General features: G+C 34.6%; 1 pseudogene; it reads left to right on the top strand.

Moving 5' to 3' along the window:
* The first annotated feature begins 4,463 nt into the window (after positions 1-4,463).
* Positions 4,464-6,054, top strand: LOC101718685 (nucleoprotein TPR pseudogene; annotated as a pseudogene).
* The last annotated feature ends 138,125 nt before the right edge of the window (positions 6,055-144,179 follow it).

The following is a 144,179-nucleotide window of genomic DNA, read 5'->3' as shown; positions in this document are numbered from 1 at the left end:
TTTTATCCTTGTCCATAATTCTCTTTGTCTTTCTCCATCTCTTGTTTTGCCTTTTATACTATTCTCCCTCACACAACAGCATTGTCTGCTCTTAAGAACAAACACAGTCACTTAATATTTATCACTTAATCTTCATAGTGGAAAATAAACTAGGCCCACCATCACACACACACACACCCCTAATCTACTCAAAAGCCATTTTTAGTGTCTATATGCTAATGTACAATTTAAATTTAAATATTTTCTCTCTTAATATATTTTAGGAAATAATCATTAAGTTATCCTAATAATTTTTGTGTGAATTTCTTAATTTTTTTATAAAATACACTCTTAAATTTGTGTATATCCTATTTTCATGCCACATTTCATAATGCACATTGTAGTTTATTTTACAGCATTGGCAAATTTTGTTTTACAAAAATCAGAATTATTTTTTTCTCAGTCATTCCTCAGTAATTGTCTATTCTTCTCATGTGGGACTATCCCAACATAGTCCAACAGAAGTCTTTGCTGGACACCATCCAAGAGGCACAGGCCAGCATCCTGCTGTGATGATTACAGATGTTCTCATTTTTGATGAAAGGGGAAAAAAGGAAACAACCCACAGATAGCTGTAAATCCCAGTACACCTGCTTATCTAGCTAAGTGTACCAGAAATCTCAGACTGAAAACTGTATGTCCCCAGATATGTATTTGGCCAATTTAGAAAGAGAAAAGTTATAACTTACAATCATATTTTCATCTATATAAGTATGAGATAAAAGCTGCTTTTTTTGTCCTAATTAACTTTAATGTGTTTCTTTCTTGGTTATTCCAGATGTACTTAAACGGCTGCATCAGTTTATATTTCTCCCTCATTTACAGATTTGTGGAATGTGGATAGAAATCTTTCTAAAATACTTCAAAGCCTAAATTTATTCAAAATCTACTCTTCAGAATAATCAGAAAAATATATTAGAAGTGTATTCAAAAGGAGAGAAGCAATTGAAGATTGCAAGAAAGCTAGCTTATAATTATTTATTTAAAGGTCATTTTCATCTCCTTTCCCCAGTGGCTAACAGAAAACAGAGTCATTCAAATCTCAGCAAAAATTATAAATCAGGACAAAGTACACTGAAGTTCTTGATATTAGATACAGTAGGAAAAATTTTTGCCCTTTGAGACATTTTCTTCCACACATAAATTCATGAAAAGATATTTCAGGTAATTTGAATTCATTTTATTTGCCATTTTAATAGTCTCTCTGCTATATTTAACAGTTTAAAAATCTATTTCCTCTGAGATATTGGGTATATTATATTGATTCACTTAATAGATATTTCAGAATTGATAGACCTTCATAACATCAAAATGTACAATCTGTGTTCTTACAGTAAATCTAAATATAATCCATGTGTATTTCTATGCAAAGTAAGCCAATTAAAAATATAAAATAAATATAGTGCTTACTGGAAAGAGCCCCCAAAATATATTAACAAATATATAATGGTCTTTGGTGGGTTGCACAAGCTACAATTTTTCTGCATTCACAAAAATCAGATAAAATAATTAAAATAATAGCAATTATTACTATTATTATCAAGCTGTATATCTAAAACATATTTTTACCTTGAGTGGAGTCTTGGAACCTCAGAGTTATATAAAAAATTATCAAGGATTTCTAAACATTTCAAGAGTCAAGATTTATGAACATCTGCTAAATGGTATGAGACTTCTGATTAGAAAAATCTGTACATGATATATATATATATAACATATAATTTTGCTTCAATGTATATAGTTTAAGTAAAAATCTTGAAGAACTTTTAGAGATAACATATTGTAGGTTAAAAGTCATTGCCTTAGTTGTAGTCAGATAATATATTTTATAAAGTGAATTTCTTGGATTTAAAATATGTGTAAATTATGATATAATCTTTCTTGAATACATCTAGTCAAAGAAAAACTCATGACACTAACATTGAGTTTTGGATATCTATAATTGTTACAAGAAAAAGACCCCTCTTGTGTTTAACAGAAATTTGATCCTTCACAATTCTATTCATTGTTATTTAGTTCTGAAATCTGTAGCTACACAGATAAAATTGCTTTTCATATATACCCATCGTACATAAATATAGCTGTATTAGCCCTTTTAGGTTTTCTCTTATTGAAGCCAAATACCCCCAACCCTTAAATCAATCTTTTTGAAACCTAAATTTAAAATCCCTAAACACTCTGATTGCTTTCCTTTTAATGTACTCTAATTGAAAAATGTCTCCCTTAAATTATGGCATCCAAAGTAAGTTCACCTGTGATATGATCAAACATCATACAATAGCTATATCAAAGATCATATGTTTTCCTTACTGGTGTTTTGTTTTGTTTTGTTTTGCTTTTAGGCAGGAGAGAGAGAGAGAGAGAGCTCTCTGGAGACTTTTTTCAGTTTTCACTTTTTCTTAGTACCTATTTGCATTGAATACTGGCTATATCCCTTGTAGGGAGTTGGTACATGTACACAGCACATTTCAGTACTCTTTTTAATCCCCTTTTCTTTCTATTCACCCATCTTTTCATCCCTTCCCAATTTGAAAATGATCCATCTCCCTACTTCCTATTATCTAAAGAATACACCAAAAAGAATACACACTCCAGCAATTTGCTGTACTAATGTCCGGAAGATAATGGCCACTACTTTGAGCACGTTTTGTAATTGTAGAAGCCAAAGGTAACTTTTTTTTTTAATGTCATAATGTCTCACTAAATTTAGTATTAAAATATTTATACAAGTTTTTCTTTTCCTAATGTGTACATTTTTGACAGACTTTGTCTATTTTATTTTACTCTTTATATTTTGGGTTTCTCATATATGAGAAACCATGTAATATTTAAGCTTCTGTGTCTGATTTATTTCACTTAATATTATGGTCTTAGGGTGCATTCATTTTCTTCATTTATATTTTTTATTGCAGAGTACTACTTTATATGTAAACAACACATTTCTTGGTTGATGGACATATAGCCTGCTTCTGAGGCTTTAGCTAGTAAGAATTGTGCTGGTATTAACATAGATTAAAAACTGAATAAGAAATCTGGAAACTCTTTCCCTCCACCCTAGTTCTCAAAAGTGTAGTTAGCAAGTGTAAAACATAAGTAATATTAGGATTTCTTCTGTGTGATTATCAAGAAATTTGAGTCAGCAAAAGGTAATTCTGTTGCCCTCTCATCTCTCCTTAACATTTTATCCATGAAATCTCTAGAAAACATGACAATAGTATCATTGTTGCTAATAAAAATTTTTAAAATAAGTCAATTACATTGTACTCCAAGTGAATAAAAATAGTATTAATTGAAAAGGTAGTTCATGTGGAATTTTGAAAGGAAAGTAAATAATTTGTCAGTGTTAATTCAAAGACTGTGTCTAGGGTGCAAAAATATCTGGTATAAATGTTTCTAAATACTACCTGTTTAATTTTTTATTTAGTGCTCATCAAAAACATTTTTATTATTCATTTGATTTCTCATAGACTCTATTACTGGAAAGACAATGCCTCTCTTGTAAGCATTCCAGTCACTGAAATATAAACACCGATCCATTATCAGCACCATTGTTATTGAATGCATTCACAATGATGACTTGACTAAATTTGAATTCATTAAAAGTTTAAAAATAAATTAGTCATTTTATCAGATCATATATTTTTCATATTGCATTTTTCACTTAAATCTTGACCTGAAGGACAGAAAATCATTATCAACTTGTGACCAAACTTCTTCTTGAACAAACACCAATCAAGATATTTGGATAGAAACAGTTTTACACTACTAGAACATCTAGTACACACAAACAATGATGCTGGTTGATGTAGTTGAAATCCCTTCTGTCATCTAAAATTATTGTGAACACTCTCATCATTTAAAACTTGATTCTTGTCTTTGTTAAGAAATGTAGATTGGAGGGCTGGGGATTTAGCTCAGTGGTTTCACTGCCTGCTGCACAAGCACAAGGACCCGAGTTTGATCTCCAGTACCAAAAAAAAAAAAAAAAAAATGTAGATTGGAAAAGACAATACTGAGTACCACCAGTAGCAATACTGGTTAATTTTGATAGGTCTGTTGGCTTCTTACTCTTTTTTTTTCTGAGGCTATTACAATAAATCACTACACAATTGATGGTTAAAATAACAGAAATTTATTTTTTATAGTTTTAAAGACTAAAGGTCTGAAATCTGGCAGAATTGCACTCCCTGTGGGGGCTTGTGTGGGAGATTACTTACCCCCTCCAACTTCTGCCCCAGGATTCTTGGACTTGTGTTTGTGTACATTTAATTTCTGCCTCAATTATCTTCTCTGTGTATCTGTCTTCTGTATTGTATAAAGACACATCATTTGATTTAAGAACCACCTAAAGGATGATTTATGTGAAGATCTGTATTTTTAATTACATTTGCGAACACTCTTACTCTAAAAAATAATATCCACAAATGCCTCTTCCAAAGAAGTTGAAAAGTGTTACACCTGTAGGAACCAAGGAAGAAGTTATGGCAAAAGAATGTATTGATAGAGAAGTAGAGACTCAGATGTACAATCAGGATTCTCAAGATTCCATTGGAGAACGAGTCACTCAGGGTTAGTACACACCCATGGAAGATAGTGAAGAAACTTCTCAGTCTCTACAAATAGATCTTGGACCACTTCAATCAGATCAGCAAACCAAAACTTCATGCCTGGATGGTCAAGGCAAAGGAGATGATGTCATTGTGATTGACAGATGATGAAGAAGAGGATGATGATGAAAATGATGGAGAACATGAGGATTATGAAGAAGATGAAGATGATGATGACAATGATGAAGATGACACATGGATGGGAGATGAAGGTGAAGATAGTAATGAAGGAACTGGTAGTGCAGATGGCAATGATGGATATGAAGCTGACGGTGCAGAGGGTGGTGATGGGACTGACCCTGTCACTGAAACAGAGGAAAGTATGGGTGGAGGTGAAAGTACTCAGAGAGCTGCTGATTCTCAAAACAGTGGAGAAGGAAATACAGGTGCTGCAGAGTCATCCTTTTCCCAGGAGATTTCCAGAGAACACCAGCCATCATCAGCATCTGAAAGGCAGACCCCTGGAGCACCTCAGTCCCCTAGACGCCCACCACATCTGCTTCCCCCACGCCTGACCATTCATGCTCCACCTCAAGAATTGGGGCCACCAGTGCAGAGAATTCAGATGACTCAGAGGCAGTCTGTAGGACATGGGCTTCAGTTGATTCCAGGAATAGATGGCATGCAGCAGCATTTTTTTGATGATGAAGACAGAACAGTTCCAAGTACCCCAACTCTTGTGGTGCCACATAGTACTGATGGATTTGCTGAAGCTATTCATTCCCCACAGGTTCCTGGTGTTCCTAGATTCATATTTGAGCCACCTGAGGATATGCCACAAAGTTCCAGTTACTCCGATCTTGGCCAGCTTGCTTCACAAGGAAGTTTAGGAATGTATGAAACACCCCTCTTCCTAGCTTATGAGGAAGAGTCTGGTGGCCGAAGTGTTCCTACTACTCCTCTACAAGTAGCAGCCCCAGTGACTGTATTTACGGAGAGTACCACCTCTGACGCGTCAGAGCATGCTTCTCAGTCTGTTCCAATGGTGACAGCCTCCACTGGTACTTTGTCCACGTCAAATGAAACAGCAACAGGAGATGATGGAGATGAAGTATTTGTGGAAGCAGAATCTGAAGGTATTAGTTTAGAAGCGGGCCTAGAAATTGATAGCCAGCAGGAGGAAGAGCCTGTTCAGTCATCTGATGAGTCGGATTCCCTTCTACCAGCCAGGATCCTCCTTCCAGCTCTTCTGTAGATACTAGCAGTAGTCAGCCAAAGCCTTTTAGACGTGTAAGACTTCAGACAGCACTGAGACAAGGTGTCCGTACTCGTCAGTTTAACAGACAAAGAGGTGTAAGCCATGCAATGGGAGGAAGAGGAGGGATAAATAGAGGAAATATTAATTAAATGGTCTGTAAACTATTAATAGATGTGAATAAGATTGTCAAATCTGTTTTAGTATAATGATTGTCGAATTGAGAAACATTTTTGTATTTAAACTGATATGTTCATTTCAACATTCTTTATTAATAAATTGTATTTCAGTGTCAAAAAATAATATTCATAGGTACTGGAATCAGCATATGAAAATATCTTTTTGGTGGTCACACATGATCATTAATAGCACTCAAGTCCCTCTTTGTCATAACATTTGCTTTATTCTCATCCTACAACTTGAATCTGAATATAATGACACTATTTTCAAGTCAACAGGGTATTAATATTTCCATAGAATCTGGTCAATTTGATTATTAATTATGTCTCCTTGATGAAGAGGTGGAGAAGTTACAGGACTAGAGATTTTCATTTCCTGTGGAACTAGCCCATGGGTTCCATTCTGGCATTTTTAGAAAATAATATTATAGCATAGCTATTTCTATTCCTTCATTGGATTGTTATGGTCCAAGTTCTTCTTTGGACATGAGAAAACTCAGAAGACTGATATAATCTCTCCCTCTCCTCTTCTCTCATCTCAGCTCTTTTCCTCTCCGTCCTCGCTCCTTTTTCCTGAAAGATGCATGGTTCCCTGTCAGCAGTTGAACACCTGAGGTCTGACAAAATCTACGCAAGAGAGGTTGGAATCAGTCTCTCCCTTCATCATGTGTACAAATAAGAACATATTCCTGGTCAACATTTTGCAAGTAGTCTTTTTTAAAAAATTAAATTTATTCATACATTTTAGGTATACAATATAATGACATTCATCATTGGAAATTTGCACCTTTACATAGTCTCTCTTGGTTCTTATTTTTTCCCCATTCCCCTACACTCCCTTCAAACCCTCCATCCCTCCCTATTTACAAAGACTTTGTTTCCATGTTTTCGTTTTCACATATTAATTCCATTCCCTTCTTTCCTTTCCCCTACCCTCCCACTTCCCCTTCCCCTTTGCCCCTTTCCTTCCTATTTCACAGTATCTATTATACCTTTAAAAACTTATTTCCACTTTCAGTTTCTCACAATAGAGAAGTCATTTGGTATTTACACATGTGTGTCCTATTTATTTCACTTAAGAGTATCACCTCAGTGTGCATCCGTTTAGCTATAAATGTCTCTAATTTCTCATTCTGTATGGCTGAGTAGTACTCCATTTTATTAAAAAAAAAACCCACATTTTCTTTACAAATCTCCTGTTGATGGGCAACTGGGCTGCTTCCAAGTTTTAGTTATCACAAATTGTGCTGCTATGAGCATGGGTGCACATATATCACTGTTATGATTCTTTTAATTCTTTGGGGAAGATACCCAGTAGGGGAACAGCTGGGTCAAATGGGACTTCAAGTCCTAGTTCTTTGAGGTATTTCCATAATGATTTCCATAGTGGTTGCACCAATTGACACTCCTGCCAGCAGTGGGGCAGTGTTCCTCTTTCCTCACAGCCCCTCCAGCATTTGTTATTGGTTGATTTCTTGGTAGCAGCCATTCTTTCTGGGGTGAGGTGGAAGCGCAGCGTTGTTTTCATTTGCATCTCTCAAATGACCAGTGATGTTGAACAGTTTTTCGTATGTTTATTTGCTATTTCTACTTACTTATCTGAGAAATGTCTGTTCATTTCAGATGGCCATTTTTGGATTGGGTTTTTAAATTTTGTAGGTCTGAATTTTTAAGTTCTTTATAATTTCTAGATAGTAGACATTTCTCTAAGGAACAGCAGGTGAAAATATTTTCCCAGATTGTGGGTTGTCTTTTCACACTGTTTGTCATTTCTGTTGCTGTGCAGAAGCTTTTTAATAAGAAGAGATCCCTCTTGTTCAGTTTTTGTGCTAGTTCACGGGCAACTGAGGTTTTGTCCATAAAATCTTTCCCTACACCAATGTCTTCATATGATCATCTCAATAGTTGCCAAAAAAGCATGTGACAAAATCCAAAACAAATTTATGATAAAAACCCTACAAAAAATTGGAATAGATGGTCTCTGCCTCAAACTGATAAAAGCTATTTATGAAAAACCAACACCCAATATCATACTAAATTGTCAAAAACTGAAATCCTTCACACTAAAATCAGGAACAAGACAGAGACGTCCACTATCACCACTCCTGTTCAATACAGTCTTGGAAACATTAGCCACAGTAATTAGACAAGAGAAAGAAATAAAACAAATAAAGATAGGAAATGAAGAAGTCAAATTGTCATTATTTGCAGATGACATGATACTCTATATAGAAGACCCCAAGAACTCCACCAAAAGTCTTCTAAACTTAATATCCAAATTCAGTAAAGTAGCTGGATACAAGGTCAATACACAAAAATCAATAGCTTTCTTCTACATGAACAACAGACTCACTGAGACAGAAATAGGGCAAACAATTCCTTTCACAGTAGCATCCAAGAAACTGAAATACCTAGGAATCAAACTTAACAAAAGAAATCAAAGACCTCTTTTCTGAAAACTATAGCACTTTGAAAAAAGACATTGAAGGTGATTATCAGAAAATGGACAGACATCTCTTGCTCCTGGGTAGGAAGAATCAACATAGTGAAACTGGCCATACTTCCAAAATTGCTATATACATTCAATCCAATCCCAATTGAAATCTCAGCAGCATACTTCATAGGCCTTGAGAAAACAATCCAAAAATTCATTTGGAACAAGAAGAGGCCCAGAATAGCAAAAGCAATTCTAGGTAACAGAGATATGGCAGGGGGTATTACAACCCTCAACTTGAAACCATACTACAAAGCTACTATAAAAAAACCAGCATGGTACTGACAAAGAAACAGACCTGAAGACCAGTGGAACAGATTAGAAGATGCAGAAACAACTCCAGATGCACTCAGCCACCTCATCTTTGACAAAGGAGCCAAACACCCTCACTGGAGGAAAGATATCCTCTTTAATAAATGATGCTGGAAAAATTGGGATTCAACTTGCCAAAGATTAAAACTAAACCTATATCTCTCACCATTCACTAAAATAAAATAGAAATGGATGAAAGATCTAAATATTAAAACAGAAACACTGAACTGCTTGGAACAGAGATTAGGTATAAATCTTGAAAGTAGTCTAATGAGACATGTTAAAGCAGAAGCTAAGCCCTGAGCAGATTATTGATGCACTAAAATTGTAAAATGAAAAATGACTCTTGTCTTAAACCATAAAATCAATTATTTTTTGATAATTTCTTTTAGAATAATACATCACAGGTGTTGGAGATTTAACTCAGTGACACCATGCCTGCCTCCCAAGCTCAAGGTTTGGAGTTCGATCCCTGGTAGAGAAAAGAAATTAATAAAACTAATACTTCACAAATGCCTTTATTCTAGAGAGTAGTCTAAAGATTATAAAAATTGTAATGTTAATACAAATATAGAATCTTAATGATTATATGCTGCTTTTATTTCTTCCATACTGTTTTGACAAGTGAGAAATTCTGTTCTCAGATACTGGTGTGTCATATTATTCTCAACTGCCAACAATATGTCTCAATTAATTATGAATTATCTAGTTTTACTCTTCTATAATTAATGCATATGCTTTAATTTTTAAAATTGTATTAAAAGTACCTTTGATATCTAATTTTATATGTTCATTCAATATCTCATGATATAGAGAATGTTTTACTTTAATATAAAGAAGTATGACAACCATCATTTTAAATTTTCTCATGAGTGCATGTTATATGTAGACATGGATTTTTATATATATATATATATATATATATATATATATATATATTTTTTTTTTTTTTTTTTTTTTTTTTGGTACCAGGGATCAAACTCGGACCTTGTGCTTGGGAAGCAGGCGGTAGAACCACTGAGCTAAATCCTCAGCCCCGCTTTATATTTTTGAATACTAACAATTTGTTTAAACATTTATTATAGGTTTGCATCTTAGATAAATATCAAGCTTGTCAGGCTATATATTCTTGCATTGTTTTAAAGTGTAGATAACTTTTACCCATCTCTACACAATTATCTTAACTAGTTTGGAAATCGGTGTGCACTTTACTAGTATCTTCTCTTTCCTATGACTAAAAAAATTTGAGTGAACAGGATCTGTGTACTGCAGTTTCCCCCTTTTATTCTCTCATTTATTGTCTCATAAAATTATCCCATTTCATTCTCCAAATACTGGTTTTCTTCTCTTCAAAAAAATAAAACTCAGTTAAAATAATTCTAGTCCATTGGCATAGTAACTTACACACTAACACAGACTTGATATTTTGAGGTATTTGTCAATATTGTACCTATTTATTTGCCTGGTTTGTTGGTTTCCACACATTTCTTGAAATGCTTTGTGCTTTGTTTTTCTTTTTTAACACTTTTTTCACAATGAAAATTTTAGGAGCTACTAAGACAATGAAATCTTTCTTCAAATATGGTTTTGAGTCTTCATCTTTACCCTTCTTAAATTCTCAATAATATTAATATAAATGTATTTTCAAGTATCATTCAACATCCACATATTGCCCTTCTAATTTGCAAAATTATTTGTATTTTTGGATAGAAGTAAATTATAAATAACTAATATGATATATAATTTTTATTCTATTGTTTATTTGTAGAGAGTATAACACCAATTCCATAACTTCTTTGTTCCTAATTGGACAAGAATGTATTGTCTATATATAGGAAACAAAACATACACATAAACTTACAGCCAATTATTATTATTAAGTAAATAATCTCTAGGAATGTTCCCTGCTTTTAAAATTTTTTCTCAAACTCTTATCTTCTTGCAGATGTTGAGTAGTTTAAAGCAAGCTACCTATCTGTATGTATGTGAAATATACTCAAGTACACATTGTTTTTCTTTTATACTCCCATTGTCATTTTTCCATCATGCTTTTTACATCTTTGTGAAATTATGTCTCCTCTCCGCATTTGTATTTCTATTACTTAACGCCATGCTATAGCTTAGATCTGGGAAACCACTCAAAGTCTTGTTCCTTAACTTTGTATTGTTGGAAGATGCTGGAAATTGTAAGAGGTGGAGCTGAGTGGGAGGCCATCTTGTCATTGAGGCCATCCTGCTGAAGGGAATACAGAGACCTTGTTCTCTTCTTCCTCTTTAATTCACACCTGGCCATGAGGTGAATGGGCTACCTCAGCTATACTGCCCCACCATGATGTTTTGACTCATCACAAGCCCATAAGCAAGGGGCCAAGCAATCATAGCCTAAAACCTCCATATATCTGAGCAAATATAAAACTTACCTGTTTTGTAAAGTGATTTATCTCACGTATTTGCTACAGTAACAGAAAGCTGACACATAAATTCACATATTCATGTCTGTAATCTCTGCTTTTGCTTTTTTTTCAACCATATAATCTATTTAACTAAATCATTTCACCCTCTTTAACAATGTTCTAAGAAGCAAAGCCCAGTACAGCAAAAGAAGTTAAACTAATTTTAAACACCGACTAACCAATTGAAAGTACAAGTGTGTCATAAATGTATTGTTTTCTTATTTACAGTGCTGAGATCACAAATATTTTTCTAAGGACAATTGTTTATAATAATTTCAAATAAATCTTCTTCTAGTATATTTATACCAATCTTTACAAGTAGGTAGCTGCTATTGGAACTGACCATTTTAATTTTAAAAAATTAAATATAATTACAATTTCACTCCTGTTGCACAAGACACATTTCAAATGTTATAGCCTCACATTTCTGTGACTACTATACCGGGAAGCACAGATATGGAATATTTCTACCATCATCACAAGAACTTCTTAAAAATATACATTGATAGGAAACTCTCCTCTACATCTTTATTTTAAAATTAGATCTTGATAAAGCTCTATCTTAGAATTAGTGCATGTGAAAATAAAAATACTTAATGGAGTGAGTTAAGACTTTCTTCTTTATAACTACAAAATAATATATAAATAAATTTGATGGGGCTGGTATCATACAGAAATATTTAAGAATATCTGTATGAGATATCAAACTTTGTGAAAACAGCTTTATTGCTGGCATTGTTTGGATCTCTACCAAAGCAATTACTCATTGAAATGATAAAGTAAACACTTCAGCTTAATATGTCAAAAACACAACTCTTCAACTCTAAATTTGTTCCTCTCACAGTCCTCTCCATCACAGAGAATATGAATTTCTACTGAGCCAGTTCCTCATGCCAAAATAGTAAACACTTTCTCAATTCTTCTTTTTCTTTTATAACTCATATTAAATCTGTCAGTAAACTGTTGGTTTTACTTTCAACATTTAAAAAAAGGCAAACATTTTTATTGTCATCAATATGACCACACTAGCTAATGGTATCTTACCCATCTTGGCCCTTTTAGCTGATTTAAGTAGCCTATATCTTAGAGCAAAATCCTGTCCACAAAACTACATGATCTGCATCCCCAATTGCTCTCATCTCTGAGACTTTATTAAACATTAATTTTTTCAGTATTCACTCAACCGACTCCAGCCACAGAATTCTTACCATCCCTCCAATTCACTGCATGCATTATTGTTTGAGAGTTTCTATATTGTTCCCTTTCCTTGGAATAATCTTCCTTTAAATAATAATAGCTTATATCTTAATGCAAAATACTGTCCACAAAGCTCTACATGATCTGCATCCCCAATTTCTCTCACTTCTGTGATGTTATTAAACATTAACTTTTTTGTTATTCACTCAACAGACTCCAGCCACAGAGTTCTTACTATTCCTCCAATTCATTGCATATATTGTTGTTTTGTTTGAGACTCTTTGTAAGTATTGTCCCCTTTCCTTGAAATGGTCTTCCTTTAAATAATTCTGTGACTGTCTTCATACATAATTTAAGACTGTGCTCTAAAGTAGCTTTAACAAAAGCTGTCTGAAATATAAACCATATACCCATTCCTATTTAGCTGGTTGATTTTTTATATACATTACCATCATCACATGTGATACTATGAAGCCACTTTTTGAATTGTTTAACATCTAGTCATCTTGTCATAGCATAAATTTTATGAGAATTTGTTTCTATTGTTGTTCTTGTAGTGATTAGAACCACATATTTTATTCTTTTATCTTCTGTTTTTAATTAATTTTATTGATACATTTTAGATTACATAATAATGGCATTCATCATGGGGAATTTGTGCCTGTACATAATGTATCTTGATTCTTCTTTTGTCCCCAATCCTTTCCCCTCTCTTCAATCTCTCTTCCCCTTATCATTACAAAAGTTTTGTTTCCATTTTTTCCTTCTATCCATTTTTCCCTTCCTTCCTTTCCCCTCCCACTACCTTGTTCCCCTTCCCATTTGAATATTTTCTCCCCCCCCCAATATCTATTATATATTTTTGTTTCTTTTTACTTTTTCAATTTCTCACACCAGAGGAAAAATGTGATATTTAAACATATGTTCCGACTTATTTCATTTAAGAGTATGGTCTCAAGGTGCATCCATTTACCTAAAATTATCTCATGTTTATCCTTCATTATGGCAGAGTAGTACTCGACTATAGAAAAAAATCACATTTTCCTTATCTATTCATTAGTTGATGATCGTGTGGGCTGTTTCCCAGATTTAGCTATTACAACCTGTGCTGCTATAAACATGAGTGTCCATATATTGCTGTGGTATGATGCTTTTAAGTCACTCAGGAAGATACCTAGATGGGGAATAGCTGGGCCAAATGGAGCTTCCAATTTTAGTTTTTTAAAGAATCTGCACACCGGTTTCCACAGTGGTTGCACCCATCTACACTTTCACCAACAGTGGAGAAGGGTTCCTTTTTCCACATAGCCATGCCAGCATTTGTTATTGGTTGATTTCTTGATAACAGCCATTCTTTTTGGAGTGAGATGGAATCTCAGTGTTGTTTTAATTTGAATTTCTCAAATGACCAGTGAAACTGAGTATTTTTTCATACATTTATTCTCATTTTTACTTCTCCATCTGAGAAATGTCTATTCATTTCAGATTTCCATTTTTGGATTGGGTTTTTAAATTATAGAGGTTCTGATTTTTTGAATTCTTTATTCTAGATATTAGTCCTCTTTTTGAGGAACAGTTGGAAAGAATTTTTCCCATTTTGTGGGTTGTTTCTTCCTTCTGTTGTTGATTTCTTTTGCTTTGAAAAATCTTATTAATAAGATGAGATCTTAGTTGCTAATTTTTTGCACTATTTCCTGTACTATTAGGGTTTTGTTCATAAAGTCTTTGCCTACACCTATGTTTTCAAGTGTTCAACGTATTTTATCTTCCATCAGATTTAGTGTTTCTGTTTTAATATCTAGATTTCTGGTCCATTTTGGTTTCAGTTTAGTGCATGGTGAGATATATATATATAGTTTTAATATTCACCATATGGAAAGCTAGTTTTTCCAGAACCTGTTATTAAAGAGACTATCTTTCTTCCAGTGAAGGTGTTTGGCCCCTTTGTCAAAGATAAGGTGGCTGAGAGTGTTTGGAGTTGTTTCTGTATTTTCTAATCTGTTCCATTGATCCTTGGGTCTTTTCTTTTTTGCCATTACCATGCAGTTTTTATCACAGTAGCTTTGTATTATAATTTCAAGTCAGGAATTATGGTGCCCCCTACCTTGCCTTTGTTACCCAGAATTGCTTTTGTTATCCTAGGTATCTTTTGGTTCCAAATGAATTTTAGGAATGTTTTGTCTAATTCTGTGAGGTATGCTATTGGTATTTTGATTGGTATGGCATTTAGTATAGCCATTGATGTGTACTATTCCATTTGAATTGCATATGTTGAAGCATCCTTGCATTCCTGGAATGAATTCTATTTCATCATGATCTACAATCTTCTTGATGATTTGCTACATTTGGTTGGCCAGTACTTTATTGAGAATTTTTGCATCTATGTTCATTAAGGGGATTGACCTTTAGTACTCTTTTTTGGCTGACTCTTTCTCTGGTTTTGGTATCAGGGTAGTGCTTGCTTCCAGGAATTACTTTGGGAGTATCGCTTCTCTTTGAATTTCATTAATTAGTTTGTGGAATAGTGGCATTAGATCTTCTCTAAATTTCTTGTAGAATTAGTATTGAATCCATCAGGACCTGAGCTTTCGTTTGTTGGTAGGTTTTTAATTACACCTTCAATTTCACTGACTAATACTGGGTTATTTAGAATTTTCATATCTTCTTGATTCAATTTTGGTAGTTCATATGTATCTAGGAATCTGGCCATTTCTTCTGTGATTTCCATCTTATTTGAATATAAGTTCTCAAAGTAAGTATTGATTTTTTTGAATTTCTGCAGGATCTGCTGTGATTTTATCCTTTTTTGCATAATTGCATAGACTTGAGTCTTTTACTTTCCTTTTTTTTTATAAAGATGCCTAGGAATTTATCAATTTTATTTAATCTTTCAAAAAAACAACTCAACTCAATTCATTGAGTTGTCATATTGTTTTTACTTTCAAATGTGTTAATTTATGCTCTGATCTTTTTCATTTCCTCCCTCATACAAGCTTTGAGCTTGACTTGTTCTTTTTTTTTTTTTTTTTTTTAGGATTCATGTTCAATATTAGGTTGTTCATTTGCTCTTGCTCTGTTTTCCTGATGTGGGAATTCATTGCTATAAATCTCCCTTGTAGGACTGCTTTCATTGTGTCCCATAAGTTCCAGTATGTTGTTCTGGCATTATCATTTAATAGTAGAAATGTTTCAATTTCATCAGTGACCCATTAGTTGTTCAGGAGGATGTTATTTAATTGCCATGTGTTTATGTAGTTTTTGTGGTTTCTTTTACCATTAATCTCCAATGTCATTGCATTATGGTCTGATTATATGAATGGGATAATTTCAATTCCTTTGCATTTACTTAAGCATGTTCTATAATCTAATATGTGCTCTATTTTGGAGAGTATCTCATGTTCAGATAAGAAGTATGTGTATTTTGATGTTGTGTGATGGAACACTCTGTAAACATCTACTAAGTCCACTTGTTCATAGTTTTTTTTTTTTTTTTTTTTTTTTTTGGTACTGAGGTTTGAACTCAGGTCCTTGTACTTGCACAGCAGGCTGCGAAACCACTGAGCTAAATTCCCAGCCCTACTTGTTCATAGTTTTGCTTCAGTTCTGATATGTCTTTGTTGGGTTTTTGTCTAGTTGATCTGTCTATTTATGACAATGGGGTACTGAGGTCCCTCAATTGTGTTACTGTTTATCTAATTTTTAATATCTGTTGATAATTGTTTTATAAATTTGTGTGTGCTAGTATTTGATGCATATATATTTATGATTGTTATCTCTTAAGCTTGGGTTTTTCTCTTGACAAGTACTTAGTGACTTTCTTTGTCTCTCTTGATCAGTCTTGGCTTGAATTTCACTTTGTCTGCAAACAGAATAGTTACCCCTGCTTTCTTATGGGTTTCTATCACATGAAGTATTGACTTTCATTCTATGAATTTTTTTCAGTTAGATGTGTTTCTCATATGCAGGATATTATTGGAACTTGTTTCTTAATCCATTTTGCCAGCCTATTTCTTTTGATTGGTGAATTGAAACAATTTACACTTATGGTTATAACGGATATGTATTGACTTATCCTTGTTATGTAATTTTGCTGTTGTTGATTTTCTTTCTTTCCTCTCTGTTTAATTGCTTGACTTGCCTGGTGGATTCATTCTGTTGGGATTCATGGAATTGTAGTCTTTCTTATCTCTTTCTAGAATGTCATTCAGAACATTTTGTAGTGCTTGTTTGGTGGTAATGAAATTCTTCAAGTGTACTTTGTCATGGAAGTATCTGTTTTCAATATCAATTTTGAATGATAGTTTTGCAGGGTCCATCAATTGGGGTTGGAGGGTTTTTGTTTTGTTTTTGGTACTGGGGATTGAACTCTGGTCCTTGCACTTGCAGGGCAGGTGGCAACACCACTGAGCTAAATCCCCAGCCCAATTGGAGGTTTTTTCTTTTGAGGCTTGAAATACTTCACTCCAAGGTCTCCTTGATTTAAAGGTTTGTTTTGAGAAGTCTACTGTGATTCTGATTGGCTTTCCTTTAGAGGTGATTTGTTTCTTTTCTCTAACAGCTTTTAATATTCTATTCTTGTGTTGAGTTTCTGGAATCTTGACTATTACATGCCTTGGTGTACTTTTTTTATCATGAATAATTGGAGTTCTATATGCCTCACTTATCTGTATGTCAAATTATTTTTCCATGCTTGGGAAGTTTTCTTCCATTACTTCTGCAAACATGTTTTCTATGTCATTTGTGCTTTCTCCTGATTTTTCATTGACTCTGATCAACCTTATGTTCTTCTTTACACCACCTTGCCGCTGTTGGATTGGTATTGCATGATCCCTTGCAAGTTTTAAGAAAACTTTCTTTTTGTGGTCTCTAACTACAAACATGTCTTCTATATCTGATATTCTGTCCTCATATTGATTCATTCTACTATGTATATTTTCAGTAGAATTTTTAATCTTCTAGGCATCTGTTTGAATTTGTTTCATGGATTTGATTTCTTTCTTATGCTGGAAATTAATGGTTTCCATCATTTTTTTCTCTTAAATTCTTCTATTGGTACATTTTAGGTATACAACACATTTACATTTATCATTGGGTACTTGTAACTATACATGATGTATCTTGGTTCTAATTTTTTCCCCCTTCCCTGTCCTCCCTTCACCCCCTCCATCCTTCCCTATTTACAAAGACTTTGTTTCCACTTTTTTTTCTTTTCTCATAATTTTTCCTTTCCCTCTTTTCCTTTCCCCTTCCCCTACCACTTCACCTTCCCCTTCCCCTTTGGAACTTTTCTTCCTATTTCAAATTATCAATTATTTGTTTTAATCATTTTAATTCTTATTTACATTTTCGGTTTCTCACACCAGAGAAACTATTTGGTATTTACACATATGTGTCCTATTTATTTCACTTAAGAGTGTCACCTCAATATGCATCCATTTAGCTATAAATATCTCTAATTTGTCATTCTTTATGGCTGAGTAATACTCCATTTTATAAAAAATCCACATCTTCTTTATCCAGTTTCTGGTTGATGGGCACTTAGTCTGTTTCCAAGCTTTAGCTATTACAAACTGTGCCGCTATAAACATGGGTGCACATATATCGCTGTGGTATGATTCTTTTAATTCTTTGGGGAAGATACCCAGCAGGGGAATACTGGGTCAAATGGGGCCTCTAGCCCTAGTTCTTTGAGGCATCTCCATACTGATTTCCACAGTGGTTGCACCAGTCTGCACTCCCACCAACAATGGAGAAGGGTTTCTTTCTCCCCACACCCCACAAGCATTTGTTATTGGTTGATTTATTGATAGCAGCCATTCTTTGTGGGGTGAGGTGGAATCTCAGTGTTGTTTTTATCTGCATCTCTCGAATGACCAGCGATGTTGAACATTTTTTCACATGTTTATTTGGTGCTTTTACTTCTTTGTCTGAGAAATGTGTTTTTTCAGATGCCCATTTTTGAATTGGGTCTTTAAATTTGGGGGGTCTGATTTTTTTCAGTTCTTTGTATATCCTAGATAGTAGTCCTTTGTCTGAGGTACAGCTGCTAAAATTTTTTTCCCACATGGTAGGTTGTCTCTTAGCTCTGTTGGTGGTTTCTCTTGCAGTGCAGAAGCTTTTTAATAAGATGAGATCCCAGTTGTTGATTCTTTGTGCTAGTTCCCTGCTACTGAGTTTTTGTTCATAAAGTCTTTTCCTATGCCAATGTCTTCAAGAGTTCTAACTTATCTTCTAGCAAGTTTAGTGTTTCTGTTCTAATATTTAGATCTTTAATACACTTCAATCTTAGTTTAGTGCATGGTGATAGATATAGGTCTAGTTTTAATCTTTGGTAGATTGAAATCCAGTTTTTCCAACAACATGTATTAAATAAGCTATCTTTCCTCCAGCGAGGGTGGTTTGCTCCTTTGTCAAAGATGAGGTAGCTGAATGTGTCTGGAGTTGTTTCTGCATCTTCTCATCTAGCCCACTCATCTTCTGGTCTGTTTCTTTGCCAGTACCATGCTGTTTTTGTCACAGTATCTTTGTAGTATAGTTTCAAGTTGGGGACTGTGATATCCCCTGCCATATGTATCTGTTGCCTCAAATTGCTTTTGCTATTTTAGGTCCTTTCTGATTCCAAATGAATTTTTGGATTGTTTTGGTTTCCATCATTTTCCTAAGCTCTTCTATTTTTTATCTGTATCTACTCTATTTTCAGTAACCATTTTCTTCATTGTGGTCATGAACTCTTTAGTCATTTGAGAAATTTTTTTCTAATTTGATATTTTCTATAGCCTCATTCATGTGCCTTGTCACTTCCACTGTTAACATTTCAAAGAGTTCAGGTGAGTGGTTTTCAAATTGTTCTATCACATTGCCCCCTGTGTTTGCCTTAGGCAAGCTGGAAGTCTGGACTTGCATCTTGCTTCTATGTATTCTTATTTACTATTTGTTTTTACTTTTGTTTCTGCATTTTGCTTGTAAATTGCTTATGCTAGCTATTGTTATTGATTGTATCAAGAGCTCCTTAGAAAATGACTACTTTTAAGAGATGTCTTGTAGGTGTAGGTGGCATTTGGCTTCTGAGTCTTGTAAACTCCTACCTCTTCAATTTATTGGGGATGATAAATTGCTCCATATTTGGCCTAGCTCTTGGTTCTTTGGTACTGGCCTAGAGTATCATTATCACCCTCAGTCAACCTTGGCCTTGGCATATATGGAAGAATAGCTAATTAGAACAACTATGTCACTTTAGCTAAAGTAGTACAATCAATAATAACAATATTAACAAGTACAGCCTAGAAAATGACAAACTTTGGTAACTATTAATTTGCAACCTTTGACCACCTAAACAAGTTTTGTAGTTATGTAAATGGAAAACAAACCAAGAAGCTGTATACTGTAAATATTTCCTCAATTTTACCTTCTGGGGACAAAATTTAAAGGAGTAAGAGAAAAAAATAGAAAACTAGAAGAAGAGAAAGAGATTAGAAGCAAGACTGAAGAATAAAGAAAGATTACACAAGCTTTGGGAAACAAACAGTAAGGAAAGAAAGAAGGAAGAAACAGAAACAAGAATAGAACAAAACAACAAAAAACTAGAAACAATGTTCACTCTCATATAAAAACAAGAACAATCAAGGGAAGAAACACTAAAACCAGAAATGAAAAGAAGAAAAAGTGTTTGCTTCTGGGGCTGTCTCACTGGTAGACAAAGGGGGCAAACAGAGCCCAGATCCTTGTCCATTGGTCCTACCAAGCCTGCAGTAGAATTACAATATGGTGGTGGATAATCCCAGCATGCCTATGATTTCAACTCCACTGAAGTTCAGGTTGTTTCTGGTTTCTGTCTGTGAGGTGAGGACTCAAGTTATTCAGCCCACAGAACTCCAGGTGCCTCTTGACAGCTTGAGCTCGGCTCCCTGATCCTGGGTGTCTCCCATGGCTGCACCTCACCCTAGCACTGGGAGCCACTAGATGGAGCCAACCTGTTACTGTTCTGAGTTCTGGGTTCACCTGGTCCCTTTCCAAATTGGTGACCAAACAATCACCCTGTCCTGGTGACATCAGAACCAGAATCAATCACCAGCCACTACAGCCCTCAGTGTTCACTGCTCCACTCCACTGGTGTGTTTCTCTGTGGAGGCCTCTGGAGTCACTTGTAGCCACCATGCCTCTGTAAGTTCAAACTGCCTTACTCAAGCACTGAATTGGGATTTAGAGAAAAAGTGCCATTTACCACCTCCCCTTTCTGTGTTGAATTCCTTCTCTTTGGTCTCCCCATGGGATCCAATTCTCACTTCAGATCCTTGATGGGTCATGGGGACCCACTTATCTCCTTTTCTTCCCCACATTGCTGTATTCCGGCATCTGGACTGCAAATTTCAAAGAGACTGATTTGCTGCTGCTCACCACTGGACCACTTTGCCAGAAGTCTAGAACCATGTCTTTTATATGTTTAAAAAATATTTGATGAATGTATAGTTCAATACTATAATATGTGGCAGCTTCAGTGAGTTGAATTTACATGATAGTCTCCAGCTACCTCACCTCTGGAGTTCAATACAATGTTTACATTCATGTAGAGTACCCCCCCACACACTGCTACTATTCAGTAACTGAGCAGTAGAATGGTACTAAAGCATACCCATTCAAGTCCAATGCATGAGTCCTTTAATGGACAATAGAATGATCAGAAACATAGTCTAGAGCTCTTCTTGCCTATTGTTGTTTGTATTTTCTTCTCTCTCCATTGGTGTCAGACTTACTTCATGGTCTATGTCTCCCCCTTTCCAATCAGTTCATGTTTATTCTCAGGATATCTCTTAAACGTGTATATTTGTCTTGCTACCAGGTTTTGGAAAGACCAGAACTGACAGAGGTGATCATTTCTTTTTTTTTTTTTGTCAGAATTATGCATAGCAATTTCTTTGAAAAAGAATTTTGCAATTAAATTTTAAAAATGAAAATAAATTGCTTTGTATGTGCAGGAACTCAGTGACTTGGCTTGTCTTGGTGTAGGAGCGGGCGGATCAGTGCTTAGAGGAAAGAAGATTCAGGCACTAAGTGTAAGTCAACATTAAGAACGAAAACAAGAGAAACTGAGATGAGTCATCAACCAAAGGGGCTAATTATAAACAATAGTCAAAGTCAAACTAAAATTGTTAAATTGGGGAAGACTCAGAATTTGAGAGGGTGGTAAAAGGCAAGTCTAGAATACTGTGGTATAGCCTAATTTTTTTTTCACAAAATGAACTAGGAAATATAATGCTGAGTTTGTGCTCAGTGGTAAGGCTGAACTCATACAGCACATTCACATTACAGTATGTCCCATCATACGTGGAAGTAGATAATAAGATTTTTAAAATCAGTTTCAAGTTTCAGGGTATTTATTTTATTTATCCATGTCTTTGTCATTTCAGTCTCTGTTCTGGTAGGCCAGAGATTAATAGCAATGTTTATAAAAACAGAATACTAGATTTCCCAAAGATTGCTGGGAAAACTCCAAGAAACCCTTAAGAATTGAAAAGATATAACTCCGACAAATTACATGATAGTACTAAACAAAGTATTTGACTATAGTTGACCACATTCATAAAAATTTCAATTTGTTTTCTGGAATCTTATACCACTTATAATTTTATTCTAAATAGTGTAATTCTATTAATGTTAAGTGCCTCAATGCACATACCAACAAGAGCATTTATAGATTAGATTGAGAGGTACAATGCAGCAGTAATGTGGATCACACTATATTAAAATGAAAAGAAAATCTCAATAGAAATGTGCAAATTATCACCCGATATTGTAATATTGGAATCATTGATGATTTCAGGATAGATGGGATACAAAAATTTCTTAAACTCAATAACTTCTTTTTAATTTGTTGACTGGAATAAACATTATTGTGTTTATTTGTGGATTACATCATGATGTTATGGGATATGTATAGATAATAAAATGGTTACAATAGTGAAGTAGGTAAATTTAACTCTCATCAAACCTAGTTATATTTTGTAACAAGAGGTTGTAAAATCTATTCATTTAACAATATGCTCAATACAGCTTTATAAAATTTAGTTCTCACATTATACATTATATCTCTAGAATTGTGCACTCCACCTATCTGCTATTTTGTATCCTTTGACTTACTTTCCCCATTTTTTTCTACTGATTCCTCCTACCTGAACCCATGGTTTATTTCTCTATGTGTATTCAGGCTCTTTTTAAAATGAACTCCATAGTATTATAATGTAGTATTTTTTCTGTACTTGGTTTACTTTACCTAGTACAACTTTCTCCACATTCAAATGCCAGGATTTCCCCCTTTTTGAAGGCTGAATATGCCACTGTTTCTTTTTTCTCTTTCTCCGTGTGTGTGTGTGTGTGTGTGCGTGTGTGTGTGTGTGTGTGTCACATTTTGGTTATTTTGAATAACAGTGTAATGAACATAGAAATGCAGATGTTTTGCAAGGTGACAATTTTATTTCCTCTGGGTATTGCTTCAGCCAGGCACTTGGGATCTAGGAAAGTTGAACAAAACAGTTAAGGTCTTGCCCTTGTTGAAATTTGGTATGCACTTCAGAATGATTCAGAATGTAAAAAAAAAAAATTAAACCAATTTAGAGTACCAAAAACAAAGAAATATTCGACCAATAAAATATTATTGATGGGGGAAACTTTTTGCAAAATATACTTATATTTCCTTCAGAGAACTGTAACAATAAGATTAATGTCAAACACTCTAGAGGGATAATTTAGTATAGATCCTCACTCTTGTGTGACTGATTAACAAAATGCTTAAATCAAGAGTGTTAGAGGGTGGTCTAACTGTTCAACAGCCCAGAAATAATCAGCAGGGATATAGGAAATGCAGAGAATAACATTTAATACAAAAGAGATGTGACCTAACAGTGTTTGTATGATGAAACTTCATTCTTAAAGTGACAGACTTAAGTGTCTGACTGCATAACAAATAATTTAGGGTATTGAACTATCTGACAAACAAGATTTCCATTTCCTTACATATAGTGTTTCCTTACATATAGTAGACTACATAAAGGTACCATGGATAATGGAATCTAATAAATGATGAGTTAGGTATTAAAGATCTTGCTATGAAGAGCAGAGTATTAGTGATGTTCTAAAAAAGTTCTTGTGCATGTTAGACAAACAAATACACCCAATGTATACAATTGAGATGAACGAGAAGAACAGAAAAAAATGTGGCAGTGGCGTGAAAGTCTCTTGGTTCATTTGAAGGAGTTATCAAATCAGCATTTATCAAAAGTTAAACATGCAATTAAAGTTGCATTATAAATTTTACCATTAAATATGATGTCTGGTCACCTCTTTGTTTGGAGATGGAGACCTATATTTCACTGGAAGTGATCACAGACCAGTGTTTTGATTCATTTTAGTAGGCCTCTGTGCAGTGAGGATATTGAAAACATTTTATATAAATTTGGCTTACCCTTTATTAAGATCTATTCCCTGGTAAAGTAATTCGCTTTTTAGAAATAGCTGAATGTCAAGTCATGAAGAAATCCAATTATAAATGTAAATCCAGGCTCAATTGTCTGGTTGTAAATGCCATTTTGAGTCTATTAGTGTAAATCCCCTGTTAGATCTTTGCTATTATCTTATTTGGCAAAGCAACCAGTTTTAGCAAAGTAAGTCTTCGACTTACAGAGGGATTCTATTCTGGGCGGATGTTCCATAGTCAGATTTGTTAAGAAGTCCATCAAAATGAGTCTTCTACACCTTTGACACAAATATCAAGATAAAGCATAAAAAACATGCCCGCAAAAATACTGTAAATAAACTATCTTTACTTTTACAGTCACCTAAAAGTGGCGGTAAAGTGCTGTACAACTGTAAATAAACTATTTTCACTTTTGTTTCCATGATTGTTGCTTTGTGCTTCCTATCAGTCGCCAACACATCACTGCTGCTTTTGCTCTTACTCCCAGACATCCTGAGCTCTGACTGAGCACTGTACTGGTGTACATTATCACACTGTACAGTAAGCACCCAGCAGCACAACTGTGGCAATGTCCAGCAGACACATGAGCTACTTCCATTATTTTTTCAATCTTTGAATGGGCATAATGCGAGGTCCATTCATATCCATTAAAGTTAACAACTCAAATGTTTGTAAGTCAAAGACTTACTGCATTTTACTGGTATATGTTTCTCGGTGCTGCAAACTATTAATAATTAGGAACACTTGCTACAAAGACCTCTTTTGAAGAGAAAGGAATGTTTGATGTTTTCAGCATGCATTCAACATTACTAGAGGTATTTATTAGAAATTTAGAAAGAGTAGATGAAATATACAGGAAATGACATGTATAGGATTCAAAGAATTGGTAATGCTCATTGAAATTTCACTACAAATAGGATCTGGCAATTTCCTTTCTTACTATGGAAACATCAGATATTATATTGACTTGTCTCTCTAAGTAAATTTGGTAAACATTTGTTGGTGTGAGGTATTTCACTGATAACTGCAGTTGTGAGACAACTGAAGTGGCTGGACCATTTACTCACCAAATTCCATTGTATTGACTTACAGTTGTACAGGGAGATATTCCCATGTGAATGGTACTGAAGAAATCCTTCCAATAGAGAATATAAAACAAATACAAGAGCTTCATATGAAATGCTTTTTATTGGCATTTTAAATATGAAATCTAGGTGGTCATTTTTCTTAGAATTTGAATTTACTGCCAGCCATGGTGCTACATGCCTGTAATCCCAGCACTCAGGAGGCTGAGGCAGGAGAATCCTCTGAGAGTTCAAGGCCAGCCAGGGCTACATTGTTTAAGGTCAGCATGGACTATATAACAAGACCTTTTCTGAAAAGAAAAAGGGATTTAAATTTACTACAAAAGGTATTGTATCAACCCTGAATGGAGCCAGTAAAGTACTGTAAGAATAAGATTGGCAGAGATAATATTTTGGAATTCATGGATTACAGGCATGCAAACATATAGAAGTCTGTTTACACTTTCAGCTTAAAGAAGTAACAACCAGAAAACTTAAAGAAAATTTCTCCATAATAAGATTCAATCCATCATAGCTGTCTCAAAATGACTGATTTCTAGAATTCTTTAGTTAAAGGACACAAAGTTATAGGATGTGTAGGAGAGATATGTATGTATACATGAGGGTACTTGATTTTGATAACTCTGAATATACTATATTAATAACAAGGAGATCACATAAAAATTAAAAATCTCCAATGAACTTAGATTAATTTTAATATCAAAAGATTTCCAAGAATGAATAAAGAAAACACTATATTACTATATATAGTTTTATAGATAGATAGATAGATATACAATGGCATATTATTCAGGCATATATTGAATGAAATCCCATCATTTGAAGCAACATGGATGCAACTGGAGGTCATTGTGAAATAAGCCTGAAGCAGAGCTACAAGTAATAGGTGTTCTCACCCATTTGTGGAAACTAAAATGTCTATCCCATAGACAAATGGAGGAGAATGCTGGCCACTAAAGATTAGAAAAAGCAGGAGGAAAAGGTGGCAGAAATATGGTAAATAAGGATTTCCAAATCTTATTAAGGAGGGCAAATTAGTCCTGGTTTTCTATAGCACAGTAGGATAAATATTGATTAAAACAGAGTATAATGTATTTCAACATGATGAGTATGAAATTCTCACCATATAAAAATGATTAATTGGGGCCAGGGATTTAGCTCAGTGGTTCCGCCATCTGCCTCACAAGCCCAAGGTCCCTAGTTCGATCCCCAGTACAAAAAAAAAAAATGATTAATTGATTTGCTTATTACCCTGATTTGATTTTTATTGTATGCATGTATTGAATTAGCATTGTGTACCCCATAAAGCTGAACAAATAATATCTCATTAAACAATTACAAAAAATTTTAAAATGTCTTTAAGACAAAGAGTTGTTTCATATCCTTAATATTATCTTATTAGTTTGAAAAGTTGAATATTTTCCACTATATCTTGTTTATTTAAAACTTCATTTAAATTCAAATTTTCATCAAAGGTATGACAAATGATATTTAATTCTTAAATTGCCAATATTAGATATATATTATTAAAATTTTACACAGAATATCTCAGTCTCCACTTTTCAAATATGTGTAACAAGAAAAATATGCTTAACTTGAAACCTGATTTTTGAAAGATCAAAGGAAATATTGCATATTAACAGTGGCACATACATTTATTGACCACTATCAGTTTATTGTTTACTTATTAAACCTCATGGACTGATAAATTTTTATTTTCTTTGAATATAATCCATTAATAATATGATTTGTTTTGTTGTTCACAGTTTACATGTGTAGTTCCCATGTTCTTCTGGTATATCTGTATTTTCTTTTTTCTTATTTCCTAGTCTCATATGCAAAGACAAGGCACATTTTCTATTTGCTCTAATTCAGTACATATCATGTTTATCTAACTTTCCTAACCCATGAAGCTATTAAGTATTAGAGTCAGGAATTGACCCCTGGCAGTCTGGTTTTTATGATATGCTGCATTTATATCTAAGTGTTTGATCTCATGCACACATCAATTTTCAAAATTTCTTGGATTCACAAACTTACACCTAATGTGACATATGAGAAAATAATAAAACTCTAAATAAGTATATAAAATGAATACATCATTCTGAAAGGGTCTCAAAATTACAGTTATGATTGTCTTTTTCCAATTTTTGATACAAGTTTCAGAATAGGTGGGTCATATCTGAAAAGAAGAAAATAGATTTCTGATTTGGAAGATAATAACTTACCTCTGGCAAGCAGTACTACACAAGAGAATGGATCAAAATATGGTGGAAAAAGATACTGAAGGGAGGAAAAAACAGGTTTGACATGGTGATGGATGACAGAATAGAATTGTCTGAAGAGAAACTAGTAAAAGTAACAATAAGTAAGTTAAATGAGAAGGCAATGGTAACTTAGGAAATATATATGAGGACAAATATTCAAGCAGATGTTATTTTTATAAGAATTTCAGAAATGTGAAATAATTGTGGAGACTTTATGCTCTCTGGAGGAAAGGTGTTATATAAGTGTGACTCATTTTCCTTCTTGCTTATGAGCCAGAGCATTACTTGAAAAAATACCTTTAGCAGAAAGGAAATTTTTTTTGAATAGAATTTGGAGGTCATATTAGCATTTTATGTCAAACTTTGGAAGAATCAGCTACTTAGAGAAAATGAAATCCAAAATCCTAAAATAAATTTTAAGGATTTATTGTGTACAATTTTGAATAAAAAATTTGCTAGTTGTGGAAATGAATCTCAGTGCCTTCACTTCTGCAGAGAATAATGTAAATAATATGAAATTTGAAGCATTTTTATACTTTAAATTACAAATTCTTTTTCCTTTTTAAAAATGCATTTATTTGATACATCAAAATTATGTATTTGTGGAATACAATATATTTTAGTATCTATATACGCTGCGGAATGACTAAAAAGGTTAACGTGTGTAGTTTCACATACTCATATTTTTGTGGTGAGAATATTTAAAATCAACAATCAGCAATTTCTAAGTATGTAACATATTGTTATTAACTTATCGTGCCCTCTGAACAATCCCATATCACATTTTTGGTGCTCATCATTCTACTCTCTACTTCTATGAGTTAGACTTCTTTTATACTCTCTATGTAAGTGAGATCACGTAGTATTTGTCTTTATGTACCTGGTCTCTTTCACTTAATATAATGTGTCCCAAGCTCATCTATATTGTCACAAACCTTCTTTGTAAAAGCTAAGTAGTATTTCATTGTAAATATATATCACATTTTCTTTTCAGTTCATTTGTTCATGGATACCTAATCTAATTCCATATCTTAGCTTTTGTAAGTAATATTGAAATTAATGTGGGAAGGCCAATAAAACTTTGACATAGTGATTTCATATGCTTTGATATATTCCCACTAGTGGTATTGTTTGATCATATGGTATTTAGTTTCAGTTTTGATTCTTTGAAAAGCCTCCATATTTTTTTCCATGATGGCGGTTCTAGTTTCCTAACAACAATAGGAATTTTTATTCTTAGAAATTCTTATTTTCTTTCTAAATCTATTTATTTCATTTATGTAGAAGCTACATTTTTGTGGACATACTGCATTGCAATAATTTACATCTTTGTTGGTATTATATTGTTAATGTGAAAATAATATATTGAATAATTAGGTCTTAAATGCAATTCACCTATAAGCAGTTTTGCTAAATATGAGTTATTGCAATTATTATAATTATGTCCTTTTAATTTTATTGACTTCTGAATGTATTTCTTATATCTATAATATAAACATGATAGAGACAGTATATAAGGAGACTGTATGTACCCCCTCCCCAAATACTGGCATGGTTTCACCATGAGTCTCCTCTGCTTTATCACTTGAACCACATTTTTGACTTTTACTACATTTCAATGTTTTATCTTTGTAAAATTGAAAGTATATTTAGAGCTACAGAAGCAATGTAAAAATAGTACACCTTTCACTTAACTAATCTAAATGATGACACCTTCTAAAACCTTATTATATTATCAGAAAATAAACATACACTTTGATGAACTGCTTCTATTAGTAGTATTTTGGCAAATTCTTTGTGACCCTAATGGACTCTAGGTTTTAATTCAGAATCCTAAACTTTTGTGTTTCCTTAGACTTCACTAATTTGTGACAGTTTCTCAGCTAGTTTTTGTTAAAGACTTTGACAATTTTAAGAATATAAATCACTTATTTTGCAAAAGAAGTAGATCTAGAAACCTAAATTTTTTTGTTTCCTTAGAATTCACTAATCTGTGACAGGTTTCTCAGTTAGTTTTTTGATAAAGACTTTGACACTTTTGAAGAATATAAATTAGATATTTTGCAAAATACGTAGATCTAGATTAACCATTTGGGGAACAAATAGAAAAGTTGTAATGTCCCCTTGCTAGTACACCATTTCTGGGCTACATGAAGTCAACATATATAATTACTGGTGATGGCAACTTAGGTCTCACTTAAGTATTGTTAGCCAAATTTATTTTTTATCTAAAAACTTATTATTTTCTCTTTTGCCATTAATAAGAATATTTTATGGAGGTACATTAAGACTATGTAAATATCCTGTTTCTCATGACTTCACTCCCTAATTGTAGTAATCATTAGTGATTCATGCCTGTAACAATATTCTATGATAAGAAGGAGCTTTCCATATCCTGCTTCCATTTATGTTTTTATACAGTTATTTATTTATGTCAGTCTGGAGTCATAGATATTTATTTCCAGATTTAGCCAGTAGCTGTTCCAACAAGTTAGCTCCTGTGTGGGTTTCATTATATCCTTATTTATGAACCCTTTCTTATTTTCTGGTACCTTGAGATCTATTTGGCCCATCTTGTCTTTACCCCACCCAAGCCCTGGTAGCATCTGTTTCTCCAAGGATATCTGGTTCATTTAACTGTAAAGTGGCATATCAAAACTACTATTTGGGATGGCTCCGACCCCTGAGGAAACCTCCAGATCGGTGCACCATGGCTCCCAGGCAGCGGAAAGCTTCCAGGTAGGCATGCCACAGCTCTGAGCCCAGAGAGTTTAATGCAAACCCAAATAAAATCCCAGCAGCATACTTCATAGACCTTGAGAAAACAATCCTAAAATTCATTTGGAACAAGAAGAGACCCAGAATAGCAAAAGCAATTCTAGGTAACAGAGACATGGCAGGGTATATTACAACCACCAACTTGAAACTATACTACAAAGCTACTGTGATAAAAGCAGCATGGTACTGGCAAAGAAACAGACCTGAAGACCAGTGGAAGAGATTAGAAGGTGCAAAAACAACTCCAGACACACTCAGCCACCTCATCTTTGACAAAGGAGCCAAACACGCTCACTGGAGGAAAGATAGCCTCTTTAATAAATGGTGCTGGAAAAATTGGGATTCAACCTGCCAAAGACTAAAACTAGACCTATATCTCTCACCATGCACTAATCTAAAATTTAAATGGATTAAAGATCTAAATATAAAAACAGAAACACGAACCGGCTGGAACAGAGGTTAGGTAGAAATCTTCAATACATTGGGATAGGAAAAGACTTCATGAACAAAGCCTCAGTTGCCCTTGAACTAGCACAAACAATCAACAAGTGGGATCTCTTTTTACTAAAAAGCTTCTTCACAGCAAGAGAAACCACCAGCACTGTGAAGAGACAACCCACAATGTGGGAAAAAATTTTCACCAGTGGTCCCTCAGACAAAGGTCTACTATCTAGAATCCGTAAAGAACTTAAAAAAGTAAGACTTCCCAAATTTAAAGACCCAGTCCAAAAATGGGCATCTGAAATGAACAGGCATTTCTCACACAAAGAAGTAGACATGGCAAATAAACATATGAAAAAATGTTCAACATCACTGGTCATTCAAGAGATGCAAATGAAAACAACGTTGAGATTCCTCCTCACTCCAGAAAGAATGGCTGCTATCATGAAATCAACCAACAACAAATGCTGGCGGGGCTGTGGGAAAAGAGGAACACTGGTTCACTGCTGGTGGAAGTGTAGATTGGTGCAGCCATTGTGGAAATCAGTATGGAGATACCTCAAAGAACTGGGACTTGAAGTCCCATTTGACCCAGCTATTCCTCTGGTGGGTATCTTCCGCAAAGAATTAAAATAATCATACCACAGTGATATATGTGCACCCATGTTCATAGCAGCACAGTTTGTAATAGCTAAAACTTGGAAAAAGCCCAAATACCCATCACCTGGAAACTGGATCAAGAAAATGTGGTTTTTTTAATAAAATGGAGTACTAATCAGCCATCAAAAATGAGAAATTAGAGACATTTATTGCTAAATGGATACAGGTCAAGATGATACTGTTAAGTGAAATAAACAGGACACACATGTGTAAATACTGAATAGTTTCTCTAGTGTAAGAAACTGAAAGTGTAAATAAGGTCTAAAAGGTATAATAGATAATGTGAAATAGGAAGAAAAGGAGCAAAGGGGAGGGGGAAGTGGGAGGGATAGGGGAACGGAAAGAGGGGAATGGAATCAACATGAGAAAATGAAAAAATGGAAACAACATCTTTGTAAATAGGGAGGGATAGAGGGGTTGAAGGGAGGGTAGGGGAAGGGGGAAAAGTAAGAACCAAGAGAGTATGTAAAGGTGCATATCTCCAATGATGAATGTCATTATGTTATACACCTAAAAAAAACCCCTACTATTTGGACATTGAGTTTGCACATTTATTGCTACTAGTATGTCATTACTTCTAAATTCTTTATTAGAACTAAGAAATGTGTGCATATATTTTCTCACACATATCCCTATTTATTTCTAATTCTGTTAATCCATATATACAATAATATCCATGTTCATATAAATAATATTATTCATGACCCTTCTGATTACAGTAGAACATGGAGGATTCATTTTAGTCTCTCTTTCCTTATTTGTAACTATTTTCTCTTTACACATTTTAAAATTTTTAATGAGCACACAATTATATATATTTGTGTAATATAATGTGATATTTTGATAAAGGTATACATTTTGTAATGATCATTCATGACCATCAGCTTGTCAAACACTTCACATTGTTATCCTTTCTTGGTTTTGATAACATTAAAAATCCTCTTTTCTTCTTATTTTTAATTGTATAATCCATTACTGTGAACCGTAGTCACAATGCTGTGTAATAGAACACTGAAAAATATTCTTTCTAGGTATAACTTTGTACCTGTTGATCAATGTCTCCTCTTTTCTTGTCCAATTTCCCTACTGACTCCATTCTCTGGTAATCTCCATTTTACTCTCTACTTTTGTCATTAATTATATATAGCTTTATTAGTGCATATTTCCAATACACTGCTTACATTTATCATGGGGGAGTTTGTACATGTATATAAAAGTGTTAATTTTTTTTCCCTTTTCCTCCCATCCTTTCCTGATCAATCCAACTATTGATATCCTTCCATTTGAAAAAGCTCTATTTTTATTTTTTCTTCAGTTCTCTCTTTTAACATCCTTATTCCCTTCCTCCCTCCTTCCTCCATCTCTTGTTCCCCTTCCAATTTAAAAAAGATCTTCCTACTTCTTTTATCGATCTTTTATTTTGCTCTTTATTTATACTTTGTGTTTCCCATATTAAGCTGATGCATGCATACCCATGTTTATAGCAGCACAATTCATAATAGATAAATCTTGGAAATAGTCTATATGTCCACTGACAGATGAATGGATAAAGAAAATGTGTTATTTATACACAATGGAGTTCTACTCTGGCATGAAGAAGTATAAATTTGAGGCATTTGTAGGTGAACAGATGCACCTCAAGACCATAATATTAATTGAAATAAATCAGACACACAAGTTTTAAATATCACATGAATACTCAACTCTCTACTTCTGAGTTCAACTTTTTTAGATTCCAAATATAATTGAGACCATACAGTATTTGTCCCTCTGTGCCTGGTTTATTACACTTAATATCATGACTAATAGTGAAAGCCCTGGCTCATTTAGTTTAACGTTTTGCTTATTTCTAGAATAAATGCGTGATAATATAACTATTTCTAACTCACACTCCAATGATAGTAAATTTATTATTTATGTACAGATATTTCTTTGGTTTTATCATATATGACATATGTACTATTTTTCAAACTTAATTTGTTTTCTCTTCTTTCCTTTGCTTCAGCTGTGATTATCATTATAGTAGAGTTAGGTGCATTTATTAATTCTTGATTTATAACTTTTTGGATTAGTTTTAAAATTTTCAACTTAATTGCATTTAATTTGGCTTTGAAGTCAGAGCAAATAAAAATGTATTATACATGCATAATGAGAGAAATTTTATTCTCCCCATTTTACTACCTACTTCTTTTCCCTATGCTGCTCACTGGTTACTAGTAAGCAATTTCATTTGCTTCTGGTCAGTTTTTTCCATAATTATATTCTCTATCCCTCTTCTCTGTCTGTCTCTATCTCTCTGTCTCTATCTCTCTGTCTCTGTCTCTGTTTCCCCTCCCCCGTCAATTTTGCAGTCTACTATAGGTGCCTTTTGCACCTTGATGACAGTGATGTTTTTCTTACCAATATATACTGAAAATAAATCCATGTCAGTTCATAGATACCTGCAAAATTCTCTAATTATTTTTTACAGAGCTTTACCATTCATTAGATATATATGTCATAGCTTCTTCCATTACTTTCTTTGTATAGTTATGACTTTTTTTCCCAAATAATCATTACAAAAATATACAATATTTAAGGTTTTACGTACATATTTATTTATTAATACTGTATACAGCTTTTCCTGTATATTTTTATTTTAACCATAATTTACTATTTACATGCTGTGCCAATGATTACCAAGTCCAACTTCTGGCTCAATAATTTTCTGGTAGGACTCACGTGTCTAAGAATAGTTGTTCTATTTTTTGTTTTTATTTTTACCACAGTGAAAAGTGCAAATTAATAACAGAAAGGGTTAAAAACCTCATAGGAGGAAGTCTAGGAGATACCAAGAGCAAGTTTGCACCATTATTTCTCAGTAGAGTGACACATACAATATTTAATTCTACTACCAACAATGTGTAAGAAAGAAAAATAAATGAGTCATTTGTAGGAAAATGGATGCACCTTTAGACCATAATGTTAAAAGAAACAAATCAAACACAAAAGCCTAAATACCACAGGTTTTCTTTATATGAGAAACCCAAGATATAAAGAACAAAATAAAAGATAAAGTATTGGAGGTTGATCAATGCTTCAACTGCCTAGAAAGGGGGACAGTGAGGGCTAAAGAAAGAAAGACAACAGAGACTTGTGTAATTTCAAAGTATATGAGGGATCCAGGAAGTCAGTGCCTCAGACTGGGCAAAGACAAAGACACTCAGAGCTTGCTGCTATTTATTGAGTTCATAGGGAGTATCACGGTGGTAATCCTATGATGATGAGGATCTTATGCTGATGGGGATCTTAGGTCGATGAGGAGCTTATGTTGGTTAGGACAGTTAGGTTAGATGAGCAAAACATTTCTACAACAATAAGTGAGATGAGTTAAGCTGATAAGGAATTTGTCTCTTTCCAGATAAAAACCATTCTCTTTTTGTATTACTACATGGTTCTTAAAGAACCAGGATGTCTTCAGCTGATGTAATCTTGCCCTTGAGCATCACTGTATCACAGGACTATTGAGGCCTCAGACAGCCCTAATCATAATTTAGTTGTGAGATGATTTTTCCCCAAAATTATGTAAAATGGCTCCTGACAATAAATAGTAGGAAATAAGGAAGTAAATGTTTCTCAAATAGGAAAGGTATCAAGAAATGGAAGAAAGGATAGGAGAGAAAGGGGATTAGAAAAAGGAATTAAGATGTATTATATACATGTACCAACTCCCCAGAAGGAATGTAAACATTATGTATGCAAACATGTAATAATAAAAATTAAAAATAATTTGAAACAACAAAAGTGTTGGCAACAAGGAAGATCACTCAAACCCTCATGTTTAAGGTTTTTCACTGGGTAGACATACAACATTCACAATACTGACTTCAGATACTTAGTGCCTCACAAAGACTCAAGAATAGTTAAACAACTGCTCACCACAAATCACACTGCTAACACAAACTATCTGCTATGGCCAAAGGCCTCCAGTATACTTAGATATTCTTCTCAGCCTGATAGTGTAAGGGCTCGGAGGTCCTTACTCGAGGTCCAGTCCTGAAGACACTGGGAATGTTCGGAATTTAAACAGAGGTTTTGTGAGTGAACCCTTTCCTGCTTACTTATTGTTATCATTTACTGTTTTTCATTTACAATATATAATTTATTACACATTTTAACATTAACATGCTATGTAGTGAAGGGAATAGAATGCATAACATGTAGGATTCAGATCACGCAGTCCCCAAAAGATGGCGCTGTGGTCTACACATGCTTGCTCAGTTATGAAAAATTTGTTGGTTTATTTCAGGAAGAACTGAATGAAGAACAAGAGGAAGGTATGAATGCCAGGCCAATTGGACCAATATAGTTGAAAAACATAAAACACTAAAGAAGGAACTTTAATTCAGCTACATAAAAAATAATTGAACTACTCTTTTTTTTATATTTTCTACATTGACTTTAAGAAGCCACAATCAATAAAAATCGAATTTCTTTTTCTACTTACTAGATCGATACATAACATTTCTAAAGTGTATGTAAGTGCATAATAAATGGTGTTATGAAGAAAAAAAAGAGAGTTTCTTCCAATCATATTCCTTTAGCTTGTCAGATTTCAGTTCAAAATTTCCTACATTAAAAGAAGGATCTGTTAACAACTGATATTCCATTAATATATGTACAATAAAAGTTAGACTGATGTTATCAGAGAGCTGTGTCATAATTCTAAGAATTTATTGGGTTCTGCTATTTTACAAATATTAAACATGACACTCATTAGAGACTATACTAGATTAAATATGAAAATTATTATCCTCATATTAATACAATTTTAATAATGTAAATGCCAAAAGGATTAGCTGGATGTGTAAGTCACTACAGCATGTTCATTTGACAAAATTTGCATAGATCTTTGCAGAGACTAAAATTAGATGTGCTTTTGGATATATGCAGTGCATAACTAAATCTGTACATGTTCTCATTTCCCGGAGGCTAAAACAATACAAAATGCTAATGTTACAGGAATACGTTATTTGTACCTCTACCTATGAAGAATATAATAAAATTTAGTATTTTTATTTTTATTCATCTGTTTGTGTATATGATTGCATTCCTCATGGGGAACCAGTACACGTACATGACACATCTGAAATTTATTTTCATCCCTTTCTCTTCTGCCCCCTTCTTCTCCCTCTACCTCTTGGTCTCTTTCCTTTTTGCAAAAAATCCATCTCCCTTCTTCCTATTATATTTTTTTGCTCTTTATTTATATTTTACATTTCTCATGTAAAAGAAACCATGCAATATTTAAGCTTGTATATCTGATGTATTTTACTTAAAATTATGTTCTCAAGGTGCATAAGTTTTCCTACAAATGACCCCAGTTTATCTTTCTTTATGACAGAGTGGTACTGAATTGTGTGTAAATGACACACTTTTTCATCCATTTATGTATTGATGGACCTATGGGATGCTTCCACAATTTAGCTAAAGTGAACTGTGCTGCTATAAATATGAGTATAGGTGAAACAATTACTCCTGGACCTAGACCATTAGTTCAGATATAGTAAATTTTCATTAATTGTTTTTCCAATTGACTCCACTGAAAATAATACTTATTACAATCCCAAATTTTCCACTTATCAGATTGGAGTATATTTACTTCACTAAGTATTATTCATTTTAACAAACAGAAGACTATTCACAATTGTGACACTCTTTCATACCCAGTTTTTAATTGACAATAAATACAAACCTTTATAATTCATTCTACTTATTTTTTTCTTTGAGGAATTAGACATATTGTTGAAATGGGTTATGTACCTTCTCTTTAAGTCTGTATCTGATAGATTTATTAGTAGATATTAAATCATTTCTTAAATCTTTCAAAATTATCTACATTTTCTATTTACTCATTAATTGTAGATTTGAGTATTATCACTTGCCAAAAACTTCCTATTCTTTTTAAACATTTACATTACAGAAAGCATACTTGGTAAATCCTATAAGCAGCCCATATGTCCATCAACAGATGAATTGGTAGAGAAAATGTGTTATTTGTACACAGTTCAGTACTACTCTGCCATGAAGATAAACTTGAGTCATTTGTAAGAAAATGGATGTACCTTGAGACTATGTTAAGTAAAATAAAGCAGATACACAAGCTTAAATATCACATGACTTCTTTTACATGAAAACCCCAAATTCAAAATAAAGAGCAAAATAAAAGCTATATAATAGGAGTAGGAAGACAGGTCTTTCTCAAATGGGAAGGGGATCAAGAGATGGAGGGAGTGGTAAGAGCAAGGAGGGGTGGATGAAAAAAGGAAGGAAGAAGTGTTATGTACCTGTACCAACTCCACAGAGGAAATATAAACATTATGTGCTGCAAACATGGACTAATAAAAAGTTATACTTATATATGTGAGAGCATTGCTGTATGTCCTATGAATGCAACAACTGTTGAGCACTTACTATGTGAAAGGTATTGTACTTATGACCATGATAGATAAAAGACTATATTTCCTTCTTTGTAATTATAAACACTTGACACAAATAAATTCATTCTGTATAAAAAGAAAAAGAACAATTTTAAAATGAACAAAGTGGTTTTCACATCCACTACATTGTGTATCATTACAGGATTTTATTAAAGTTACACTGTATCCATTCAGAATTCTGACTTTACAGCTTCAAACTCTGAGGTAGAGTGCCAAAAGCATGAATTAAGAGTAAAATGTTTCTTAGCATGCAAAATATTTGCACAATATTCCAAAAGGAAATTGTATTCACTCAGAATAACAATATATTGTGTTGGTTAAGAATGGGCTTCAAAATCCTGGCTTTCCTAAAATCAAATCCTAAGGAAAAGTAGCAAAATTAGTTTTTTATGGTGCCTAATTAAAATTTTCTCTTGCAAGTTTTCAGGTCCTCATCCGTTTCAATTCTATTTACCATGAACTTCCATCTTCCCCTGAATCCTCTTGGTCAACTATGGGAAAATATTTACATATAAATACATATATCCCACTCAGAAGAGTAGGCACATTTCATTGGGTATTGCATTTAACGTTCAACTAGTATGCTTCATTATCACAAACATTTAAATATGTAATAGTTTATCTTTCAAAATATTCTCATGTTATCTCATTTTTTGTTAACTATACTCATAAGTAATTCACAACAAAGTAATTATTATCATCATTTTACACACCCGGAGAGTGAATCCTAATGAATTGGTTAAGTAATTTTTTTACATTTGCTTGGTAAGTATAGGGTAGATTATGATCAGTAAAATAGGTGAGGAGATACGAGCAGTTTCTTCTGATGAACTGAAAACTGAGGAAGAGTTACATTAAAAAATAGCTTTAAAGGCAAATATAAAACTGTGCTGCAACTATGCTCACAAGACTTGAATAAACGTGCATAAAGACTATACTGGTTTATGTAAAGCGATAGCAAATACGAGACGCAGTACTACTACTACCTCTTCCTTCATTCAAAGAGACACAGTTTCATAAATTTGACAACATTCAAATTTTGCCTAGATGATGGCATAAAATGATCCTCTAGACATTGCTCCATGCATCTGCTTTTGAAGGTTGGAAATATTGGGAATATTGGCGATCTACACTAATGTTCCCCCACTGTATCTATTATTAATTTGAATGATAAAAACTGTCTACCATGTTTTTTAAATAAGAAATTCACAAACTTAAATTTTCCATACATGTCAGAATAAAAGTAAAATACAAATCAATTTCTACTCTAAAGAAGAAAATACTCAGATTTATAGCTGGCAGACTCTGATGTCAATTTAAATGGCATTGTCAGGGCTGCAGTTAAGTAAAATATCCAGTCAGAATTATAGACCTTGTAAAATTTAAAGATTACTTTTAAAGGAAATAACAACCATTTTGAATTCAGAGTATCTGACTTAGTTTTGTCAAATGCAAGGATAACTTTAATAAGGAAAGGGCTTTTTTTTTTTTTGTTCCAGGGATCGAACTCGGGACCTTGCGCTTGTAAGGCAGGCCCTGGAACCACTGAGCTAAATCCCCAGGCCCAATAAGGAAAGTTTTAAATGCAGAAGAATGTCTCTTTTTTTCTATGTAGTGGAATTATATTATCCTCATTTTGTGGAGACTTCTTTCATAGACATACAAAAAAGGCCTTTTGCTTTTTAAAAGCTAGTCAGTTTATTAAATAAAAGAAGCCCAGGAAGAGAAGTGAAATTTTTCATTATATTCAGAGGAAAGAATTTAATTCTTAAAAAATAAAATATAAGACAAGCTGAGCTTGTTGGTACATGCCTGTAATCCTAGTACTCTGGGAGACTGAGGGATTAAGATTGCAAGTTCTGCCCCAGCCTGGGAAACTTAAAAATAAATTGTAGAAAGGGGTTGCAGATGTAACTCAAAGGCCCTGTGTGCAATCCCTAGAGATGCAAAAAAGTAAAATAAAATATAATGACAGTCCTATGATTTTCTATATCTCTACTAACTAAATTGTGAATGGGAAGTGTTCCAGTGATCCAATTTATCCTTTGCATTTCTCCTTCAGTAGATATAATAATGCTTACATTTAGAAGTATTGTTTTTACTTTTTTTGTTGCACAAGTCAGATATATATATATATAGATATATATATATATATATATATATTGCATGCTAGTTGACTTGAAAGGATAAGAATATAATATTTTAATGCACATAAATGTAATATAACAAATACAGTATACTTATCAGTTTAGGTAGTCATCTGTCCTTAAGAAAATAAGTGACAAAATGCAAGGAGGGACATCATATGCAGGAGGCAAAAGAACAATACAAGTCTAATAATTTTTTCATAATATGTCAGAAAGAAGGAAAGATGAGTACAGTGCAGTGGCTTAGATGGATCATTTGGTATTCATATGCCAATGAAACAAAAATGGTTACATGTGACAAATATTGATAGTAGATGGGAGATAGACACACCTGCCATATATATATATATATATATATATATATATATATATATGACACAGACTTCAACATTTTGTTTAAAATTGACATTGATTGTTTTATTTCAGATTATTATAATTGATCCCAATGAAACATTACTACTCTGGGTTTAGAAATATTTTCCCCGAAACATGATAATATCAGAGCGGGGAGAGCTAGCATGTAACTATTTGAGGTTTGGCATCTGTATTGCTCAACTTTCCCATTGTTAAAATAAAATACCTAAATAGGAAGAGAACATCTAAAGGGGTAGAGGAAGTAGGAGGGGTAGGGAAAAGGAAAGAAGGGGAAAGAAAAAAAATGAGAAAAAGAAAAACATGGAAACAAAGTCTTTGTAAAGAGGGATGGATGGGAAAGGGTGAAGGGAGGGCAGGGGAATAGGGAAAAAATAAGAACCAAGATACATCATGTAAAAGTACAAGATCCCAATGATGAATATAACTGTATTGTATATCTACAATGTACCAATAAACTTAATGAAAAAAATAAAATAAAATACCTGACAGACACAACTTAAAGGGGTTGTTTTTTTGACACATAGTTTCAAAGGTTTCAATCTATATTCAGCTGACTCCGAAGTAGAAACATCGTGGCAGAAGGGTATAACTGAGGAAAATTGCTCATTTTCTGCCATCCCAGAAGCAGACAGCTGGGGAAGAACCTGAGAGGAAGTGGCTGGGGGCCAGATATACTCCCCAAAGTTACACCCACTTCCTTCAACTAGGCAACCCCTAATAGCTCATTCAGTTGTTAACTCATAAATAGGTTAATCTTTTGATGGAGTTACCCCCCTCAAAAATCCAGCAACCTCTATAGGAATCTCTTAACCAGGTCAATAATCAAATTTATGGATCACAGAATGCACAAATTCACTGTCACCATCTATTTATTTTGGTAACATCACTTTGTTAGAATTGGGAAGAAGATACAGAAATAATGTTCCTGTATCTCTTGAGTTATGTTTAAATATATTATTTATAAAGAAGATATTTATTGTAATAGAGTTTTCAAGTGAAATGATATGAACTTAGGCTAGGAAGAAAATTGTGTTTTGGTTAAAAAATATTCTAATTAACAGAAATGTAGATTTTGTGATCTTCATTGCCCTAACTTTTCTCTGATCTCTAAATCGATTTTGGTATTTCAGTGGCAAGTTTCAGTGGAAAATTTCTATAATTGCTTGAAAGCTTTGGAGAGTCAGAAGGTAACATCACTCTGCTCAGTCAATTTGACCCAACACCTAGCACAATGTTAAACTGACACACAGAACAGCTGATAGGCTGTTACCAGAGCAATCACTGGCGAAGTTACAAACCAAGATTCTTTCTGCTTAACAACATTAACATAACATGTTGCTTTTACCCCAAGTTCGGTTGTTTTCCCTGGGAAAATTCAGACTTCTAAATGTTTGTAATTTTCCAGGGAAGAACCAGAGAGTTATGCTCTTTCAGGAACATGGCTATTAAAGCCATGAATAAGATTTTACTAAGTGAATTTTGGTTCTTTTTGCTAAGATGTAAGATTATTATGTGTAATTTTTGCTAATTCTCAACATAGATATGTTTGTGTCATCCTTAATACTTCACATTCTTAAAAAGTAAAGAATATGACATGCACTAATATCTGAAAATGAGAGGAAAAGACTGAAAAGGATTTGGCTTGCAGGAAGCAAGCAATTTTGTTGTTTGTACTTAATATATAAGGAACCGTTAATTGTGATGCCAAACTGAATGGATAAATAAATGCCTAGTGGATTAGTGGAGCACAGTTCTGGTTTGTGTCTGCATTATTGGCTTGTAAACTGCAAACTGAGGTGGGAAGACCCTTCCTGGATGTGGGTGGCACCAACTAATAGGCCTGCAGCCTGGATGGAATAAAAAGGAAAAGAAGGGCATCTTTCCTATTGCTTCTACAGAGGAGCTATAGTCTTCATTGTTGCCTTTGGATGTTCGTCTACTGTTCTTTCAGACTGCCAGCACAGACTCTTCAGCCTTCCAAGGCAGATCTATTAGCCTTTGGATACAAAATCGCACCAGACTTTGTAGTGAGCTCCAAACCTTGACAATTAACTTTTGACTCGATCCTCCAGCTCTGCAGCATGCAGAAGGTCATTCTTGAATTCTTTCCACACTGATTCTGCAGGTAGTCATTGTAGGCCGTTGTAATGAACCCTAACTGAAATAGTCTGAATATTCAGTTCATAGTTGTTAGAGTTATTCTGATATCATAATATAAAATGCTAGAAGGTCCAGCTTATTAGTTTGCTCATTTATACTTACTGAGTGTCCTTTTTACACCACCTGCCATTTTGTAAACAGGTTCTAGTTGTCAAAACCCTACAGATTGCTATTCATTGCATGTGCTGAAAAAAAGTATTGTACATGAATATTTTGTTGAAAGCATCTTTAGCACCATGTTGAAATGTTAAAAAATTTACAAAGAATTTAAGCAAAAAAAATTTTACAAAGTCATAAAGAATTATTTTAATTTAATTAATTAATTCATTTTCATCAAGCACACTTATGTCCACTCTTTGAACAGAAAGAGAAGAAAGAAATCTCCTTAGCACTGTGTGCCATCCAATTCCCTGGAGCTAACTGTGCATACAACTGCTGACTGGCCCTTTACTGCATGCATTTGTAACACTAATATTTTTTGAACATATATTGTATGTCAGAATCTACGTTATGCACTGAGGGTACAACAGTAAACAAGGCAGGCATAATCAAGAAATCAAATGTTACCATCATCTAACAACCCTTTAAAATAGTTTATAAGATGCTAATTACATGCATAACTACATACAAAAATATAGTGGGCTAAAAAAAATTACCTACACAGTATTCACTCAACTGGTAAGTCTACATTCATCCCTATGGGCAAATAATTTCTAGAGTGTTTAAAATACAAAGAATAATTTTAGAAGTAAAGAAATATGAGTTATGGAAAATTGTACAGTGAGTAGCCCTCGATCTATAATTATACAGTTTGAACATCCTAGGAAAACATAAAGGAAGGTGCTGTTGGATGATATTCTCCAGCAGCATGGTAAAATAAATGTTGCGACAGAAAAAAAGAGTGCTAGTTATTCAGAAGTAATGTTTTTGCCTATACACTAGTAAAATTGATAAATAACAACAGCAGAACTGAAATTCTGAAGACAGTACTGATATTATCTGTAGTTTTTTGTAATTCTTTGATATGTGTATGTAATTTTTTTGAGCTTAATATTCCTAATTCTATGAGAAATTTATTTCCTTCTCAAGGCTTATATAAATGTTCTGCATCTTCTCCAAATTCCATCAGCAAACTCTAGAATTCACATTCTATTGATTTTTAATTCTTTTTGTTAAATTATGTGCATATACGCAACTCAGCCTGTATTCCTTGATTACAAAAAAAGCAAATCACTTGCTTACATTACTTATATACAGAATGCCTAGAGCCCTAAAGAAGATTCCTACCCAATAATACCTTAAACTTAGATATTAATTTTTGTCTTTAAATGTCTTTAAACATCTGCAACACTGGTTTTTTCCCACTGTTAACTTTCTTTCATGTTCTAAAACAATTGCTGAGAAAATTCAAAGGAAAACTATATCTAGTATAAATACATATGTTTGTATTTTGCAGTAAGATCGCTCTGAGTTTCTTAGACTTTGAATTATTTTATAAATCTGTTACTTGCAAAAAAACTGATAGCAATAAAAATGACTCATTCATAGATAAATGAATTTTGTCCAGTACAAATACAATTAATCTCTTTCCATAATACAGTTTTGCATTTTGTTATAAACATATTTCCGCATCATTTCCTACTTACAACAGTGTGATTCTTTGAATCGCCTTTAAAATAGGTGCAGCATACTAGTTTATTGTTCCCATATTAGTTAATATAATTATTTAAATGATATATTTGGCATATGTTCTTTTTTATATTTGTGTAGGAGAAATGACTACAAACTTTTGAAATGGACCCTTCAACAGGCTCCAGAAAAATTTGATAAAATATTTCTCTCCTTCAAGATAACTCATTTTTCAATGCTCTTCCATTTTGGGGATACATTTGTGCTTAGTATCATGTACTCAATTATCTCTATTTCCCTTTGAGTATTCAGTAACACATTACTATTCATACTTTGGCAAAGGGCCATCATGCCTGGGTTTCAACTTTCGTCATCTGAAAAGAATTTGAAAAAGTTAGAAAATTCCATCTATTTTTCTGTTTTCCTATTATTGCAATTTGCAAAGAGCATTGTAGATAGATTATGGCACGTAATTAGAAATAAGTAACAATAGTGAAATTTCATTATTTAACCTTGCTGCATAATTAAAAGTCTGCACTGTATAAAATATAATTAATAGTTATTAATTAATTCATTTTTCATTACTTTTATGATTTCTAGAATGGAATCTAGTTCTTAAGAAAATGCTAATGAAACAGATGGCTCACAAATACAGACCAATATAAAAATAAAACAACACACCTTTTTTCACCATTTTTTATTTTTCTTGTGGAAGTTTGTTCTAGATTGACTCATGTTCAATCTGATTTCAGGAATTAACGAACCTAAATATGAAATTGAGGTCAGTATCATTCTGTAAAATTACACAAAGTTAAAGATGACATAAAAATGATAAAAATCCATCCTTCTTTATGGCTGAATAAAATTCAATTGTATAAACCCACCACATTTCATTTATCCATTCATCTGTTGATTATCTAAGCCATTTGCAGAGCTAACTTGTGAATTGTGGTGCTATAAACATGGGTATGATGTATTACTATAGTATGATGACTAACTTGTTTCGAAATATATCCAGGAGAGGTATAGCTGGATTGAATGGAATTTAAATTTTTAGGTTTTTTTGGAGGAAACTTCATACTTAAGTGGTTGCCTTAAAGATTTTGCATTCCTACCACACATGGTTGCTTTTATATGAGAAACCTAAACTATTAATAAAGGGTAAAATGAAGAAGCCAGGCAAGGAAACAGGAAAGCAGATATTTTAAAGATGGGCAAGGATATCAGGGGAGAGGGAAGGGGGAAGGGGGGAAGGAGACTAAAATGATATATGTGATATATATATTCCCCAAAGCAAATGCAAATAATATGTATAATGAATAAAAATTTATACATTAATAGTTTGCAGTTTGGAACATTACTCACCTTTGTTTAGAAGTTCAAACTCTGAAGTCAGAGTGTATGCATACTCACAGGAAGGAGCAACTAACAAAACAAGATGGCTGAAATCTCATGTGAATTGAAAACCCCTTGTTTGGTGCAATTTTAATCATCAGAGTACCTGAATCCATATCAATCCATATCAATCTTCACTCTGATCATAAGTACAGTAGCTATAAAAGAGTAATGGGAAAAATTAGTAGGAAAACAAAAAGTGATAAAACATATTTAACTTTCAAATATATCACTTTCATTTAAGTAATTTGCTATTAAGTAAAACTTGAATGAATATAAACATATGAAAGTGAAGATAATATTAAGTATAACAATTTCTTAAAACAAAGGGCTATATATCTTTCTGAATCCATCAAATACATTAACAGGGAAAATGTAAACTCAGTTGGCTTAAGAGTAACTCCAAAAAATTTAATTTATCTAGTGGTCAAACAACAAGGAGAAATGTCATAAATCTTGAATTCACATTTAAAATGTTCCTTTAAAATGTAGAATTATTGCTTAAAAAATATATGGGAAAAATTCATTATTCTAGTTATAAATCCTGTGATTATATTTATCTTTTAAACTCTCAAGAAGAAAACTTCTATGGTGTTAAGGAAAATGAGAAACTAGGATTGAAATGTAATATTATTATGGTCAAAAATGAGCCGGGTATAAATTATATGATTCAAGTTTCTAGTAATGCAAAAATATATAATTGGGTCATTATTATTTATAAAATACAACACCAGTTAATCATTTATCTTAAAATGTTTATTGTATCCTCACAGAATATTGCAAAACTGGGAATTAAATTTTAATTTTTTTCATAAGTATAAGTAGAACAAATACATTATCTAGGACCCAATGTTTTAAAAACAATGAACACCACGTAGATGTGATCTATACATCTACACACTGTGACACAGCTGACTCAATAATGCCATCTTCAAAATCTGCCCTGTTGGTCACAGCTGGAATAATCATGCAGTAAACTGCACAGATCATAAAGACAGACAAAATAATCATGTAGGTCAGGAGGGTGGCCCATCAGTTTGTGTATGTGAATATGATCAGCATGAAAAGAAGTCAGCCAAAATGAAAGAAATTATCTAGAAATGTAGATCAAGCAGATAATCAGCATGGATAATTCAGGCTTCAGTACAAATGCAGAATATAGACTATGACTTTTCACAAAAGTCCCAGCTACTCAGGTTTCATCGATGAATAATGATCTTCTATAAGGATTTTCTTACACAGAGACAATTTGGAATTTTCCAAAAAATTGACTATCAGAGAAACATAACATCTCTTAGATAAGAATTGATTATTTTATTTTTCATTTAGAGCACTAGAATGGAAGCTATTCTGTTTCCCTTTCACAGTACCACTCACCCACAGGCATGCATACATATACATGAATAACCTTAATATTCTTGCTCTCCAGTGCTGCCTTTGAGCTCAGAAACAGAAACAATATTAAAGTCAAGCAATTCTAAATTTATTAAAATCTACAAAATGCTCTTGTGGATTATGACATTTAAAATTTCAAATTCAATTGAAAAGAGATCCTTTCTTATGGGCAGCCATATATATTAAATAAGATTCTTTGCTTTGTTGTGTCTGAAAACCTCTGTATTTTTTTGATGCTGTCAAATATGCATACAATGAAATATACAGATTTTAAGTGAATGGGTCGATGAGCTTTAACAATAGCATACATGTCTATACAATTATCAAGACATTGACACTGTTAAATTTTTTCCAGGTGCTCTTATCCCATAAACTATACCTTGAAGAAATATCCCTATTCATTTGTGTTCTAGGAAAAAGCTTACCCTTCCCCATATAACTAATGTAAAACACACATGTCCTATGTTTACCTGCAATAAGGCCAGGCACAACACCACTGAATTCACATTAATTGCCTCATAAGCCATCAGCCTCACTTATGGACAAAATCATTGTTAAACAAATTTTGGTTATATTTCTTTCTCCTCTAGTTAAATGTTGTACTCTGTCAAGTACTTTTTCATATTAAAGATCTCATGCTTAGTCTCCTATATTCTACAAATGTAGTGAATTTTAATAATTGATTCCTGAATGTTAAAGAAACCTTGTAGTTGTAGGATAGACCTAACTTTTTTATGATGTATTATGAAACAAGATATTACTAGATTAGTTTGCTAATGTTTGGTTAAGAGATTTTTCATTGACCTTTAGGAGCAATACGGCCAGTTTCCTTTTACTCATATATAGTACTTTTCTGGTTTTGGAATCTATGTCATTAATAGTTTATAAAGTGAATTTTTCAACAGAATAGTACTATTCAGATTTTATATGTATTTTTATATCAATTTTGGTAATTTTTTTCAAAATTTTATCCAATTCATTTGGCTGTTGAATTTATCAGAAAAATGTTAATACTAGAATTTTAGTATGTATTTAATATCTATATTGATAGGCACTTTTTCTGATATTAGCAATTATTATTTTAATTTCCTTATAACTCTTAACAGGGGTTTACCTGTACCTTAGTATGTTAATTAACAACATTTTTTGTTTTTATTAATTTCATTATTGTGTGATTAACTTGCTTTTTCATCTGCATCATATTTCTAATGAATATCTATTTGAGTATCTGAATTTTGTTTTGTTTTGTTTTATGTATCAATAAAATGTTTAAAATTATTTAGGCAGACGGGTAATTTATTTGTAAATCAAGTTGAATATCTTGAGACTTATTATTAACCTTTATTAAGTAAAGCCAAGCTAGCTGTTAGTTGATGGTGAGGTGAGCCCAAAGTTGTGTGTGTTTTGAGAACAGTGGATTTTCAACAAGGTATTTTTATTCTAGCTATTCAGAACTCAATTATTTTCCAGTTACCTGCAACTTCTGGTAGTTTCAGCTCACAGCTCCTTAATACTGATTCTTTTCCTAAGGGTGTTCTTCCTTTGTCTGGCATTATGTATCTTAATTTTGTTTGTAGGCCATGTAGTATTTGGCCACATACTCAGAGACCCCTGTGCAGTTTTCTAGATATCCATAACAGTTTCTTCTCTCATTCATACCCAGTCCTCAAATTACAGCTAAATACTGCTAAATAATTATTTACTTCTGCTCTAAGAGCATATTTCTTTCCTTGGCCACTGCTTCCTTAGGTTACAATCTAAAAATTGTCTACTCTCAGAAGCTGGGGGATGGAGGAAATCATCGTCTTTTTTTTTTTTTTCTCTTCTCTTGGGTATCACAATCTTACTCTGCCTCTTGTCAAACATCTAAAAACATCTATTTGATAAAATTTTTCTGAAGGTGAGAACAATAGCAGTTTCTCCATTACTAAAACCAACTTCCTATCAAGTATATCTTTAAAGGACTTTCTAGGTTCCCTGATAAATCATTTATGAATCTTAACAAAAATATAATTGTATAAATTGGCTTTCTAAGTAAAAAATTATGATTTGGGGTCTTCATTAATTTTAATATTTTTTCAAAGTAATTATTATGTTTTTATTCAAGTCTAAGAATTATGGGGTAATTTTAAGAGTTAATATAAATTGTTAGTCACTAAAGATAAAATCACACATTGATACTTGTTCATATCAGTCTTATTAGCATTTACTGTTTCCCTCCAGTTTAAATTGCAGTCCTTCATTATGAACACTTCTACCTCGCTATCTTCCTTACTTATCTCCATAGTACTTTTCACTATACCTTCTTTATTTACTTGTTTATCTTGTTAACTGTCTCCTGTGCTTACAGGTAAGTATCAAGAGAATAGAGACTAATCTATTTTATTCACTGGTAAATGTCATCTGCTTGAAACAGTCTGGTAAACAATAGAGTTGGATAAATTATTGAATGCATAGAAAAGTCTAAATCCTCCACATATGGTCATTTTATTTTTCACAATTACTGAACATTAAGATGTCTTGAGCCAGGGATTTACCTCAGTGGTGCCACCAGCTGCCTCACAAGTGCAAGGTCCCAAGTTTGATCCCCAGTACCCCCCCCCAAAAAAAAACAACCTCTTAAACTATTGTAGGGCATAATTGTTTCACAAATATTTGCTATAAAGCATTTTCTGGATTCTCATTCTTGAGATAATATCATGTTCTGGAAAATCCTTGAAGTATTAATTACTTTCAGTCAAAAAATAAATTATGTTAAACTCATGCTGCAGTGTCACCTAGCTAAAGGATCTTTCTTGGCATTCCCATTAGAATTTAAACCCAGTAACTTCTATTTTATCCAGATTTTGAAGTTTCATAGAAATTTAGATGATAGTCTGGCTCTCTAGGGACTAAGAGTACAGGATAAATTTAATCCTATTGATTTTGGGATTTTACAATGAAATACAACCTCACCATGGTGTGTGTCTGTGTGTGTGTGTGTGTGTGTGTGTGTGTGTGTGTGTGTGTGTGTATATGTTGTCATCCAAAGGGATTGCTCTTACAAAGATTTTGATAAAGACCCAACTTGTTCTGCTTTCGGTTTTCTCTAAATCAATAGCCCCGTGGACCCCAAGTACCTACCCAGGGTTAGTAAAGCTTCACTTTTACTTTAACTTCAGACTCTTAACTTTTGGCAGTCTCTCTAACATCCCAATTAAGGTTATATATCACAGCTAAATAGAGGAAGACAAAGTTGCCTTCCTAAAATTAATTTATTATCCTTTTTTGTTGCATTTTGACATTTTAAAACCTTAAGTACAATATGAAAATTATTTAATATAATCAATGATTCTTATTTATGGCTTGATGTGAGTACTAAAATGTTTACATATTCTAGTGTCTTTGTAAACACACAACAGATTTAAATCAATGAAGTAACCCCAAGCAAATTAGTACTACTATTAAAAAAGTGTTGTCAATCAGTCCGCTGCAGACAGGCAGGTCAGTGCACACTCTACCGAGGTCCCCAGTCACACAGAAGACACCAAATCACCCCGCTGCAGACAGGCAGGTCTGCCCATGCCCTACCGAGGTCCCTAGTCACACGGAAGATGCCAAATCACCCTGCTGCAGAGAAGCAACCACCTAGTTCCACACTACAACGACGCAGAGGACAACAGACCACCAGACCAAGGTACTGAGTCCTGCTGCTCCCGGGCCAGAGGTAGGGGCTTCTGAGCCGCCATCCCACTGCTCCTGGTCCAGAGGAAGGGGCTTCCTGGTCACCATCCCTCCCCCTGCTTCCAGCCCAGAGGAAAGGGCTTTTGGGTCACCATCCCTACCACTGCTCCCAGCCCCTGTCCCACCTTTCCCAGCTCAGACGAGGCAACCTGTGCAGGCGCCAACCGCCCCCTGTTCCAGTCAAAATGAGAAAACACATAAATAAATCTCAAAAACAGACTTCCAGATCACCTACAGCAACCCCAAAGGGAAATGAGATGGAACACTCTGATACTCAACCACCTGGACCCACTCAACTGGCAACAAAAGGGGATCTGGAAAAAAGGAAATCAGAAATAATTTCTCAGATAACAGGAGAAATTGGGCACCTAGTGCAAGACATGATTAATAAATCTAGAGAGTAGCTCAGGAACATGATGGAATCCCAACATCAGAAACAAATGGAATCCATAAAACAGATGCAAATAGATTTCCAAGACATGAAAAACTCCATTGAAAGTCTACACAGCAGAATGAACCAATGTGAGGACAGAATTTCAGATATAGAAGATAAGATTGCAATTAGTGACCAGGAAAAGAAAAATTGCTTCAAAATTATAAGGAAACATGAGAAATCAATCCAGCAGCTGCTAGATGATGAACAGAAGAATAACATAAGACTGATTGGGGTCAATGAAGAAATAGGAGAGAGTGGAGATGACATAAAAAAAAAATCTCTTCACAGAAATAATAGCAGAAAACTTCCCAAGCAGGGGAAAAGAGCTTGACATACAGATAAGTGAGGCATATAGGACTCCAAATAGCCTTGATCAAAAAAAATTTACACATAGGCATATAATTGTCAAGATTCAAGAAACACAACAGAAGAACAAAGTTCTACAAGTAGTTAGAGAAAAGAAACAAATCACATACAAAGGAAAGCCCATCAGAATCACAGTAGACTTCTCAATGCAAACCCTCAAGGCAAGAAGAGCTTGGAGTGACATATTCCAAGCCCTAAAAGAAAACAGCCTCCAACTCAGATTGATGTACCCTGCAAAACTATCTTTCAAAACTGATGGAGAAATAAGATACTTTCATGACAAAGAGCACTTTAGGAACTTCGTGAATACCAAACCAGCACTCCAAAGAATTTTACACAATATCCTAGGAACAGACATTGAGGATCACAACCCCAGGAAGCAAAGCAGAGTGAACCCATCTGGCATGACAAGAAATGAAATGTAAAGGGGGAGAACCCAGCAAAAAGAAAAAGTCATGGCAATGACAAGTCAATACGTTTCAGTTACAACCATCAATGTTAATGGTCTCAATTCACCAATCAAAAGAAATAGACTGGCAGAATGGGTCAAGAAGCAAAATCCAACAATATGCTGCATACAAGAAACACACATCATTCAAAAGGAAACTCATAGACTGAAAGTTAAAGGGTGGAAAACAATACTCCATGTGATGGGAACCCCCCAAAAAAGCAGGGGTAGCTATCCTCTTGGGAGATCAAGTAGATTTCAAACCAATACTGATTAAGATAGAAGAAGAAGGACACTACATCCTTGAAAAGAGAAGAATCCATGAGTAAGAGATGACAATCATAAATATCTATGCATCAAACACTAGTGCACCCAACTATATAAAATAAATAATAACAGACATGAAAAGTCATATATGCACTAATACAATTGTAGTGAGGGACCTCAACACCACACTGTCACAAATGGATAGATCAACTAGACTAAAAATGAGTAATGAAATACTAGAACTCAATCGAACTCTTGAACAAATGAACTTAACAGATGTTTACAGAGTCTTCCACCCCACAAAATCAGAATACACATGCTTCTCAGCTGCACATGGATAATTCTCAAAAATAGACCACATAGAACATGTTTAAGTAAGTGCAAAGGTATTGAAGTTATCCCCTGTATATTATTAGACCATAGTGCAATGAAATTGGAGATCCATAGCAAAAGAAACTCAAAAGATTTCATAAACACGTGGAAATTGAACAATATACTACTGAATAACCAATGGATCACAGAGGAAATTAAAGAAGAAATCAGACAATTCTTTCAATTAAATGATAATGACAATACAACATATTGGAATCTATGGGGCACAATGAAAGCAGCCTTACAAGGGAAATTCATAGCAGTGAATACGCATATTAGGAAAACAGAATGAGCCCAATTAAAAAACCTGATGCTGAACCTCAAGCTTCTAGTAAAAGAAGAACAGGACCACCCCAGAGCTCATAAAAGGAAGGAAATTATAGACATCAGAGGAGAAATCAATGCAATGGAGACTAAGAGAAAGATACAAAAAATCAATGAAGCCAACAGTTGGTTCTTCGAAAGAATCAACAAAATTGACAAACCTTTGGCCAACCTTGTCAGAAAAAGGAAAGAAAAGGCCCAAATCCGTGCAATTAGGAATGAAAAGGGTGAAATTACAACAGACCCAGCAGAAATCCAGAGGATCATCAATACCCACTTCCAGAACCTATACGCCAATAAGAGGGACAACACAGAAGAAATGGACAGATTCCTAGATACATATGAATTACCAAAGTTGAATGAAGAAGACCTAAATATTCTGAACAACCCAATGTCAATCGATGAAATTGAAAATGTAATTAAAATCTTATCAACTAAGAAAAGCCTTGGCCATGATGGTTTTACTGCTGAATTCTACAAGACATTTAGAGAAGAACAGCTGCCACTACTGTTTAAACTCTTCAATGAAATTGAAAGCGAAGCAATACTCCCAAATTTATTCCTGGAAGCAAGCATCACCTTGATCCCCAAAGCAGAGAAAGACCCATCTGAAAAAGAGAACTATAGGCCAATCTCACTAATGAACATAGATTCAAAAATCCTTAATAAGATACTGGCAAGCAGAATGCAGAAGATCATCAAGAAGATCATACACCCTGATCAAGTGGGATTCATCCCAGGGATGCAGGGATGGTTCAATATATGAAAATCAATCAATGTAATACACTATATCAATAGAGCCATGGACAAAAACCATATGGTTGTCTCCATAGATGCAGAAAATCATTTGACAAAATCTAACATGCATTTATGATAAAAACCCTACAAAAAATTGGAATAGATGGTCTATACCTCACACTGATAGAAGCTATCTATGAAAAACCAACAGCCAATATCATACTAAATGGTCAAAAACTGAAATCCTTCACACTGAAATCAGGAACAAGACAAGGATGTCCACTATCACCACTCTTGTTCAATACAGTTCTGGAAACATTAGCCATGGCAATTAGACAAGAGAAAGAAATAAAAGGAATAAAGATAGGAAATGAAGAAGTCAAATTGTCATTATTTGCAGATGACATGATACTCTATATAGAAGACCCCAAGATCTCCACCAAAAGTCTTCTAGACTTAATAACCAAATTCAGTCAAGTAGCTGGTTACAAGGTCAACACACAAAAATCAATAGCTTTCCTCTACACAAATGACAGATTAACTGAGAGAGAAATAGGGTAAATAATTCCTTTCACAATAGCATTCAAAAAACTGAAATACCTAGGAATCAACCTAACAAAAGAAATCAAAGACCTCATCTCTGAAAACTATGGCACTCTGAAAAGAGAGATTGAAGATGATATCAGAAAATGGACAGACATCCCCTGCTCCTGGGTAGGAAGGATTAATATAGTGAAAATGGCCATACTTCCAACACTGCTCTATAGATTCAATGCAATTCCAATTGAGATCCCAGCAGCATACTTCATGGACCTTGAGAAAACAATACAAAAATTCATTTGGAACAAGAAGAGACCCAGAATAGCAAAAGCAATTCTAGGTAACAGAGACATGGCAGGGGGTATCACAATCCCCAACCTGCAACTCTACTACAAAGCTACTGTGATGAAAACTACATGGTACTGGCAAAGAAACAGACCTGAGGACCAGTGCAGCAGATTAGAAGATGCAGAAACAACGTCAGACACACTCAGCCATCTCATCTTCGATAAAGGAGCCAAACACCCTCACTGGAGGAAAGATAACCTCTTTAATAAATGGTGCTGGAAAAATTGGGCTTCAACTTGCCAAAGATTAAAACTAGACCTATATCTCTCACCGTGGACTAAACTTTAATGAAAATGGATTAAAGATCTAAATATTAAAATAGAAACTCTGAACCAGTTGGAGCAGAGGTTAGGTAGAACCCTTGAAGACATCAGTGTAGAAAAAGATTTTATGAACAAAACCTCAGGTGCCCGTGAACTAGCATAAACAATCAACAAGTGGGATCTCTTCTTATTAAAAAGCTTCTGCACAGCAAGAGAAACCACCAGCAGTGTGAAGAGACAACCCACAATGTGGAAAAAATCTTCACCTGCTCTTCCTCAGACAAAGGTCTCCTATCTCGAATCTAGAAAAACTTAAAAAGATCAGACCTCTCAAATTTAAAGACCCAATCCAAAAATGGGCATCTGAAATGAACAGACATTTCTCAGACAAAGAAGTAGAAATAGCAAATAAATACATGAAAAAATGTTCAACATCACTGGTCATTTGAGAGATGCAAATGAAAACAATGCTGAGATTCCACTTCACTCCAGAAAGAATGGCTGCTATCATGAAATCAACCAATAAGAAATGCTGGCGGGGCTGTGGGGAAAGAGGAACCCTGCTCCACTGCTGGTGGGAGTGTAGACTGGTGCAACCACTGTGGAAATCAGTATGGAAATAGCTCAAAGAACTGGGATTGGATGTCCCATTTGACCCTGCTATTCCACTGCTGGGGATCTTCCTCAAAGAATTAAAAGAATCATACCACAGTGATATATGTGCATCCATGTTCATAGCAGCACAGTTTGTAATAACTAAAACTTGGAAACAACCCAAATGCCCATTAACTGGAGACTGGATAAAGAAAATGTGGCTTTTTTATAAAATGGAATACTACTCAGCCAAAAGAATGAGAAATTAGAGACATTTATAGCTAAGTGGATGCACATTGAGGCAATCCTCTTAAGTGCAATAAATAGGACACACATGAATAAATACCAAATAGTTTCTCTGGTGTGAGAAACTGAAAGTGTAAATAAGGACTAAATGTATAATAGGTAATGTGAAATAGGAAGAAAAGGGGCAAAGGGGAAGGAAGTGTGAGGGCTAGGGGAAAGGATAGAAGGGAATGGGATTAATATGAGAAAATGGAAAAATAGGAACAAAATCTTTGTAAATAGGGAGGACTGGAGGGGTTGAAGGGAGGGCTGGGCAAGGGTGAAAAATAAGAACCAAGAGAGACTATGTAAAGGTGCAAATTTCCACTGATGAATGTCATTATATTGTATACCTAAAATGTACCAATGATTAGAATGAGTAATCGATAAAGTAAAATAGGAAGAAAAGGTCCAAAGGGGTAGGGGTAGTGGGAGGGGCAGGGTAAAGGAAATAAGGGAAAGGAAAAATGATGAGAAATGGATAAAATGGAAATAAAGTGTTTGTAAATAGGGAAGGGTGGAGGGCATAAAGAGAGGGCTAGGAATGAGGAAAAAATAAGAATCAAGATGTATTATGTACAGGTACAATTCCCAATGAGAAATGTAATTGTGTTGTATACCTACAATATACCAATAAAAGAATTTAATTTAAAAAATATGCTGTCTTCTAAGTGAAAGAAAAGTCTTGCAAATACTAGCTATTTGAAGTTAAATTTAATATACTAATTCCTTTTTCCCAAATTATGAATGAGGTTAATATCCACCTGATAACTTTTGAACTGTGAAATAATCATCACTACCTTTATTTTAAACACTGACCACAAATTAATAATAAGGAAATGAGAAATAATGGATGTTGTCAAAACATAGATATTATGCAATAAAAACAAATACTTAAATGTATCCCATTTAATTATAGAGAAATATATGTTCTTAATATTAAAATGGCTCTATGAAATTTTAGTTTGAATTATCTAATTGTGCATATAACAATTAATAAAAATTATGTAGAAATCTTATCACTGAGAGTACTTTAAATGAATATAGACCACTGTGATAAAATATGAATGAATTTATAAGGTTTCAATACTTTGAAGATATGATAAATTTCTATATAGCAAGAAGAATTATAGTGATTACACATATTTACTCAAAATAATTGTCAACAAAGCGCATTAGAATTTATTTCTTGTCATCCCTTTTTTTAGATTATATATGTTTGATTGAATAGATAATTGACAGTTTATAACATTTTCTATTTAAACTATAAATCAAAAAGTAATATTATTCTTTGGATTAGATAGCTATTATTAGAAACTCTACATATATTTTCCATCATATGCTGGTCAGATTCACGTCTCAAGCTTTCCAAAAGTATATTCATTATTTTGCTTGAACATGTGTTCTTGGGCTCACATTTTAAAATATTGATCTGTCCCTTTACCATATGCCTAGTAAAACTGAGACATAAAGCAGTGTCCAAGAAACATGTTGGAGGCTCATACCATTAACAAAGTGAATTAAATCTGATAGTTCATTAAAATGTAGTATCCAGGGCCCAGGATTTAGCTCAGTCCTTCTCCCGCCTGCCTCGCAAGCTCAAGGTCCTTAGTTTGATCCCCGGTACCAAAAGAAACAAACAAACAAAACCCAAAAAACCAAAATGGAGTATCCAACATAACTATGGAAAATTAAGTATAATGTTATTAGGGAATTAAAGCCAGGAACACATATTAAGAAAAGTTTCAGGTAAGCATGTTACTTTCTGGTTGCTGAGACAAAATACTCAACACCAAAAGTGAAAGGAAAGGTTTATTTTAGTTCACAGTTTGTACAGGTACACAGTTTATGGAGGTTTCAGTCCTTAGGAAGCTGGTTCCAAGGCACAGGACAGAGGGACATCACAGAGGAGAAACATTTCATGGAGTGGTAGGCAGAAGGCAGCAGGCAGCAGCAGCAGGCTCCTTCAGCTTTTTATCCTATCCAAACTACAAGACTTTTGGGTGGTACCACCCATGCCAAGGTGGGGCTTCCATTATCCATACCCAGATCTACACCAAACCAATTTAGTTGTTACATTCCCATAGTCTCAGATCATACACCCTAACCTACCATCACACACCCATGATCCAGCCACCTCTCCAAAGCCCCACCTATGAGCATATGAAGCTTTGGAGGGACATCTACATACATGCTATAACACATCTGAATAAAAAAAAAACAAACATGATTCCTAGCAGCCAGTAGTACCAATGGTACACTTTCACAAAGTCAAATCCGGTATAATTTCTAAAATGTCCTATATGTGAGGAAAATAAAACACTTCCTCATTCAATAATTGCTAAAATAATTTAAATTATTTAAATAATTGCTAAATCCTATTAATACTGTCATAATAAAATCTCTTAATTTTATTCACTTCTCTTCATTTATATTGTCCCAGTATTATATCCCATTTCTTCTTCTTTGGTTGATATAATATTCTCACACCAGAGTTCTAGTTTTCCAATCTTTTCCCATCTTACATGTGTCTGACAAGTTTGCAATCTTGCTATGTCTGTCCCAAAATTTCAGAGTAAAGATTATTTTGCTAGAAAGTACATGTTCTCCTTCATTTGAGGCCAAACTCCCTTTGGTGCACTATCCTCATACTCTGCTGATGCAGATTACTCATTATTCCATAAACATGACCAAAAGTAATGCACTGCTGTTTGTCTGCTCTCTTAAGCTTACTCCCACTGTGCCTTTTTACAAAGATCTTTCCTTAACCACACTACAGAGTAAGAATTGAGTCATAGTTATCCTTATAGTCCCAGCATAGCTCAATCTTGCTCAGCTGGAAGTTCAATAAATGTTTCTGTCTTCAATTCTTTTTATGATGTTGGAGAGCTCAGAGTAACATAATGTCTTAATAATAAATCTCCATTAATTAAGTTAGGTTGTAGGCTTATGTCCCATCCAGCTCTACTCCAATAAATAATCTTTTGTTTTCAAGAGAAATATTACACATACTTCTGCCAGACCCAAAGGTAACTCAGGTAGCAAGATTTACATCACTTCCCTTGAGTGATAATTCTGAATTTCAAACTATTTCTAATAGTTAACTAACAAAGACATCTTTTAAAAAATAAAAAATAAACAAAAAAAATAAACTTTGGAGGATCTAAATGTGGTCATTTCCAGAAAACTTTGATAAGTAAATAGAATCTATCATGGGACACAGGAAGCCTCAAAACCAACAGAATTTTCATGGGCCATAGGTAGAGTTAGTAAGGAAGCAATGCATGGTAAATAACTATCAAAGCAAGAACCGAGGCTTTTATAGTAACTCAGGCATTGCCCAATATGTGTTAGATCACCTTAATACAAACAACATATCTTCATAGAATTATCCCGCCAAAAAAAGATTCTCAGAAAAATAATCAACTCTTAAGCGTAGGGTTATGCATAAAAGGTAAGATAGCATCCACAAAAAGTAACAGCTGAAAATCATTTTTAAATAAATTAGAACTTCAAAAGCAGGATTTTCATAAACAAATTATAGAACCTAACAAAATAGAAACATTTGTATCTTCATAATTTCCACGCATGGAAGGTTCAGTTGTTTTATGTAGACAAGTAATCAATAAGACACTGTTACCAAATGTGATAGATATGCTTGTCGCCAAATGGAGATTCGGTTGTTTCAATATAATTCCAAGTTTTAGATTTGAAGAAGTTACTTTGAAAATAACTTTGCATAACCTAGGCAAGCAACAGAATGTGTATGCAGTAGGAACACTCCAATGAAAACTCATTTTTAAGCATACATATTTCATAAGTGTATTGTGAGGTTATCAAGGACGGTCACTATAGCTGAATAATCCATCATCCCTTTCTTCCTAAAAATTCTAGTTCCTGAAATCATACTAGAATAAATGGCAGGAAATCATTACAACTGCCATAAAACCCTGAAGGACAGGACTCTATTTGCCTCAAGTTGCCATGGATGACCAATGGATGGCCAGGGCCACTCAATGCTAAGTGTTAATAGCCTGTTTTACCCCAACACTAAAAAGCTATTGTTAATGGTACTTCTTGTGAAAAGTGAAGATTTTATATTTATTCTTATATTCATATTTCCTAGTGCCAGGAGATTCTCTTGGGCATGACACCTACTATTTTAGAGAAGGCACCTACTATTCACAATTCTTCATGCTTAGCATTGTGACATATTCACAATCTCCTCCTCAGAGTTACATATAGAAGTTCTTTTGTGAATCTTTAGCATACCTTAGCTTCTGGATTTATCACTGTGTAGATAGATGTTCCAGCTTAGTGTTACAGCTAAGGGGGACTCTTCCAGCACAATCTCTAGGAGAAACTCAAACAATATGCCCTAGCATTTTCTAGTGCCAGGAAAAACTCTCAAAGATTCACATTCTTTAAAAAAAAAAAAAAAAAGAACCTGCCCTAGGGATGAGAACATAAGCTGGTATTAGCATTATATTCTTCACTGCCCTCCCAAATATCTAGCTCCCTAAGCACTGTACCTCATGAAGTCATGCTTTAACTTACACTTGTTTCTATTCATAAGGGTAATTCATGTTTGTTGATGATTTGGAAAAATTAGAGATATTCAAGAAAAGGTTTCAAAGAAGAAATTAAAAATAACAATATCATCATCTCCTCACACACATTATTAAATGTTGGTGTATTTCCTCTTTTCTCTTTTTCTGTATCTATGTGAAAATGTGTACAGTATTCACTTAACTAAAATTCTGCAATATTTATCATGTTTTCTGATTTTCCTAGTAAAGTTTTGTCATAGGTATTTTAAATAGCTTTTAAATTAAATAATCAAGAAATTATTTTAATGTATTATTTTATTTACTAATATAGTTTTTTATAATATTATTCTGTGGGAGCTTCTACTTTCACCATTTAGATAATATTCATTGATTACTTCAAATATATCTTTTATGCATCTTTGATTATTTCCTTAGGAATTCTATCTTTATAATCAATTATACATCCAACCTGTTTTTGCAGAGTCAGCTACATACCATGCATTATATTATAAACACTGGAAATGCAACAGTGAGTGAAAAATGTCATGGATTCCATACTCAGTGGACGAGAAAGAGGTATAGACAGTATACTAGTGTTAAATTAATAAGCTTAAACTGTCATACTGAGAAACATTCTATGAACGAATCAATAGTATGATATAACAGAAACTTATGACAGTGTGGAGTATAGGAAAACCAGTTCTATAGGAAATATTTCTTGTGGTAAAACATGACAATTAAGCTCAAAAGTAAAGAATGGGAAGAAGCCTGTGAAACTTGATAGTGGAGGCAGAACATTTCAAAAGATAGAGCTCAAACCATATGTGCAGAAGCTCTGCCTTGCGTGACTTTCCTAAGAAGCAGAGACTGAGATGGGAACTTGGAGCTATGTGATTTGTTGAAAGTGCTCATGTAAAAAAAGACTCTAAGCAGAGTAAGCAGAATAGGTAATAAGCAAAACCTGAGGGAAGATGTGCTCTCAGACTCTAACTTGACCTGATCCATGAAGAAAGGGCTCTGGAGCATAACCCATACTCAAGCTCTCTCTTCCAGGAAGAACCTGTGCATCACTGTGTCAGAAATTGATTGACTGGGGACTTCATTGAAGAGATGCAATTCCCCATGAGAGGCAAATCCTGCCAGCCAATATTAATTTTCCAAAGAAAGAAAGCACCTGTGAGGCAACATTAATAGGGGCTGGAAAATGGTTGCCCCAATAAGCAGATATTCTATAGGCTCTAAAGTAAAAGAAAGCTTACGGCCCTTAAGGAAATGTTAGAGTTACTAGTATTTAATGACAAACCAGACATGTTTAGTGACACAAAACAAAACCATATTACTATTCTTGTATTCAAGTTTGCCCCAATAAAGATGGTTTATCACAGATCTTAGCTGGAAAGAGACACTCATTTACTGGGAGCTGGAATTATCTGGAGCCTTCTTTGCTTGCACATCTGGTAAGTGGAATGGATAATTTTAATTCTGAACTCGGCTGGAACTATCAGGCAGAGAACCAACATGTGAATTAAGTTTTCATGTGAACTGAGTTTCTTTAAAAAGCGACAAATGACTTGTGAGAGGGAAATTCCAGGAAAGCCTTCAGAGCCTAAACATTTCCTATTTTCTGAATATTTGTCTCTCTGAAAAAATGATGTGTTGAAATCATAAATGCTCCGTGTGGTATTATGAGAATATGAGCTTTGGAGAGGTGATAAGATCATGAAAGCATAGCCTCATGAGTGAGATTTATAAAAGAGAACTCCTTCACCCCTCATGCCATATGTGTAAGCAGAGAGAAGACAGCTATTTATGAGCTATAAGGCAGATGTTCACTACACAAACTCAAGTGGCTCCTTGATCTTGAACTTCCCAGCCTCCAGAACAGAAAGAAATAAATCTTTGTTGTTTATAGTCCCTTGAATCTATGATATTAGGTTAGAGCAGCTGAAATAGACTAAGACAATATTCTAAGTTTCATATACTTTTCTAGCCTCTAAGGGCACGTGGCATTACTTCTACAATACATTATTGATTGAATCACCCAAATGCAAGGGGGGAATAACATATACCTAACCTTCAATGAGAAGAAGCCAAAAAAAGTTTTCCTTTTTTATAAACCACCAGAGTAAGTAGGGGGAAGGGTAATTTAATATTAAATTAGACAGGTGGAAAAGCAGTTGATGGGGAGAATACTAAAAATTTAAAATTTCACTTCTGGATATCCAGATTCATGATGGAAAATGAGCTAAAACAAGATGAACTCAAAGATATTCACACTGAAACAAATTAAAATCAATTTGTCAAAGGTCAAAGACAGAGTGGTTTGAAATAAATGAGAGAAAATGACTTGTTATATATAAGGGAACAAGAAAAACTTATCAGATTTTTCAGTAAAACCTCACAGGCCAGAAAGAAGTTACTGATATACTCAAACAGCTGCAATATTTTTTTTTAAAATGTCAGCCAAGGATATTATAATGGAAAAAATCCCTGTCCTTCAAAATACAATGAAAGATAGAGACTTTATCAGATTTAAACAACAACAACAACAGCAACAAAAGATCTAAGAAGGAGTTCATCACCAACAGTTTTGCCTTACAATATATTAGAATTTCTTAAATTTGAAATGAAAGAATGCAATTGATATGTTCAAATACATTGAAAAACTGAAGTGGAAATTTTATATATGCATTTCAAAATATGTGTGTGCAGCACAAATAAAGTTATAATCAGGAGATACAAGTGATATGAGTGATGAGAGAGAGAGAATTAAAGCTGTAATTATTTGTTATGGAGAAAAAATATTCTTATGATCTACCACCGTACCTTAGATCGTTCAAGAAATATAATATAAATTTATACCCACATTAGTAATTAAGGAGAATGCTGGAAGCAGATGTCTTCATTTTGCTTTCATTAAAAAGTAACCATACAGAAAGAATTGCTAAGTGTTAACTTCACAAAGTGGCTCCCAGGCACCGTGGGACAGCAGTTTCCCCCTAGGGTTGCATCTCTTGGTAAAGCCTCTGGGGAAAAAAAACAGGTTGAAGAGGAGTTCACATAGTAGAAACCGAGAATTCCCCTCTGCTCTCACAAATGTTTGGAGAGAGGAGAGAGCGGCCTCCAGTACCCAGGACAAGGCTTCTGGACCAACTTACCACCACACCCAGCGCTGAGGAGCAGAGCTGCGTGGGTGCCACAAGAAACCCCCCTACACATATGTTGAAATGAGAAGACATGTAAACAACTCTCAAAAACAAAAGCAACCTCGAGGGGAAACGAGATGGAACACTCTGATACTCAACAACCTGGATTCCCTGAACTGGCAACAAAAGAGGATCTGGAAAAAATGAAATCAGAAATAATTTCCCAGATAACAGCAGAGATTGTGCTCATAGTGCAAGACATGATAAATAAATCTAGAGAGGATACAGGTGAAAAAATAGAGGAGCTGAGGAACATGATGGAATCCCAACATAGGAAATAAATGTAATCCATAAAACAGATGCAAAAATTTCCAGGAGATAAAAAACTCCATTGAAAGTTTACCCACCAGAACAAACCAATGTGAGGACAGAATTTCAGATATAGAAGATAAGATTGTAATTAGAGACCAGGAAAAGAAAAACTTCTTAAAAATAGTAAGGGACCATGAGAAATTAGTCCAGCAGCTGCTGGACGATGCAAAGAATAATGGTAAGACTGATCAGAGTCAATGAAGAAACAGGAGAGAGTGCAGATGACATAAAAAATTGTTCACAGAAGTGATGGCAGAAGACGTCCCAAGCAGGGGAAAAGAACTTGACATAGAGATAAGTGAGGCACATAGGACTCCAACTAGCCTTGATCAAAAAAAAATCTAAACATAGGCATATAATAGTTAAGATTTCAGAAACAGAACAGAAGAACAAAACGCTACAAGCAGTTAGAGAAAAGAAACAAATCGCATACAAAGGAAAGCCCATCAGAATCACAGCAGACTTCTCAAGAAAAACCCTCAAGGCAAAAAGAGCTTGGAGTGATGTATTTCAAGCCCTAAAGGAAAACAGCCTCCAACCCATATTGATGTACCCTGCAAAACTATCTTTCAAAATTGATAGAGAAATAAGACACTTTCATGAGAAACAGCACCAGAGGAACTTCATGAATACCAATCCATCACTCCAAAATATTTTTTAAAATACCCTAGGAGAACAAAATGAGGGTCTCAATGCCAGGAAGCCCAGAAGAATGAATCCATCAGCCAAGGCAAGGAATTAAATGCAAAGGGGAATAATCCAACAAAAAGAAAAAGTCATGACAAGCATAAGTCAATATGCATCAGTTATAAAGATCAATGTTAATGGTCTCAATTCACCAATCAAAAGAAATACACTGGGGCTGGGGATTTAGGTAGGTGGTTCTGCTGCCTGCCTCACAAGCACAAGGACCCGAGGTCGATCCCCAGTACCAAACAACAACAACAACAACAACAACAAAGAAATAGACTGGCAGAATGGGTCAAGAAGCAAGACCCAACAATATGTGGCATACAAGAAACACAATTCATTTGAAAAGAAATGCATAGACTGAAAGTTAAAGGGTGGAAAAAAATATTCCGTGTGACATGAACCTGAAAAAAAGCAGGAGTAGCTATCCTCTTGGCAGATGAAGTGGATTTCAAACCAAAACTGCTTCAGAGAGACAAAGAAGGACACTACATCCTTGTAAAGGGAACAATTGAAGAGGAACAGATGACAATCATAAATATCTATGCACCAAACACTAGTGGGCCCAACTATATAAAACAAATACTAATGGAGGTGAAAAGTCATATATGCACTAATACAATAATAGTGGGGGACCTCAATACCCCACTGTCACAAATAGACAGATCAAGTAGACAAAAAATAAACAATGAAATACCAGAACTCAATCAAACTCTTGAACAAATGAACTGAACAGATATTTACAGAGTGTTCCACCCAACAAAATCAGAATAAACATTCTTTTCAGCTGCACACGGGGAGTTCTCCGAAATAGTCCACATACTCGCTTATAGAACGAGTTTAAGTAAGTGCAAAGGAACTGAAGTTATCCCCTGTATATTATCAGACCATAGTGCAATGAAATTGGAGATCAATATCAAAAGAAACCACAAAAATTCAATAAACACAAGGAAATTGAACAACACACTTCTGAATAACCAATGGGTCACAGAGGAAATTAAAGAAGAAATCAGACAGTTCCTTCAATTAAATGACAATGACAATGCAACATATCACAATCTGTGGGAAACAATGAAAGCAGTCTTCTGAGGGAAATTCATAGCAGTGAATACTCATATTAGGAAAACAGAGAGAGTCCAATTAAACAACCTGATGCTAAACTTCAAGCTTCTAGAAAAAGAAGAGCAAGACAACCCCAAAGCTCATACAAGGGAGGAAATTATAAAGATCAGAGCAGAAATCAATGTAAGTGAGACTAAGAGAATGATATAAAAAATCAATGTAGCCAAGAGTTGGTTCTTTAAAAGAATGAACAAAATTGACAAACCCTTAGCCAACCTTATCAGAAAAAGGAAGAAAAAGGCCCAAATCCATGCAATTAGGAACGAAAAGCATGAACATACAATGGACCCAGAAGAAATCCAGAGGATCATCAATACCTACTTTGAGAACCTATACACCAATAAGATGGAAAACATAAGAAATGGACAGATTCCTATATATGTATGAATTAACAAAGTTGAACGGAGACCTAAAAATTTTAAACAACCCAATATCAATCAATGAAATTGAAAATGTAATGGAAAACTTACCAACTAACAAAAGCCCAGGTCCTGATTGCTTCACTCGAGAAGTCTACAAGACATTGAGAGAGGAACTACTCCCACTACTGTTTAAACTCTTCAGTGAAATTAAAAGAGAAGGAATACGCCAAAACTCATTTCTGGAAGCAAGCATCACCTTGATCCCCCAAACAGAGAATGACCCAACTGAAGCAGTGAACTGTAGGCCAATCTCACTAATGAACATACATGCAAACATCCTTAATAAGATACTGGCAAATACAAAACAGTAGATCATCATGAAAATCATACACCCTGACCAACTGGGATTCATACCAGGGATGCAGGGATGGTTCAACATACACAAATCAATAAATGTAATACACTATATCAATAAAGCCAAGGACAAAAACATATGATCATCTCAATAGATACAGAAAAAGCATTTGACCAAATCCAACATGCATTTATGATGAAAACCCTACAAAAAATTGGAATAGATGGTCTATACCTCAACCTGATAAAAGCCATCTATGAAAAACCAACAGCCAATATCATACTAAATGATCAAAAACTGAAATCTTTCACACTAAAATCAGGAACAAGACAAGGATGTCCACTATCACTACTCCTGTTCAATATAGTTTTGGTAACATTAGCCAAAGCAGTTAGACAGAAAGAAATAAAAGGAATAAAGACAGAAAATGAAGAAGTCAAATTGTTGTTATTTGCGGATGACATGATACTCTATATAGAAGACCCCAAGACCTCCACCAAAATATTTCTATACTTAATAACCAAATTCAGTAAAGTAGCTGGATACAAAGTCAACACACAAAAATCAAAAGCTTTCCTCTACATGAACAACAGACTCACTGAGAGAGAAATAGGGCAAACAGCATCCAATAGTATCCAAGAAACTGAAATACCTAGGAATCAACCTAACAAAAGAAATCAAAGACCTCTTCTCTAAAAACTGCAGCAATCTGAAAATAGAGATTGAAGACGATATCAGAAAATGAAAAGACATCCCTCGGTCCTGAGCAGGGAGAATCAACATAGTGAAAAAGGCCATATTTCCCAAATTGCTATATAGATTCATTCCAATCTCAATTGAAATTCCAGCAACATACTTCATGGACCTGAAGAAAATAATCCAAAAATTCATTTGGAACAAGAAGAGACCTAGAATAGTAAAAGCAACTCTAGATAACAGAGACATGGCAGGGGATATCACAACCCTCAACTTGAAACTATTCTACAAGGCTACTGTGATAAAAACAGCATGGTACTGGCAAAGCAACAGACCTGAGGATCAGTGGAACAGATTAGAAAATGCAGAAACAACTGAAGACACACTCAGTCACCTCATCTTTGACAAAGGAGCCAAACACCCTCACTGGAAGAAAGATAGCCTCTTTAATAAATGGTGATGGAAAAATTGGGTTTTAATTTGCTAAAGATTAAAACTAGACCAATATTTCTCACCATGCACTAAACGAAAATTGAAATGGATGAAAGATCCAAACATTAAAACAGAAACACTGAACCAGGTGGAACAAAGATTAGGTAGAACTCTTGAAGACACTGGTGTAGGAAAAGATTTTATGAACGAAACCTCATTTGCCTGTGACGTAGCACAAACAATCAAAAAGTAGGATCTCTTCTTATTAAAAAACTTGTTCACAGCAAGAGAAACCACCAGCAGTGTGAAGAGACAACCCACAATGTGTCAAAAAATTTTCACATACTGTTCCTTAGACAAAGGTCTACTATCTAGAATTTAATAAAAGCTTTAAAAAATCAGACCTGCAAAAAAGTTTTTGCATGTATAATTTTATTTTATTTTTTAATTAATTTTATTGGTGCATTTGAGTTTTACACTATAATAACACTCATCATTGGAAATTTACACCTTTACATAATCTCTCTTGGTTCTTATTTTTCCCCATTCCCCTGCCTTCCCTTCAACCCCTGCATCCCTATTTACAAAGACTTTGTTTCCCATTCTTCATTTTCTCATGCTAATTCCATTCCCTTCTTTCCTTTCTCCTACCCCTCCCAGTTCCCCTTCCCCTTTGCCCCTTTTCTTTCTATTCCACATTACCTGTTATACCTTTTAGTCATTATTTAAACTTTCAGTTTAGAGAAGCTATTCAGTATTTACACGTGTGTCCTATTTATTTCACTTAAGAGTATTGCCTCAAGGTGCATCCACTTAGATATAAATGTCTCCAATTTCTCATTTTTTATGACTGAGTAGTATTTCATTTTATTTTTTTTTAAAACCACATTTTCTTTTTCCAGTCTCCAGTTGATGGGCAAGTGGGCTGCTTCCAAGTTTTAGCTATTACAAATTGTGCTGCTATGAACATGGGTGCACATATATCACTGTGGTGTGATTCTTCCAATTCTTTGGGAAGATAGTCAGCAGGTGAATAGCTGGGTTAAATGGGACTTCTGCAGACCTCCCAACTTTAAAGACCCCATCCAAAAATGGGCTTCTGAAATTGACAGACATTTCTCAGACAAAAAAGTAGAAATAACAAATAAACATATGAAAAAATGTTCAACATCACTGGTCTTTTGAGAGATGCAAATGAAAACAACTCTGAGATTCCACCTCACTCCAGAAAGAATGGCTGCTATCATGAAAGCAACCAATAACAAATGCTGGCGGGGCTGTGGGGACAAAGGAACCCTGCTCCACTGGTGGTGGGAGTGTAGACTGGGGCAACCACTGTGGAAATCAGTATGGAGATACCTCAAAGAACTAGGACTGGAAGTCCCATTTGATCCAGCTATTCCCCTGCTGGGTATCTTCCCCAAAGAATTAAAAGAATCATACCACAGTGATATATGTGCATCCATGTTCATAGCAGCACAGTTTGCAATAGCTAAAACTTGGAAGCAGCCCAAGTGCCCATCAACTGGAGACTGGATAAAGAGAATGTGGTTTATTTATAAAATGGAGCACTACTCAGTCATAAAAAAATGAGAAATTAGAGTCATTTATATCTAAATGGATGCACATTGAGGCAATATTCTTAAGTGAAATAAATCGGACAAACCTGTGTAAATACTGAATAGTTTCTCTAGTGTGAGAAACTGAAAGTGTAAATAAGGACTAAAAGGTATAACAGATAATGTTAATAGGAAGAAAAGGGACACAGTGGAAGGGGAAGTGGGAGGGGTAGGGGAAAGGAAAGAAGTGAATGGAATAAATAAGAGAAAATGTAAAACTGGAAACAAGTCTTTGTAAATAGGGAGGGATGGAGGCCTTGAATGGAGGGCGGAGGAATGGTGAAAAAATAAGAACCAAGAGAGATTATGTAAAGGTGCAAATTTCCAATGATAAATGTCATTATATTGTATACTTAAAATGTACCAATAAAGTTAATTTAAAATTAAAAAGTAAGCATTCAGCAGGGGATTTAGCTCAGGGGCACCATGTTTGCCTCACAAGTGCAAGGTCCTGAGTTCTATCTACAGTATCCCCCCCCAAATAATGTAAACATTCATAATCCTTAAGTTCAGTCACTCTGGAATTATTGTTAAAGCAGTCAATCTCTCTTGTCAAAGTTTAAACTTGGCTTATAAGTTGCTATACAATATATTCTTTCCATAATACAGTAACATATCTACCACATCTAATATCTGTTAAATTTGGAGTTCTATATTTACCTAAATGTCATATATAGACTGAATCTCATTTTTCCATGCATCTCACTGGGAATACTTAAATATGAACATAGTCACTTTAGGAACTAGAGATGAAAAGCTATTGAAAACCCATTGTGCATTATATCTAGTACCAGGATAATGTGCAAATCAAAACACTGAATATTTAAAGATGAATAATGTAGCTGTGAGTTAAAAAAGTGGTTTAAATTTAAAGCAAGTAGACTCTCTTAAGTGATCCTATTGATCTATAGTTTCCAATTGCAAGTTATTTTGACCCCCTTCACTACAAGATGCTGACATTGCATGGAGATCATTTTAGTTGTCAGAACTTTCAGGGGGAGTACATACAGGCCAGTGATGCTGTTAAACATTCTACAATCCAAAGGGGAGGCCTCTACAATAAAAAAATTGAAATGTCAATATTTCTGAAATTAATAAGCCTGATATATATCAACTCGGGTTCAGAAATTTTTTTCTATTTTGCTTCTGTTTTTGTGCTGGGGACCAAACCCAGAGCCTCATAACAGCTAGGCAAGCACTCTGCTACTGATTCTATTTACTAAGGGCTGAGACACCATCCCTTATGGTTTTCTTTATATGTATTACCCTCAGTGTCTTGTGGATATTCTTTATCAATTGTTAAATGACTATTGATTTATGAGGAGAAATCAAATATAAGGGGGAATATACAACAATATATTCAACACTATAATCAACTTAAAAAAAATGGAAAGTAACTAGAAACTCATAGACTTGTAAAGACAGGCAGATTTTGAAATATGAAATTGAAAGAGAATGAGTCGTCAATGACCAGGAATTAGAAGTGGCACTTGAAGAACACAAGTATAAGGATATGTAATAAAGCACTAGATCAGAAGAAGCAAGAGGGCAAAGAAAGTGAATTACAGTAATGGTTAATGAAATTAAAAAGGATCGTGAAAGACGATAAACAGCCCAGACACATTAACTATGAGGTACAAATTGGAACAAATAAAAGAGACAACTCCAGTTGGGTATTGTACTATGTCTTTGTATAAAACTACTTCTCAACTTAGTAAATAAAATAGAAAATATTTGTTAATCTTTATTTTTTATAATGTAAAATATTCTATTCAAAAATAGGTATTAGCATTTTGGAGACAGTTGTAATTCTCACCAATAAATACACACACACACACACAATTTCACACAATTTCTATACTTCTGTGTTGATCCGAACAGCAGAAATGATGACGTGACTAGTGAAATAATTGTAAGAAATGCATTAACATGACTGAGACACACACTGTGTTTATATAAATTATAAGTGATCATTTGTATTTTTAACTAGACCTAATACCAGAAAGAGGAATGGAAAATGTGAATTCTCATCTTAACAATGCTTTTGTCCCCTAAAAACTCTGATAGAGCAATTAGTACAGGAATGAAGGAATAAAAATACTAATAAAAGCTTACTATGTCATTAAATAACCTTACCATCATAATCTTAAATATTCAAAATTGTCTTGCACAATGCCAAACCTTGTAATGCTTTGCAAAAACTTATGATAAACCTAAAGTTCTCATAATTAATTCTTTATATGCATGTAATTTCATTTCTGTTATAAGACTTGGATGGTTATCTTTGGAGTTGACAGTCTGCACTTTGTAGTTATATACTTATTCACATTTTTAAGTCCTAGAGAAATTTCATGTTCCCAAGTGAGGAGAGTGGTGTCACATGGTGAGTATATTTTTTTTTCAGTTTTTTTAATTTTTAAAAATTAATTTTATTGGTACATTTTAGGTACACGTAAAGCTCACATTCATCATAGGGAATTTGTCCCTGTACATTATACCATGTACAGGTATATACATATTTAGTCTTAGTAAAAGTAAGTAATTTTACTAACATCCAGATTCTCTTACAAATATAACTAAGTAAAGTGCAGTGTACATATATATATAAAACACAGAAATTAGAAAAACTAAGCATCCACTGAATCTAGTTTTATTCTATCTGGTGGAGACATAAATGACCATAATTAATTCCTATCTTATTTCAAGTTACTTACAAGTTTATAATTCCAGCTCTGGTTGCCCTTTTCCTGTAGTCTTACATGTCTTTATAAGACACTTTTCATGCTGATTTTCTTACTGTCATCTGCTTTCTAACCAAAGCTTTTTTCTGAGCTAGAGATGTAGTTCAGTGGTAGAGCACATGGTTAGTGTCCACAAGGTCCTGGGATCGACCTCCAACACCAAAAAGAAAAAAAAAACATTTCTGTTTATTATAAGTATTTATATATAATATATGTATATGCATATTTATTCATCTATTGATTCCATCACTGCACTACTGAAACTCAAAATCCTCATTTGAATTTTCTTATATGTGATAGTACTTTGTAATTTTAGGATCCTATATATATTATGCATTTGACATATAGTACAAACTGACATGGGCTTTGTCAGTTTTTTCTTGAGTTTGTTGATTTTATTTTTTTTCTCTTCCTCTACCCAAGCACGTGGATATAATACTTTAGCCCAAGCTATTACAGCCTCTGAATAGGTTTCCTTGCCTCCATCCTCTTACAAGCCATTTCATATTACACATTGATTTAAAAATAATCCTCCTGAAACACCAACAAACTATAGGTGAGAATCCTTAACCTTGTGTTCAAATGCCCCCTTCATCTGAATTTAATCTAGCTTTCCAGCAGCATCTCCCATCATAATCTTCCAAGATGCTTGTTACCTATTAACTTGTCTCCTAAGGAATCCCAAAACATATCATTGCTCATTTTTACCTTCTTCCTGAAGTTTCCCTTTTTCTCTCTATATAAACAAGCCTCACCCATCCATAAAAGCTTTGCCAAAGCCTACTTCCTCTTTATGCTTTCCCTAATAATAATACTTTACCAGTCAGAAGCCAGCTAATAGTCACATAGAGAATTAATTAGTCCATATTAATTCATTGTATTTATGAAGCTGCCATGAAGACTCCTACAAGAAATCCATAACTGAAGTGGTGCTTCCAAAATTAATATTTTAAATGTTCACAGTTAATGAAAATTTAGTCAGAACTACTATAATATGTACTATATATGCATACAATATCAATAAAAGGAAGTGAGAAAATTATGTAAACTCAGGTTACTACCGCAATGCTATATCTTGCATTGGGGCAAATAGGAACTCACCATTAAAGATATCAGAAATTACTAAATGTAACCAAAGGAAAAAAATTATTGAATGAAATAGAAGACTTACATGCATGTGTTTTGTGAAGGAAATATATTTATTTAATTATTCAATTCAGAGTTTGATTTTTGCCCATAGTTTCTGTTGTGAAACTAAATCCTCATCAGCTTATTATTCTGGTAGAACTCAAATATTTGTCATTGGTCAATGCTACCGTTACCAGCTAGAGAAGTAACAAGAAAGTGTTTTCTTGATTTGAGTAGAGTCAATATTTAACTTGAAGGAGAGAAAGGGGAACAGAGTACATTCAGTATACCTCAAACCTCTCCACTAATTACAGAAAAGGTCTTTATATATGCTCTCACATGAACCCTGGTCCAAATCTCTTCTGTGAGGTAGATGTGAAATAGTCTGTATGTTAAAATTTATGGACAAAAAGGGAAGCATATTGTACATTACTGTAGAATAATTCTGTTCTCAGTAATATCCCGAGTCGCTCTTTTGAAGGATCATTATCTTGTCTGCATCCAACCTTGCCATTTTTTTTACAGCTGTCTGACTTATTGCAGCAGGGGCATAGACACAGTTAAATAATTGTGCCTTCATATCATGTGTCTGCAAACTCCTGTCTACAACTTCAAGGTCATATTTGAAGTCCTCAACTATTTATTCCCTGAGCCTGGGAAATGTAGTATTCTAGAAGAAAAACAGATAACATCATGGATAGGTATTAATAATTCATACCTGAATGGGAAAAGTTGCAGGAGGTATGAGAATTATCCTGAATGAATAGCCATTCACCCATTTTTTTCCTCAGGAGAAGCAAAATCATGGGCACTTTTATAGCACAGCAGTGTCACTGTTATAGTCACAAATAGGGCATAGCTGACATGCTCTGGATGTCTTGGTTGAACAAGCCCAGCTATATAAAAATAATAGCTCACAGTTTTTCAACTATGTAGCTATCCAAGCAAGATTTAACTTATCCCATCTAATCTTCACAAATAAACCTATGATATATGTAAGCTGTTTTTTTTTCTTCTGAAAAGCAGAAATGAGGCAGCTAAGTAATTTGCCCAGGGTCATAAAACTATAAAGACCCAGAGCTAGAATTTAAATCTAGGTGTCTGGATACTAGATGCTATCTGCTGGTCTATTCTGCAGCATCCTTCCTGCACAAGATATGGGTATAGGTAAGAACATTTGATAGCAATATCCTACTCATCCATGGGGAATTTCCATCAAAATATATGTGGAGAGATGACATAACATTGTCCACAGTCTCTCAAATCAGAAAACTAGCAACCTATCATTTGTCTCAGAAATGTAGATTTCTACCACCTGGTTTGTCAGAAGTTACCCATTAAGCTGACTCATTTATTTATCTCCTGAATTCCAAGGCACAAAATTTACAAATTGGTTATGTTCTCATTTTAGGAAGTAGGGAAATGTCAGTCCCCTGAATGTGATAATGCAAAATAGGCCTGATTTCTCACCTGCAAAACCCTGTCTAAATTGAACATATTAATCAGATTTTATACAGCAGACCTCCCACATTTCATAGAGTATGCACTTACAGAGTTCTTTGTTCCAAAAGTTCATTGGCTTCAATTCCCAGCTACATAAATGTGACTAAAATATTTCATTACAAATAAATGATAAATATTTGAGGTAGTTCATAAGCTAGCTACTCAGAACTGATCATTACACATTGATATGTGTATCAAAGCACCATACTTTATCTTATAAATATATACAATTATTTCATGTTAATTTTTAAAGTCTCTTGGGTTCTCCACCTCCTATATGAATTCTGAGAAGCCCAAATATTTACATGGTTGACAATCTAGCAACTCAAAATATAATTAACAGCCAAAATGATCACAAATTTACAACATATTTTGAAATAAATTCTTTAGAATACCCAAGTACTTCAAAAAACTTTCTAAACTTTCTGGAGTCCACTAACATTAGATAAATATAAACTAAAATTTCAGAATATTCAGCAAATAATAATAATGATGAAAATATTACTTAACACAGTCAGTGAGATTCACCTAAGTATGTGCTAAAAGGAAAATACATAGCCTTAGGGAGTTAAAACAGTGAAAAACTTTTAAATTAAAATACATTAATTGGGCCAGGAACGTAGTTCAGTGGTGCAGCATGTCTATCTGGTAAGTGCGAGTCCCTGAGTTCTGAGTTTGATTCCTGGTACCCCACCAAAAAATTATTAATTGGTACACTGATGAAAATATACTAGAAAAAAATGAAGATAAGCAAAAAGGAGAAATGAGTAAAATGAGAATTAGAAATTGAATTACAAAATTAAAATGGAAAATCATGTTTCACTGTTGCTAATTTCTACTTTTGTATTTATGCCTGAATAATATTTTAGCTCCATTCAAATATTAGAGGAAGGTACACCCACACATACTCCCAGTCACACTTCATGTGATCATTTCTTTTTAGATATTTTGGTAGTCCTCCTAATGTTCTAAAACATACTTTTTATTTATGATCTTTAAGAAGTATTTAACCAAGAAACAATAAGTGAGATTACATAAAATTAATAAGTGCACAGTAAAGGAAGAAACAGATTCAAGAGCAACCCAAAGAGTGGGAAAAAATCTTTGCTAGCTACTTTTCCAATATAGGATTACTATCCGAATATACAAAGAACTAAATAAAAAAAAAATTAACCCTCACCAAAACAAATAACCCAATCAAAAATGGGCAAATGAATTTGAATAGTTATTGCTCAAAAGAAATGACCAGTAAGTATATAAAAAATGTTCGACATCATTAGCCATTAGGGAAATCCAAATCATAACTACTTTAAGATTCCATCTTATCTCAATCAGAATGGCTATGACAAGAACACAAAAAGCAATGAATGCTGGCAAGGGTGTGGGGAGAAAGATGTCCTCCTACATTGTGGGTGGGAATGTAAACTAGTACAACCTGTATGGAAATCAGTATGGAGATTCCTCAAAAAAAGAAAAAACTAAGAATAAGAAAAATAATTTGACCCATGTAAACCAATCCTGGGTATATTCTCAAAAGAATTAAAACAGCATACTGTAGCATCTAGACAACTCAATTCAAATTCCAACTTTGTCTCTTTATAATTTTATGACCTTGGGCAAGTTACTTAGTAAATACTGCACAGGTGTAAAAAAGAATGAGGAAATTCTGTGCATACTGTCACTAAGAAATATAGTGACATATTTTAGTACTACAATATAGTATAACTTTTAATACTACAAATATAGAAGGGCGCACAGGTAATGGGGAAAAAAATAAGAACCAAGATATATCATGTACAGGTACAAACACCCAATGATAAATGTAAAATAATTGTATACCTAAAATGTAACAATAAAAGAACTAAAAAAAAAATAAAAAATAAAAAATAAAAAAACAAATACAGTATATCATTTTGAGATTAAAAAACAAAGTATCAAATATTGTAGAGATTAAAGTGGTGCTGTGGCTTAGATATGGTCTGAGAATATCTCCCCAGGGTTCATGTTTTGAAATTTCATCCTCATTGTGAAAGGGAATAAACTTATTCTAACTATAGTGTTGAAAGGGGGTGAAAATTGGAAAGTAGTCAGAATTAGAAGAGACTATAGGGTGGAGCCCTTGTGAATGAATCCTGGTGACTTCATTAGAAGAGGGAAATCAGAAGACACAAGTGAGCACTATCTCTCTTACCATGTGGTGCAGGATATGACCATGTGACACCCTGCAACACCCAGTGATTCTACAAAGCCAGAAGGCCATCACATCTGGGCTTGGTAGCACAGGGCTTAATCCCGGAATTCTGAGAGACTGAGACAGGAGGACCACACATTTGAGCACAGCCTAAGCAACATAGCAACTTAGCAAGACTCTATCTCAAATATTTTGTAAATAATTAAAAGTGGTCTGAGCATATAGGTCAGTTAAAAGGCCCTGGGCTTAATCTGGAGAGAGAGAGAGAGAGCGAGAGAGAGAGAGAGAGAGAGAGAGAGAGAGAAAGAAGAAGAAGAAGAAGAAGAAGAAGAAGAAGAAGAAGAAGAAGAAGAAGAAGAAGAAGAAGAAGAAGAAGAAGAAGAAGAAGAAGAAGAAAAAGAAGAAGGAGGAGGAGGAGGAAGAGGAGGAGGAGGAGGAGAAGGAGGGGGGGAGGAGAGGGAGGAGAGGGGGAGGAGGGGGAGGAGGAGAAATGGGAGGGAGGGGAGGGAGAAGAGGGGAGGGAAGGGAAGGAAAGAGGAGGGAGAGAAAGAAAGAAAAGAAAGAAAGAAAGAAAGAAAGGAAGGAAGGAAGAAAGAAAGAAAGAAACCGTTGACTTCAAATTTCCAAAAACATGAGCCAAAATAAGTCTCTTTATAATTCTTCCAGTTTGTAGCATTTTTGTCAATAGAAAATAAACTTATACATAAAAGTTACATCCGGTTAACTCATCAGAAGGTGAAAATATCCTAAGCTGAAAATGCATTTAGTACTCTAATCTCCCAAACATCATAGCTTAGCAATATGGTTGACTGTAGAGTTTCTGTTGTTAATCTTTGTGATTACATGGCTGACTGGAAGCTGTGACTCACTGTTGTTGCTCAGTATTGTGAGTACTATATTACACATCCCTAACCTAAGAAAAGATCAAAATTCAACTGTTAAAGTATTATTTCTACTGACTGTTTTACTTTTCCATCATCATAAAGTCAAAAAATATGTCAGATCATAAATTAGGGATAATTTGTACATAGCATATTTTATATATGTAAGGGCAAGTGTTAACATCTCTATATTTCTATGGATGTTTTTTGTGTTTTGCATGCATTTGCTCACACTGGTAGTAGAAAAGGTACAGTTGCCAAAATTGTCTTCATTCTCTCTATATAAATATATATATAATATATATTTATATATATAATATATATTATATATAAATAAATTAAATACAACTTAAAATTACATTTGAAATTACAAATAGAAAGAAATATATTGTGATCAATTCTTACATTATATTCAGTTTTTTCTGAGCCTCCTTGTGATATAGCTGAAAATTTCTGTCACTTTATGGTTCAGACTCTGACAGAGGCCAAAAGTTCTTAATATTCAATTTCTTATTCTCATTCTCTAATAATAAATCACTTTAAGAAGTGGGAAACTTCACTTGTATTCATCCTAGAATTCTAGTAGCTTTCCAGAAACTACAGTCACCTCTCTGATTGTCAAATATAAGTTTCAGCCACCATTGTAAGGGCTACACTATTTAAAGAGATAAATATTCAATACATTTGATCTCTCCCACGTGCTTCCTTTATGAGGAAATTGATCTCCATCCTGTTATTTTTTAATTAGTTAAAAAAGACTGACTTTGAGATTTAGAAACTCTAATTTTTAACATGCTCAGCATATTGTAATAATAAAGCCCAGCTATTATATGCTGAAGTTATGAAACCAATTATAAAATTCACAATATAGATGACATGGTCATTATTTTTGGACATATATATATATAATTGTATATACAATTTTAACATGCATCATATTTCACTAATATTACTGAATGCATGGCATATTACATTAGTTAAAACACCAAGGGAAGGTAGAACATCCCATTATGAAGATTCCATAGCCACAAAACTTTACAGTCATTAACCAGCAATTAGAACTCAGCAAGTTAATTAAGCAGTTATATAAAGCATTTTATTTTATATAACACTCTAACTGGAAAACTAGAGTCACCCAAGGACAATCTTTAAAAATTTAATTCCAAATATATATACACATATATATACATATGCATATATATGTGTGTGTGCATATTTATATAATCAGAAGGAGATGCCTTCTCTCAATTTTGCAGTAGCCTTCAGTAACTTTTCATAGTCCTATATTCTCTCTGATAGGATAACAAGTAACTTGAGGCTAAAGGCCATGTATGTCCACTGACAACCATTTTCATTCTACCAAAGACAGATGCTAAATAGATAAACTTCAATGATGTAATTAAGGAATGCCTTTAAGGATTCTAGTATTTGTGACATGCATCTGGGAATTCTGAATACCTCTAAGAAAAGATTTCCCTAAGTTTGATCACAAATTAGGTTGATAGCCATATGGTACATTATTCCTTCATTTACCTTTCTCTCACATCAGACCTGTGTATCCCTCAAAAGGTACATTTCTCCACCTTCTGTTAACCATGTTAAAATTTGTCTAATATGCTAATTCTAGAACAGTTGCTAACAAATGCCATCTTATCCAAATTCATCACCACACTTCCTTGCATTATGTCATACTAATAGAAAGACTACATAAAGAATTCTATTTAAGATAATACAATTCAAAACCTATATCATATTATTCCTATAAAATTCATGTATAAAAAATGCTACTTGTTTCCACCCCAAATCCACAAATTCTCATATCTCACGACTTTTCTTCCTGCTATTTTGTGCAATATCAACCCTAGAACTATCACACATAAAACAATATAAAAACTGAAGAAGCGGAGGTCCTGAGTCATGCAGAACATGCCGAGTTGGCCCGCTGCAGACAGGCAGGTCTGTGCACGCCCTACCAAGGTCCTGAATAGTGCAGAAGACACCAGGTCACCCCGCTGCAGACAGGCAGCCACCTGGTTCCACACTACAAAGACACAGAGGACACCAGACCACCAGACCAAGGTACTGAGTCCCGCTGCTCCCAGCCCACAGGTAGGGGCTTCTGAGCAGCCATCCCACTGCTCCTGGTCCAGAGGAAGGGGCTTCCCAGCCACCGTCCCTCCTGCTGCTCCCAGCCCCAAAGAAAGGGATTTTGGGTCACCATCCCTACCGCTCGCTGCTCCCGGCCCCTGTCCCACTTCACCCAGCTCAGAGGAGGTAATCCGTGCAGGCGCTAAAAGCCCCCCGCTCCAGGCGAAATGAGAAAACATGTAAATAAGTCTCAAAAACAGACTTCCAGATCACCTACAGCAACCCCAAAGGGAAATGAGATGGAACACTCTGATACTCAACCACCTGGACCCACTCAACTGGCAACAAAAGGGGATCTGGAAAAAATGAATTCAGAAATAATTTCTCAGATAACAGGAGAAATTGGGCCCCTAGTGCAAGACATGATAAATAAATCTAGAGAGGAGCTCAGGAATGTGATGGAATCCCAACATAAGAAACAAATGGAATCCATAAAACAGATGCAAATAGATTTCCAGGACATGAAAAACTCCATTGAAAGTCTACACAGCAGAATGAGCCAATGTGAGGACAGAATTTCAGATATAGAAGATAAGATTGCAATTAGTGACCAGGAAAAGAAAAATTGCTTCAAAATTATAAGGGAACATGAGAAATCAATTCAGCAGCTGCTAGATGATGCAAAAAAGAATAACATAAGACTGATTGGGCTCAATGAAGAAACAGGAGAGAGTGCAGATGACATAAAAAAATCTCTTCACAGAAATAATGGCTGAAAACTTCCCAAGCAGGGGAAAAGAGCTTGACATACAGATAAGTAAGGCATATAGGATTCCAAATAGCCTTGATAAAAAAAAATCTACACATAGGCATATAATTGTTAAGATTCCAGAAACTCAACAGAAGAACAAAGTTCTCCAAGCAGTCAGAGAAAAGAAACAAATCACATACAAAGGAAAGCCCATCAGAATCACAGCAGACTTCTCAACACAAACCATCAAGGCAAGAAGAGCTTGGAGTGACATATTCCAAGCCCTAAAAGAAAACAGCCTCCAAGCCAGATTGATGTACCCTGCAAAACTATCTTTCAAAATGGATGGAGAAATAAGATACTTTCATGTCAAAGAGCACCTTAGGAACTTTGTGAATACCAAACCAGCACTCCAAAGAATTTTGCACAGTATCCTAGGAACAGACATTGAGGATCACAACCCCAGGAAGCAAAGCAGAATGAACCCATCTGGCAGGACAAGAAATTAAAGGTAAAGGGGGAGAACCCAACCAAAAGAAAAAGTCATGGCAATGACAAGTCAATACGTTTCAGTTACAACCATCAATGTTAATGGTCTCAATTCACCAATCAAAAGAAATAGACTGGCAGAATGGGTCAAGAAGCAAAATCCAACAATATGCTGCATACAAGCAACACACTTAATTTAAAAGGAAACTCATAGACTGAAAGTTAAAGGGTGGAAAACAATACTCCAGGCGACAGGAAGCCAAAAAAAAGCAGGAGTAGCTATCCTCTTTGCAGAACCAGTAGATTTCCAACCAACACTGATTAAGACAGACGAAGAATGACACTACATCCTTGTAAAGGGAAGAATCCAAGAGGAAGAGATGACAATCATAAATATCTATGCACCAAACACTAGTGCACCCAACTACATAAAACAAATACTCATGGACATGAAAAGTCATATAGGCACTAATACAATTGTAGTGGGGGACCTCAACACCCCACTATCACAAATAGATAGATCAACTAGACTAAAAATAAGTAATGTAAAACTAGAACTCAATTGAACTCTTGAACAAATGAACTTAACAGATGTTTACAGAGTCTTCCACCCCACAAAATCAGAATACACATTCTTCTCAGCTGCACATGGGTCATTCTCCAAAATAGACCACATACTCACACATAGAACATGTTTAAATAAGTGCAAAGGAATTGAAGTTATCCCCTGTATATTATCAGACCATAGTGTGATGAAATTGGAGATCCATAGCAAAAGAAAGTCAAAAAATTTCAGAAACACATGGAAATTGAACAACACACTTCTGAATAACCAATGGGTCACAGAGGAAATTAAAGAAGAAATCAGACAGTTCCTTCAATTAAATGACAATGACAATACAACATATCGGAATCTATGGGACACAGTGAAAACAGTCTTACAAGGGAAATTCATAGCAGTGAATATGCATATTAGGAAAACAGAATGAGCCCAATTAAAAAACCTGATGCTGAACCTCAAGCTTTTAGAAAAAGAAGAGCAGGAAAACCCCAGAGCTCATAAAAGGGAGGAAATTATAAAGATTAGAGGTGAAATCAATGCAATGGAGACTAAGAGAAGGATAAAAACAAAATCAATGAAGCCAAGAGTTGGTTCTTCGAAAGAATCAACAAAATTGACAAACCTTTAGCCAACCTTGTCAGAAAAAGGAAAGAAAAGGCCCAAATCCATGCAATTAGGAAAGAAAGGGGTGAAATTACAACAGACCCAGCAGAAATCCAGAGGGTCAACAATACCTACTTCCAGCACCTATGTGCCAATAACATGGACAACACAGAAGAAATGGACAGATTCCTAGATACATATGAATTACCAAAGTTGAATGAAGAAGACCTAAAAATTCTGAACAACCCAATATCAACCAGTGAAACTGAAAATGTAATTAAAAACTTATCAACTAAGAAAAGCCCGGGCCCTGATGGCTTCACTGCTGAATTCTACAAGACATTTAGAGAGGAACTGCTGCCACTACTGTTTAAACTCTTCAATGAAATTGGAAGGGAAGCAATACTCCCAAATTCATTCCTGGAAACAAGCATCACCTTGATCCCCAAAGCAGAGAAAGACCCATCTGAAAAAGAGAACTATAGGCCAATCTCACTAATGAACATATGTGCAAAAATCCTTAATAAGATACTGGCAAACAGAATGCAGAAGATCATCAAGAAGATCATACACCCTGATCAAGAGGGATTCATCCCAGGGATGCAGGGATGGTTCAATATATGAAAATCAATCAATGTAATACACTATATCAATAGAGCCACGGACAAAAACCATATGATTGTCTCCATAGATGCAGAAAAAGCATTTGACAAAATCCAACATGCATTTATGATAAAAACCCTACAAAAAATTGGAATAGATGGTCTATACATCAAACTGATAGAAGTCATCTATGAAAAACCAACAGCCAATATCATACTAAATTGTCAAAAACTGAAATCCTTCACATGAAAATTAGGAACAAGACAAGGATGTCCACTATCACCACTCTTATTCAATATAGTTCTGGAAACATTAGCCATGGCAATTAGACAAGAGAAAGAAATAAAAGGAATAAAGATAGGAAATAAAGAAGTCAAATTGTCATTATTTGCAGATGACATGATATTCTATATAGAAGATCCCAAGAACTCCACCAAAAGTCTTCTAGACTTAATAACCAAATTCAGTCGAGTAGCTGGGTACAAGGTCAACACATGAAAATCAATAGCTTTCCTCTACACCATGAGAGACTCACTGAGAGAGAAATAGGGCAAATAATTCCTTTCACAATAGCATCCAAAATACTGAAATACCTAGGAATCAACCTAATGAAAGAAATCAAAGACCTCTTCTCTGAAAACTATGGCACTCTGAAAAGAGAGATTGAAGATGATATCAGAAAATGGACAGACATCCCCTGCTCCTGGGTAGGAAGGATTAATATAGTGAAAATGGCCATACTTCCAAAACTGCTATATAGATTTAATGGAATTCCAATTGAGACCCCAGCAGCATCCTTCATAGACCTTGAAAAAATAATCCAAAAATTCACTTGGAACAAGAATAGACCCAGAATAGCAAAAGCAATTCTAGGTAACAGAGACATGGCAGGGGGTATCACAATCCCCAACCTGCAACTATACTACAAAACTACTAAGATAAAAACAGCATGGTACGGGCAAAGAAACAGAACTGAGGACCAGTGCAGCAGATTAGAAGATGCAGAAACAACGTCAGACACACTCAGCCATCTCATCTTCGATAAAGGAGCCAAACACCCTCACTGGAGGAAAGATAACCTCTTTAATAAATGGTGCTGGAAAAATTGGGCTTCAACTTGCCAAAGATTAAAACTAGACCTATATCTCTCACCATGCACTAAACTTTAATGAAAATGGATTAAAGATCTAAATATTAAAATAGAAACTCTGAACCAGTTGGAACAGAGGTTAGGTAGAACCCTTGAAGACATCGGTGTAGGAAAAGATTTTATGAACAAAGCGTCAGTTGCCCGTGAGCTAGCACAAACAATCAACAAGTGGGATCTCTTCTTATTAAAAGGCTTCTGCACAGCAAGAGAAACCACCAGCAGTGTGAAGAGACAACCCACAATGTGGGAAAAAATCTTCACCTCTTCCTCAGACAAAGGTCTACTATCTCGAATCTATAAAGAACTTAAAAAGATCAGACATCCCAAATTTAAAGGCCCAATCTGAAAATGAGCATCTGAAATGGACAGACATTTCTCAGACAAAGAAGTAGAAATAGCAAATAAATACATGAAAAAATGTTCAACATCACTGGTCATTTGAGAGATGCAAATGAAAACAACACTGAGACTCCACTTCACTCCAGAAAGAATGGCTGCTATCATGAAATCAACCAATACTAAATGCTGGTGGGGCTGTGGGGAAAGAGGGACCCTGCTCCACTGCTGGCGGGAGTGTAGACTGATGCAACCACTGTGGAAATCACTATGGAGATAGCTCAAAGAACTAGGACTGGAAGTCTCATTTGACCCCGGTATTCCAATGCTGGGGATCTTCCCCAAAGAATTAAAAGAATCATACCACAGTGATATATGTGCACCCATGTTCATAGCAGCACAGTTTGTAATAGCTAAAACTTGCAAACAGCCCAAGTGCCCATCAGCTGGAGACTGGATCAAGAAAATGTGGGTTTTTTAATAAAATAGAGTACTACTCAGTCATAAAAAATGAGAAATTAGAGACATTTATAGCTAAGTGGATGCACATTGAGGTGATACTCTTAAGTGAAATTAATAGGGCACACATGTATAAATTCCAAATAGTTTCTCTGGTGTGAAAAACTGAAAGTGTAAATAAGGACTAAATGTATAATAGGTAATGTGAAATAGGAAGAAAAAGGGCAAAGGGGAAGGAAGTGGGAGGGCTAGGGGAAAGGATAGAAGGGAATGGGATTAATATGAGAAAATTGAAAAATAGGAATAAAACCCTTGTAAATAGGGGAATGGAGGGGTTGAAGGGAGGGCTAAGCAAGGGTGAAAAATAAGAACCAAGAGAGACTATGTAAAGGTGCAAATTTCCAATGATGAATATCATTATATTGTATACCTAAAATGTACCAATGATTAGAATGAATAATCGATAATGCAAAATAGGAAGAAAAGGTCCAAAAGGGTAGGGGTAGTGGGAGGGGCAGGGGAAAGGAAAGAAGGGAAAGGAAAAATGATGAGAAATGGAAAAATGGAAATAAAGTCTTTGTAAATAGGGAAGGGTGGAGGGCGTGAAGGGAGGGCTAGGAATGGGGAAAAAATAAGAACCAATATGCATTATGTAAAGGTACAATTCCCAATGAGAAATGTAATTGTGTTGTATACCTACAATGTACCAGTAAAAGAATTTAATAAAAAAAAACATTGAAGGAGCTACAGGATATATATTGATTTCTGTGATACATCATTTTCTATGCAAAGAAACAACACAAAACCTGTCCTAATATACCTAGACCACAAGGATAATGAGTTTGCTTCATTAGATACATACAGTGTCCATCCATACCAAAGCCCTGAACACCATTCAAAATTATAAAACCATGAGCCTTAGGAGACAATTTTTTAAATCTCTCCTAGCTATACCTACCATATATCTCTACCTACCCTCCATCTTACACTTTCGTATTCATACCAACAACCCAACATAATATGTGATGAAGGACAAGCTGTAATATATAAATGTGAAATGGTAGCTTACTGGATTCAAAACCAGTTTGACATATGAAACAATGGGAAGCTGGCAAAACCACATTGGTCAGGGTTTTTATCAATGGACTGTCTGTACCACTCTGACTAGAATGAAGGAGTTTAAGGGAGTGAGGCTTCCAGTTCTATCCCAAGCTTCTTAAAGCCATAAATATTTTTCTTGTTTGAAGCATCTAAGCATTATGTTGTTTTCTCTTTACTTCATAATTTTGTGTGGTATCTCTTAACTCACATGGCACAATCTAGAGAAGATTACATATCATTAAAAGAAAGCTGAATCCCATCTCCTGGACTCTAGGCATGATCTCGATTAGGCTGCTTTTGAGGGCAGAGATCAATATTGAGCAAATTGAATCATCCTTTTAATATATTACTAATATTCTGTGCACAAGAATCACAATAATATGAAAATAGAAATGAAGTAATTTAGATGTAGTTCTGAAGATCAGACTTGAATATATTTCAAAATATAAGGGTTTTTGTTTAATAAAAAAGATCATTTCCTTAAAATTCTCAAATATGTGCATAGAGATTTTAGTTGTACCTAATATTAAAATTTTTTTGCATTTTATTAAATTCTTTTATTGGTACATTTTAGGTATACAACACAATTACATTTCTCATTGGGAATTGTACCTTTACATAATGCATCTTGGTTCTTATTTTTTCCCCATTCCTAGCCCTCCCTTCATGCCCTCCACCCTTCCCTATTTACAAAGACTTTATTTCCATTTTTCCATTTCTCATCATTTTTCCTTTCCCTTCTTTCCTTTCCACTGCCCCTCCCACTACCCCTACCCCTTTGGACCTTTTCTTCCTATTTTGCATTATCGATTATTCATTCTAATCATTGGTACATTTTAGGTATACAATATAATGACATTCATCATTGGAAATTTGCAACTTTACATAATCTCTATTGGTTCTTATTTTTCCCCCTTCCCCTGCCCTCCCTTCAACCCCTCCATTCCTCCCTATTTACAAAGAATTTGTTCCTATTTTTCCATATTCTCATATTAATCCCATTCCCTTCTATCTTTTCCCCTACCCCTCCCACTTCCTTCCCTTTTGCCCCTTTTCTTCCTATTTCACATTACCTATTATACATTTTAGTCCTTATTGACACTTTCAGTTTCTCACACCAGAGAAACTATTCAGTATTTATACATGTGTGTCCTATTTATTTCACTTAAGAGTATCACCTCAATGTGAATCCACTTAGCTATAAATGTCTCTAATTTCTCATTTTTTATGGCTGTGTAGTACTCCATTTTATAAAAAAAAAAACCCACATTTTCTTGATCCAGTCTCCAGTTGATGGGCATTTGGGCTGTTTCCAAGTTGTAGCTATCACAAATTGTGCTGCTATGACCATGGGTGCACATATATCACTGTGGTATGATTCTTTTAATTCTTTGGGGAAGATCCCCAGCATTGGAATACCGGGGTCAAATGGGTCTTCCAGTCCTAGTTCATTGAGGTAGCTCCATAGTGATTTCCACAGTGGTTGCATCAGTCTACACTCCCACTAGCCATGGAGCAGGGTTCCTCTTTCCCCACAGCACCGCCAGCATTTGTTATTGGTTGATTTCATGATAGCAGCCATTCTTTCTGGAGTGAAGTGGAATCTCAGTGTTGTTTTCATTTGCATCTCTCAAATGACCAGTGATGTTGAACATTTTTTCATGTATTTATTTGCTATTTCTACTTCTTTGTCTGAGAAATGTCTGTTCATTTCCGATGCCCATTTTCGGATTGGGTCTTTAAACTTGGGATGTCTGATCTTTTTAAGTTCTTTATAGATTCGAGATAATAGACCTTTGTCTGAGGAAGAGGTGAAGATTTTTTCGCACATTGTGGGTTGTCTCTTCACACTGCTGGTGTTTTCTCTTGCTGTGCAGAAGCCTTTTAATAAGAAGAGATCCCACTTGTTGATTGTTTATGCTAGCTCACGGGCAACTGACGCTTTGTTCATAAAATCTTTTCCTACACCGATGTCTTCAAGGGTTCTACCTAACCTCTGTTCCAACTGGTTCAGAGTTTCTATTTTAATATTTAGACCTTTAATCCATTTTCATTAAAGTTTAGTGCATGGTGAGAGATATAGGTCTAGTTTTAATCTTTGGCAAGTTGAAGCCCAATTTTTCCAGCACCATTTATTAAAGAGGCTATCTTTCCTCCAGTGAGGGTGTTTGGCTCCTTTATCGAAGATGAGATGGCTGAGTGTGTCTGACGTTGTTTCTGCATCTTCTAATCTGCTGCACTGGTCCTCAGGTCTGTTTCTTTGCCAGTACCATGCAGTTTTTATCACAGTAGCTTTGACAAGAGAAAGAAATAAAAGGAATAAAGATAGGAAATAAAGAAGTCAAATTGTCATTATTTGCAGATGACATGATACTCTATATAGAAGACCCCAAGAACTCCACCAAAAGTCTTCTAGACTTAATAACCAAATTCAGTCAAGTAGCTGGTTACAAGGTCAACACATGAAAATCAATAGCTTTCCTCTACACCACGACAGACTCACTGAGCGAGAAATAGGGAAAATAATTCCTTTCACAATAGCATCCAAATAACTCGGATACCTAGGAATCAACCTAATGAAAGTAATCAAAGACCTCTTCTCTGAAAACTATGGCACTCTGAAAAGAGAGATTGAAGATAATATCAGAAAATGGACAGACATCCCCTGCTCCTGGGTAGGAAGGATTAATATAGTGAAAATGGCTATACTTCCAAAACTGCTATAGAGATTTAATGCAATTCCAATTGAGATCCCAGCAGCATACTTCATGGACCTTGAGAAAACTATCCAAAAATTCATTTGGAACAAGAAGAGACACAGAATAGCAAAAGCAATTCTAGGTAACAGAGACATGACAGAGGGTATCACAATCCCCATCCTGCAACTATACATTAAAATTTTTAAAAATGCTCAAGTTATTATCTTAATGTTCCAAAAGTTTTTCAGAATTATGAAAAGTATTTGCAGAATGGAACCTAAGGGAATCTATGATCTAAGCCAAGTGAGATGTGTGTCTGTAGCACACGTAAGTAAAATTAATTAAATATTTATAAAAATAATTATATAAAATACATACCTGTCATTCAGTGTTGAGTTTCCAGATCCAATAATATTAATATATGAAAATAAATGCCAAATTCTTAGCAAAAAGCAACATGTACATACATGTGTTCTCAGTTCTATCATCAGTTTACCTGTAATTAATATGTGAAATAACCATACAGAAATCCTATCATTCTCAGATAATAGGAAGATTTCCTTCTACTTATTATTCCCAAGGGTTTTAAAGCAATATTAAAATGATTTTATTTTGTTAAGTTCATATTGCCAATAATAGTATCTTCCACAATTTTATATTAAAACAAATTATATGATAACATTAGTTTAGATGCTCTGTTCTTGGTAGTCCTTTCTATTCTTCCACAATGATAATTATATGAGTTGTGATTGAAAAATAACATTTGTTCAATTTTTAGAAATTATCATAGTAAAAGACACGTTGCCATTAATTCTTCTCAAAATACTCCCCTTTGCTGATAACACACATCACATTTTTTGTCACTTTCTGGAAGTCATTTTCACAAGTGTCTTTAGTTGCACTGTTAGGACAACCTTGATGTCCTGAATAGATTTAAAACATTTATGTTTTATGGTCATTTTCATTTCAGAAAAGAGCCAGAAGTCACATGGTGTCAGATCTGTTGAATAAGGTGGATGAGAACACTCCCACCATCATGTTTTTAGGAGCCTATCTTTCTGTAGGATGCCACTAGTTAGCAGTGCTCACCATATTTTTGATCACAGTATATAAAAACACCAAAGATGACTTCCAGAACTGCTACAGAAAGAATAATGGAATAAATGCATTCAAAGAGAGGATGAGTATTTTTCCTGGGATAAATGGCACTGTGTTATACTGTAATGAATTTTTAAAAAGTTCACTGTATTTTTCTATCACTCTTATATAAGTCCACAAGTATCAAAACTTATAGATTTAAGAAAACAGTTTTAAAATAAAGCTGTTTTTTTTTTCTTTCCAAGAATGGAGAAGGTCCATAATTCCCTAACTCAAATAGAAATATTTATTCTTTCATGTTTTATATCAGAATTTATTACTTTAAAATATAACACATATTTCATAAGACAGTTTAACATATAATTATTAGAGAAATACTCATGGAACCAGCATGCAAGTCAAAAATATTCATCTCGGGCTGGGGATTTGGCTCAGTGGTTTTGCCACCTGCTGAGCAAGCACAAGGACCCAAGTTCAATCCCCAGTGCCAAAAAACAAAAACAAAAAGAAAAAATATTCATCTCATCCATATCTGAACACCTTCCTCGAATTATTCTGATATTTTGGCAATAATTTCCTTTTGGTCATTAACATTTTGTCACCAATGGTGTATCACTGACTGATATTTCATCTTTATGGTAGTAAAATACAATGTATGTGTTGGTTTGTGTCCTGTTTTCCTCAATATTTTGTTGCTAAAATTCAACAAGCAGTATGCATTATATCGTTGATTCATTTTCATTGATGAATATACTTCATTTTCATTGTCTTTACCAAAGTATCCATTCTACTGTCAGTATTTTTCATGTTTCCATGATTTTGGGTGATTAAATTGAATGTTTTTAAATACTCTCTGCATGAGTATTGAGTACATATAAGCACTTAGTTCCCTAGGGCAGCACTAATGTAACGGTCTCCATTGATTGAAATGTTTTATTTTCAATGTACAATACAATGGTCAGTAGCTGCTTGAGATAATTGAGCATTTTAAATGTGGATAGTAAAAAGGGAAAGAATTTTAAATTTTATTTTGCTTCATTAAATATTTTCATTTTGAACAATTTCTTCCTAATTCACAATATCTCTTATTTACACTTTCAGTTTCTCACACCAGAGAGAGTGCAATGTTTACATGTGTGTCTGATTTATTCCACTTAAGGAAATGGTCTCAAGCTGCATCCATTTACCTAGAAATGTCTCAAGTTTATCCTTCTTTATGGCTGAGTAGTACTACAATTAAACTTGCATTCACATAGCTACATGTGACTATTGCCCCCCACTGGAGAGCACACATTAACATGACCATTATTTTAGCATTAATGAATACAAGAGTTGAGGGGTAGAATAACTACTTCTAATTGGACTAGGGAGATTATAGAGTAAAAATGAAAATAAAAATTTAGGACTTTAAATACTTACCGCAAACTACATTCGGATGAACAAAGTTTATACTTTAGCCTTAAAAATAGGCATGGTGGCCCACACCTGTAATCCCAGCACTGTGGAAGGCTGAGGCAAGAAGATCCCAAATTCAAGTCCAAGCATGACAAGTTAGTGACTTAGTTAGGCCCTGTCACAAAACAAAATGAACAACAACAACAGAAAATGGGGGTTGGGGATCTAGTCGGTGGAAAACACTGGGTTCAATCTCCAGTATTGCAAAAAAATAATATTTTATTTATTGTAACATCAAACACAATACCTCTGAAATTAAGACTGAACTCCATCATTTGTAGGATTGCAATGAAATCTTAATTTACAGATTAATAAGTTTTTGATATGAAATACATAGTATCAAATGGAACGTAATGGGACTTTAGAAATTCAAATGTGGATTTCTTGAAAAATAAAGACCAAAGAGACATTAAAACTTAAAACTTCCAAGTTTCTCTGATATTCCCTTGCTATAGGATTCTTCTGACTCTGAAAAGCCTAGGCTTTACATAGTTAATGATATATAATGAGATCAACTAAGGCGGCTGTATTGCAAGCAGATGTATACTCTCCTTAAACCCCATCACTACTATCCCCTTGTTAACTCTAGAGCTATAAGTAGAATAAGACAAAGCAGTGTTCAGGAGGGCATGTGCTAAGTCAGACCCAGGAAAAAATAATTTATATTCCCAAAGCGTTTCAGAAATTTGTAAAATACTTGCAAGAATGGATTGTAAGAGAATTCTTAGCCTAAGCCAAGCATAATATTATAAATTATTGGGACAAGCTGAATTTGATATAAACACAGCTACCAAAGTTTTGGTGTCAAATATGTTAAGGTAAACTGGAAGCAGCTCTATTAATTTATTCAGTTAGGCAATTGAAATTTGTACTTGTGAAGTTTATATTAAATAATGTTGAGGTGCTCAATCTCTTATGGCATACTTTAGAGAAGAAAATACAAAGGTTCAGGGAACTAAAAATGTTGCAGCAGACTTATGTTCATCTTGCATATCTATTCAAACCATTGAGAAGTCCCAAATGCATTTCCTTCACTGAGGTTTTATTTATCTTCTGATAGGAATACCAGCTTCCTGTACCTGTTCTATGGCAACTCCCTTTTTTAGGGCCCTGCAAAGTATGGGAGATTCCACTGTTGAATTAATTTCCCAATTTCTGTAGTGTTGACAGTAATTCAGAGTGACCAATGCCTAGAGATGATGTTTAACCTTCAGATAAAAAGTGGGAGCATTTAAGAAAATGCGCAGCAGAAACAAAATACCAAACACAATATTTTGATCTATGGAATCTTTGGTAATAGGTTATTATACAAAGAAATTTTATAGGTAGGCAGTCTACAAAAATATTACTTCCTTTTTATAACAGAAAATGACTAGGTCTTATAACCAGAAATTGGTCTTGAGTTGCCAAGGTGGAGTTACTCAATTTCTAGACTTAAGCCAGTTCACAAAAATGAAGAATGACAGGCCAGGTTTCCTCAAGGAGGAGCCCTGCATGGCTGTGAATCTTTCTTCAAACCTTTCCAATTTGGTCTAAAGTCATTTACAGAGGCCACCACATATTAGAAAAGAAAAATATAAAGATTTTCCAGGATTACCAGACATTGATATAAATTGGTAATAATTTCTAGGAACCAGAAATGTCACTCCAGTCTATTAGTTAAATGTAAACATGGTGATCAGGTGATAAAAGTAGAATTTGCCTAAGTCAATATCCCATAGGCCAGTAGACCAAAATCTCAACTTGTGATTATTTTTTTCCAGTTCCTGAATGTGCATTTGTCTCTCTGAACTATGGATGACTGTCAGCATAGAAAGAGCTAAATACATGCCTCCTGTCTTCTTTTCCCCACCAGGAAAATAAACCAAATGCACTTTTGATTCTCAGAGAAAACTGCTGAGATGAGTCATACCATCAAAGACTTGAAAAATGTACATTCAATTTAACTCACTTGTTTGGCCTTCATATCTTGGAGACTGACTGTGAATTATTGTAAACTTAATCAGATGGTGATTTAATTACAGCTGCTGTTACAGCTGTGGTATCTCTACTGGAACAAATCAACACAGCCCCAGCAAGTGTACATAATTATTGATTTGGCAAATGTTTTTATCTCTATACCAATTTGCAAGGAGCAGCAGTAGCAGTTCATTTTCACTGCATTGTTTCAGGGCTATGTCAATGTTCTTGCTTTCTGCCATAAAGAGATTGACAGAGATGTTCATAATGATATGTTTCAGAGTGTCAAAGTAGTCTACTATATATTGATAACCTTACACTGCTTACATCTCATCAACAGGAATTAGCAAGATACTTTTTAATGGAACTATCTGAACACTGGGCACATGGCTGTAAGCCTATAAGCAAATAAGGTTATTATTTTACTGGCTGAAGTGATTGTTCCAGGTTACTAAGAAAAAAGTGGAATTACTATTACAAGGTAGGAAAGGCTAGGCTACATATGCAACCCAGGGGATTTTTCAGAGTTCTCCATTATTTTATTGTGCAGTAATAAATGTTAATTTTAAAAGCATAAACAAAAATCCCACAGAATATATGAAAATTCATATATTTTAGATATGCAATTTTGGGTCATCTTGTCAGGTAAAGAATCCAAATTGATTATGGTGCATTTCGAAGACAAAGATAATATGGAGTTTTTTGGAAGAAGAATATTATAAATATAAATCTGGCCTTATGATAATGTACAAAAATAACAAATATGCCAGATACACATATTTTCTTTATGATTGTTTTATATATATATATATATATATATGTATGTGCTATTTAATTTATTTGTTGTTCCTTATCATTTTTAGTGCTATTACTTATAAGGATTTGGGGTATAGTTACCTTTACTACTTAGCCTCTAGGTTACAGAGCATTCAGATGATTCTGTGATTGAAATAGAAAAGGAATTAACATTATATGTTACAAATGATATATACTATATTGGATGCGACTTTGTATCTCCTTTTTTAGGAAAGAGGGGGATGAAACATTGGCATATTTTGTTATGAGAGGAATGAAAATTCATTTTTCCTGTTTGATGGGAATCCCAGTAATGATACCTCAGTTCATGAACTCAATTCTCTCCATGATTCTGGTCACAAATTGTACTGGAAGAGAACCAAATTAAATTTCTCCATAAGGTCAACATTCAACCTAATCATTGATTTTGATTTGGTTCTCTTCCAACTGAGTTTGTGACAAGAATAGTAGAAAGAATCAAGTTCGTGAACCAAGGCACCACTTGTGTATGGTGAGACTTACATTAGTGCCACGTAGCCAAATGAGATGACCATGTCTCTCACTTCAAATCTACACTTTAACAATCTACATGACATTGGAGATGGGACTATGCAAGAAAAGAAAGAAATCACTTACCTTTTGTGAGCAAAGAGTCCAGGAAAATGAGAATGCAGGAGGAGGGAATAATGGTTATCCTTGCTATTTCTGTTAATGCTGTCACCGAATAGGCATTTTCCTTTGACAGGTATAATTGTTTGCAAGCTACACATATTTTCTACACTCCTGGAATCCATGGCATTGCACCTTGCAAATTACCTTCTCTGGTGCTGAAAAAAAATGAATAAATAAATGTATGTCACAGTTGAAATTAACACAACATGTTATTTACCCCAATTCTTTATTACACAGAATATGTTCAGAAATGTATTTGTTAGATAAAGCAACCATGAGAGAAACAAGCACATTGGGGAAAAATCAGCACAATAAACATCAAACACAAGAAAACTTGTTTTACTTTTAAATCCATACCAATTTATATATGTGATAGTGATGGAAGAATTAAATAGCAAATATATAGGTGTAGTAAGCAGATAGGGAAATCAAATGCACATTTTCCTTTCATTTATAGTGAAAACGATACAGAAAATCTTAGTTAAATAATAAGTAAAATTTCTAGAAAATATTTAGTTTGAAATATATTTTTCCTTCCACCATAGAACACTGAGTTTCTGAAACATTTTATGGAAGAAAGTTATGTTAGAGTACTTACCACATAGATGAATTAGATTTCTAGAAGTTTTATTTGGTTTCTTTTGTTTGGGGGGTGTTTTTAAGACAAGGTCTTACTATGTAGTTCAGATTGGCCTTGAACTCAGTATGTAGCCCAGGCTGACCTTGAACTTGTGGTGATCCTCTTGCCTCAGCTGCCTGAGTGCTAGGATTACAAGCCTGTTCCACCATACCCGTCCTCTAGAAGTTTTTACACTTCATTGACTTTTACCAGAGCAAATAATAATCAGAGATTTCAATAGGAACACATATGCAAAACAACACTGATGAACTTTATTTAATCAAGACAAAAGCTTATGCTCTAAGTACAGAGAAGAAGTTGTTCCATAGTCTAGCAGCACTGAGAACAATCAGTTGGTATTGACTAGAAATAGACACAGAACTGAACAAATTGAGTTAGAGACAGATCCAGGAATTGAATGCCTTCTGTGTTCTGCCTGCCAGTGTAATAATGCATAATGTAGGCACAGTGCTGACAGAATCTGCTAAAGATCTGCACAAAGTGCAGATTCTTATTCAGTAGATTCTACATTTCTAAGAAGCTCTCAAGTCAAATGGCTGAAAATGTAGGAGACTATGCCTCACCACTCTTTGTACACTGTAGCACTATGTTCAGCAAATGAGAGGTAATGAAATATTATTGAAGAATAAAATTCTTAATATTGATATTATTGATGACTAATAGTGGTGAATAAAAAAATGAACTTACCATTTCGCCAGATATGGAGTACTAGCAAAAGCAATATGTAGTACTTTTTGGTAATACCTACAAGTCTGTTGTCTTTTTTAAAAATTAATTTTATTGGTACATTTTAGGTATGCAATATAATGACATTCATCATTGAAAATTTACACCTTTCCATAATATGACTTGGTTCTTATTTTGCCCCATTGCCCCGCCCTCCCTTCAACACTGCCACCCTTCCCTATATGCAAAAATGATTCAATTATTACTTTTTCTCATATTAATTCCATTTCCTTCTTTCCTTTCCCCTACCCCTTCCAATTCCCCTTCCCCTTTGCCCATTTTCTTCTTATTTCCATTATCTGCTAGACCTTTTAGTCATTATTTAAACTTTCAGTTTCTCACAATAGAGAAACTATTCAGTATTACCCATGTGTGTGTCCTATTTATTTCACTTAAGAGTATCACCTCAATGTACATCCATTTAGCTATAAATGTCTCTCATTTCTCATTTGTTATGGCTGAGTAGTACTCCACTTTATTAAAAACCACATTTTCTTTATCCAGTCTCCAGTTGATGGGCAATTGGGCTGCTTCCAAGTTTTAGCTATTACAAATTGTGCTGCTATGAACATGGGTGCACATGTATCACTGTGGTATGATTCTTTTAATTCTTTGGGGAAGATACCCAGCAAGGGAATAGCAGGGTCAAATGGCACTTCCAGTCCTAGTTCTTTGAGGTATCTTCATAAGGATTTCCATAGTGGTTGCACCAGTCTACACTCCCACCAGCAGTGGAGTAGGGTTCCTCTTTCCCCACAGCCCTGCCAGCATTTGTTATTGGTTGTTCTCATGATAGCAGCCATTCTTTCTGTGGTGAGGTGGAATCTCAGAGTTGTTTTCATTTGCATCTCTCAAATGACTACTGATGTTCAACACTTTTGCATGTTTATTTGCTATTTCTACTTCTTTTTCTGAGAAATGTCTCTTCATTTCAGATGCCTATTTTTGGATTGGGTCTTTAAATGTGGGAGGTCTGATTTTTTAAAGTTCTTATAGATTCTAGATAGTAGACTTTTGTGTGAGGAACAGCAGGTGAAAAATTTTTCCTGCATTCTGGGTTGTCTCTTCACAGTGCTGGTGGTTTCTCTTGCTATGCAGAAGCTTTTCAATAAAAAGAGATCCCACTTGTTGATTGTTTGTGCTAGTTCACAAGCAACTGAGGTTTTGTTCATAAAATCTTTCCCTACACCAATGTCATCAAGAGTTCTACCTAACCTCTGTTCAACGCGGTTCAGCGTTTCTGTTTTAATATTTAGATCTTTCATCCATTTCAATTTTAGTTTAGCGCATGGTGAAAGATATAGGTCTAGTTTTAATCCTTGGAAAATTGATACCAATTTTTCCAGCACCACTTATTAAAGAGGTTATCTTTCCGCCAGTGAGGGTTTTTGGCTCCTTTGTCAAAGATGAAGTGGCTGAGTGTGTCTGGAATTGTATCTGCATCTTCTAATCTGTTCCACTGTTCCTCAGGTTTTTCTTCTTTGCCAGTACTATGCTGTTTTTATCACAGTAGCTTTGTAGTATAGTTTCAAGTTGGGGGTTGTGATACCCTCTGCCATGTCTCTGTTGCCTAGAATTACTTTCTCTATTCTGGGTCTCTTCTTGTTCCAAATGAATTTTTAGATTGTTTTCTCAAGGTCCATGAAGTATGCTGTTGGAGTTTCAATTGGGATTGCAATGAATCTGTATAGCAGTTATGGAACTACGGCTATTTTCACTATGTTGATGCTTCCTACCAAGGAGAAAGGGATGTCTTTCCATTTTCTGATATCATCTTCAATCTCTTTTCAGAGTGCTATAGTTTTCAGAAAAGAGGTCTTTGATTTCTTTCCATAGGTTGATTCCTAGGTATTTCAGTTTTTGGATGCTAATGTGAAAGGAATTGTTCAACCTATTTCTCTCTCAGTGAGTCTGTTGTTAGTGTAGAAGAAGGCTATTGATTTTTGTGTGATGACTTTGTATCCAGCTACTTTACTGAATTTGGTTATTAAGTCTAGAAGACTTTGGTGGAGTTCTTGAGGTCTTCTATATAGAGTACTATGTCATCTGCAAGTAATGACAATTTGACTTCTTCATTTTCTATCTTTATTCCTTTTATTTATTTCTTTTGTATAACTGCTGTGGGTAATGTTTCCAAAACTATACTGAACAGGAGTGGTGATAGTGAACATCCTTGTCTTCTTCCTGATTTTAGTGTGAAGGATTTCAATTTTTGACCATTTAGTATGATGTTGGCTGTTGGTTTTTCATAGATTGCTTTTATCAGATTGAGGTTGAGACCATTTATTCCAATTTTTGTAGGGTTTTATCATAAATGCATGTTGGATTTTGTCAAATGCTTTTTCTGCATCTATTGAGATGATCATATAGTTTTCATCCTTGGCTTTACTAATATAGTGTATTACATTGATTGATTTGCATATGTTGAACCATCCCTGCATCCCTGGGATGAATCCCACTTGGTCAGGGTGAATGATCCTCTTGATGATCTTCTGCATTCTATTTGCCAGTATCTTATTAATGATTTCTGCATCTATGTTCATTAGCGAGATTGGCCTATAGTTCTCTTTTTCAATTGGGTCTTTCTCTGCTCTGGGGATCAAGGTGATGTTTGCTTCCAGGAATGAATTTGGGAGTATTGCTTCCCTTTCAATTTCATTGAAGAGTTTAAACAGTAGTGGCAACAGTTCCTCTCTAAATATCTTGCAGAATTCAGCAGTGAAGCCATCAGGACCTGGGCTTGTCTTAGTTGGTAAGTTTTCGATTACATTCTCAATTTCATTGATTTATATTGGATAGGTTAGAATTTTTAGGTCTCCTTTGTTCAACTTTTGTAATTCATACATATCTAGGCATCTGTTCATTTCATCTGTGTTTTCCATCTCATTGGCATATAAGTTCTCGAAGTAGCTATTGATTATCCTCTGGATTTCTGCTGGGTCCTTTGTAATTTCATCCTTTTCATTCCTAATTGCATGGATTCAGGCCTTTTTCTTCATTTTTCTGATAAGTTTGACTAAGGGTTTGTCAATTTTGTTTATTCTTTCAAAGAACTAACTCTTGGCTTCATTGATTTTTGCATCATTCTCTTAGTCTCCGTTGCATTGGTTTCTGTTCTGATCTTTATAATTTCCTCCCTTGTATGAGCTTTGGGTTTGTCCTGCTCTTCTTTTACTAGAAGCTTGAGGTTCAGCATCAGGTTGTTTAATTGGACTCGCTCCGTTTTCCTAATATGAATATTCACTGCTATGAATTTCCCTTGTAAGACTGCTTTCATTGTGTCCCATAGATTCCAAAATGTTGGGTTGGCATTGTCATTTAATTGTAGGAACTGTCTGATTTCTTCTTTAATTTCCTCTGTGACCCATTGGTTATTCAGAAGTGTGTTGTTCAATTTCCACGTGTTTATGAAATTTTTTGACTTTCTTTTGCTATGGATCTCCAATTTCATTGCACTATGGTCTGATAATATACAGGGGATAACTTCAATTCCTTTGCACTTACTTGAACGTGTTCTGTGAGCGAGTATATGGTCTATTTTGGAGAACGACCTGTGTGCAGCTGAAAAGAATGTGTGTTCTGATTTTGTGGGGTGGAACACTCTGTAAACATCTGTTAAGTTCAGTTGTTGGAGACTTTGATTGACTTCTAGTATTTCATTGCTTATTTTTTTTCTAGTTGATCTATCTATTTGTGACAGTGGGGTATTGAGTCCCCCACTACTATTGTATTAGTGCTTATATGATTTTCCATGTTTGTTAGTATTTTTTATAGAGTTTGCACTAGAATTTGGTGCATATATGTTTATGATTGTCATCTCTTCCTCTTGGATTGTTCCCTTTACAAGGATGTATTGTCCTTGTTTGTCTCTCTTAATCAGTATTGGTTTGAAATCCACTTGATCTGCCAAGAGGATAGCTACTCCCGCTTTTTTTCAGGTTCCTGTCACATGGAGTATTGTTTTCGACCCTTTAACGTTCAGTCTATGAGTTTCTTTTTGAATGAATTGTGTTTCTTTTATGTATCATAGTGTGGGATCTTGCCTCTTGACCCATTCTATTTCTTTTGATCGGTAAAATGAGACCATTAACATTGATGATTATAACTGATACGTATTGACTTATCCTTGTCATGGCTTTTTCTTTTTGTTGGATTCTCCCCTTTTCCTTTTAATTTCTTGCCATGCCCAGTGGATTTATTCTGCTGGGTTTCCTGGGATTGTGATCCTCATTGCCTTTTCCTAGGATATTTTCTAAAAATATATAGACTGTTGGTTTGGTATTCATGAAGTTCCTAAGGTGCTCTTTGTCATGAAAGTATCTTATTTCTCCATCAATTTTGAAAGATAGTTTTGCAAGGTACATCAATCTGGGTTGGAGCTCTTTTCCTTTAATACTTGAAATACATCACTCCAAGCTCTTCTTGCCTTGAAGGTTTGCATTGAGAAGTCTGCTGTGGTTCTGATGGACTTTCCATTGTAGTGGTTTGTTTCTTTTCTGTAACTGCTTATAGAATTTTGTTCTTCTGTTGGGTTTCTGGAATCTTAACTGTTATGTGCCTATGTGTATATATTTTTTAATCAAGGCTAGTTGGAGTCCTATATGCCTCACTTATCTCTACGTCAAGTTCTTTTCTCCGCCTTGGGAAGTTTTGTGCCATCACTTCTGTGAATAGCTTTTGTTTGTTTGTTTGTTTTTAATGTCATCTTCTCTCTCTCCTTTTTCTTCATTTACTATGATCAGTCTTATGTTATTCTTCTTTGCATCATCTAGAAGCTGCCGGATTGATTTGTCGTTGTCCCTTACTATTTTAAAGAAATTTTTTTCCTGGTCACTGATTGCAATCTTATCTGCTATATCTGAAATTCTGTCCTCATATTGGCTCATTCTGCTGCATAGACTGCAGTGGAGTTTTTGATCTTCAGGAAATCTGTCTGCATCTGTTTTATGGATTCCATTTGTTTCCTATGTTGGGATTCCATCATGTTCCTCACCTCCTCTATTTTTTTTATCTGTGTCCACTCTAGACTTATTAATCATGTCTTGCTCTATGGGCACAATCTCTGCTGTTATCTGAGAAATTATTTCTGATATCATTTTTTCCAGATCCTCTTTTGTTGCCAGTTCAGGGAGTTCAGGTATCAGATTGTTCCATCTCGTTTCCCTTTGTGGTTGCTTTAGGTGATCTAGAAGTCTGGTTTTGAGGCTTGTTTAGGTGTCTTCTCATTTCATGGGGTGGGGGTGGGGGTTGGTGCTGCTGGTATTCATATGGCTCACCTCCTCAGCACTGGGGGGCTCTGCTGCTCAACACTGGGGGTGATGGTACAGTGGCCTGGTAGGCTCCTCCTCAGTGCTGTGGGGGGGCTCTGCTCCTAGGCACTGGGGGCAATGGTTCAGCAGCCCAGAAAGCTCCTCCTCGGCAGTGGAGGTGGCTCCTACTGGGTGGCTCTCAGCACTGTGGGGCAGATATGGGCTTTGGGACCAGGAAATAAAGCCCTCTCAGGTCTGTTGTCTCTTTCAGAGAATTCATATCTTTAACAGGCAAGGAGGAGTGGGAATCTAAACCACTGAACTATTACCTTCTTCCATTGATTGTGAGTGAAGGGGCATCTGACCCAAACCAGAACACATACTTTCCACTCTCTGGGAATTTGGAGAAAGAATTGCTTATAAGTTATTAAGCATTAGTCATAAAAGGTAATATAATCTCAGGGGCTAAGAGTGACCTAATTTGCATTTCACCATAATAGATTGTGAACAAAAAGAGAAAAGGAAGGGAGCATGCAGAGAAGAAGACTACATAGACACCAATAGAAAAACAAAAGAAAATATAAACAGAAAGTAGGGATATGAAGAAACTCTGGTTGCAAAGAGTTTTCATGTTCAGATTTGAGTTGTAGGTAAAGCTATGTTTGCTGTTTTGGTTTTCTTAAAATTCCCTCTCTTTTTCCTCTTCATTTTAAATTGCATGATTTTCTGTGGTTTTGTTTTATTTTGCTTTGTTTTTGAAACTGAAAAGTTTTATCACAAGAAAGCTCCGAATTTGCCATTCTTTCTTTTTGATAGATGAGGAACCTGATTCCAAAAGATATTATAAATGTTTCTTGCCCAAGGTCATGTGTCTAGGAGCTATAGCCACTCTTTAGGCTCCACACAGAAATAATAAGTTCACACTAAATAAATGTACACCTCTGTACACATACAGTAAATTTGTAACAAAAAATTTACCCTATGGAAAATTATAAGTCACAACATGTTCGTAGAGATGTTGATATGGTGATAAAAATTTAGGAGAAAATCTTCAACTTAAAACAGCTGGGAAATAGTTATATAAATCATGTATACCAATTCTATTACATTTTTGTAGGATTGAAAATGATTGTTATGAAAGTACATAGCACAATATTGACATTTTTGTGACAAAATGCTTAGTTCATAAAAATAGAAAGCAAAAGGTTATTAAAGTTATTGCAACTCTAGTAAAATTTATATGTGTGTGGATAATTATGGAAAGATTTAGGTCTTTTACTAGCTACTTAGTTTCAGGTTTTGAAATGTCTAGATATAATTGTAAAATTTAGTCATTTATACCCATAATAGTGTATCATTTATCTATGAAATGGATATGGATTGTGAGTGAATTTATTATATGCATATATATGTAAAGCATGATCTTGGTTAGGAAAATATCAGAACATTTTCATCTTCCACAATTTTTATTACCAAGAAGAGAGCATCATGAAGATAGTGAAAATTATTTGGGAAATATTGTTAGTCATTATCAGTAGCTATACTTCAAAGAAAAATTTGGAAAACTATGGAATCTATAAAGTAATTTAGTCTGTGGCTTATAAAAGCAAATTCTTTTATTTAATTTATTACAAGAAACATTTGTATGACAGACAATGTGCTTTCAACCAGAGAAAAGATAAAATAATCTTTACACTCAAGAAATTTAGGATCAAGTTGGAAAACATAAATAAAATAATAAAATAGATTTGAGTGGAGTAAGATTGACATATAAAGTACACAATTCCATTCCTTGAATTTTTAAATAAGTTCCTGTAATGTCTCTCCCACTGCCTGATTCATGACTAAATTATGTTTTCTTTTTATCATATTTTTGCATTTATGTATTTGTCAAAGAGTTTTTCTTCTACAAGATGCTTCCCATTTGTCCATCATGGTATCCTACTAATTCTTATTCCAGCAACCATGCTGTTCAAATGACTGTGACTGATTATGAGGCTTAATTAACTTGTCAAGGGAAAGATAGTAATTTTCAGTCCATTTTCACTTTTCCATATGGCCAAAAAGGAAAAGCCCATCTCCAGCATGCATTCATACTTACATGTGCTACATTGTGAAATGATGGCAAATTACCCAAACTTATCCCCTGGAATTTAGAATGAGGGTGCCAAATAAATAATAATAAGCACCAGAGTTTTATTTTCCATAGATTAAAATCTTTTGGTATTTAGCAGCAAAGCATGCAGAAGTGTGTGTTATGGATTGTTTATTTAGTAAACAGATGCTTACTCAGCCTCAATTTCCCCTGTCTTACTCTTAGGGAAAGTCCAATTCTTTTTAGATATCAAATGGGTAGCATGCATCCTATATGTTTCAGGAAAGTTTGCCCACATCCCCAGGCTGATTGGTAAAAGAGTAATTCTATTTTCTTTCTCCGTGTTGGTTTCAGAAATGGGCATGTAGTGTGAGTTAGAACATTGAAACACAAAGAAGAATTTTTCTGGAAGATACTGGGAAAAGTTTTCTGTTGTCCTTTGAAACTTTTTCTTTAGAAGAAACCCTCTTTCCTTTTCTTTAGTCCTTTTTAGATATTTGTCATGGATTTCAGTAAATCATCTTGTTCCTAGATTTCCAATGAAGCTAAGCATTAATAGAGAATATAGACAGAAATATCTCTGAGAAAGAAATCACAACTAGTTGTCAACTCTGAAGACTTCTTATATGTTTTGAAATAACATCTTTTCTCATGTTTAAACTATATTGACTTTGGCTTTTGTTGTTTACTGTGAAGACATTCATTCATGCAAATATTTATTAAACAATCAATGTGAGCTATATGTTCTAAATGTTAGGTGATATGAGCAGTGGGAAAAAATGAAAGACTGCTTACCATCATGGAGATCACATTCTATTGTATTGTAATTGAAACAGTCTACCTGTTAGTAGTTTTTGAAAAGAATTTACGATTTGTAATAAGCTTCAGTGTATAGATGAGCTCTAAATTATAAAGCTTTTAATATTTTATATGCAAGAGGAAATATTATGTAATTATAGCAGAAGCTGTTATGGATTCGAGTTCTCATGTAAGCCTATGGATTCCTGTATCTATTCTCTGGATGTGGGAATCCAGAAATCCCCTCAATGAAAGTGATACCCAGAGGCAATTTTCAACCAGTAAGAGATAGGAATGGGTAAGTATATAACCCAGCTTCTTGTTTAGTGGGAAAGTTCCAAGGTTTATTCTCTCATGATTTTAATATGTTCATTAATGTACCCTTTACAGTCCTTCCTCCCTTCTTGGTTTTACGTCCTTATTTTGTCACATATTTCCTTAGATCACATCTCAAATAAACCACTAACACTCAAATCCTTATCAAGAAAACCAACATTTGGAGGAATCCAAACTAAAATAGTGATAATATAGCTATCAGTTGTTTACCTATTCTTATCCATACTACTCCTGGAATTTTGTGCTGTGGCTGTCTCCATTGAATATAGAAACACTATGAAAAAATAAGAAAAGGCAATTGTAATATGTTATCTTTCTGGCACCAAACATCACCAGTGACTAAAGAGAATTACTGTTTAGACACATCCTCTCTAATTTCAATCAAATGTCCATTACATTATTTGCACTTTTTAGTCTTCTCTCACGTAAGCATCTTCTGTCTTTTAAATGAGGTTCTGAGTTTCTTATCTATTGAAATTGTCTTACTCCATTGAGCTTTTCCTACTCATAAATAGCCAATGAAACTGTTAATACCATGGGTATCAAAAACATTGTATTTCTGCTTTCTCCCCTTATTTTTTTCTAGTTATTTCATTATCTTTTGTTTAACCTAATTCATCTCTTATTGGCTTCTTGTTTTCTCCTTTTTCCTTTCTTTTCTATTCCCCCTTTCCTTATCTTTTCTTCTCTTTCATTTTTCTGTTCTTCCATGCTTCTTTTTTATAAATAAAATTTTGTTCCATTTTTATTTAATATCCTGAGCCTTGTATAAAAATACCTACAGTAAAAATTAAACCTGTTCTATTTTCTATCACTAATTATTCTGATTAACCTTTTTGCCCAAATTATGTAGTAGAGAACTGAGGACCACAGAGAAGCCTGCCATGTGCAAGGAACACAATAGCTACTATATTATGTTGATCATATAACTATCACTATTTCATATATATATATATATATATATATATATATACACATACATATATATATATATACTGACTCCCTGAAAAAGAAACAACATCATGCCAGGAAAATTTTTTAAATCAACTTGCCTGTGGAAAAACGATGGTTTTGCTTTGGTTTTTATTTTTTTTATTTTTAAAATTTGTTAGTACATGTTGTTTATGGTACATAATTATTACATCCATTGTGGAAAGTCTGTACATGTGTATAACACATCTTAATTCTTTTAACTTCACCTCCCTGTCCCCTAGCTCACACCTCCCTCCATCTTTAGATCCCCTTTTAATTCGAATAGCAAAATAAAAGATAAGAGAAAACAGAGAAACAGACTTGTTTTATTTTTAATGAGAAGACAGGATTAAAAGCTATTTCCATAACTACCTAAGATTCTTTACAGTGGTTTATAGCTACAGTTTTATTAAAATTCATGTAATAAAACCTGACATATAGGTGGGGCATGGTGGCATAATCCAGTAATCCCAGCAATTGGGAGGCTGAAGCAGGAAGATTGCCATGAGTTCAAGGCTAGCCTAGACCACATAGTGAGTTCAAGTCCAGCCTGAACTACATACAAAGACCCTGTCTCAAAAAACAAAAAATGGCACATATTTTTCTTTTTTGTATCTTCTACTCCATGATGTTTAAAAGTTCAACTATTTTTTCTGTATCAAATTCATCCTTTCCTTGATTTTTTTTTTCTTACTGGCATAGATTTGGCATAACTCACTGAAACTATTTAATGAGTTTGATTATTTTAAAAATGAAACTTTGATACCTTTTTCTAGTTTTTTAAACAAACTACACTACACAAATGTTTTAGTAATTCGGACATTAAGCTGAATTTTCATTTTTTATTTTCTTTATTTCTTTCTTAAATTCTTTTTTTGGTACATTTTAGGCAAACAGGGGAAAGGAAAGAAGGGAGAGGAAAAAATAGATTTTCAAAGAATAGGTATGTTTTGTGCTACACTGAGAATAATTCTAATTTGAGAAGACATGAGAATATGTCTTCATGTGTGTGCATATGCAGGTGTGCATTTGTGAGCCTGACTATGTATTCGTGAATGAGCTTGAACATGGGTGTTTTGAGAACAAGAGATAAGGAAATGCATTTCATGCAAATTTCTACAGAGTTTGGCTTAAATGTATGTGGATCAAGTAGTATAATTTGGCCCAATTTTCCATAATAATCCTAAGTACATTTTGTTTGTCATTAAATTTGACCAACTGGGGAATATGGTCCCTATTTCCCTTAATTATTCATTCATGTTATTTTCATCAAAGGGGGAAAATGTAGTGCTTGAAGCGATTCCAATTTTAAATTTCACATTTTAAATAAGTTATCAATATGACCCACTAAATCAAGGGTTTATTGTACAAAACCATACAAGTACTTAAGCCTCCTAAATGGGCTTCACCCCTAAACAAACAAAACCTAGAACCCAAACTGTGATGACTCTGGAAGTTGGTGACATTCAAAGTTGGTAATTTATGACGTTGAACCCAGGAAGAAATCAACTCCACTACTGAATAAAATATCAATGGTAGCTTGCCTCAAACTTTATGAATCATGAGGTGTAGGGCCCAAAGATGCTGTCTATAATTCAACAACTTTTACCTATCTGCATGTAACTGGGGCTTTCATCTTAACTCTATGTCTCAGAAACTGTAGAGCAAACATCCCTGGTATCTATAGCCCTTCAAGTTTGTAAACATGTGTAAATCTGAACAACTTCTACAAATTCTGATTAGCCTCCCTTGGACAGTTTTGAATCTCATGTGACAAATCCACTAGTTCTATTTACATGTTATTTCTAAAGAATAAATGCATGGAAAGCTGAATTCCTGTGAATCCCAAGTTTATCTGTGGCTAGACAGCAAGGTTCTTCAGTAAGGTAGATGCTTGACTTTAACCTGGAGACCTCAATGAACTGATCTTCAGATTAGCTATCTTCTAATCAAATCCATATACCAGAGATGTGAAGAAAACTGTTTGGTTCAATATTGTTTACTCTAACCCAGACTGCAGAAAATTGTCTCTACAGTACTTTCTAGTTGTTTGTATCATTTCTATCTCTGTAGTTTTTTGATCTTCAAAATAATCACATGATATGTATTTTCCCATTGAAACCTCATTTTCTGAACACATAGCTGAACGAGATACAAGTTTGGCATTGTATACAACCTATAAGAGACATCATATGGGTTACTACACAGTGCCGGATAGAAGTAATCAAAAGTAACAGTCAAGAGGGAAGAGAAAATGGCTGATCAGTGAGTGCTAGCAACTCAAATTCTCCAGAACAAGGTATCTAGAGTCTGGAAAACAATAGAATAGAAAGGAACCAAAGTGGGAAGATGTGCTAGAATGACTAAGGAACTGACAGAGAAGAAAATAAGATTCAGTGATACAGAAGAGGTGGCCTATGCCACAGAGGAGAAACTTTCATTCTGCCAACAATGGCTGGCTAGCTGCTAGCCAGGAGGCAAAGTGAAACTAATAACTTTTCTACTCATGAAGAACTGTATCAGGACCAGGAGAATCTTGTGCAGTTGGAGATGGCTGGAAGAACATGAGACACTGCTTCCAAAGTGGCTCTCCAGAATCAATAGCTGGTGAATGACTGTGGTACAAGCACTTGAGGACACAGTCACGTGGAGCAAGAGCTGGCAGTGACACCATTGTACAGAAGGGCTGGGTGTTTGAACCTTGGGCCTAGAACAGCCCCTTTGCTCCTTCACACTGACAAGTTCCCAGAGTGTATGAGTGAAGGACAGTCACGGGAGACTGCCAGCAGTTTGAGAGCAGATTGAGGGGTGTCCCACTGAGAGGCAGGGACTTGTGACCACAGACTCAGTCCCTGCAGTCAGAAGCCAGTTTCAGCCTGAGTTATACAAGATTGGAAGTCATATTGGTGCCATACTCCCATTGCTAAAGGGTCTCATAGTATGTTATTTCTCAACTAGCCCTGATAAATACCACGATAAAGGATTAGCTGTAGCTGAATTGATTGCATAGGAATAATCCTGACTCAATGGACAATTTAGTGCCCATGAATTTGTCTGCTGAATCCATCATCACACCTAGGGAGAAGGATAGCAAGAGTTCCTAACCCAAGAATTTAGACCGGATCAAACTTTTCAAGAATGCTGGAAACCTGAAAGAAAGAGGTCCTGAGTCTGAATTAAGTTCACTTTTTCAATGGAGGGATGAGAGGAGTAACTGCTGTGTGAGCACTCAGACTCTCTGGAAAAGAAGCTACCTGGGAATCACATATGCAGTGTCTCATTGGAATATCTGATCAGTGTTCCCATTGTACATCCTACTGGTTTAAGTTTTTGTATGTTTGTTGCGTTATTTAGTAACATGGGGCTATGTTATGTTCTTTTATGGTTTCATGTGTATATTAGATTGATGCTCTTGTATATTTGTTCTTTCATTAGCTCTGATTTAATAGGTGTCTAGGTTCTCTCCTTTATTTCAGCTCTTTCTCTGGTTTCTTCACCTAAAACCCTCAAGATAATACTGTTCACATATTTCTTTATTCTTTTTCCAAACACATTCATTCTTCTTCCTATATTTTTAAATTCACTATACGTAGCCCCCTCACAATCACCCCTAGCTTCCCTAATATAATTCCTTGATTCTCCCCATCTGAAGCCTTTGACTCTTTCATATCTTCCCTAGCTTATTGTCTTCCCTATAAATAAGTTCTGATAACCACATAGCTTTCCCAAACACAAAGTGAATTCCCTTTCTCCCATATCTTGCCCTTGCCCCCACAGAATATTCTCTGAAAATTCTCACTACTGAACCATCAACTCAACTAAAAGTGCTTCAATAAAATCAGACCTCAAATCAATCTTTTCTTCTCATCTACCACTAGTCTCACTTAAAACCTCCCACTTAGTGCCTAACACTACTTATTCAAACACCCTCCATTCTCCTCAACTTACCTCAATTGCCTCACCACAGAGCAACCACAAATAATAAATAGTCATACTCTGCATAAAGAATAGTCAAGGGGGGAAGAGTAACTTCAAGCTTTATCATATACAAGGGTTGTGAGATTGAATCTGGATGCTGTTATAAATAGAAGCATTTCTTTTGACAAAACATAGTGACAGAGTCTAAATCATTTAAAGTAAATAACAGAAGGAGTAAATACTAGCACTGCATATACAAAGCTGAAAATTATTCACGGGGAGGCAACAGCCTACTAAAAACTTTCATATAAGCCACAAACTCACCATACTTCTCTAGTTGAAAACAGCAGTAAGCCCCCCTCAAAAAAAAGAGGAGAAAAAAGAGGGGCCCATATATAATTTACATATATATAAATTAATTAAAACAGTTACAATAGGAGAATGGTGAAACAAGGAAAAAGACCTTCCAACCTCCCCAGTGCAGAGCAATAAGTCATGAAGAAAGAAGAAAATAAATACCAGGTAGCAGAAATCTATGAAAAGTTCTTAGAGGGGATGAAGAAAATAGACGAGTTCAAACAGGAAATGAACCAAATTTTTTTAGCAATCATATTCAATATGCACACGGTGAATTTCAGCGAAATAGGTAAAAACCTGGACAAACTAAACAAAACAAGTTCAAAATTTGAACAAAAGATTCAATAAGGACATGGAATCTTTGAAAAGATATCAGACAGAAATACCTGAAATGAAAAACAGTATAGAATTCGTACACTGCAGAAGTGACCAATGTGAAGGTAGAGTGTCTGATAGTGAGGCCAAAATATTGAATTATGATAAAGAACTCAAAGAAGCTGAAAAGAAAAGAAGAGAACAAGAGAAGACTATCCAGCAGCTACTAGATGACAACAAGAAGACCACATTAAGGCTAATCAGAGTTAGAGAAAATCTGGAAGATAGCACAGATGGATTCACTAACATGCTTACAGAAACTATGGAAGAAAATTTTCCAAATATAAGAAAAGAGTTTAAAATACAAGTAAGTGACACTTATAGAACATCAAACAATAATGATGAAACGAGTTGAATAATGCATATCCTCATTAAATTCAGATATCCAGCAAACAAACAGCATTTTATTTTTTTATTTATATATTTATTGGTACGTTTTAGGTATACAATACATTTACATTTATCATTGAGTTTTTGTACCTGAACATGATGTTTCTTAGTTCTTATTTTTTCTCCCATTACCTGTGCACCTTTCACCCCCTTCACCCTTCCCTATTTACACAGATTTTGATTCCATTTTTTTTCTTTCTCATAATTTTTCCTTTCCCTTCTTCCCTTTCCCCTTCCCCTCCTGCCACCCCCAAACCCTTGGACCTTTTCTTATTTCAAATTATCAATTATTCATTTTACTCAATTTCATCCTTATTTACACTTTCAGTTTCTCACACTAGAGAAACTATTTACACATGTGTGTCCTATTTATTTCACTTAAGAGTATGGCCTCAATATGCATCCATTTAGCTATAAATGTCTCCAGTTTCTCACTCTTTATGGCTGAATAGTACTCCATTTTATAAAAAAAAAAAAAAAACACATCTTCTTTATCCAGTTTCCAGTCAATGGGCACTTGGGCTGTTTCCAAACTTTAGCTATTATAAACTGTGTCGCTATAAACGTAGGTGAACGTATATCGCTGTGATATGATTCTTTTAATTATTTGGGGAAGATTCCCAGTAGGGGAATAGCTGGGTCAAATGGGACCTGTAGTCCTACTTCTTTGAGGTATCTCCATAATGATTTCCACAGTGGTTGCACCATTCTACATTCCCACCAACAATGGAGAAGGGTTCCTTTTTCTCCACACCCCCGCCAACATTTGTTATTGGTTGATTTCTTGATAGCAGCCATTCTTTGTGGGGTGAGGTGGAATCTCGGTGTTGTTTTCATCTGCATCTCTTGAATGACCAGTGATGTTGAACACTTTTTCATATATTTATTTGCTATTTTTACTTCTTTGTCTGAGAAATGTCTGTTCTTTTCAGATGCCCATTTTTGAATTGGGTCTTTGAATTTGGGGGGTCTGATTTTTGTCAGTTCTTTGTATATTCTAGGTAGTAGACTTTTGTCTGAGGTACAGCTGCTAAAAATTTCTTCCCACATTGTAGGTTGTCTCTTAGTTCTGTTGGTGGTTTCTCTTGCAATGCAGAAGCTTTTTAATATGATGAAATCCCAGTTGTTGATTCTTTGTGCTAGCTCCTGTGCTACTGAAGATTTGTTCATAAAGTCTTTTCCTATGTCAATGTCATCAAGAGTTCTACCTAACTTATCTTCGAGCAAGTTTAGTGTTTCTGTCTTAATATTTAGATCTTTAATCCACTTTGATCTTAGTTTAGTGTGCGGTGATAGGTATGGGTCTAGTTTTAATCTCTGACAGGTTGAAATCCAGTTTTTCCAACACCATTTATTAAATAGGCTGTCTTTCCTCCAATGAGGGTGGTTGGCTTCTTTGTCAAAGATGAGGTGGCTGAGTATGTCTGGAGTTGTTTCTGCATCTTCTAATCTATTCCACTGATCTTCGGGTCTGTTTCTTTGGCAGTACCATGCTACAAACAGCATTTGAAAGGCATGCAGAAAAAAACAAAAAATCACCTATGAAGGTAAACCAGCTAGAATTACAGCAGACTTCTCAGTACAAACCTTGAAGGCCAGAAGAGCTTAGTGTGAAATATTTTAAGCCTAAGAGGAAATAACTGCCAACCCAGACTAACTTTCCTATCAAAGCTATACTTCAAAATAATTGGAAAAATAAGATATTTCCATGAAAAACACTAGCTCAGAAGATGTATGAGTGCTAATTCAGCTTTAGAGAAAAGATTCAAGAATATTTTCAAAAGAAACAACAAATTGGATGCTGCCAAAACACAAAGGAAACTAGTGAGAACAATAGATAAACAGCAATAAAAAACATCAGGAAGAGGAAAACAAATGATACACCAACAGATAAAGAAGACAATGACAGTAAATAACCAACATATGTCAGTAATATCTTTCAATGTTAATAGCCTCAACTCTCCAATCAAAGACACAGACTGGCAGACTGAATCAATAAACAGAATCCAGCAATGTGTTGTATTCACAAAATTCATCAAATCCAAAAAGATATTCATAGAATAAAAATTAAAGGATGGAAAACAACATTTCATGCACCAGAACTCTAAAAGTAAGAGTCATAATTCTAGTATCAGACATGGTAAACTTCAAGGAACAACTGATTAGAAGACACAAAGAAGGTCACTACATACTAGTTAAATGAACAATCTAACAAGAAGAAATAACATTGATGAACATGTATGCACTGAATACTGGAGCACCTATCTTCATGAAACAAAAACTACTAAAATTAAAAGATCAAATAAACGTTAACACAATCATGGTAGGTGATTTTAACACCCCACTTTTGCAAAGGGACAGATCAGCTAAACAAAAATCCAATAAAGAAATTTCAGAGCTATACCACACCCTTTGAATGTAAGGACTTAATGAACATACACAGAGTATTCTACTCCTCTAAAACTGAGTATACATTCTTTTCAGCAGTACATGACACTTTTCCAAAATAGATCACATACTAGTCCACAAAGATGGCTTAAGTATTTATAAAATAATTGAAATTACCTCATGCATACTATCAGACCATTGTGCAATGTAAATAGAAATCAACAACAGAAGAAATTTTGGAAAAGCAAAAGCTCCTGGAAAATTAACAACACATAAACAACCAAACGGTCAGAGAAGAAATCAAAGAAGACATTAAAATTTTTCTGAAAGTTAAATACAGTGACTGTACAACAAAATGACAACTCTGGGGCACTGCAAAAGCAGTAATAAGAGGTAAATTGCAATCAATGCTCACATTAGAAAAACAGAGCAAGCCCAAATAAATAAGAGAAATCTTAAAATATTTGAGAAATAACAAAAAACCAGTCCCAAACCAAAATTAAAGAAGGAAATTATAAAAATGAAAGCAGAAATCAGGGAAATTGAGACTAAAAAAAACTGTAAAAAAAAATCAACAAATTGAAGAGCTGATACTGTGAAAGAATAAACAAAATAGATAATCCTTTAGCAAGACTCAACAAGAGAGAACTCTGTCAATACAATTTGAAATAAAAAAGTTGGAATCACAACATACCCTGTCAAAATGCAGAAGATAGTAACTACTTTGAAAAATTATACTCTAACACATAAGCAAATTTTAAAGAAATAAATATATTCTTGAACACATACAAACTACCAAAATTACACTTGATCTTAGCCAAAAGCCCGAGAAGCGATCAAACTACCATAAGTAACCCAAGAAGTCATAAATATGCTTAAAAACCCAATAACAAGCCAGGAAATTGACTCAGTAATAAAGAATCTACCAACTGAAAAAAGTGTATGACTTCATGGATTCATTGATGAATTCTACAAAACCTTTAAGCATGTTATATCACCAATGCTCATCAAACTCTTCAAAGAAATTGAAAGGGATGGAGTGCTCCCAAATTCGTTTATGGATGCCAGTATCACTCTGATCCCAAAAGAGGATAAAGGCCCAACTAGAAAAGAAAACAGCAGTATAAATCAATCTCCTTAATGAACATTAATGTGAAAATCTTCAGCAAGATATTAGCAAATAGAATGCAACACATTACCAAAATGATGCTACATCATGATGAAGTAGGTCTCATCTGAGAGATGCAAGAGTGGTTCAACATATATAAGTCAGTAAATGTAATACATGACTTAAACAGAAGCAAGGTACAAAACCAGATGATCATATAGATGGACGCAGAAAAGGCTTTCAACAAAATCCAGCACCACTTCATTACAAAGACCCTGAAGAAAGCAGATATAGAAGGACCATACCTGAATATGATAAAGGGTATTCATGACAAATCATTATCCAAAATCATACTAAATGGAGAAAAACTAAAAGCATTCCCTCCCAAATCAGGAATAAGATAAGGGTGTGCACTGTCACCTCTTCTATTCAACATAGTATTTGGAACATTAGCCAAAGCAATTAGGTAAGAGAAAGAAATAAAAGGGTAACATAAAGGAAAGGAAGAACTCAATTTATCATTATTTGCATATGACATGATACTCTACATAGAAGACTCCAAGAACTCCACCAAAAACTCTTAGAATTAATAACCAACTAAAGCAAAGTAGCAGAATACAAGTTCAACACCAAAAAAGCATTAGCATTTGAGTGCACCAATAGTGAATGGGGTGAGAGGAATGATGAAAACAATACCATATATAGTAGCTTCAAGAAAAATGAAATATCTAGGAATTACCCTAATCAAGGAAGTGAAAAATCCCTACAAAGAAAACTACAGTACCCTGAAGAATCAGCTGTAAGAGAACATTAGAAAATTGAAAGATGACCCTTGCTCCTGGATAGGCAGAATCACTATTGTCAAAATGGCTATACTTCCAAAACTGTTATACAGACTCATGCAGTCCCAATCAAAATACCAACAGAGTACTTTACAGATTTAGAGAAAACAATCCTGAAATTCATATGGAACTAGAAGAGACCCACAATAGCGAAAGTAGTTTTGGACAATAAGAGCAAAGCAGGCAGCATAGCAATACCCGACTTCAAGCTATACTACAAAGCAATAGTGATAAAACCATCATGGTACTGGAACAGAAACAGACGTGTGGATCAATGGAACAGAACTGAGGATACAGAAACCTCCCAGATATACTCAACTATTTCATTTTTGACAAAGCATCCAAAAACATATGTTGGAAAAAAAAACATATGTTGGAGGATAGATAGCCTGTTCAACAAGCGGTGTTGGGGAAACATGTTACCTGTTTATAGAAGAATGAAACTTATAGAAGAATGATCTTTATCTCTCACCATATTCTAAATTAAGATAAAAATGGATCAATGATCTAGACATTAAAATAGAAACATTAAACTTTCTTTAAAATAAAATAAGTAAGATACTTGAAGACATAGGAGTAGGAAAGGATTTTCTAAACAGAACCTCAGTCACACAAGAAATAGCAGCAACAATTAACACATGGGATTATATCAGATTCAAAAGCTTCTATACAGCAAAAGAATTATTCAGAAGAGTGAAGAGACAACTTACAGAATGGGAAAAAATTTGCCAGCTCTTCCTGAGAAGACTAATATCTTGAATATGCAAAGAACTCAAAAAATTAAACCACCTAAAATTAAAGATCCAGTCAATAAATGGACAAGAGAAATAACAGACATTTCACAAAGGAAGAAATACAAATGGTCAACAAATGTATAAAAAATATTCAATATATATGACCATTAGAGAAATACAAATTAAAATGCTAGTATTCCATCTTACTCCGGAAAGAATGGCAATCATTAGGAAATCAAACAATAACAAACACTGGCATGGCTGTGGTGAAAAAGAAACCCTCCTACATTGTTGGTGGGAAAGCAAAGAATTATGAAAATCAGCACAAAGATTTCTCAAAGAACTTAATTAGAAATTCTATATGACCAAGCTGTTCCCCTGCTAGAAATCTTCCCCTGAAGAGCTTAATTCATTATACTACAGAAATACATGCATATCAATATTAATAGCAGCACAATTCATAATAGCTAAATCCTAGAAGCAGCCTGTATAACCATCAACAGACAAATGGATAAAGAAAATGTGGTACCTATATATAATGAAATACTACTTGGCTACAAAGAATGACACATTTGAGACATTTGTAGGAAATAGATGCTCCTGGAAAATATACTGTTAAGTGAAATAAACCAGACACACAAGCTTAAATACCATATAGTATCTCTCATTTGAGTGAGGCAAAGTACAAAGAAAATGATAAAGGATGGATAGAAAGGGACAAGAGGATGTATCTCTTGCAATAGGTAATTGGTCCAAGGGAACAAGGGAGAGTGTGAAGAAGACAGCAAGGGGAAATGAGAGGAATAAAGATGTGCCATGTGCAGGAACATAATAACTGAAATTAATGTAAACACTATATGCCATAACATGAGCTAAGACAAATAATGTCAATAAGTATGAAAAAGGCACTAGGGGAACTGGAGGAGGAGGGGAGAAGAGGAGGGAAGAGAAAGGGGATTTTTAAAAAAGCTGTAATATGTACATGCAACCACTCCCCAAGATGATCAAAAACTGCATTAATTGCAAATATGTACTAGGGAAAAAGTAACAGTCAAGTTTAGTGCAGGAAATAAAAAGCCCTCATCCTTTAATAAATGCCCCAAAATCTCAAAGAATAATGGGAACATCACTCTATAAATTGATGCTTTTTAATGTCCAGTGCTGAATTCTTACATATTTTGTCAATGAAGAAAAATGACAGCAGAGAAACCACCAAGAGAAATTTAACTGAACACAAGAGTAGACTTTAAAAAGCAGGATGAAAATTTTCAAAACTATTGCTATTTCTCAGCTTCCCATATTACTGTGAAAAAAGTTGCTGGCAAATACCATGTCAAAAGGTCATTCAACTTTTTAGAAGATACTTGTTTGAAAATTCTTATTTCTTTCCATCTCTTTGTATGCTTTAATCTGAAATCTTTTTGTATCTGCAATGAATTTTAGTATAAAGGAATAGCTTACTAAATGAAATAAGTCAAACATATTCAGGAAAAGCCATTGAAATATGAAGGATTTTTTTTTGCTTTTTATAATATAAACAGAACAAATACTGTTTGGAATAAATCCAGAAGCTTTGCATTGTTACTTATAAGCTTTTGAAAACATAGAGTTTATTATTATGAAATACAGATGCCTAAATATCTGATACACTTTTAAACAAAGTGATTAATCCCTTTCAACCTCCAAATAATTTTGTATTTCCCTGAGAACCAGCTGTTCATGCCACTACCAAATAAACTTGTATATTTCATAAGTCCCGGTTAAATGCAATTCTGGACCAATTTACAGTGGACTTTTTTATTTTATAATTATGTCTCACTATATATTACCTAATTGCGTTTTCTCACCCAAAGTGAAAAAATATTGAGACAAGGTTGCACTATGTAGTCTTGGCTTATACTCTGGTTTGTCTTCAGATCACATAAATCTTTCACCTTTTACTACCATGTAGTCCAGACTGGCCTAAAATTCCCTCGATAATTCAGGCTAGCCTTGAATTGGTGATCACCCTGCCTCAGCCTCCTGAGTGCTGGGATCATATGAATGTGCCACCATATTTGGCTCAAAATGTTTTAAGTGAATTTGTAGTTGTTAACTATGAAATTAACAAACTAGGTAGTGTCTGCAATTTTGATTCATGGAGAGTTCAGTACCACAGAACAAATTTTTGTATAATGCAAACCTCAACAAATTGATGCAGTGAATACCAGTGGCTTAATTCAATAAAATAATCCTTATCTTTCCCCTTACATGGTATTACATAATTAGCAAATCTGATTAGTTCACTTTTATTCAGCTGTAGAAATATATAAACACAGCTAGACATTTTATTTTCAATATATTATTAACAGCTAATATTTTGCTATCTTTATCATTTTACTTCTTTTACCTCACAAGAATAGTTCTTTAAAACTACATGATATCTAGGCATAATAAAATATGCCTCTGGAGATAATCTTAAATAATGATATAAAATTAGCTTAAATGGTATTATTTGAATGCAACTGGCCTGAAATTAGTCACCCAAATTTTATCTGTACATAAGGCCAGCTGCTAAAGTTCTTATGAAAATCATTGTTTGACTTGGTGTTCATACTTATAAATTCTGACTTCTGACATACTTTAATCAAGCTTCTTCCCAAGCCACATTAACAATGTTTGTTAATATTCATATTTCCTATTTACACTTTTTATTGCCTAGTGATACCTAAGCTGTTTGTCGTATTTGAATTCACTGTGTGATTTTTGACACAGTGTGCTATTTTTTTCCACCCTGAAATCCTCTCCTCTTTTGACATCTAGAATGTCATAGTTATTTTCTAACTTATTCCATTCCTGTGTATTATCATTTACTATTGCTGCATTAGTTATCCAATGTTGCATGGTAATATCATCACTAATTTTGGGACTTAAAACAACACACATTTATTATCTCAGCATTACAATGGTTCAGAAGTCTCAGCATAATCTAGCTCCGTGGGTTCTCTGCTTCGCAATCTCAAAAATTTGTAATTGAGATGTTTTCCAGGTATATTGCCTCATCTCAGGCTTGATCGGGGAACAATTTGCTTCCAAGCTCATCTGGTTAGGGGCACAACGAAGTTCATTACAGTGTATGAAACTGATGGTCTCATTTTTTGTGGTCTGGAGGATTCCCTTAATTTCTGGTTATAAAGACATTCTCAACCAAAAATGTCTGCAAAACTAAGCAAGGAGAAAATGTCTTAACAAGACAGGTCTTACACTATTATATAACAAACAATCATATGCAATGTAGTCACCTTTAGTTAGAAACATCCAATCATTTTTAGTTAGAAGCAAGTCACAGGTCCTGCATATAGTCTGCAGGAGACAAGTACACAAAGGTATGAATACAAGTATGCAAACATCATGGGTGTCACCTTAATGTCTGCCCACCACAGTATCCTCATTTTCTGTTAATGCTATTGCTCTCCAAGACTCTTTTCAACCATCTCCTTTTACCACGATGCCCAAACTAAAAAGTCATGTGTTTATTGGGTGTTCTATTGATATTCCAAACCAAACACACAGAATCAGCATAATCATTTTTCAGTCTTTTTCTTCCCCTACAAATCTAATATGAAAGATTGTTTTATCTCAGATTAAGGCAACATAAGCTACCCATTAAATGATCTAGAGTCATGTTTGTCTCTTTTCTCTATAGCTAACATCTTTAGATTCCCATTGCTATCAAGTTCTGTGGTTTCACTGAATAACCCCACAAATATAACACTAGCATTTAAATTAAAATCTTAATCAGCCAGAGACTACCAAGAACAAGATGCTAGTTGATTCAACTCAGTGAAGGAGGCCATTCCAACTGAATGCTCTTCCAGAGGATGGGATACACCTTTGTAAAGGTTGGGTTCCTGCTAAAGGACTATGAAAGGATCAATTCTGGTTGGATATACTTTCTGAGATAGGATTAGGAGAAGGAGATGTTAATGAGGGATGTGATGTTGCTATAAAGGAATGACATCTTAGTAATTTGGCAACTCCACCAATATATAGGAGTAGAGAAAATCTGGAGGCATCACTGATAAGAAATCATTTAAAACAAAATAATTGTAAAACATTTTACATTTACAGTGTGACCATATGAGAAAGAGATTCCAGTAAACTTTATATCTAGCTTTATGCATGTCTAGACTCCTGGAATGCTTAACCACAAGGATGCTTTTTTTCCTGCTTAGGTCTGATATGGATTTTCACACAGTCAGCCCTGGATGTATTTTCACTCTTTCGATGGTTTTATCAGATTATATTGACAGGAATGCCATATACTTTGGAGTTTTAAATTTAACTCTTTTATTTGATCACTTGAGAACTTAATAATTTTCTGGGCCCCAGTTACCCAACATGTAAAATTGGATATTAATATTTGCCTTAAAGAGTTGGCGTTTTGAAGTTTACATACTCTGAAATATATAACAACTCCACATAATAGGTATTAAATACATCATAACTAGTATTAGTATTAGTGGTATAAGATTTCAAAATAGCTGGCAGTGAAAATCAGACTGCAACTGGGCTCACTACGGTTTTCCAAAGACAGATTTTTTTTTTAGAGTTAAAGAAATTCTGTCACTGAATTTGAAGAAGTAGATTTATTGGGATCAGCAACCAAATAGAATAGAACTTTGAAGGTCAGAACAGAAAGTTCAAATTCAGTCTGTGAGATTGTTGGAAGATATGAAGCAATGTACACTCTGGGAGAAGTTTCAAATACCATCCCAGCTCCTATGACTAATGTCTCTATCACATTTTTGTCAAATTTAACATCTACCTGTCTCATATCAGAGCATTATTTGAAAAGAATAGGCTTTTTCAAAGTACTAAGTAGTCGAAATATTTCAATCTCCTTAACAAAACTGTTCTATTTGGCTCCATGGTACATCCATATCATTGAAATAAGGCCCTTTACTGATTAAAAAAAAAAAACATTGGCTAGGAAACAAATGAAAGGATGAAAAAAAGAATTTGTCTAAATAAAAAATGACAATAATCCCAACAATTCCCAGCCTTATAAAATTTTGTAGGTTGCCTTGTATACAAGCTACATTTCAGTCTAAGCTGATGAAAAAGTAAACATCTTCTTTATTAGCCATTTATCCATTACTAGGAAAAAATAGCCAACATCCACCACTTAACAAAGAAGAGCTTTCTTTTGGATCACATTTCAGGGGATTTAGTCCATGGTTGGTTGGCTCCAAGGCAGAAACAGCATGGCAGTGGGGCATAGCAGATTTAATGTGCTCAACCTGTGGCAACCAGGAAGCAGAGAAAGAAGGAGGTGTGGCCCACCTTCAATCTGCCCCCACCTTCTTACAGGGCATTATGCTACTGAATTCATCAATGGATAAATCATAGCTCCCATGATCCAATAACCTTCCAAATACATGAAATATTTGGGGAACATTTTAGTTCTTAATCATAACATTTTCTAATTTAAAAGCCTTAGACTTTAATTAGTATGAGTTGTTTCTAGTTTTAGCTGTTTCTTTAGGAAACTTTCATTCTTTTCAAAGAATAAGACTTACAATAGAATAATATAAAATTCAATTAAAATGTATTGTTCTTTTGGCACAATCCAACTTTCAAGAGTTACCAAGTCATGATTTATTAAAATTGATGACATGCATGATGTGATGTATCACTGATGCATCTCTCACTTCAAATGAATTCATTCCTTAGAAGCTGGCTCTACCTCGCTGATGCTTTCACTGAGACTCTTCTGTTCTCCAGTCAACTACTGAACTTATTCATTAGAAATAACAAGAAATAGAATATCTTATCAGTTAAAATGACTGATCAGTAACTTCTGAAATATGATGACAATTTGCGGCATATATGTATGAACTTTAAAAAATCTCACATTGTAAGAAATGTAAAGGAGATCAGGTCTTATAGAATTTAAACAGTTATTTTGTAGTCTAATGCTAATTCAATCACTTAGGATTACATCAGCAATCAAAATTGTCCCTGTAAATTCTTCTTTGTCTTCAGTGCAATTCGGCCAGAATCTCTACATATATAACTTACATGGTAGAGAGATAAAAGAATTAAGTAGAACAAATCCACATCTACCATGAAAAGGCTAGGGGAGAGGACTTTTATAATGGTGTCATGCAGAATATTTCTTAATATCCTTTTTTTTTTCTAAATTCTTTTATTGGTACATTTTAGGTATACAATTCATTTATATTTATCATTGGATGTTTCTACCTGTACATGATGCATCTTAGTCTTATTTTTTCCCCATTACCTGTGCATCCTTCACCCCCTCCACCCTTCCCTATTTACACAGACATCATTTCCATTTTTTTTCTTTTCTCATAATTTTTCCTTTCCCTCCTTTCCTTTCCCCTTCCCCTCCCTTCACCCCTTCCTCTTTTGACCTTTTTTCCTATTTCAAATTATCCAATATTCACTTTAATCATTTTAACCCTTGTTTACACTATCAGTTTCTCACACTAGTGAAACTATTCAGTATTTACACATGTGTCCTGTTTCACTTAAGAGTACGGCCTCTATATGCATCCATTTAGCTATAAATGACTCTAGTCTTCGGATCTTTATGGCTGAGTAGTACTCCATTTTATTTTTTAAAAAGCCACATTTTCTTTATCCTGTTTCCAGCTGATGGGCGCTTGGGCTGCTTCCAAGCTTTAGCTATTACAAACTGTGCCGCTATGAACATGGGTGCACATATATCACTGTGGTATGATTCTTTTAATTCTCTTGGGAAAACACCCAGCAGGGGAATAGCTGGGTCAAATGGGACCTCTAGTCCTAGTTCTTTGAGGTGTCTCCATACTGATTTCCACAGTGGTCGCACCAGTCTACACTCCCACCAGCAATGGAGAAGGGTTGCTTTCTCCCCACACCACTGTCAACATTTGTTATTGGTTGATTTCTTGATAGCAGCCATTCTTTGTGGGGTGAAGTAGAATCTCAATGTTGTTTTCATCTGCATCTCTCAAATGACCAGTGATGTTGAACATTTTTTCATATATTTGTTTGCTGCTTTTATTTCTTTGTCTGAGAAATGTCTGTTCATTTCAGATGCCCATTTTTGAATTGGGTCTTTGAATTTGGGGGGTCTGATTTTTTTCAATTCTTTGTATATTGTAGATAGTAGTCCTTGGTCTGAGGTACAGCTGCTAAAATTTTTTTCTCACATTGTGGGTTGTCTGTTGGCTCTGTTGGTGGTTTCCTTTGCAGTGCAGAAGCTTTTTAATATGATGAGATCTCAGTTGTTGATTCTTTCCGCTAGTTCCCGTGCTACTAAGGTTTTGTTCATGAAGTCTTTTCCTATGCCAATGTCTTTCAGAGTTCTACCTAACTTATCTTCCACCAAGTTTAGTGTTTCTGTTTAAATATTCTTTCTTCCCCAAAAGGAGTCTGTTTTCAATTTGGACCAAAATCAGGAAGTGACTATGTTTTCTGAAAAGGGGAGGTTAAAATGACCTTCTCAACCCAGAGTAGAGCATAGGATGAGAGAGAGGGGGAGAGAGAGAGAGAGAGAGAGAGAGAGAGAGAGAGAGAGAGAGAGAGAGAGAGAGAGAGACGGTAACACAGAAAGACAGACAGACATATAGTACAGCATGAGTTCCATCCTTATAGAGTATAGAGTATGGGCTCAATCTTCCTCAAATATAATGTCTATTTCAGATGCAGTTTGGGCTCAAGCACTACTTCAAGTTTTATTTTAGTTAAAGAAATGGATAAATTGACTGATGGTTCCCTAATGAATTACTGAAAACTATTAAAATGTTATTATAAATACACATTAGTGCACTTAATCTAGAGTATACTATAGACTTAGTATCAAAGCTTCTATCTGTCATTTAAAACAAAGATAGCTATTTAAAATTATACAGTTATATTTATATTTTGAAAAATATGTAAGGAATTGAATTAAGCAAATATTTGTAATCCAGTCTTTATTTTTCAACCAAACAGCTGAACTTTAGTATTTATGTTAGTTCTTCTTTCATCTTTTCTTTTATCTCTAAAATAGGCATTATATTCCATCAAAAAGCATTAAAAACCATTAATAATACATTTTTCAAGGTAATGAAAATATCTATACACATACAATTTTGCTCTTATCAAATTGTACAAGCAAAGATGAAATAATTTAAATATTTCAACATGACTGGGTTAATCAAAGATATTTCTCTATCATCATTCTCATCTCTATTTATTATACTAGTATCACTGCCATAAAAATACTTGCATTTCCCAGAATGTAGCACATTATCTCTTGCTTTTTCACCTTTGCTTGCTCTTTTTTGTACAATCACTCCTTCATTCTCTGCCTGGCAATTTCTCCTAATTCATATTTTTGTTTTGAAATCATTTTCATTTATCATTCAAAAGAAGCTTTCTCTGACCTTCTAAACACAATTTTGCCATGGGAGGAGAGATATATTGCACCTGGGAGTGACATATTAGAACCAATCTTCTCTTCTTCTAACTACTGGTTGAATAAAAATTCCAAAGGAAACCTGCAAGGAACACATCAAGTTCATTGGAGGCTTTATCAATCTGGGTCATTAAATCAGTGCCTGGGAGCAGATAAACTTTCTATAAATCCACTGCCCCTTGGGCTTATATGGGCAAGAAAGGAACTATTGCAGTAAGCTACTAGGATCTGAGGTTATATCTGACATAATAGCTAATTTTACATTAATATATATAGTCCCACAGATTATCTTGTCATATTTTAGTCTCTTTCTTTTATCTATCTATATTCCCACTACCCTTTAACTTCGTGGTGTTTATACCATTCTTGACTTGGTCAGGCTTGAGTCTTCCAAATCTAACATAGAATCTAACATACTATACTTGTCACAAAACAGTAAATACATATACCATTATTTTTTATAATAATCCCTCTTGCTATAGTATGTCTCAAATCTGCGAACATCAATGACATTGAAAAAGGCAATGCTACTTTCTCCCTGGGCAGCATATTTTGTAGGCATTGTTTGCATAGAATTATACTAACCAATTTAATTACCAAAATACTCAGCATCTAACAATATTAAGATTGTAGCTCTATATAAAACCTTAAAAGTACTTTATACCTGCCCTGAACACCAAGTATTTTTAATATGCTCTTCAAAAGGAAAAAATGGAAACAAAGTCTTTGTAAATAGGGAGGGGTGGAGGCATTGAATGGAGGGCAGGGGAATGGGGAGAAAAATAAGAACGAAGATATATTAAGTAAAGGTACAAATTCCCAATAATGAATATTAGCATATTGTATACCTAAAATGTACCAATAAAATTAATGAATTTGAAAAATAAATATAGAGCAATGACTGTGACTCTGAAGACACTTTCCTTTCACACTACAACTAATTTATATGGTTCAATAGTCACCTTGCAGCTCAAATCCTGAGGATATGTCTAGTCTCTATTCTTCTGTGGATTTTAGTTTACCTGTTTCCAATTCAATATACATTCACTACTTTATTAGATATTTATTGAACACCTATAAGTGCCAAAACTGTGTCACATATTATGGATAAAACAATAAATCAGATGTTCATGTTCTCTGTGATGATGGAACACTAATTATCTTCTAATCAGAAAAGTAATCATGTATTTTGCAATTCCCTGTGATAAGAGCTTTAGGAGAAGGAAAGTGATTAAAATGCAAAGGATATAAGATTTTCCGGGGAAGATGAAAACCTAAATTATCTTTGTGACTCTCTCTTCCTACTTTAATCCAACTTCTATTATTTATATACAAAACTGCTTATGGACTCCATAAGCAGTTGTAAACCAAAGGACAGGAATCAGCCTCATGTTCTACTAAGAACTCTCCTAGAGAGCTGGCAAAGGAATTTTCCTCTCTGAGTGATACCAAGGTTTAAGAATGACAGTAGAAAGGCTTAGGAGGAATCCCTGAATATCAGAGTATCTGAGGAAAACGTGCTGCTAAGGATCCATGATTCTCAAGGGGAATGGTGGTGGTAGTTGTTGTGTGTCTATGGCAGACCTATTGGGCTGCATAAATGTTGAAAAGCATCTTAAGGTTGCTAAGGAAGATATCTGAGTCCTCACAGTTCCTGAATACAGACAACAATAGCTCCTGAGACTGAATAAATAGGTAGGATTCCTTCCAGTGCTTCTTTGAAAAACTTACAACTTACGACTTATGGCATTGATGAATAGCTGCAGACTTCAAATTCTTCACTACTTTAGAGAGTGATTCTAGTTAAAGTATCCTAGACATCAAATTACATTCAGGGGTGAGCAGACGTACACGCAAAAACAGACAAATAACAAAACCCAAAAGAGATCCTAAAACTGGAAGGAAGAAAAACAAGTAGGACAACTAAGACAAGAAGAGAGCATAGATGATATTTTAAAGGAGATCAAGTTTTAGCACATAATCCTGGAACTCAAACAAAAAACAATGATATTTAAATTTTTTAATAGCTTCAGTGTTTAGACACAACTTGGTGGCCTGAAAAAAATAAAAAGAAATCATATTTCAAAGTACAGATATTAAAAGTAGATGGTAATTCTTTTTTTTTTTTTTTTTTTTGGTACTGGGGATTGAGCTCGGGACCTTGCACTTGCGAGGCAGGTGGCAGAAGTACTGAGCTAAATCCCTGCCAGTAGATGGTAATTCTATGAGAAGATAAATGAGCACACTACATATCAGGTGTGAAGACACTTGATATTATTGTTTAGAGTTCCAGAATGAGACAACAGGAACATTAGAAGGAAAGTGATACTAAAACAATAGTAGCAGAATATTCCCCTAGAGTAAAGACCTGAAGCTGAAAATGGAACCAACTCATCAAATCCCAGTTAAGTTTGAGGAGAAAAGATACTTATTTAAGTATTTCTGATGAATTTGCTGAACTCCAAGGATAAAAAGAAGAATCTTATAAACTTCAGCAGAAAAACATTTTTCTGTTTTCAGCAGAAAAAAAAAATAATCAAATGACATAAGATACTAAAAACCCAATGGTGGCAACGATCTTAGCCAGCCAGAGAGAGAGGTCCCTGGCCGCCTGGAGCCTTGCTTCCTCCAACCTGCACCATGCCCACTGGCGACCAGCCAGAAGGTGAGGACCCCTTACCATTTGCCACGCCCATGACAACCAGCTTACCATATGGGCACCCACAGCCCAGCACACCACCCCCACCATGCCTTGGGCCTCCTGGCTGTGCCACTACCCGGTTCGACACTGCAAAGGCACAGGGGACATCAGATCACCATACTTCATAAGTTGGAGGGATCGTCACCTCCCATCGGAACCTGGACTATCTTCAGGGGAAGGGCAGCTGGAAGCTGCAGTACAAACTTGCAGAGTTTAACCCTACAGGAGGACAGGGAGCTCAACTTGGGATGTGCAGCTAGAAATCTGCCTGAATCCCATGAGTCTGTGACTGGCTTGCTAGAACTCATTGATTTATATCTGCACACTGCTGCCCATGCTGTCTATTGTGACAACAGAGACATATGCTGAAGGAGGGCTTTCATTTTCATTTTTAATTTTTATTTGCTATTTCCAAAATTATTTTTTTGTTCTTATTTTTAATTTTTTTCCTACTCTTTTCAAAATTTATTTATCTCTTCTTTTTTTACATTCTTTTCTATTTCCTATCTCGCTCTCTCACACTCACTCTCTTGCTGTCTCACATAGTTCTTCATCTCCTTTTTTGTTCCTGTTCTGGCCCTAATTCGGATTTCATCTTTATTTTTCTTTCCTTCTCTTTTTCCTTCTCTCACCTGTGTCCTCTGGCCTCACTGCTAACCTTCCCCTATCCTTCTACCTATCTATCCCTCCCTCCCCAACTCCTTCCAACTCCCCATCCCGAAGGGTAAAGTTGCTATATTGAAGAATTTATTCACTGTAAACACATGTTGGGTTGGTCTTTGATTTTGATTTAATTCACACAGTTAAAGGTGATAGATTAATAATGACCACAAATTGTCATATTCTAAGATGTACTTGATGATATAGTGTTGCTGATTGTATCACTTGGGCTAAGGTGTTGTGATTGATCTAATCAGTTGTCCTTCCTGACATAATGAAAATGAGACAGCCTCAGATTCCTTAGAGACTCAAAACCAAAAGACCAGTTATATCTAGAAGACACCTCTGAAAAGCAATCATTCCATAAGGGTTCGAAAGACAAGCAACAATTTCAAATTGCAAGAAGCAATTTCAAATTATCAACCCAGGAACTAAATGAAGGACAGTACCAAAAGCAAAAGTGAGAAGACATTTAATCAAGGCACAAACTCAGACTGCAAACCCACCAAAGGCAAATTCAGGGGAAACAAGGTGGAAAAGGCTGATAATCAACCACCTGGACACCCTGAACTGATAGCACCAGAAGTAACAAAACAGATGAATGAAGCTCTAGAAAAATTCAAAACAGAAATAATTTCCCAGATAACTACAGACATGGTGAGCAGAGTGAAAGACATGATTAGAAGCTGTAGAACAGAAACAGATGAAAAAAAAATAGATGAACTCAGAAACATGCTGGAAGCCATGAATGCCCAGCATAAGAAAGAAATGGAAACCATAATCACCCAACGTAAGAAAGAAAAGGAATTCATGAAATAGATTCAAACAGATATTCAGGAGATTAAAATCTCCATTGAAAGTATGCACAGCAGATTAAGGGAATGTCAAGATAGAATATCAGATATAGAAGACAGGATTGAGGTTAATGACCAAGAAAATGGAGACTTCTTCAAAATACTAAGGAACAATGAGAAATCTATCCAGCAGCTGCTAGATGATGCAAAGAAGAATAACATAAGACTCAGAGGAGTCCATGAAAAAGGAGAAAGTACAAATAACAGAAAAAACAAACTGTTCCCAGAAGTAATAGTAGAAAACTTCCCAGACAGGGGTACAGAATTGGACACACAGACAAAGGAGGCATATAGGACTCCAACTAGCCACAATCAAAAAAATATCTACACCTAGACATATAATAGTCAAGATCCCAGAAACCCCACAAGAGAACAAAACCATACAAGCAGTTAGAGAAAAGAAACAAATCACCTACAAAGGAAAGCCCATCAGAATCACAGCAGACTTCTCAACACAAACCTTCAAATCAAGGAGATTCTGGACTGAAGTATTTCAAGCCCTAAAAGGAAATAACTTCCAACCTAGACTGTTGTATCTGGCAAAATTATCTTTCAAAATTGATGGGGAAATTAGAAACTTCCACAACATAGAACACCTGAGAAAATTCAGGAACTCCAAACCAGCACTCCAAACAATTCTAAGCAATATCCTAGAAAAAGACAACAAAGATCATAAATCCATGAGACCCAACAGAGGGAAACCACCAGGCAAGGCAAGAAACTAAAGGGAAAGGGGGAACAAATAAGAAATAAAAGAGCTAACCACAGCAAAACATCATGAAAAGGATGAGTCAGTATCTATCAATGTTAATGGCCTCAATTCACCAATCAAAAGAAATAGACTAACAGAATGGATTACGAAGCAAAATCCAACAATATGGTGTATACAAGAAACACATCTAACTCAAAAAGAAATTCATAGATTAAAAGTAAAAGGATGGAAAACAGTTCTCCATGTGACAGGAACCCAGAAAAAAGCAGAGGTAGCAATCTTATTTGCAGACAAAGTAGATTTCAAACCAAAACTAATTAAGAAAGACAAAGATAATCACTATGTCCTTGTGAAGGGAACAATCCAAGAGGAAGAGATGACAATCCTAAATATATATGCACCAAATATGAATTACCCCAGCTATACAAAACAAGTATTAATGGACACAAAAAACCAAATAAGCACTAATACAATTGTAGTGGGGGACCTCAATACCACACTATCACAAATAGACAGATCATCTAGACAAAAAATTAACAACAATATTCTAGAACTGAACCAAACTATTGAACAAATGGACTTAATAGATGTTTACAGAATATTCCACCCCACAAAATTAGAATACACATTCTTTTCAGCTGCACCCAGGTCATTCTCCAAAATAGACCACATGCTAGCTCATAAGACATGTCTAAGTAAATGCAAAAAAATTCAAGGTACCCCCTCTATATTATGAGACCATAGTCCAATAAAATTGGAGATCAATAACATAAGAAACCGCAAAACACACACAAACACATGGAAATTGAATAACACTCTCCTGAACAACCAATGGGTCACAGAGGAAATTAAAAAAGAAAGTAGACCATTTCTTCAAGTAAATGATAATGAGAGTACAATGTACAGAAATCTATGGGACACAATGAAAGCAGTTCTACTTGGGAAATTCATAGCAGTGAATGCCCATATTAGGAAAACAGAGAGAACTCAAATTTAAAACCTAATGCAGAACTTCAAGCTCCTAGAAAAAGAAGAGCATAACAAACCCAAAGCTCATACAAGAGAGGAAAGTATAACTATCAGAACAGAAATTAATGCAGCGGAGACTAAGAGAATGATACAAAAAAATCAATGAATCAAAGAGTTGGTTTTTTGAAAGAATAAATAAAATTGATAAATCTTTAGCCAACCTTATCAAAAAAAGGAAAGAAAAGGCTCAAATCCACGCAATTAAGAATGAAAAGGTGAAGTCACAAGAGTTCCAGCAGAAATGTAGAAGATCATCAATACCTACTTTGAGAACTTTTACTCTAATGACATGGAAAATGCAGAAGAAATAGACAGATTCCTAGATGCATATGAATTGCCAAAGTTAAATGAAGAAGATATAGAAATTCTAAACACTCCAATTACAATGAGTGAAACTGAAAATGCAATAAAAAAAATTTACCAACAAAGAATAGCCCTGGTCCTGATGGCTTCACTACTGAATTCTACAAGACATTAAAGAAGAACTATCACTATTACTCTTTAAACTCATTCATGAAATTGAAAGGGAAGCAATACTTTCAAATTCATTCATGGAAGAAAGTTTTACTTTGATTCCAAAACCAGGGAAAGACCCAACCCAAAAAGAGAACTAAAGGCCAATCTGCCTAATGAACATAGATACAAAAATCCTCAACAAGCTACTGGCAAACAGAATACAGAGGGTCATCAAGAAGACCATGCACCCTGACCAAGTTGGATTTATCCCAGGGATGCAAGGATGGTTCAACATACATAAATCAATAAATGTAACACACTACATTAACAGAGCCAAGGAAAAAATCCATATGATCATCTCAATGGATGCAGAAACACCATTTGACAAATTCCAACACCCATTCATGATAAAAACCCTACAGAAAATAGGAATAGGAGGTCTTTATCTCCACATTGTGAGGGTTTTTTTCAGAGACAAAGAAATTAATTTGTAACAGGGTAAGTTACATAAGTTTTACATAAACATTTGGAAGTCCACAATATGATTTTTAAATATATTCCATTTATATGAAAAACAGTAGGTAGTTATATTTTGGTAGTATCATATTGAGAAAAGGAAATCTCTGACACTCTGACAACAGACATCTTTAACTACAAAGTTTTATCACCACTTGCTTTCTTAGAGCCACTGACTATATTGCACACAAAAAGTTTGAGTTGCCTAAGTTGACATATGATAATTGTACATATCATGAGGTACAGTGCTATAACTTGTACATTTTTACAACATATAATGATCAAATTTTGGTAATAAATATTTACATCCCCTGAAATATCTACCATTTCTTTCCTTGAGGAATTTTCCCACTCTTCTCTTCCAGTTTTTTATAAAATGTGTAAGAAGTTCCTATGAAATATAGTCACCCTACTATGTCAGAGAATATAGTATTTATTCCTCCTAACAGTATTTTTTTACCCATTATTTACTTTCCCTCTGCTACCTTCACCTGCATTTCCTAACCTCTGGTAATCACTATACTATTTTCTACTTTTATGAAAACAACTTTTTTGAGCAGTATTTATCTTTCTGTTGCTTGGTTTATTTAATTTAATATAATGTCCTCCAATTCCATCCAAGTTGTGGGAAATGAAATAAATGTTTTATATGTTGAAGTGTGTATATTCACCTACATATAAGCCTAAAAAATAATTTGTAAGAATAAATACCCAACTATTAATATAGGTTACCTGGATATTGGCAAAAAAAGAACAAAGAAAAGGGGACAAGAAAAAAAGAATAATGTTTTAAATAAGAAATAAGTTCTTTATAAAAAAACATTTATTATTTGAATATTTAAGTATATATATATATATATATATATATATATATATATATATATCCTATATACCAAAGGATAGATATTAAGGTTTTAATATGTTTTCTTGAGGTAGTTTCAGAAAGTTTATACTTTCATATATATACATAATTATATTTAAAATGTAACACTATCTTCATAGTGAAGAATTCACAAAGTACACTAGTTTCCCCTTATCCAGTTTCATTTTTCATAGTTTCCCATAGTGAGCCATTGTAAACTGTAGTCCAAAAATAGAAAATGAGAAATTCCTACAAATAAATAATTTATAAATTTTAAATTGTGTTCCAAGTATAGTGATTAAATCTCTTACTCTATTAGTCAGATTTTCAATGGCTGGGACAAATCTCTGAGATCCACAAATTAAGGAAGAGCAATTTATCTTTGTTCATGGTTTCCGAGGGTCAGTCATGATCACTTGGCACCAAGGCAGAAATGGCATGGTGGAATGGCATTATGGAATGGCCTGATAGAGGAAAGAAATTCAACCCATAGAAGCCAGGAAGCAAAGAGAGAGGAAAAGGGGAGGCAGGGACAAGAATACACCTGTTCAAGTCACACCCCCAGTAACCTACTTTCTCCAACCAGGTCCCACCTCTTATCAGCACATTCAGTTCTAAATTCATCAATGGATTAATACACTGATGTCTATAGCACCCCCATGATCTAATCATCATGAAAAAGTTCCACTTCTGAACACATGAGGCTTTTAGGTGGTATTTAAGATCCAAATCATAATATTCCACTCGAAATCCTCAAAAGACTTGTGTCCCTCTGATTATGCAAAATGCATTGAATCTACCACAAAAAGTTGTCAAACTCTTAATTGTTCCAGTGTTGCTTAAAAGTCCAAGTCCAGAGTCTCTTTTGAGACTCAAGGCAAATTCTTACTTGTGATCCCCTATAAAAATCAAAAAGAATACTAAATACCTTCAACACACAATGGCACAAGGTAAATATCCCCATTCTAAAAGGGAGAAATAAAAGAATAAAAAGGAATTAAACCACAGCAAAAATGAAACCCAGAATGCCAAACATTAAATCTTATGACTCCATATTCACCATATGGTGGTGAAATCTGAGCTCATAAAGGTATGGGCAGCCCTATGGCCTTGCAAATTTCATATCACATTGTTTCTCTATTTGCTTGGCTTTAGTCCTACCTGCAGCTTTCCTTTGCAGACATTCCAAGTTCTTGGCATCTGCTACTTTCTGAGGTGTTCACTAAACAGATTTGTTTCTATGGCTTCGTACATCACCATCTCAGGGACATATTGCCTGGCCTCCCAAGCCTCCTTTTTAAATTTTGGTGGAATCTTTCCTGATTCCACAACTCTTGCACACTGTGTTCCTGTAAAATCATCACCAGCTCCAATCCTATGGATCATAGCTACAAGGGCCACTGAATCTACAGAAAGCTAAAATCAGGGATACACTTCCCTAAACAGCACTGAGTGAGCAGGGTACCCTAGGGTTCTCATCTCAAAGAAAAGTCTTTCAAATGAGTTTGCCTTTTTACATCTTTGAGTCTTGCATGGGTGGCTTATGGTCAGTGTCTGAGATTTCCTCAAGGCACCTTTCCTATTGTCCTGGTGCAAAATATTTGGCTTCATTTTAATGGCACTACTCCATTCAACAACCACATTTTCTGTAGACCCTACTTCACATGCACTTCTTTCCTAGCCAAACTACAAATTTTTCACATCACTCGGCTCTTATTTTTATTCTTGGTTCTTAATATAGAGATTGCTAAAAGTAGCCATGAGTACCCATACCACTGCCTGAGTTAGCTTGCCTTGAAATTTCCTCCACCAGATTCATTAGTCCACCACCTTTAAATTGAGCCTCAAACAATGTCTCAGGCCATGGATGAAATGTAGACAAGTTCTTTGCCAGAATGTAACATGAATGACCTCTAGTGCAATTCCCAATTAAGTTCTCATTTCTAACTGTAACTGCATAACCCTGACTGCATTCACATCAGCACTTTTGTCTGACTATCAACCAGAATCACTCATAATTCTCTGCTTACATCTTAGGGATTCTATAGTCTGGATCTCCAAACTTTTCTACACTATCTCCCGCAAACCAATTTCAAAGGCTTCTGAATCACATGGTCAGCTACAGTCACAGCAATAACCCTACTTCTTCAATGCCAATTTTCTGTATTACTTATCTTTCCATCACTTCAACAAAATACTCGACATCCACACTTAAGTAGGAAGATTTATTTTGGCTCATGGTTTCAGAAGATTCGGTCTATTATTGGCTGGCCCCGAGGCAAAAATTATGTGGCAGAAGAGAATGGTGAAGGAAAAATGCTTAATCAATGACAGCAAAGAAGCAGAGAGAGAAAAGATGAGTCAGGGACAAGAATACAGTCTTTTAGTTCATGCTTTCAATGAGCCATCCCTTTCAATGAGGCCCTGATCCTGTCAGCGCTTTCAGCTATAAATTCACCAATGGATTAATCCATTGATGGGTATTGCACCTCCAAGATCCAATCATCTTCCAAAAGCCTTACCTCTGAACATATCAGAATTCTGGGAAACATTTTACATCTAAACTGTAAAACATACTATCTTGCTGTGCCCCATCCAGGATGTAAATATTATTCCAACATTGTATATATTACCTGCACATTTATCACTTAGTAGTCATCTCAGTCATCAGGTCAGTTATCAGATCAACTATTACTGTCTCACAGTGGTGTACTAAAAAATTATTTCCTTCAACAATACTGTCACAGAACTGGGAAATCAAAGTGTTTACCTGAAAGTGTGAAGAGTACAGAAGAGGAAAGATGGAAGAGAAGTTCGTCAACAGATGCAATATTACAGTTAGATAGAAGGATTAAGTTCTTCTATGATATAGTCGGGTGAATATAGTTAACAATAATCCACAGTGTATCTCAAAATACCTAGGAGAGAGGATTTTGAATGTACTCTCCATAAAGAAATGATAAAAGTTTAAGGTGATATATATACTAATTACCCTGATTTCAGCATTACTCAGTGCACACAGGAATCAAAACTCGCATTGCATCTCTAAAAAATGTCTGAATATTGTGGGTTAGTCCAAAACTAAAATTAATTTTAAAAGTAATAATAATAATCCCAAAGAGCAAGAGTTGTGATGCTAGCAATTTGGATATGCCTAAGAGAAGCTGTAAAGTGCTTCCTTTAAGTGTTAAATTAAAAGTCCTAGACATATTAAGAAAAGAAAAAAACCATATGTGCAGGATGTTAAAATCTATGGCAATAACAAATTTTTTCCCTGTGAAATTGAGCAGACAGAAAATGATACGTGCTAGGTTTGCTGTTGCTCCTCAAACTACAAAAGTTATAACCACAGTGCATGATAAGTGTTTAGCTGATGCTATAAAAAACATTGGGTTATAAGGTTCAGAACTATCATTGGTTTCACACATCCACAGTCTATCTTGAAACATATCCCTTACTGATAAGGTGGGCCTATCCTATTAATGTTATCATAATTATTCTTTATTGAAAACAGATAATGAGACAAAAATTTATATATATATATATATAGAGAGAGAGAGAGAGAGAGAGAGAGAGAGAGAGAAAGACAAGAATATATACACACTTCAGGAAAAGAAAAACTTGTATAAATATTTTAATGCTAAATTTATTGAGACATTGTGAGATTAATACAAGTTACCTATGACCTCTACAATTGCTGCTTGGGTAACCTTGGTCACTGAGTTTGCTCTACATGCATTTTTAATTTTCTTTCTGAGGGCCAACAGTTTAGTGGGGTTTCTGAGATCTCTCTCTCTCTCTCTCTCCCTCTCTCTCTCTCTCTCTATCTATCTCAACTCTAATTCTAAAAATACCTGTACATATTATAACCACATGACAGTTGAGATATTGAAGTTCTAAGGAATGTTATGTTTCTCACAAAGATGATGGAGGCAGTGGGAGAAATCCAGGTATGTCACCCTCAAAATATTTTTTAACACTATTCACTACTTACCTATTTCTGCCCCTCTACATCTGGGTCATTACACAGCTTATCTCTGATAGTTTTTAAAGTGGTTTTATGCCAAGAGATTCTCTTGATAAAATTTGTACACTAACCTCTTTCAATTCTACTTCCTGTGAATCACTGAGTAAGTAAATTATGGTGATCTATGACTTAGCCTCTTTGTTCTATTTTGGGGGAAATTTCATTATTTAAAAATTTATATAGAATAAATATTTCAAAAAGAAACTGAAAATAAGAACCAAGAGAGATTATGTAAGGGTGCAAATTTCTAATGATGAATGTTATTATATTGTATACCTAAAATGTACCAATGATCAGAATGAATAATTGATAATGCAAAATAGGAAGAAAATGTCCAAAGGAGTAGGGGTAGTGGAAGGGGCAGGGGAAAGGAAAGAAGGGAAAGGAAAAATGATAAGAAATGGAAAAAATGGAAATAAAGTCTTTATAAATAGGGAAGGGTGGAGGGTGTGAAGGGAGGGCTGGGAATGGGGAAAAAATAAGGACCAAGATGCATCATGTAAAGGTATAAGTTCCCAATGAGAAATGTAATTGGGTTGTATACCTAAAATGTACCAAAAAAATAATTTAAGAAAAAAAACTGGATAACGAAGATGTGGGTTTTTTATAAAATGGAGTACTACTCAGCCATAAAGAATGAGAAACTAGAGTCATTTATAGCTAAATGGATGCATATTGAGGCCATACTCTTAAGTGAAATAAATAGGACACATATGTGTAAATACCAAATAGTATCTCTAGTGTGAGAAACTGAAAGTGTAAATAAGGATGAAAATGATTAAAATGAATAATTGATAATTTGAAATAGGAAAAGACCCAAAGGGGTAGGGGTGGAGGGAGGGGCAGGGGAAAGGGAAGAAGGGAAAGGAAAAATTATGAGAAAGAAAAAAAATGGAAACAAAGTCTATGTAAATAGGGAAGGGTGGTGGGGGTGAAGGACATATAGGTAATGGGGGAAAAATAAGAACTAAGATACAATCTGTTAAGGTACAAACACCTAGTCATAAATGTAAATGTATTGTATACCTAAAATGTACCTATTAATATATTTTAAAAATATGTTAGTGTATGAAATGTCAGTATGTCTGAATTCACTTAATTAACTTAATAAAACATAACTTGCATCTCACTTTTAGCAAGTCAAAAGAGCTGAAAACTTTCAGATGCCTCAAGACATTAAGCTACCTTAATATTTACTACACCTCTTTCCTGTATATATAATATACTCAAAGAGTTTGAGAAATTTCATATTTTTAGCCTTCCAATTTTAGCCTCTGATTATCAAGAATTCTTAAAAATTATTTTCTTTCATGAAACCTTAGCTAAAATGAGGACAATGCTTTAAAAAGCACTGAAGATTATTTAATAATGAGTGATGCTTATTGATTACTCACCAAGTTTCTTAGTATACCAAGTTAAATTCTCAAGGTGATTTCAGTGTTGAGTACATCATTGAAACCTTTACACAAGCTTGTGAAGAACATTATTTTCTCTTAAATCACATGAGATAGTTACTGCTTTTTACTTTTTATTTACTACAAATAGAATCCATTATTAGAGAATATTACATTGTATGATAACTGTTTGTTTATTTAAGTCAGTTTTTTGAGGTGTGATTGACATAGAAAGCTGTATACATTTAACATATACAACTTGACTTTAAAGATAGATATGTTGGCACAAAACCACTACTTAATCTATTGTAATTTTGTCACCTCCAAGTTTTCTTCTAATGTTTTGTTTATTATTGTTTTGATAAAACACAAATGAAGGGTCTGGGGCTATAGCTTAGCTGTAGAAGTGGTAGACTGTTTGCTTAGCATGCAGAAGGCCCTGAGTTCAATCCATCACATTCAAAAATGAAAGGAAGGACAGAAGGGAGGGAGGGAGAGAGGAAGGGAGGGAAGAAGGTGGGAGCCTTGGGGTGAGAGATACCCAGAGGGAGGGAGGAACAAAGGAAATAATGTAAAATCTAGTCACCTAGCAAATTTTAACTATGTAATACAATATTGTTAAACATGGGCTCTGTATTATACAGTTAATATTTTAGATTTATTAATCTTGTAGTACTAAAATTTCTTCCTTTTTACTAATATCTCTACATCCACCCCCCATCATCCTAGGGCCTGGCAGACAACTTTATACTCTGTGCTTAATTGATTTTTATAGTAATGTAATACATTAGAGAATTTATACTATTCTTCAAGCATCCCTCAACTAAACTGTTTGATACTAGAAGTGTTTTGGAATTTTTCTAATTTCAGAAGATTTGCATATCCATAAAGAAATACCTTAGGGATGGCAATAAAATCTAAACATAAATTCCATTTATGTTTTATATGCACCTTATACACATAGTCTGAAAGTAATTTTGTGAAATACTTTTAGTGTACTGTATTTTGAATGCAGCCTTTCACGGAAGGTCACATGTAGAATTTTCCATTTGTGGTGTCAAAAAGAACTCAAGAAACCTTGTATTCCCTGACATTTTGGAATTTCAGATTTTTCAATTAGGAAATGTCCAATCTGTATTGTTAGTTGGCACAAGCCATGTCCTTATTGATTGAAGATTTTTACTAGAAAGTTAATGTACCAACCTATCTTCTATCAACATTTCCTATCTAAAATTTTGCTTTAAATACTTGAGACATTTAAACAAATTTTAGGTCTGAATTTTAAAATACATGTTTGATTAGAGATACAACTACTACACTATCTCATGTGTGGCATCAGATGTTGAATTCATAGAAGTATAAAAAACACAATAGCTACCAGAAGCAAGGATATGAGGAAGATGAGAAGAGAGATATTGATTAGAGTATAAAATTTCAGCTAGAGCAGAAAAGTCTCCTTTAGTCATCTATTGCCCAAAAATGTGAATTTAATTAATAATAATATAATTCAAACTTTCTAAAAGAATTCTCTTTTTATGACTGAATAATATTCTTAATATATACCATATCATTTATTCCTCTGTTCATGGAAACTTAGAAATAGTCCATACATTGGCTATAGTTAATAATCATGCAAACAACATGAGAGTGCAGATATACTTTTAACCTACTGATTCTGTTTCCTCTTTGCATAAATCCAGTAGTGGGATTGATGGATCACACAGCAATTCTATCTTTAATTTTTTGAAAGACCTCCAAAAACCTACCTTTTTCCATGATGTTCATACTAATTCCCATTTTGGGGTGGTTGAGAGAGACACTGGTAGAAGGATACCAAATTTGTGGTAGGAGGAATAACTTTGAGAGATCTGTTCAGCAGTATTCTAGATATAGTTATTAACAAAGCCTTGTATACTTGGAAAAATGTTGAAAGAGTGGATAGTATGCATTCTCACCACAAAAATAATAATTGTGTGATGTAATGCATAGTTATTGGCTAGACTGCCATTTCACATTGAATAGACAGTGGACTCTCAAGTTACAACTGAACCCAAGTATGAAAAACTAGGGTTAATTAGGTTAATGAAAGATTCATTTGCCTCTTGTTATCTATAGTGTGTACCCAGGTAAACATCATGATTTCAGCTGTATTAACTTACAAGCAACTTAAATTACAATAAGTCCTTGGGAAGCAATCAAGTTCTTCAGTCAAGAGTCGATTGTAGAGGCAGAAGGAGGCTTCCAGGTAGGTGTGCTGCAGCTCCCAGCCCAGAGGAGACCTCCAGATCAGCATGCCACAGCTCCCAGGCAGGAGGAGGCTTCCGGGTAGGCATGCCATGGCTCCAAGTCCAGAGGAGACCTCCAGATTGGCACACCATGGCTCCAAGACAGGAGGGCACTTCCAGGTAGATACGCCATGGTTCCCAGCACAGAGGAGGTGAGCTGCATGGGCACCAGGAACACCCCCCTCCCCGCATCAAAATGAGAAGACAGGTAAACGAGCCACAGAACTAGACTTCCAGATCACTGACAGCAACCCCAAAGGGAAACGAGATGGAGCACTCTGATACTCAAACACCTGGACTCCATGAACTAGCAATGAAATAGGATTTGGAAAAAATGAAATCAGAAATAATTTCTTACATAACAGCAGAGATTGTACCCATAGGGCAAGACATGATTAATAAATCTAGAGAAGAAAAAGACAAAAAAATAGAGGAGCTGAGGAACATGATGGAATCCCAACATAGGAAAATAATTGAATGCATATAACAGATGGAAACAGATTTCCAAGAGATTAAAAACTCCATTGAAAGTCTATGCAGCAGAATGAGCCAATGTGAAGACAAAAATTCAGATATAGCAGATAAGATTGCAATTATTGACAAGGAAAAGAAAAAATTCTTTAAAATTTTAAGGGACCACAAGAAATCAATCCTGCAGCTGATAGATGATGCAAAGAAGAATAACATAAGACTGATTGGAGTCAATGAAGAAACAGGAGAGAGTGCAGATGACGCAAAAAAACTGTGTACAGAAGTGATGGCAGAAAACTTCGCAAGCAGGGGAAAACAACTTGACATTCAGATAAGCGAGACATATAGGACTCCAAGTAGCACTGATCAAAAAAAAAATCTACTCAAAGGCATATAATTGTTAAGATTTCAGAAACCCAACAGAAGAACAAATTTCTACAAGTAGTTAGAGAAAAGAAAGAAATCACATACAAAGGAAAGCCCATCAGAATCACAGCAGACTTCTCAGTGCAAACCCTCAAGGCAAGAAGAGCTTGGAGTGATGTGTTTCAAGCCCTTAAGGAAAACAACCTTCAACCCAGACTGATGTACCTTGCAAAACTATCTTTCAAAATTGATGGTGAAATAAGATACTCTCATGACAAAGACCATCTTAGGAACTTCATGAATATGAAACCAGCACTCCAAAAAATTTTAGACAATATCCTAGGAAAAGACAATGAAGATCACAACCCCAGGAAGCCCAGCAAAATGAATCCATTAGGCATGAAAAGAAATTAAAAGCAAAGGGGGAGAATCAAACAAAAAGAAAAAGTGATGACAATGATAAGTCAATACGTATCAGTTATAACCATCAATGTTAATGGTCTTAACTAACCAATCAAAAGAAATAGACTGGCAGAATGGGTCAAGAAACAAGATCCAACAATATGTTGCATACAAGAAACACACTTAATTCAAAAAGAAACTCATAGATTGAAATGTAAAGGGTGGAAAACAATACTCCATGGAATGGGAACTGGAAAAAAAGCAGGAGTAGCTATCCTCTTTGCAGACCATGTGGATTTCAAACACACACTGATTAAGAGAGACAAAGAAGGACACTACATCCTTGTAAAGGGAAGAATCCAAGAGGAAGAGATGACAATCATAAATATCTATGCACCAAACACTAGTGTGCCCAACTATATAAAACAAATACTAATGGACATGAAAAATCATATAAGTACTAATACAATAGTAGTGGGGGAACCTCAATACCCCATGGTCACAAATAGATAGATCAACTAGACAAAAAACAAGCAATGAAATACTAGAACACAATCAAACTTTTGAACATATGTACCTAACAGATGTTTACAGAGTGTTCCACCCCACAAAATCAGAATTCACATTCTTTTCAGCTGCACACAGTTCATTCTCCAAAATAGATTCCATACTCGCTCACAGAACATATTTAGGTAAGTGCAAAGTAATTGAAGTTATCCAATGTATATTATCAGACCATAGTGTGATGAAATTGGAGATCAACAGCAAAAGAAACTGCAAAAACTTCATAAGCACATAGAAATTGAACAACACACTTCTGAAAAACCAATGGGTCACAGAGGAAATTAAAGAAGAAATGAGACAGTTCCTTCAATTAAATGAAAATGACAATACAACACATCAGAATCTATGGGACACAATGAAAGCAGTCTTACAAGGGAAAATCATACCAGTGAATACACATATTAGGAAAACAGAGCGTGCCCAATTAAATAACCTGATGCTGCACCTCAAGCTTCTAGAAAAAGAAGAGCAGGACAACCCAAAGCTCATACAAGGGAGGAAATTATAAAGATCAGAGGAGAAATCAAAGCAATGGAGACTAAGAAAACAATACAAAAAAATCAATGAAGCCAAGAGCTGGTTCTTCGAAAGAATCAACAAAATTGACAAATCCTTAGCCAACCTTATCAGAAAAAGGAAAGAAAAGGCCCAAATCCATGCAATTAGGAATGAAAAGGGTGAAATTACAACAGACCCAGCAGAAATCCAGAGGATCATCAATACCTACTTCCACAACCTACACGCCAATAAGAGGGACAACACAGAAGAAATAGACAGATTCCTAGACACATATGAATTACCAAAGTTGAACGAAGAAGACCTAAAAATTCTAAACAACCCAATATTAATCAATGAAATTGAAAATGTAATTAAAAACTTACCAACGAAGAAAATCCCGGGTCCTGATGGATTCACCATTGACTTCTACAAGACAGTTAGAGAGGAACTACTGCCACTACTCTTTAAAATCTTCAACGAAATTGAAAGGTATGCAATACTCCCAAATTCATTCCTGCAACAAACATCACCTTGATCCCCAAAGCAGAGAAATATCTAAGAGAAAAAGAGAACTATAGGCCAATCTCACTAATGAACATAGAGGCAAAAATCCTTAATAAGATACTGGCAGATAGAATGCAGAAGATCATCAAGAAGATCATACACCCTGACCAAGTGGGATTCATCCCAGGGAGGCAGGGATGGTTCAACATATGCAGATCAATCAATGTAATACACTATATCAATAGAGCCAAGGACAGAAACCATATGATCATCTTAATAGATGCAGAAAAAGTATTCAAAAAATCCAACACACATTTATGATAAAAACCATACAAAAAATTGGAATAGACCATCTCTACCTCAATCTGATAAAAACCATCTATGAAAAACCAACAGCCAATATCATACTAAATGGTCAAAAACTGAAATCCTTCACACTAAACCAAGGAACAATACAAGGATGTCCACTATCACCACTAATGTTCAATATAGCTTTGGAAACATTAGCCACAGCAGTTAGACAAGAGAATGAAATAAAAGGAATAAAGATAGGAAATGAAGAAGTCAAATTGTCATTATTTGCAGAAGACATGATACTCTACATAGAAGACCCCAAGAACTCCACCAAAAGTCTTCTAGACTTAATAACTAAATTCAGTAAAGTAGGTGGATACAAGGTCAACACACAAAAATCAATAGCTTTCCTCTACATGAACAACAGAGTCACTGTGAGAGAAATTGGGCAAACAATTACTTTCACAATCACATCCAAAAAACTGAAATACCTAGGAATCAACCTAACAAAAGAAATCAAAGACCTCTTCTCTGAAAACGATAGTACTTTGAAAAAAGATATTGAAGGGGATATCAGAAAATGGAAAGACATCCCTTGCTCCTGGGTAGGAAGGATCAACATAGAGAAAATGGCTATACTTCCAAAATTGCTATATAGATTCAATGCAATGCCAATTGAAATCCCAGCAGCATACTTCATAGATGTTGAGAAAACAATCCAAAAATTCATTTGGAACAAGAAGAGACCCAGAATAGCAAAAGCAATTCTAGGTAACAGAGACATGGCAAGGGATATTGCAATCCCCAACTTGAAACTGTACTACAAAGCTACTGTGATAAAAACAGCATGGTGCTGGCAAAGAAACAGACCTGAAGATCAGTGGAACAGATTAGAAGATGCAGAAACAACTACAGACACACTCAGCCACCTCATCTTTGACAAAGGAGCCAAGCACCCTTGCTGGAGGAAAGATAGCCTCTTTAATAAATGGTTCTGAAAAAATTGGCTTTCAACTTGCCAAAGATTAAAACTAGACCTATATCTCTCACCATGCACTAAACTAAAATCAAAATGGATTAAAGATCTAAATATAAAAACAGAAACGCTCTACTGGCCCGACAGAGGTTAGGTAGAACTCTTCAAGACATTGGAGTTGGAAAAGACTTTATGAAGAAAACCTCAGTTGCCCATGAACTAGCAAAAACAATCAACAAGTGGGATTTCTTCTTACTAAAAAGCTTCTGAACAGCAGTGTGAAGAGACAACCCACAATGTGGGAAAAAAATTTCACCAATGGTCCCTCAGACAAAGGTCTACTATCTTGAATCTATAAAGAACTTAAAAAAATCAGACCTCCCAAATTTAAAGATCCAATCCAAAAATGGGCATCTGAAATGAACAGACATTTCTCACACAAAGAAGTAGACATGGCAAATAAACATATGAAAAAATGTTCAACATCATTGGTCATTCAAGAGATGCAAATGAAAACAACGCTGAGATTCCTCCTCACTCCAGAAAGAATGGCTGCTATCATGAAATCAACCAACAACAAACACTGGCAGGGCTGTGGGGAAAGAGGAACCCTGCTCCACTGCTGGTGGGAGTGTAGACTGATGCAACCACTGTGGAAATCAGTATGGAGATACCTCAAAAATCTAGGACTGAAAGCCCCATTTGACCCAGCTATTCCCCCCCTGGGTATCTTCCCCAAAGAATTTTAAAAAATCATACCACAGTAATGTATGTGCACCTATGTTCATAGCAGCACAGTTTGTAATAGCTAAAACTTGGAACAGCCCATATGCCCATCAACTAGAGACTGGATCAAGGAAATGTGTATTTTTTATAAAATGGAGTACTACTCAGCCAACACATCGAGAAATTAGAGGCATTTATTGCTAAATGGAGGCACATTGAGGCGATACTCTTAAGTGAAATAAACAGGACACACATGTGTAAATACCAAATAGTTTATCTAGTGTGAGAAACTAAAAGTGTAAATAAGGACTAAGAGGTATAATAGGTAATGTGAAATAGGAAGAAAAGGGGCAAAGGGGAGGGGGAAGTGGGAGGGGTAGGGGAAAGGAAAGAAGGGAATGTAATTAATATGAGAAAATGAAAAAATGGAAACAAA

Source organism: Heterocephalus glaber, unplaced genomic scaffold, assembly GCF_053883595.1.
Source record: "Heterocephalus glaber isolate CG9 unplaced genomic scaffold, H.glaber_assembly_v1.0 deba00001547, whole genome shotgun sequence".
Lineage (NCBI taxonomy): Eukaryota > Metazoa > Chordata > Mammalia > Rodentia > Bathyergidae > Heterocephalus > Heterocephalus glaber.
Note: the sequence above shows the minus strand (reverse complement) of the source record. Positions and strands in the feature narration are given on the sequence as shown.